Genomic DNA, 121,896 nt, shown 5'->3' on the forward strand with positions numbered 1-121,896 from the left:
TGCTGTAGTTTCTATGGTTCTATGGTTCATTGATACTCCTTGTATTGAAATAAACGCATCTCAAACCATCAGTCTAAGCATATCCCTTCTCTATCACCTGCCTATCCTCCTTCTCACACTGTCTACAAGCTTTCTCTATTTGTGAGCCAACGGCCTCTTCCTCTGTCCCTTCAGTTTGAATCCCACCCCCCAGCAATTCTAGTTTAAACTCTCACCAATAGTCTTTGCAAACCTCCCTGCCAGGATATTGGTCCCCCTGGATTCAAGTGCAACCTGTCCTTTTTGTACAGGTTATGCCTGTCCCAAAAGAGGTCCCAATGATCCAGAAATCTGAATCCCTGCCCCCTGCTCCAATCCCTCAGCCACGCATTTATCCTCCACCTCATTCTATTCCTATACTCACTGTCGTGTCCTTTGAGGTCCTGCTTCTCAACTTCCTTCCTAACTCCCTGCAGTCTTTTCCTACCTATGTTGTTGGTACCACAACCTCTGGCTATTCACCTTCCCACTTCAGGATATCGTGGACGTGATCAGAAACATCCCAGATCCTGGCACCTGGGAGGCAAACAACCATCCAAGTTTCTTTCCTGCATCCACAGATTCGCCTCTCTGACCCCCTGTCCTCTTTTTTACACATGCTGACTCACCTGAGTGATTCCAACATTTTCTGCTTTTGCCTCAAATTCCCAGGATCTGCAGTTCTTTAACTTACTTTTCAGAATTTTCCACATATCTATAAAATCTCCTCTCACGGTTCTAAAGTTGAGCTGGCCCTCATCCTTCAAGACCAGTCTACCCTTAAGGAGTCAAACTGCAACAGCATCATTTCATTAGAATGACTTCCCTCTGTTGCTCTTCTGCTTTCAACTGTAGTTTGCTTTACCTACCCTGCCTAACAATCCAGTGGAGTTTCAGACTTTTTTTAATAAAATAAAAATAAGTAATTTTTCTTTATAGCATTACTCATGCGGAGTTAATTTGCAATTTTATGAAATAGGAATTGGAGTAAATTCCGTCACTATCTAAAAATCATTCTTGGTCAGCCAAGATCTTGATGAATGGTGGAAAAGGTTTGAAAATCCAGATAGTTTACTCTTGCTCTAATGCTGTGTTCTTAATTTTTCTGTTATTAGTGTTACACTCATTTGTACTTACGAATACTGCCTAAAAAGGTCAATATGTAATGCAGGCCAAAGGAGTACAGCAGTTAATTGAGATACGTATTGAATTGAAGAACTTGAGTAACGCAAATTTAAGGTAATACTGTAGGGAGTATTTTCACCCTCTGGGAAATTTGTACTTATAATCCATCACAAGAAATTAAACATTGAATAACAAATGAAACCTTAATAATCTGAGGCAATCTTACTTTAGAACATTTGTGGAGCAAAGGGGAAGCAGATGTGGTCTATTTAGTCAGCTGATAGTATGTTTCTTTAATATGAATGAAGACGTTGTGGACAAAGAGGAAGAACAAAATTCCAGATATTAAAATATCAGTATAATCAAAGCACATGTGGTTAAAATTTACAAAAACTTTTAATATGCTGGAAAAATAGATGAATTAAAAATAAAGTACAATAAAATGATTCAGATGGTATATTCAGGAAGATCTTTAATCTTATTACTGACTTAATCTGATTGACAAGATGAGGCTGTAAGATACAATTTATTAGAATATTTGTTTATTCTAATTGAGCAAAATAGTGATCTCATTTATGGGTATGCAATCCCAAAGCATCAACTGCAATACTGCCATTTACCACCTCCAATGACTATATATGGTCATTGAGTTAAGTGATTACGCACACACATATTTTATATATATATATACATACACACACACTTACTGTAATTCAGCATTTTTTCCTATTATTATGTTCTGCATAGAACTGCTGCTGCAACGTTAACAATTTCATGACGTTCCAATTATATTAAACTTGATTCTGATTCTGATATCATTCATTTAAATCAGTAGTTCTCGTTAGCTGTTCTAATGCCAAAGAACAATTGTAATCAAGCGGTTACATTTTGATATTATTTTTTAAACATTGTTTTGTTATAGATTTGTCATTGTAATAAAAAGGAGTTGAGAGATATCCACCTTTGAATGTCTCTCAGGACCTTAAACAAATATTATGGAGACTTTCAGAATCCACTAGAAACTAATGGTTCTTCTTCTTTAGCTAATTCATCTCATTGAATGTTATTGGCTCTATTGTGTCAGGTTGTGGAATTCAAAAATAAGTTCAATAGTGTTAATTTGAAAATGAAACTACTGGAAACACTTAGCAGATCTGGAAGCACATATGCAAAGATAAGCAGTTATGTTTTTTCCTGGTTAAAATTTTTACATACATTAGGAATTTGCTGTGATAGGTTAGTGCAATGTGCAATAAAAACAGCATTCAACACATAAAGAATTAAATAAAAATAACATTAGAGGCTATTATTGGAAGGAACTGGAGAAAGTTTGATAAGGAAAATGCATCATTGTCTTTGAAAGCAATTACTCTAAAGCACAAAGTTCAAAAAAGTTTAAAGTAAATGTTATTATCAGAGTACATGTATTTCACCATATACAACCCTGGGATTCATTTTTTCCTGTAGGCATACTCAGGAAATCTATAGAATAGCAAATACAAATTTAAACACTTAGGTGATTTTGGTCAAGTTACTGCATTCCTGAAAATGCCTATATCAAACATATTTAAACTGATTAGAATTTTAAATACAGGACAATTTACACCTCACTGAGAAATCGCCATGTCTCCCTCAATTCGATAAAAACATTGCACAAGTAAAATTCTGATTCAGTTCCTCTAAACAATCTTGCAGCTGTTTCCCAGGATTGTTTAGAATAGCTGAACCTGGATATTACTTGACAAATAAGTTAACTTTTAAAACATACTGCAATTATTATTTTTACAGAAAATGAAAAGCTTGGTAGCATTGTAGAGTGAGAAACAGAGTGGGACCTCATTGCACCAATATTCCACCTGTAAAAGCAGCACAAGGTTCAGTAATTCAATTGGATAAGAAGTATTTTTCAATAAAACATAAACTTGGCGTGTTATTCAGTGCATTTGCTGATAATTATCTTTTTGATATAGAAAAATACTTTGTTATTAATCAATGTATTCTTCTTGAGTAGTTCCTTCAAATTAATGATAACTTGTTCCACTCCAGTTTTGTTGATTGTTAAGACCAAAAGACCATAAGATATCAGAGCAGAATTAGGCTGCTATTTGGCCCATCGAGAGGGTTCAGAGGAGGTTCACAAGGATGATTCTGGGAATGAAAGGAACACTTGATGCCTCTGGGTCATTGGAATTTAGAAGGATGACGAAGAATCTCCTTGAAACCTTCCAAATGTTGAAAGGACTGAACAGAGTAGATGTGGAAAGAATGTTTCCCATGGTGGGGGAGTCTAGGACAAGAGGGCACAGCCTCAGGATAGAGAGGCGTTCATTTAAAACAGATGTGGAGAAATTTCTTTAGCCAGAGGGTGGTGAATTTGTGGAATTTATTATCACAAGCAGCTGTGGAGGCCAGGCCATTGGGTGTATTTAAAGCAGAGCTTGATAGGTTTTTGATTGGACATGGTATCAGTGGTTATGGAGAGAAGGTTGGGGAGTGGGGCTGAGGAGGGGAGAAAAGAATCAGCCATGATTGATCCTTTCCTGCGCCATGACCAGATGGACTCGATGCAATTTTGGCTCGTTTCAGAACAACAAATCCAGAATAACTGATCCCCTGGTGGGTTCGACCATGAGCTGCTCAAAAGGTCAATTTTGTAGGCACTCTAGAAATTCTCCCTCCTGGAATTCAGCACCAACCTAATTTTCCTATTCTACATGCATATTGAAATTCCCCATGACTATTTTAACATTGCCCTTCGGGCATGTATATTCTATCTCCCGTTGTAATTTGTAAACCACATCTTCCCTCCTATACCAACTCCTTAGCCACATGTTAAACTGTATAATCTTCCTAGTTCTGGCCTCACTAGCATGTGGTATGGGTAGCAATTCTGAGATCACAACCCTGGAGGTCCTGCCCTTTAACTTAGCACCCAACCCCCTGAGCTTCCAATGCAGAACCTCATCACTCATCCTACCCATATCATTGGTACCTACATGGACCACAACTTCCGGCTGTTCACCCTCCCACTTAAGAGTGCTGAGGACTCGACCCAAGATATCCTGGGCCTTGGCACCCAGGAGGCAACATACCATCCAGGAATTTTGTTCTTGCCCACAGAACCTCCTGTCCATTCCCCTAACTAATGAATCACCTATCACCACAGCGTGCCTCTTCTCCCCTCTTCCCTTCTGAGTCACAGAAGGAGACTCATTGCCAGAGAATAGGCCACTGTGACTTTCCTCTGTTAGGTCATCACCCACTCCCCCACCCCGACTGTATCCAGAGTGGTATCCCTGTTGTTGAGGGGGATGGCCACAGGGATACTCTGCACTGGCTCCTTAACCCTTTTCCCCTTCCTTACTATCACACAGTTTCCTGTGTCATTCCAGTGTGTGAATGATAGACTCTAGCACAGATGTCTGAATGGGTTGTTTGTAGGATGGTCTGCTCCCTTTGCTGAAGCAGGGCCTCTGGGTATTCTTATGCACGGATCAAATTTTCAGTACTACTCTGAATGTTCCCTCTCTGCATGGATCCCGAGACAGAGATTTCCAAAATAGATTGGGATGCTGCATTTTCTCAAGCAGGTTTTGAGCATATGCATGCATCTTTTAATTTGTCTGATGGTCCCTTCCCTTGACAACAAAGAATGGAATATTTGTTTCTGGCATCTCGTGTCAGACATGTGAAAAATGCGGCTTGACCAAAGGAGGAGGAGTATTATTTGGCCTTCAGTATTGAGAGCGTATGCTAATATTTGCTTCTCCTCCCTGAGAATATAGAGGATTTTTCAGAGACAGCATTGGTGGTATCTTTCCAGTGCTTTGAAATGCTTACTTTTTGAGGTAGCATAGTTCTCAGCAATAGACAACAGTGATCACTGCTGCCCAGTAGTCCATGGTTTTGTGCAAAGATGGCAGTCTTCGTCTTCAAACACCCTTTCCCATAATCATCCAAAGTCTGAGATATCGCGTTGATGTCTATTGTCAATTTTTGCCTTAATCAGGAGGTATTGCCCAAAATGGAACTTATTGTCAAAGCAGTGGTTTAAAACCTTGCAGCTGATCAGCGTCAGGCCCATCTTCTAGTAAGCCTATGACAATAATTTTGAACTCTGCATGCTTGCACGCTAAAATGTCAAATTCCACTTGATTACCAAGGTTGGCTTGATTCTGGAATGTAGTTGCTGCAGGGCGAACGGTTTCCCAGTGGTTCAACATGTGCAGGAAGTTTATTAGAACTGAGCTACAGTATCGCAATGGGAAATGCTAATGTAAATGTGCCTGGGCAAGGACCAAGGTCTTCACTGAGATTGATTCCGCTGTTAGCCCCTTGGTTAGAACATTGGCTTGCATGCTCATGAAACACATGGAACATTGAAATGAATTGTCACGGGTAGCTGATTCTGAAATGAGTGCTTCACAGTCTGCAGTGTTATCGTACAAAGACACTTCAACAAGGACCTTGCATTGTAGTTGAAGCTGATGCCTGGATTTCTCTTGCAGTTTAGGTGCAACTGTTTGCTCTCATATCAACAGCTTAGTTTTAACATTATATAAATTATGTATATTGGATTCTCAACCTTCCTGCACTTTCTTGGCATTTGTTCCGTTTCAAAATTTTACTTCCCTGTACAATCCCAGCTTTGGCACAGCACAGTTTTTGTTATGATTAGCTCCCCCTGCTGGGTTTTCCCAGAAATAATCTTTATGAGATCGAAGGGCAGACTGTCCTGTTGTAATCTGATTTGCTGCCCACTCATCCCCATGGCTGAACCTAGCTTTGTGGCCCAATCCATTACAATGCAGGTCTCTATTCCTCAGCCCACATACAGGGTGAAGTAGGTGTGAGTTACTTGACAATAGGTCGTGAAACCAGCATCTGTGTGTTGTTTTAATTTTCATTTTGTAAATTAGCAATACTGTACTTATTTGCTTTAAAAAAAAACCTTAGGTTACTTTCGAAAGGTTAACGATCCCATTTAAACCAGCCAGAACATTTAAATGAATGGAGTTGTTACATGGTTTCATTTAACATATTTACCAACTTCTGTGCAGTTGAGGAGACACTGAATATCTGGGCAAGAAAATTAAAAACTGCAGCTGCTGGAAATCCGAAATTAAAATAGGAAAGGCTTTTGTTAGGTCAGACAGCAAAGGAAAAGCAGATACCCTAGTAATTACAAGAAAGTCTGCAGATGCCGGAGATCCAAAACAAAACAAAATGTTGGAGGAACCCAGCAAGTCAGGCAGCATCTACGGAACTGAATAAACCGTCAATCTTTCTGTTAAAAGTTAAGAATGACAGCAGAATCAACAGAGCAGAAAGCTCAAGAAGGAATCGTACAGTATGGCCAAGTGAAATAGGAATTGATATGGGAGGTGAGGGGAGTAATGAATTAAAAGTATTGTATATGAATGCATGGAGTATGAGAAATAAAGTGGATGAGCTTGAGGTACAGTTGGAAATTGGTAAGGATGATGTTGTGGGAATAACAGAGACATGGCTTCAAGTGGACAGGGCCTGGCAAATGAATATTCAAGGGTATACGTCCTATCGAAAGAACAGACTGATGGGCAGAGGGGGTGGGGTGGCTCTGTTGGTGAGGAATGATATTCAGTCCCTTGCGAGGGGGGACATAGAATCAGGAGAGGTAGAGTCAGTATGGATAGAACTGAGAAATTCTAAGGGTAGAAAGACCCTAATGGGAGTTATCTACAGGCCCCCAAACAATAGTCTGGATGTAGGGTGTAAGTTGAATCAAGAGTTAAAATTGGCATGTCGCAAAGGTAATGCTACAGTTTATGGGGGACTTCAACATGCAGGTAGACTGGAGCAATCGGGTTGGTACTGGACCCCAAGAAAGGGAGTTTGTGGAGTCCCTCTGAGATGGATTCTTAGAACAGCTTGTACCGGAGCCTACCAGGGAGAACACAATTCTAGATTTAGTGTTGTGCAATGAACCGGATTTGATCAGGGACCTCAAGGTAAAGGAGCCATTAGGAGGTAGTGAACATAATATGATAAGTTTTAATCTACAACTTGAGAGGGAGAAGGGAAACTCGGAAGTGTCAGTATTACAGTTGAACAAAGGGAACTATGGTGCTATGAGGGAGGAGCTGGCCAAAGTTCAATGGAACAATACCCTAGCAGGGATGACAGTGGAACAAAAGGGGAGTAAGGGGAGGCCGTGGCTGACAAGGGAAGTAATGGACAATATAAAAATAAAAGAGAAGAAGTATAACATAGCAAAGACGAGTGGGAAGCCGGAGGATTGGAAAACTTTTAAAGAGCAACAGAAGGTAACTAAAAAGGCAATGCGTAGAGAAAAAATGAGGTACTAAGGTAAACTAGCCAAGAATGTGAAGAAGGATAGTAAAAGATTCTTTAGGTATGTGAAAAGGAAAAAATAGTTAAGACCAAAATTGGGCCCTTGAAGACAGAAGCAGGTGAAGTTATTATGGGGAACAAGGAAATGGCAGACGGGTTGAACAGGTACTTTGGATCTGTCTGCACTAGGGAAGACACAAACAATCTCCCAGATGTAATAGTGGCCAAAGGACCTAGGGTAATGGATAAATTGAAGGAAATTTATATTAGGCAGGAAATGGTGTTGGATAGGCTGTTAGATCTGAAGGCTGATAAGTCCCCGGGACCTGATGGTCTGCATCCCAGGGTGCTTAAGGAGGTGGCTTTAGAAATCATGGACGCATTGGTAATCATTTTCCAATGTTCTATAGATTCAGGATCAGTTCCTATGGATTGGAAGATTGGTAATGTTGTCCCTCTCTTCAAGAAGGGAGGAAGAGAGAAAACAGGGAATTATAGACCGTTTAGCCTGACGTCGGTGGTGGGAAAGATGCTGGAGCCAATTATAAAAGATGAAATTACAACACATCAGGATAGTAGTAACAGGATTGGTCTGAGTCAGCATGGATTTACAAAGGGGAAATCGTGCTTGACTAATCTTCTGGAATTTTTTGAGGATGTAACTATGAAAATGGACAAGGGAGAGCCAGTGGATGTAGTATACCTGGACTTTCAGAAAGCCTTTGATAAAGACCCACATAGGAGATTAGTGGGCAAAATTAGGGCACATGGTATTGGAGGCAGAGTACTGACATGGATGTTTACAATATATATTAATGATTTAGATGAGGGAATTAAAAGTAACATTAGCAAATTTGCTGATGACACAAAGCTGGGTGGCAGTGTGAAATGTGAGGAGGATGTTATAAGAATGCAGGGTGACTTGGACAGGCTGGGTGAGTGGGCAGATGCATGGCAGATGCAGTTTAATGTGGATAAGTGTGAGGTTATCCACTTTGATGGTAAGAACGGGAAGGCAGATTATTATCTAAATGGAGTCAAGTTAGGAAAAGGGGAAGCACAACGAGATCTAGGTGTTCTTGTACATCAGTCACTGAAAGCAAGCATGCAAGTACAGCAGGCAGTGAAGAAAGCTAATGGCATGCTGGCCTTCATAACAAGGGGAATTGAGTATAAGAGCAAACAGGTCCTTCTGCAGCTGTACAGGGCCCTGGTGAGACCTCACCTGGAGCACTATGTGCAGTTTTGGTCTCCAAATTTGAGGAAGGACATTCTTGCTATTGAGGGAGTGCAGCGTAGTTCACAAGGTTAATTCCCGGGATGGCAGGACTGCCATATGTCGAAAGATTGGAGCGACTGGGCTTGTATACTCTGGAATTTAGAAGGCTGAGAGGGGATCTTATTGAAACATATAAAATTATTAAGGGTTTGGACACGCTGCAGGCAGGGAACATGTTCCCGCTGATGGGTGAGTCCAGAACCAGAGGCCACAGTTTAAGAATTAGGGGTAGGCCATTTAGAACGGAGTTGAGGAAAAACTTTTTCCACCCAGAGAGTGGTGGATATATGGAATGCTCTGCCCCAGAAGGCCGTGGAGGCCAAGTCTCTGGGTGCTTTCAAAAAAGAGCTGGATAGAGCTCTTAAAGATAGTGGAATCAAAGGTTATGGGAATAAGGCAGGAACTAGATACTGATAGTGGATGATCAGCTATGATCACAGTGAATGGCGGTGCTGGCTCGAAGGGCCGAATGGCCTACTGCTGCACCTATTGTCTATTGTCTATTTCAGGCTGAGACACTTCCTCACGACTGAAATGGAAGAGGGAAGATGCCAGAATAAAAAGGTGGGGGCAGAGGAAGGAAGCTAGCTGGAATGTGATAGGTGAAGCCAGGGGAGTAGGAAAGGTAAAGGGCTAGAGAAGAAGGACTACAATAGGTGAGAAGAGTGGACCATGGGAGAAAGGGAAAGAGGAGAGGACCTAGGGGGAAGGGATAGGCAGGTAAGAAGAAGAGATGGGGAGGGATTTTTTTTTTACCAGGAGAAATTGATATTCATACCATCAGGCTGGAAGCTACCCAGAAAGAATATAAAATGTTGCTTCTCCACCTTAAGGGTGGCCTCATCATGGCACAAGAGGAGGCCACATAGACCGGCATGTCAGAACGGGAATGGTAATTGGAATTTAAATGTTTGGCCACTGGGAAGTTCCACTTATGGTGGATGAAGCAGAGGTGCTTAATGAAGTGTCCCCCAATTTACGACAGGTCTCACCAATGTAGAGGAGGCCACGTCATGAGCACCAGTCACAATAGGTGACCCCAGCAGATTCACAGGTGAAGTGTTGCCTCACCTAGAAGGATTGTTTGGGGCCCTGAATGGAGGTGAGGGAGGTATAACACTTGGGCCATTTGCAGGAATAAGTGCCAGGAGGGAGATCAGTGGAGAGGGACGAATGGACAAGGGAATCACAGAGGGAGCGATCCCTGTGGAAAGCAAAGGGGGTAGTGGAGGTAAAGATATGTATAAGGGTAGGATCCCTTTGGAGATGGCAAAAGTTGCAGAGGATGTGTTGGATGTGGAGGCTCAAGGGGTGGCAGGCAAGGACAAGAGGAACTCTATCACTGTTAAGGCGGTGGGAAAATGGAATGACTGCAGATGTTTGGGAAATGGAGGAAATGCAGGTGAGGGCAGCATCAATAACAGAGGAAAGGGAACCCTGTTCTTTGAAGGAAGACATTTCTGATGTCTGGAAAGGAAGGTTGCATCCTTGGAACAGATGCACCAAAGACAAAGGAACTGAGGAAAGGGAATAGCATTTTTAGCATAGGAAAGGGAAGATAGGATGGGAGGAGGTATAGACATGATAACTGTGGGAATTGGTAGGTTTATGAAAGATGTTTGTTGACAGTTTGTCTCCAGAGATGGAGATAGAGAGATCCAGAAAGGGGAGGGAGTTGTCTGAAATGGACCAAGAGAATTTAAGGGCAGATTGGAAGTTAGAGGCAATGTTGATAAAATTGACGAGCTCAGCATGGGTGCATGAAGCAGCACCAATGCAGTCATCAATGTAGCAGAGGAAGAGTTGGGGAGTATAACTGGGGAAGTCTGAACATGGGCTGTTCTATGTCACCAGCAGAGACAAGCATAGCTGGGATCCATGCAAGTGCCCATGGACTGCCCCAGATTCATGACTAATTATTTCCTTGACAACCTTTGCTGATTTTTCACCACCTTCCTAAATGTCTTGAAGTCAAACAAAGTAAGCAAAAGCTGCTAAAGGAAAGAAATAATTCCTAGAAAAGCTTAAGTACAGTGACAAATGTATTGTTTTATTTCTTTGGATAACAGAATGCATTTCAATCCTAGTTGCACAAGGAAGGATTCCACTATATTTGGAAAATTAAGTGCTTATTGGATTAAAACTCTCAAGATATTAAAGAGAGGATATTAGATATTTAACTGGTACCCAATCCATCAACTTACATATCCACCCGCCACTACCTGTGCACCCTGGCTACCAAGTGCAATGTCCACAAATACATTTTAGTTTCTTGCCAAGGTAACTCCAGAAGCAAGTCCTATACTCACAATCTCTACCACTGATGTATGGTGCCATTATCATTTGCATCACCGATGAACAATACTTTTGTTTTTTAAAGGGATCACCACTTCTGACGTTTCGATTATTGAGGAATCAACATGGTTCAAGAACACAAAGCAACCAGTCACACAAGTATAGAGCTATAGGACGCTGGGAATTCTGCTGAGTCACCCAACCCCTTACCAACATTTCCAAGCCCCAATACCTGGATGAATAGAGCTGCAATGACACCTAGAGAAATTTGTATTAGGCCAAGGCAAACCTCTTGATGGGCACCTCATTCACCATCTTACAAAATTAACTAAATGATGCCTTGGTCCCTCAGTCATCGAATAAGATCATGATTGTGCTCCAATGCAATATTGCATTTTGATTCACACAACTACCAATTCCCCGTTCAAAACCATTAAATATACTCAATGTCTGAGCATCTGAGGGGGATTCTAAAAATATATAATGCCCTCTGTGAAAAAAAATCTCTCAGGATAATTGATAATTTAGGATGATGGCTTCCAGTGGTCTCTCCAACTTAAGGAAACAGCCTTCTCACATACACCACACCCAGCCCTCTATGTACTGTCTCAAGGAGTTTATCCTTTGATGTTTAATATCCCCATTGTATAGGACAGTCTTAGGTACCATCTCTTCAGAGAACAAATATACCCTCAAGATAATCCACCCTCCACTATAGATTCCCTTACAGGACACCCGCCCCCTGCAACTCAAGACTCCCTTGAGAACTCCTTCAATCATCCTCAGGACTCGAAGAGTATCTTGAAAACCTGCATAGTGCTCTTCAACCTCAGCAACATTTTTAAGATGTTTTAAAGGTCAACACACCAGATGTCATAATTTTTAAATATTCAGTTTTTTCATCACTAGCTCCATAAATTTAATAAAGAACAAAGACAGTGTTAGTCAACATACTAGCAGGAATGCACATTAATATGCCTAACCCCCACGCCATACCATTCCAGGCTGCAGAATAAATGACGTAACAACAAAGCTAGATCCTTGAATTGCATACACTGTAATTAATATCTTGAGATCAGTCTAACATAACATACTTCTGTTGAAATATCAGATTTAGAGCGGAAAGACACACACTTTATGCTAATTAAGCTTAAAATGTAAAATACAAAGACTAAAAAATCCTGAAAAATCATTGATGCAATTTCATTCATCTCACTCTATTACCTTTTGTGTGAAAAGATTTCTTAGTCTCTTAGTTCCTCACTTCAAAAATATACTTTTAAACAAAGAATCTTCTGTCATTTCTGGATGTAATCCATAACACCAAATTTTATCACTTTTCTGCCAGTTGTTGCTTGCACATTCTATTTGTAATCTAAAAAATAACAACGTGATGACTTCAAACGATAGTTTCTCAGTTTATCTGAGATATAATTGATAGATTCAAACATATATATCATATACTCAAAGATACTTAATTGTCAAGTATAGTACTTTTGTAAACTTAATTGTCTAGTGTAGGAAATATATCAGTCATTAGGTTGAGAATACCATTTATATCCATAAAATTAAAAGCAACAAACATTGATTAAAGTAGAACATATTGAATCTATCAGCGAATTAAAGAGGGGGCCAAATTTTTTCATGACATTGAATTACACCCACTTTAAGATTTGCCAATGATGTTAACCCAAAGATTGCACAGTTTCCATACAAAAATTCTATCCTTTCATAGCTTATTTTCTGGTCCCTTTTGTATTTTATTCTGCACATTTCACAGTAGACATCTATTGTATGTACAAGCTTTTCTATATCGTATGTTTCTGGCTGAATATCTGTTAAAGATATCCCAGATAAGCTAGCTATTCTTTCTCTGGAAGCTTAATTTAACAAATAAATTCAGATTCCAAATGCTACTATAAAACCATAAGAGCATTGTAATCACAATTTAAACACTATTCAGGACATTTACAGAGACAGGTGCGTAAAAAGGACACGAAGTATCATTGGGGACTTATGTCACCCCAACCACAAACTGTTCCAGCTGCCACCTTCCAGGAAACAGTACCGTAGCATTAAAGCCAGGATCAACAGGCTCCGGGACAGCTTCTTCCACCAGGCCAACAGACTGATTAATTCACACTGATACAATTGTACTTCTGTGCTATATTGACTGTCCTGTTGTACATACTATTTATTACAAATTACTATAAATTGCACATTGCACATTTAGACAGAGACACAATGTAAAGATTTTTACTCATGTATGTGGAAGGATGAAAGTAATAAAGTCAATTCAATTCAATGTCCAAAACAAAAACTCTAATTTCATACTGACTCCATTTTATCTTTTATGCAACATTCTAAATTTGGTCCAATTTTCTACTCAATCCTTTTCTGTTTAGTTTCTTCTGACATACACTATTTATCCCCACCAAAATATATGCATAAATATACTATGACAGAACAAATTCACACCTTGGGTCTTTTGAACAAGCAGGTCGTCATTCTTTCCTAGGCTGAACTGTTAAGTTAAGGTTTATATTAATAACTGCAAGCACCAATACTCAAAGTGAAAAATGGCTTGTTTTTGCACTTATCATTTCATAACTTCCATCTTATAGAATTTTGTAATTAAAATTCATATTCCTGTAGTGGAATGTTTTGTTATTATATTTACTCAAAGTTTCACTCCTATTGATCTCAGGTACTGACCATCCTACATCAACTTTAAATTAACTGCTACTCTATCAAAACCCAATTAAGATGTATGAATCCCCTACTTCGATACTGATATAATCAACCACAGTGTCACTATGTATGGTCAATTTAGCATGTTCATGTTTTGATGATTTGACATCAAAAGACTGCAAATGCTTGTAAGTCTGAAATAAAAGCAGAAAAATACTGGTAACACTCAGCAACTCAGGTAGCACCTGTGGATATTTGAGCATTTTTCATTTTATTCCACACCTGTTTCTCCAGCCCTGTTCCAGAAATTCAAAACTTACATTCCTTAAATCACAAACATGAGAAAATCTGCAGATGCTGGAAATCCAAGCAACACGCACAAAATGCTGGAGGAACTCAGAAGGCCAGGCATCATCTGATGGAAAAGAATAAGCAGTTGACATTCCAGGCCAAGACTCTTCATCAGAACAGACTCCTTAAGTTAACTGTTTTCTAGTCTCATGCCCATTGTAACAAAACCATTACTAGTGAGTGTTTTTTTACCGGAATTCAATAGCTTTCTGCAAACAATAAAGGTTAATGAAAAGTCGCAAGTGCAAATTTCCAGATTAATCTTATCCCTACTTCTTTCAAAAAAATCTTAGACTTCAAGGCCTTGTCCTGTTTTGTATGCTAATGCATTCCTTATAATTATTTTTCGCTATCAAAGACCAGGCAATTCCTGCTTCAACTGTGCCCAATTTCCAGTATAACTTTTGTGCTGAGATCTACTTTGCTCAAGTCTTACAGGGAGCACTTGACTATTTAAGATGCTAACATACTTGATCTCTTTTTTAAAAAAAATGTAAATCATCATGCAATTAGAATTCATTTCCATCTTTTTTTTAATTACACTTCCTTTTAAAAAGTTGAATTGTGAAGCCAACATGATTCATAACTGTTACAGTTTATTTCCCAATAAGACCCCAGGAAGGAGAGTGAGAGTACTTTGTGTAAATAAAACCTTAAACTTGTGTAACACACACAAAATGCTGAAGAAACTCAATAGGCCAGGCAGCATCTATGGATAAGAGTAAACAATCAATGTTCCCAGCCGAGACCCTTCATCAGGACCTGGTTACAACGGGACATTGATAGGATGCAGAGCTGGGCTGAGAAGTGGCAGAAAGAATTCAATCCTTAATAGTGAGAAATAATTCACTTTGGAAGGTTCAATTTCATGCACAATTTCAATGGCAAGAGTGTGCTGGACCAGAAGGATTTTGAGGTTCCCTCCATAGATCCCTCAGTTGATAGGGTGGTTAAGAAGTCCTCCAGTGTGATTGAGTTCAAAAACTATGAGGCAATATAGCAGCTTTATAAAACTCTGTTTAGACCATGCTTGGAATGTTTTGTTCAGCTCTCATTGCTACGTTACAGGAAGGACGCAGAAGCTTCAGAGAGGGTGCAAAGATTTTGTAGATCTTGGCTTAGAAAGCAGATCTTATACAGTACGTTGAGTGAGGCAGGGCTCTTCTCTTTGAAGAGGATGAGAGATGATTAGATGTAGGTGCACATGGTGATAAGAAGAATAAATTGAGTGAACAGCCAGAGACCATGTCCCAGGGTGGAAATGGCTAATAAAAGGGAGCACAACTTTAAGGTGCTGGGAGGAAAGTATATAGATGAGGATGTCAGAGCAAGTATGTATATATATTTTTTTATAAACACTGTGGTAATTGCAAGAAACACACTGCCAGGGATAGTGGTAAAGGCAGATGCATTAGGCACATTTAAAGAGACTTTTAGATGTGTATATGGATGAACAAAAAATGAAGAGCTATGTGAATGAAGGATTAGATTGATTTTTAAGTTAAAGAGTTGGCACAACATCATGGGCTAAAAGGCCTATCCTATGCTGTTCTATGTTCAAGAAACATTCAAGTTGCAGGCAAACAGAAGAAAAACAAAAAAGCAGGATTGAGGAGGTAGTTTAAAGAGGTCGGCATTGTAGCAGGAAAAGGTAATGCATGCAATCTGTATATAATATGTGGGGAAGAGTGTATGGGGTGCAGTGGAGCACAGTTATGAATAAGCCAGTGATTTTCACTGTTTTTAAAGTTGGGACTTCTAGGAAAACAAAAGGGAAAAGCCATAAATTCATCATTAACACATTGCTTACAAAATGTCTTTCCCCTCACCCCCATCCAGCAATCTTCTTTTTTTTGGATTAATTTCCACCATATTCTGCTTTTCTTTCTGCCCTTTATTTTGGTCTATTTTCCTTTCTACATGTCTACTCCTCTGATAAGTACTCACCAGTCCTGTCCCACACCCAAACTCTCCATCTCCAGTGCTCTTTCTCTCTTCATTCTCTTGCTTTCACTGTTTCACTTGTGATGGGCTTTCTAAATGTCAGCCCTTCCATCGCTTTTTCACTGAGGGCATCTCTCTGTCCAAGAGTGTGTGGCTGGATGTGTTTTTATCACACTCTTTCTCCATTGTCCCTCCCTTTCTGTACTTAGCTATGCTTTGCAAACATTTAGACACTGAAGTCATAATAGGTTAATGAATTTTGTAAAGGAGCATGCATGAGTTGAGTGGGCAAGTACGTGGTAGAAGGAATGTAGAAAGGTCATCCACTTTGTACTTAAAATTTTTAACTGTGTTAATTTGATATTAAAAGAGAACAAGATGGAGAGCTTGCACAGTGGGTACAGGAAGTGATAAAGGGGGCAAATGGTACACAAGGCTGTTAAACAGTTGCAAAAAATTTAAAGTGTGCATAGGTACAAGGGTGAAGGAGATATGGAGGGCTATGGTTTGGGTGCCAGTAGGTGGGATGAGGCAGAGACCAGGCTGGCATGGACAAAATGGGCAAAAGTGTATGTTTCTGTTCTTAATCTTCTAAATTCCTCTGGCTCTAAAAGGAATTGAATATACAAGGCTTATTGTAATGATACCAATTCTTGCTAAGACTGCACATGGATCTCTAAATCTCTAAGAAAGGGTGTATTTGCTACACAGGGAGTACAGCAAAGACTCAATGGACTGGTCCCAGTGGTAGCAGGACAATCTTATGAGGAAAGAGAGTAGAGTGGGACTGTATTTCTAGAATTTGGAATTCTCTACCAGGGAAAGCTGTAGAAAGCTTCAGCATCTTCTTCATCGATGCCCATTCCAATTCATGCCCAAGTGGTATCCTTTTGGAAAGTTGCAAACTGGCTTGGTAAGATCCAAAAGGACTGTCAGAGAAGCAAAATTGGATGTGAAAGTTAGTAATGTAAGATATATATACAGTATACAGGGCACAGCTACAGAATAAATATTATTTGTGCTTTTATATTAAACTTTTAACAATGAATTTTTCCACACATGTTTAAAATGAGTATTCATTGTTAATCTGCAGATGCTGGAAATTCAAGCAACACACATAAAATGCTAGAGGAATTCTGCAGTCCAGGCAGCATCTACGGGAAAGAGTGCAGTCGATATTTCGGGCCGAGACCCGTCAGCAGCTCTGGAGATTAAAAAGATGAGGAGTAGAGTGAATGAGGAGTACTCATCTTTTTAATCTCCAGGGGAGGGAGAAACACAAGGTGACAGGTTAAACCGGAGGGTGGGGGGGGGGAAGGGTGAAGTAAAGAGCTGGGAAGTTGATTGGTGAAAAAGATACAGGGCTGGAGAAAGGAAAGCCGAATAAGAGAGGACAGAAGGTCCTGGAAGAAAGGAAAGTGAGGTGGAGGATCAGCAGAAATGGGCACGGAGATAAGGTGAAAGGGAAAAGGGGTTGGTGAATGGTGAAGGGGGGCATTATCAGAAGTTCAAGAAATCAATGTTTATGCCATCAGGTTGAAGGCTACCCAGACTTAATACGATTGTTATTATAGAGACATGGATTCAGGACAACTAACATTTTTTGTTTTCCCTGGTGGAGTTAGGGAGAATTGGAATAACTATTTCAGGGTGTTCATCATTGCAGATGGAAAAAGGTGGGGAGACCTGCTAATGAGGTATGCCAACAGTATTTCATTCTGAAATCTGGTTCTCAATTTAAGCAAAGGAAACTGTACAGGTATGAGGAGCAGGAAGGCTGTGGCAGATTACAAGTAACTTTAATGGCTAAAACTAGACAGGCAGTGGTTGGCATTAAAAAATAATTTACAACTTACATTTCGGGCACCAGTACAACAAAATTGGCCCAAGTGTCCAGTGCAAAAGAGGAATAAATATCAGTATCATTAAATACTATTTATTCGTTCATTATGTGCCGTGTCATATGATGGTCTTTTGACCATGATTGTTCTTAGTAAATTTTTCTAGAAGTGGTCTGCGATTGCCTTCTTCTGGGCAGTGTCTTTACAAGACAGATGACTCCAGCCATCAGCAATACTCTTCAGAGATTGTCAGCCTGACATCAGCAATTGCATAATCAGGACTTGAAATATGTACCAGCTGCTCCTCATATGATTATCCACCACCTACTCCAATGGCTTCACAAAGTACTATTAATATCTCTAATGAGCACAAAATCAAGTAAACACCAAGAACCTGCATACAGTCAGAGGTTAAATAACAAGGCTCTCAAGGCAAGGACAATGAAGAGTTGTTTGTGGGAGTCAGAGGAGCGGCTATGAGATTGCTTTAGTGGACTGAGCCATGTTCAAGGACGGGATCTGAATGAATATACCACAATCGGCACAAACTTTTATAAAAGTCATAGACAAGTGTGTCCCCATAACATCATTCAGCATCTTCCCCAACCAGAAGCCCTAGTTGAACCATAAGACTGGTAATCTGCTGAGGTCCAGATCAGTGGTGTTCAGGTCTGTGAACAAAGTAAAGGAGGTTCAGATACAATCTCCCGAAAGCCGTTTCACATGTGAAGTGGCAGTTCAGTGTTAAATTTGAATCATTACAGGATGCTCGACAGCTGTGACAGGGCATGTCTAATCAAAGTGAAACCAAGCAACGTAGGTGACAAGGTTCACACTCAGGTGAGCTCAGTTCCTTTAATGCTTACCTTGACGGTCAAAGCACGGAGGCACCTTCACAAACTCACACAGCCCCCAATGACCCTGTGATTTCAGGGTGAGGCCGATACACGAGCATCCTTCATTCAAGGGCGAACTCATGGAAAGCATCCAGTGCAGATGGGGTACCTGGCCAAGTATTAAAGACCTGTGCTGATAGAGTGTTCACTAATATCTTTAACCTCTCAATTCAGCCATCTGAGGTACCCATTTGCTTCAAGCAGGTTTCAATCATACTGATGCCCAAGAATGTGGTAACTTGCCTCAGTGTTCATCATCCAGTAGCACTTACATCCACTGTGATGATTTGCTTTGAGAGGATGGTGATGAAACATATCAACTTCTAGCTGAGAAGTGGCTTGGATTGTTCCAATCTGCTTATCACAAGATAGCATTTCATTGGCTCTTCATTCACATCTGGACAGTGAAAATGCATAAATAAGCATGCTCTTCTCAACTGCAGCTCAGCATTTTAAACCCCTCAAAACTAATCAATAAGCTTCGAGGAATAGGCCTCAAATACCTCCTTGCACAACTGGATGCTCAATTTCCTCATTTGCAGACCCCAGTTTGGATTGACATCTCCACAATCTCAGTTAGCGCAGATGGATAAGGCTGTGAGCTTAGCACTTTGCTCTACTCACTTTATACTTGTGATTGAGGCTAAGCATAGCTCCAATGCCATACCAAGTTTACTGACACCACCACCGTTGTTGGCCAACTCAAACGTGGTGACACATCAGCATATAGGAAGGAGACTGAAAAGCTACCCAAGTGGTGCCACAACCTCTCTCAACGTCAGCAGGATCAAGGAGCTGATTATCCACTTCAGGAGGAAACTTGAGGACCATGAGGCAGTCCTCATTTGGGGAATTAAAGATGGAAAGGGTCTGCAACTTTAAATTTCTGTGTTATCTGTCTTGGGTCCAGCACATTAAGTGCTATTACAAGGAAAGCAGGGCAGCACTTCGACTCGAGTTTGTGAAAATACATCATGTCACCTGAAACTTTGACAAACTTCTACAGATGTATTGGGGAGAATGCTCCTGATGAAGGGTCTTGGCCCAAAACATCCACTGTACCGCTTCCTAGAGATGCTGCCTGGCCTGCTGTGTTCACCAGCAACTTTGATGTGTGTGCTTGAATTTCCAGCATCTGCAGATTTCCTCGTGTTTGGGGAGAATATTGACTGGTTGTGTTGTAGCCTGCTATGGAAACGATGCCCTTGAACAGAAAACCCTACAAAAAGTCATGGATACAACCCAGTCCGTGACCAGTAAAGCCCTATCCACCATTGAACATGACTGCAAGGAGCATTGTCACAGGTTTGTCTTTTCCATGTTGATTGTTTGTACTGTTGGGTGTGGTCTTTCATTGACTCTATTGTACTTCTGTATTTCCTATAAATATCCCCAAGATGATGAATCTCAGGGTTCTTTTTGTGAGAAATGTACTTTGCTAACAAAATACTTTGAACTTTGGAGAATTCTTTGAAGATGCATGCGGGGGAACTAGAGGATATGATGCTTTTCAATTTTTAGAATACTTTTGATGATGTCTTAAAGGGAGTCGATCAACAGATTAGCAAACAGAATTGGAGATAATCTACAAGCATAGATTTCTTGTTGTATAACACAAAAGCTATAGGAATAAACAGGTCTTAGAACTGCTGTCTGTATCCAGCAAATTACTGCAGAAATCTGCGCTTGCACTCTATTCTCAATGTGTAAGTGATCTTGTTGAGGGAAACAAATGCACTATTTCCAAATCTGCATATGACTATAAACAAAATAGGAAGAAGTGTAATAGTGAGGACAGAAGCTTTGAGGAAATTGACGTTATGAGTGATAACAATATGGCAGGTGTGTGGAAAAATGCAAGGTATGCAGGTAAAATAAATAGAAATGTTGATTTTTTTTTAAATGATGGAAGATTACAAAAGTTTCTTGTCCAAGGGTTCTGGGCTCCTCAAACACCAACCACCAATAAGTAACATGCATTTAGAGCAGGCAAATAGAAAATAAAATGGTAGGTCAACTCTAAAGTTCTTCCAATATTAAAAAAAAGTACAGATGTATTGCTACAAATATATTTGGCCTAGTGACATCAGACCTAGAATATAGGGCACACATTTCTCATTTTCCCACAGAATACATCTCCTATTGAAGGAGCACAGCAAAAAAAAAAAAATAAAAATAAATTAGATTGGTGCACAGAATGGTAGCTGTTAATTATGGGCCATTTGGGACCCAAACGAGGATTTCCACCCCGCCTCCCACTCAAATGGTGCTGAATGTCTGGAATTCTTTACCTTGGTCTGCTGGGGGTGGAGGGCAGTTCAGTCTTTTTCCACAAAGATTGTTTGGTAGATATTATCCAATCATACAATCTTGTCCAGATATTAAAGGAATAGATGTATTATAGGGGTAAACAGAAAAGTAGTGTTGAGATAGATCAGCCATAACTACTATTTACATTTTCATGCTTTTGCTGTCATTATCCCAAGAGCACGGGATAGAAAGGGCTGCTAAAACTCTGGTAGTTAGATTAGTGGAAAACCTGATAGCCTGCAACAATGAGCTAAAGTCATAATTAGAATTGAAGGGCATAAGTCAAAATTTTACAATGGAAGGTAGTCAACTTGCATAGAACAATTAAACTGGAGTTCAATAAAATTAATGTGTCACTGAAAAGGTGCAGAACAACAAGATACTTAAATCAAGATTTTCATTTTGAGTTAATGTCCAGGTTTCCTTGACTTCACTGATGCCCAAACCATACCTCATGTACTACAACAGCATTCAAAAAGACTTCACTTTGCATCTAATTCTTGGGGCTTCTGCAGACCATTGTCCAAAACACAATATCCTTCATAAATCAATATCTGAATGTTATTTAAAATTCTCCTACGCAAGTCATTTATACAGAACAAATCATTAATCACGTTCATCAAATAGAAACTTCATCTTTCAACTTAATGAACCTACCCGACTGATTTGTAGTAGTATCAATGGTGATTCTGACACACTGAATATCATGTTAGACTTGGAGAAAACAAGCCCAAGTACCTTGAAATTAAATTTCACCAGGTTTGCGGGAAAACAATAAGTAGAACCCAAATGGATATAAATATTTATCATTTATTATGTTTATATTAATGCTTCCCCAGTGTTCAGAGAAAAATGTTTTCTAATTGTAAAACTTCTCTGGTCATGAGTTTTCCATGAAATTTATAAAATGTTAGACTTACACAGAGCCCTAGCTATAAAAATTACCAAATTAACTGCTACAACTATACACAATGAAAAATTATTGCTTTAACAGATCTTTTAAATTATAATACAGCTTAATTTGGTTAATATTGTAACACAGATTTTTGTTTTTAATTGTCTTTATTTAAAAAACACAAATATTCATAACCTCATGCCATGCTTCATGATTCCATAGAGAATCAACACATTTCAAAGAGCTGATCACAGGGAAGAAAAAGAAAACACAAAACAAGCAGTAATTAGAACTTTCTAAAAGAACTAAACAGATAGATCTAGTCAGATAACAGACTTCCTCAATATTTATTAGGCAGTGCTGTACTAGTAAAAACGAAAATACAGCCAGCTTGGTCTGAAATTATCTATTGGAGCCCCAGTTTTATTAACCTGATGAAGTTAAAGCCTCAAATGGAGATATGAGCAATACATAGTAGCCAACAAGTTACTCTGATACCACCCGGAGTCTCTCCAGTTTGAAAGCAAGTAGAGAACATCAAAGATAACTAACTGATTTTACAAGTGTTAGTGTGAAAGTGTTCACAAGTTCACCACAGGTCTTAATATCCGTTATTGCAGTCCAGAAGCCTATATACAGAAATTAATTATGCCACAATACACAGTTATTCACTGTATTGTACATAAAGAAATTATACACACTAGGTTAATAGGAGGCCAACAGCTATGAAGAGACCTTCTATTTCAATAGACGTCATCATTGCACCATTATTCACAGGCCATCTATTTGCGACTGCTCTTTATTCGTTCCAGTCTTTTCTTCAAATCATCAAGATTAGCTGCTGAGGTTGCGCTACTATTGGTTTGTATTGGTGGATGAGATTCTTGTTCTTGGTTACACTCTCGTGAATCTCGAAGATGGGTGAGTTTATTGTGCAGAAGCTCAGATGATGATACAACTGTAGGTAATGTTGGTTTGGATAGAAGCGAGGTTGCAGGTTGTCGTTCTTCATGCTGCATCAAGACAACGACAGAATAATCACACTTTGTTTTGATTAGAATACATCCAGGAGAATGGAAATATTAAATTACCCAATGACATGTTTGATGGAAAGTGCCTTAAAGATCATTACTAGTCCTGAAGTATGAAATAAAAGTAATCTACACACATGAACTACTTCAGAATTTAGCTTTATGAACAAGTGTCCTTTTCTTATAGAAAGATGAGTAACGTAAATTATTTAAACTTAACCATTTGTCTTCAACTATTCCCAACCAAATTTTTCAAGCCATCACCAAATTATTCTCAAAGACCACTAAAGCTATGTTCTTAAAGCTGATTCTGTTTGCTGCAAACAGAATTAGCACGGCAGCTGTGGAATGGGCTTAGGCAAGAAAGTCTGATTTTTTGTTAATAACTGTCCGGTTATAAAATGGTCTCTGGCTTAAACTGACTTTTATCTTAATTTTCTTATCTTAATCTTAATATCAGAAGTAAATTTCTTCTCAACTATTAAATAAGATACTTTGGAATCACTTTAAAATGAACAAATATGTTGTGACCAAGCTGCATAACTAAGAAGAGAATTTTAAACTAATAGTGGGGGCAAGTATCAAAGTTACAAAGAGGTGGTAAATCAAAGAGTAGGGAAAGACTAGAAAAAAGGTGTAAAAATACAAAATAATAGTAAAAGACAGTGTACAAATCCAGCAATTAACAAGTAGTTAAAGCAAAAGGTTACAAAAATCAAATCTCTATTTCTAAATGCATTTGAAACAAAATCAGAACCAGGAGCACAAAATGAAAAGTGCTCAGATAGCCATTTCAGAAACACGGCTGCAGAACAAGTGTTGCGACCTAAATTTTAGACAGTACATGACATTTAAGGAGAGGAAGGTTTCAACAATAAAGGACAGGGATGACCAATTTCAGCAAAGTGAGATTAAGGAGTGAATGGAAGAAATAAAGACAAGAATTTATTTGTGGGAGTGGTACACAGGCACCATTACTGTAATCACAATGTAGGGCAGAGTATAAAAGGGAGCTTGTCAGAAAAGTAGTGATAATTGTGGAGGATTTTAATTTACGTACACTACCTCCACTTCCCAAACAAAATAATGGCCCACCTGAAAAACGTATGTAACCAACTATTTAGGTTTTCTAATTGCTCTAAAAATATCTGCTAAAACTACCTAATAATTTTGATGCAGCTGGTACAGGGAATTGTTTTGATGGCACTTGCAAAACATGCTGCATTTACCCTAACTTATCAAAAACGACAGAAGTACAGATTTAAGGGACATAACCTCAAAGAAATTGAAGCATTAAAAAGGAAACGTAGAATATTTTTATTGGCATACTTTGAAAATAAGTTCACAGCACTTTAAAAAAGAACACACATGGGTATCTTGCTAAATGCTCAGGTTCGCTTCTCAGTAGCAAGTGTGCTAACTGAATCGATGCCAAGAGGGAACATGAGAATATTACTGACAGTGCTGCTGTGCTGGGAATCCCGCATAAATTCTTGTACCATACCACTCCAGCACTATAGTTCACAGAACAAGCAGATTTTTATCTTCAAAGTGTGGTGGGTGGAAGAGGGAAGTGAAAGAACCTAGAGTATCTGACTGGAGGACCAAGATCGCTACAACAGAGCTCTGCAGGTGCCAATGTAAATTGGTGGGGGGAGACAGCAAGTATAACTTAAGACTGTTTTTAAGAACAGGACACTCTGGAGATATCTAGAGTGCATGCAATCTGATACCTCACTGAAGTTACCCCCGGGTTGCAGTGATCACATAACTGAATATTACAAGTTTACTAGGGGAAGTGGGTATACAGGGGTGAATAAAAGAGAATTGCAATTTAAGGTAATTTCAAAACACAAACTGCACAATTTGAAAAAAGTTAACATTTTACCAAACACTGCCTTACTTACTTTTTTGAAATTCTATATATTATTGTAGATCATGTTATTTGAATTAAAAAAGCATAACAACAGTCTTACAGCATCAAAAGATTTTTTATATCCTTTGAAATAATCCCACATCACAAAAACATGAAACTTAAACAAAAAACATGCATGTTACCTTGGAGTTATTTTCTAAGCCACAACGCTGTCGTAGAATTTTTAACCTTTCCAAGTAAACAGCAGGACCAACTTCTTCTCCGTTAGTATTACCTGTAGAAGGGATGGAAGTGGAACTCGCTACATGTGGTAACTCATCGGGAGGTGATGAAAACCCTGCTAAATACACAATAGCAAGTACTCAAATCAACACTCAAAAACAACCTACCTCACCAGTTCCCAACTTGTGTTAGAAGGCACATTTAAACCTCTTTCTCATTGCACTCTAAGTACTAATGCATTTGGCAGACTATTGTTAATTAAGAACATCCTACTCTAGTCCCAGATGCATTTCAATAGAGGCAGTGTTTTTAAAGTACTTGAAATAGCAGGTTAGGAAGCAAAGCAGCAAACTTAAAACATTGATTGAAATTTAGCAGCATATAACTCTCAATTAGAGATGAAGTACATCTCAACCATGGGAAGAGAATGAAGAAATCTAATGGGAGGTTTGAGGGGTGGGAGAGGGCTGTCAGACAGGAGAGAAGGAAACAAGTGCAAGATTAATAAATTAAAATGAAACATTTACCATTAGCTATAACAAAAGCAAAATCAGAATTTTAGAGCAGAAAAAGGGCCCTTTCCACCTATGTCATCCATGATGCCCATTAATCAATGCTAATCCCATTTGCCTGCATCCTTCCTTTTCAAGTATCGTCTAAAATGCCTTTAAATGTTGTAACTGTGACTGTCTCCAACACCACCTCTAGTAGCTCATTTCAGATTATTACGACTGTGGAAAAGCTCACCTTTCAGATCTTTAAATTTCATGCCCCGCAAGCCTTAAAACTAAGCACTACAGTTCTATTCTCCCTGCCCGGAGGAAGAAAAAAAAAAGATTCTGACTCTATATCCTCCTTATGCTTGTTCTGCCTTCTATCAGCCTCCTATGTTCCAATGAGAATAACCCTACCTTACCCAACTCTATCCATATAAATACACCCCTCTATACCAGCCAATATGCTGGTGAATTTATTCTGCACTCTGTTGCTACCATTTTCCTCCAGTAGAAGAGTAACCAGAATTGTACACAATACTCCAAATGTTTAACTAATAATTTGTACGGCTGCAACATAACACCCAAGTCTTACACATGTAACGCGCTGTAAGGTTTCACTGCTAATGTAATTGACTCTGTAATGTTTCACTGCTAAGGTAATGGTTTCTCTGCAGCAGCAACATTTGGGTTGTGACTAGAGATAATAGGGGCTTTGGAATGCATGCTAGCCAATGAGCGGAATGTTGTTCTTTCTCGTGGATCTGGGAGCAGGAATTTTGCGGTCTTTTGCTGGGGAGAGATGGGGAGAGATGAGGAGAGAAGATGTGAATGGAGAGAGTTGGTAGACCGCCGGATGGAGTGAGATTTAGAGCGCAGGTCGGCTACGCTTGGAGGTAGATGGGAAACAAATGAACAGAACCGTGAGCTCTAACGTTGCGCATTAGACCGTTTCATAAGAATGGGCCCTTTTCTTTTTTTTGTTTCATTACTAACCATATAGTCAAAATAAGAATTATAAAGTTCAATCGTTTAATCGCGTATTGTGTACTGTTTGTCATTTTGTGGTACTGATTTGTAATGGGACACATCGCACAGCATCCACCCAAACAAGATTTGTTAAGTTTGGCCAGGCCGAAGGCTGTCTTCACCTAGATTAAGCCGCTGGCTGAAGCAAGAGTTACACACACAATGCCTCAGTCTAAGGCCAACACACCAGACATTCTTCACTTACTTAGATGACCTGAAATTATTTGTTGACCAGTGTCACCACTTTCAGCAAGATTTATCTGCATGCTGCTGCTAAGTCAGTCCTGGGTATGACTCTAAACTGCAATCGGTGATGAGGCTCTGACTGGGGACTTTCAGAGCTTTGGGGAAAGTGGAGTTACCCCTTAGTGATTCATTGCTCCCAGGGCCGCTCTGACCCAGAACGGTAGCACCTGCAAGGGTTCCTGCTCAGGATATGAGCGAAGGCCAACAGCAGATCCGGCAGGTTCAGTAACTGAACTTATGACGGAGAAGGTGGATGAGCTACGACCTCAAATGACAACGGCTATAGTATAGGCAGATGAACATTTGGGAAGAGAAATGGTGATTTCTTTAGTTCACCCAATGGTAGGCAATAGCAAACCACCATTGCAATTTGCTAAGAAAACCATGGTCAAACTCACAAAATATATCACACAACAACAGCGTCAAAAGAATCTTCAAGACAACTCTGAAAATGTAGGGTTGATTCTGGCCGGCAGGGGATCCCCAACTGTCATCAAGCTGCTGCCCATAAAACTAAAGTAACACAAAAGAAAATTATTGCCACTTGGAATGTAAGAACCCTATAATCAAGCAGGAAGATTGAAAATTAAATGGAAAGACTAAAAATTAACATCATGGGAATTAGCAAAGTTCATTGGATTGGTGCTGGAACATGTCAGATTAGAAATAAAACACTAGTTTATTCTTGTGGAACATCCCATACTAATGGAGTAGGAATTCTTATGGATGAAAACATGGCAAAAGTGTTTTAGGACATGGGCAATATCAGAAAGAATGCTCCTTGTTAGATTCAGAGGACAACCATTTGATTTAGCAATTACACAGGTATCTGCACCAACAGATGGAACAAATGAAGATGTAGATAAATTCTATGAAGAGCTTGAACAAGCAAAGAATGGATGCAAATCTCAAAATATTGTTATTGTCATGGGAGATCTAAATGCTAAAGTAGGAAAGTAGGACAGGGTGCTGATAGAAATACCATAGGAAAATTTGGACTAGGGGAAAGAAGTAAGAGGTGAGAAATGGGTAGAATGGCGCAAGATGAATAATCCGGTCATTATGAATACCTACTTTAAAAACCATCCAAGACACTTGTGGACCTGGAAAAGTCCAGGTGATAACACCAGAAATCAAATTGACTTTATTACTATAAACCAGGGATCCCCAACCCTTTTTTGCACCGCGGACCAGTTTAATATTGAAAATATTCTTGTGGACTGGCCAACCAGAGGGAGGGGGTGTTAATCACGACCGGAATATAGGTGAAGTCAACTATAAGTCATTTATCAGGGGCTAATGCACTCAATTCTAAAAGGGTTTATCTAACGAATTTAATACTAAACACACATCCCTATATTCATGCAAGGAAAATATGTGCTAAGTCAATTATAAGTCATAAGGGGGTTCCTTATGTCCAGTCTATTCCGTAATTTAGTTTTCATTGCATTCATTGCAGAAAACCCCGCTTCGCAGAGATATGATGTTGGAAATAGAAGTAACGTTTTCATTACTTTCATGGCTCTCTCAGGATATTCAGCCTTGACTTTGATCCAGAAAGCCGGCAGAGATGTTATGTCAAACATACTTTTCAGCCCACCGTCATTTGCAAGCTCGAGGAGTTGATCTTCTTCCCACGCTGACGTGGATGATTCACCAGGGACATTCACAAATGGGTCACGGACCCATTCCTTTGCACGTCTTGGGTCATTTCCGGTTGAGAAGTAATGCTCAAATTCTGTCGACAGCGAAGATAGGTGTTCGTGCACCAGCTGTACGCCTCAGTCTCTCCCAAATTCCCAGCTAATGTCAGGAACATGTCAAATATGCCCCTGTCCACTCGCCATCCCCACAGTTCCAGTTTGTCTGTGAAAGCAGACACTTTATCTGCCAACTTGAAGACAGTGGCCATTCTCCCCTTAAGTGACAAATTGAGTTCACAGAGCAGGTTGAAGATGTCACACAGATAAGCCAGTTTTGCTATCCACTCCTCATCACTGAAGTGTGCTGCCAGTGGTGACTTTTTCCTGAAAGAAATCTCTGTAGCTGCTCTCTTAACTCAAAAACCCTGGCCAGGGCTCTCCCCCTTGATAGCCCGCTGACTTCAGTGTGTAAGAGAAGGCGTTTGTGCTCTGCATCCATTTCCTCGCAAAGCTGCTCAAACAGACGTGAGTTAAGGGCTTTTGCTTTGATGTGATTGATAACTTCAACAACGTCACTCAATATGCTATTAAGATCAGGTGACATTTTTCGGCTAGCCACATTTCCCTGGGTGTGACACAGTGTGTAGAATGGCATTCAGGAGCAACCTCTTTGACTCGGGTAGTGAAACCAGACTCGTTAAGCCGTTCCAACAGCTGTGCATCGATGTCCTCCACTATGTCATCAATTCTCCTTGAAATGGTGGTAGCTGAAAGAGAAACCTGTGCCATCTTGTTAGCTGCAGCTTCTCCCAACAGTTCACGGCACGTGCCCTTGGTAAAAGGCAGAATCAATTCTTCACCAACAGTGAAGAATTAGCAATACGGCTAGCCACTAAGTACGACACTCTCAGAGCAGCATTTGTGGAGATGGTGGCTCTCAGCACTTGCTTCTGTCCCATTTGCTCATGATTTTTCCGCTCAAAAAACTCAACGGGTTTGTCTTTAAGTGCAGGGTGCTTGGACTCAAGGTGCCGAAGCAGTTTTGAGGGCCTTATTGCCTCATTCGACAGCTTGTCTCCACATATCACACACAGGGGGCTTGGAGTGTGCAAGTCACCAGTCGCAATAAAGCCATATTTTATGTACGACTCGTCGTATTTTCTGTTGAAGGAAGCTTTATTTTTGCAGTCTCGGCCTCCTCTGCCTCTGCATCATCGTTAAGCCTTTTATGTCTCCTACCATTTCTTCCAAAGAAACTCTCAAGCGACGTTTGTTTTTACTCATCGAGTAGTTGTAGGTTAATGTCCAACTGATGTCCTCGTGTGGGTAATGACCTCGCGTGCGTTCAAGTTCAACAGTGGGTGTGGCAGAGAATGGGGAAAGGTGCAGTTGACTCATATCGTTTCCTCGCGGCCCGGAAGTACATGCTTTGCGGCACGGTGGTTGGGACCACAGCCAAAGATTTAGAAACTCAGTGACTCAATGCAAAACATATCCAGGTGCAGACTGTAATAGTGACCATAACCCAGTAGTATGTCATGTAAAAGTAAAACTTAAAAAAACTAAAGCAAAAACCTGAACAATCCCTTGACTACTTGCAATTAATTAAAGAAGAAAGCATAAGACAAAAATTTACAATTGAAGTAAGGAATAGATTTCAAAGTCTAGAAATAGAACCTGTTGAAGATGATAGCAATCATGTAGAAATGAAATTTAACTCTCTAAAGGATGCCTTGGTAGAATCAGCAAAGTCAGTGATTCCTAAAACAGGAAAAAAAAGCACAAAGAATAAATGGATGACAGATGAAATCAAAAATCTAATGGAAGAAGGGAGATGGAAGAAAGTAAATCCTATAGAATATAAGTCCTTGGATAAAAAAGTTAAAAGCTTATGTCAAAAACCCAAAGAAGAATGGTTAAACCAGGAATATAAGCAAATAGAAAGAATCCCTATTACTGATCCAAAAAGGTTACATCAACAAATCAAGAATATCACTAGTAAAAAGCTCCTCTGTTCTTCAGGTGGATGTTTGAAAGCAAAGGACGGTACCATTATCATGGAAAAAGATGAGATTATGAACAGATGGACTGAGTATACTCAGGAATTGTTTGAAGACAATCAAGGCGAAAAACCAGAAATTAAGAAAAATATTGAAGGTCCAAGTATTTTAAAATCTGAAGTTCGTAATGCAATAAATAAGATGAAGAAAGGAAAGGCAGCAGGTTCTGAGAAATTAGTAATAGAACAAATTATTGCCCTTGAAGATTATGGAATTGAAAAACTTACTGATTTAATCAATGATATTTATGAGACTGGAATAATACCAGAAGAGATGGAAAAAAATATCAGTATTTATCACTCTTCCTAAGAAAGCTGGAGCAATAGAATGTGACCATAGGACCATAAGTTTAATGAGTCATATCACCAAGATACTTTTAAGAATTTTGATGACAAGAGCTAAAAGTAAGATACAAGCTGAAATAGGCAAAGAACAATGTGGTTTTGTGAAAGACAAAGGTACAAGAAATGCAATATTGATTTTAAGGATACTATCAGAATGAGCTATTCAACTGCAAAAAGATTTGTTTGTTTGTTTTATCGACTACACAAAAGCATTTGATAAAGTGAAGCACAATAAGATATTTAACACATTACAGAAAACTCTAGATCTAGATTCGAAAGACCTTCGCCTAATCAGAAATCTATACTGAGAACAAACTGCCGCTGTAAGAATAGATGGAGAAGTGAGTCAGTTTACGAAAATCAAGAGAGGCATTAGACAAGGGTGTGTTTTCTCCCGATTTATTTAATGTGTACAGTGAAACAATATTACAAAAAATAAGAGACATCTTGGGAATCAAAGTTGGCGGTGAAAACATCAATAATTTCAGATATGCAGATGACACTGTGTTAATTGCAGGTACAGAGGAAGAACTACAAAACTTAATTGATATAATTGTTGAAGAAAGTGCAAAAATGGTTTATCTATCAATTGCAAAAAAAACAGAATGTATGGTGATATCCAAAAAGGAGAATCCTATCTGCAGGCTGAGAATAAACGGGGAAGACATAAAACAAGTACAGAACTTTTGCTACTTAAGAAGCTGGGTGACATCAGATGGCAGGTGCAACATGGACATCAAAAGAAGAACAGGGATAGCAAAAGACACCTTCACAAGAATGAAGAGTATACTAACCAATACTAAACTAGGCATGACAACCCACCTCAGAGTACTGAGATGTTACATTTATCCAGTTATGTTATATGGCTCAGAATGTTGGACAGTATCTAGTAACATGAGGAAATGAATTGTAGCAGCAGAAATGTGGTTTTTGAGGAGGATGCAAAGAATATCATGGACAAAATGAATATCTAACAAGGATGTTATAAACAGAGCAAACACAAAAAGAGAAATAATGTGTGAGATCATGAAAAGGCAACGTAACTTCATTGGACGTGATTAGGAAAGAGTTAGAATGCATGGTAATTATGGGAAAGATTGAAGGGAAAAAAGCAAGAGGAAGACAAAGACAAATGATGATGGAGACAGCAGCCAGAGAACTGGAAATGAATACCAGTGAATTTATCCACTTGACCCGAAACAGGAAAATGTGGGCCATGGCAGTCAAAGCTCAAACTGGGCATTGCACCTGATGATGCTGCTGCTAAACCCCCTACATTTTACTCATTTGCCGTACCAGGATTAGACTTCACATGTGCCATAGAAACAGCACGACCTTGAAAGAATTAGGCAAGGAATTGGAGGGAGAATCGGGCAAGTGACTACTCTGAAAATGGAACTTCCGACAACCTGCAGTCTGGGACTAGACATTTAGGATCAAGATAATAAGAAATTTCTTTACTCAAGAGATGAAGAGCAGAGTTAGGTTTTTGAACACCCAAGGGAATCAAGATGTCAGAAAATGACTTAACTGAAGATCAGTCACAACCACTCATTAATGAATGACAGATTGAACTGATTTTTGCTTACTCCTGGCTACTTGCATGATTTTCGATGCCTCTGCCATAAACTGGACTGATAATTACATCTAAATATCAAATAACTGACTTATGCACAAGGAAACAAACTGGTCTTTGCTTGATACAGTGTGCCTCTACAGGTACTGTTCATTTTGTATGAAGTTCGTTTTGTACAAACAGCGCTTCCTGCTCATAAGCACTTTTTTTTTAAAGAAACATTATTTCCTGCGCACATTAATTTGAATTTCAACATGAAGCAAATCTGATAGAAAGACATCCATTTTCATCCACTCTTGATTTGATCTTAAAAGAGTAGTAACCGTGAGCTTTAAGCTTTCTTAGTACTGGTAAACATTTAGTAGGTGTACTTTGAAGGAAGTATACATTTATCATTCATCACCATTAAGCTATCATTGCGCCACAGTTCACTCTAGTCCACAGCACAGCTACAGAATGTTGCACATGGTGCGTTACCTTATTTAATACTGATAGTGAGAATAATCAATAATATTAGCATATTCAGGTATTTATGTGTGATGATTCTGTATTGAATTAATATGTGTTTTACTTAACTTTCTGCAGTTTCATAAAATTTTCTTATTAAAAACTCTGAAGAAAGCCTCTGGCTCGGGTGCATTTTGAGTTGTTTTAACTCTCTGCTTAGTTTTGTACACAACACATTGTGAGGGCAGTGGACAGTTCTACACTTTATGAAGAATAAAGGTACACAGAAATCTAAATAATAATTTCAAGTAGTATCTATGAACTAAAAACTACGAACTATGAACTTTTGATCAGCTACTCAAGAAGCGCAATTCTGATTTAAGTTAAAAAGCACTGGGTGGCAAAATAATTTGAGATAAATTTCTTTTTCCATTAAGTTTTAAATTGAATTTACTTTTTGTTAAAAGAAATCTTACCAGAACTAGACGAAGAAGACATTCTTCCTTTCCCCTCCCTCTCATTTTCCACAAGCCGCAAACCTCTTTCAACATAATTCTGAAAGAACTGGGAAGATTTCCTCAAAAATGGTTCAATGTCGGCATCTGAATACTTCTTTCTGTATTCATAAAGTTCCGCTAAACCCTGGTCAGAGGTGGAAAGCAAAGAGTTAAAACTTGGTAAATCACATTAACGAATGTGAAAAGAGTATACTCCACAAGTACAGGAGATGGTTCAAGTAGCTCACAATTTACATAAACTGGACTCAAGAATTAGAACTACAATTCTAAAAGTTGGGTGAACATCCATACAAGTAAGTATATTAATACATTTGTACAAGTGATCTTATAAGTCTGACAGCATATCAGTCAGTTGAATGAGGCCACAGGCATCTCGGAACACAAAAAAGGGCATGGATCTCCCCAACCTGCACAAAGTTCACTCTTTGCCAAGTATGAACTCATGGTGAAAGTTGACAGAAAGGCTCAGTAAGAAAATCTTTGCCCATCAGTCCTCACTGAAATCCCTGTGAATAAAGCAATGCCCAGGAACAGTAAATAACCCTTCAAATTACTTCCTTAAAAAGTAAAATCCAAAAATATTAGGTTTCTCATATCTACATTCAACTATTTTAATATCAATGGTTTTTCGATAATTTAGTGGGCACAAAAGTGAAGGCCAACTAAAGAAATAATTTACTTACAATTATTCAAAAATAAATCATAACATACCTCCCGTGTGTTTTCCTTGGATCCAATCTTCTTGAATATTTCTGCTAAAGTTTCACTTATTTTTGCTTTTGATTCTTTACCCTCCTAGAATAAATAAAATTGTAATGATGAACATAGAATACTTCATTTTTAAAAACTTAATTCTAATTACATATTTATTCTCATGTAGGATTTGGTGTTTGTGCTTTTTAACCACAAGAAATCAATGCTGTGAAAACAACAGCTTCCAAGAACATTCTTTTATTCGTAGTTGTTTAGTATTTCTTTAAATCAAGTATTTTTTTTAAATAAATGGAACTGTTAAATTTCTGAACACAGTTCACAATAGTACAAAAAAAAGAAAAGAGCATGTTAAATATATACACAATTATTGTCCAGGGCAGGGAATACATAATACAAATAAGTTCCTTATCCTGACAGGAATATTCTCATATTAAGGATTTATGGATCTTTTAAAAATATAGTATCATGTTATTTTGATCAGTCAAGCTTCTCTCACTGAGCAAAATGCTCATTCTGTATTGATTTGGTTTACATTTCAGAAAATACAACATGTGGAAGAGAAGCACCATACAACTATAGTTTGCTGTAACAATCACCACCACCCCATCCATTCTTCCTATTTTGGAAAGGGGCAGAGTTCATGGTCAATGTCTTTGGGTTTGCCAGAGCATAGCCTATTCCAGTCTTCAAATAAAATGTGCAGAAATCAATCTGGATTTGGGAGAAGAGGAATATGCAGGCAGAATGCCAAAACTATTTTAAATTCATTCCCTGTGATGTGTTGAAGGCTAGTATTTATCACTTGCTTGTGATTGTTCATGATAAAATTCAGCTAAATATATTACAGTGCTTGTTCACCTTGAACTGCCTGATATTAATGCAATTAAGATCTAGGACAAGTGGCGATGAAGATAATGCATTGCATTTCCACTTAATCTGAAACATAGGCATTTAAAGATGGTGAGCCATGCACTTATTGTCCCTTTAAATATCATGGTTCAAAAGCTGCTGTCAAAGAACTCTGGTGGAAGTTTCTCCAATGTGTTGTTGCAATTACAAAATCCATAATGCACCCAAGGTGGAGGAAATGGATGTTTACCAGTATATGGTGGATGGATCAATGAGTTGCTTTGCCTTCAGTTGTTTCAATCTTGTGCTGCTGCAGTTATACCCAAATAGGTATTAATCCCTGCCTTATAATAAAATGGTGGGAAAGGTTTGGGGAGTCACAATACAAATCAACTGTTACAAACATGCAGCCGCTAACCTGTTCTCTCTTACAACCAGAGTTATTTCATTTTCAGTTTATAGTCTCCATTGCATCAAGGCACTTGAGGTACTTGCTCAAAGATTCCCATCACTAGTTAATACAGGTGGTCTACATCCTTTAAAAATTTCTTCAACCCAACGCTCCCTTTCCCAGAACATCAAATGTTATCCATCCTCGCACATGACCCTTCCTGCCTCTAGGCCTGGGGTTTCCACCTGGTGTCCATGGACCACTTGCTTCATGGTATTGATCTATGACATCCAAGAAAGGTCGGGGACCCCTGCTCTCAGCTCTGCCATTTCAGTCACTTTCTGGGTTCATGATTTTTCATCCCACAAAATGCTTACCTACTTTCCCTTTCACACACTTATATTGCCCCCCTCCCCACAGCATGCCTTCATGCAAGATTCAACTGTCATGTCAGCTCCTGGCCTCCCAGCATCAAATAACATCTACAGGATTTAGAATTCAAATATACTGGTTAAAAACTGAAAGATTCACATTCAAGAGGGCTCCTTCAAGCTTGCTTCACTCCTACACTCGTTCAAGCTTGCTTCAGCACCCCGTAAGCTTATGATGAAACTTTAAAACTCTGCCTTCTCTTCAAGTGGCTTCATTCCTTTAAATCCCATGGATTCATCGACCAAGCATAGAGTTCTCAGCACTAAAAGTTAGAGAGTTTCAATTTCATGATAATTTGCTATCTTATTAAGTCCAAAGATCCCAGGCCAGGACAAATAGCCTTGGCTTCTAATTGGTCATATCCTCCTAAAATCTATCTTGTTATACAACTACAACTTCAAGAGCATTTTGGAGCTGCAGAAAACATTGGTCCATTATAAGGTACTCTCAGTTCTCTCATTGCAAAAAATTAACCTGGTGATCTTATGCTGTAGTTAGCAAGGCAAGAATCTTGTTTCCTATAAAAGGAGAACCAAAAACAGACAAACCTAGCTTTGGATTCATGTCAGATGATGACAAAACTTCTCTAACTCTTTAAATTCATTCTCTTTGGCAAAGAAAGTATGATTAAATGACAAAGATTAAGCTACTATGCCACTACTATTCAGTCCACAAGTCTGACTAAGCTTCAGGCTAGCTTGCTATTTTAATTCTGACTTCTGCATATTGTCTCCCAGTCAACAACAACTCCTACATACTTAGTGACTTGCACTGTGGTGAAACTTTACTGAAGATCAACAACCAGAAATTTAATCCATCACTAAAATACTTCATAGCTTCCCAAGTTCAATTCACATTAATGGTCCAACTTTTCATGGTGCAACTGTTGACAATATTTTCTATACCATAAATGAAGTAAATTCAATAAAGCTATAGAATTCTTTCTGCAATGCAATATTTAAAATCAGAATTAAATTCAATTCCAATAAAAAGATTCACAATAATGTAATTATAATTGGTTAGGTTTTATCCTTTTTTTAGTGCAATACGTACTATTGTAGAACCACGCTTTTCCGTTTCTGAATCAGTCTTTCCACCTGACAATGCCATTGACTGTTTAGTGACACGTCGTAGGTGAGCCTCAAGCTCAGATTCATTCTTGTTCTCAATCAGTGTCAGATGATCCATAATCTGGTATATAAAGAACAATTTAAAGTTAAACACTGTGCATAATTTTTTCAACTCGCTAGCATTGAATTCTACTCAGATACTCTTTTGAGAATCTTTTTATTTTAAAATAATAGATATCAATCAAATTCTGCAGTTATTCATTTAATCAAGCGAAATGCAGCACGTGACGATCTTTGAATTCACAGCAACCCCAGAAAGACAGTTGTCAGCTCAATCCTTCTCCACAAGAGGAATAAAGAAAGTTCTTTTGAAGTTAAACAAACCACATTCAAGTGTTGGAACTAACACAGGTTACTCCCTCACCATCATCCATCACTCAACATCGAACTCCTACTCCCCCTATCCCCCAGAACACTCAAACCTCCAAATAGCTTAACGAAATAATGTCTCCTTTATTGAACCTAAAGAAAGGGAAGCAAGATCACCTAGATATAGTGCCCTAACCATGCTGCATTGGTAATTATGGTACATAGTATTTGCCACAATAGCCCGTACACAAACATTGTCTGCATCTCACTGCATGCAAGCACAGGCAATTTTGAGAGGAGTCGTGAATGGAATTGCACTATAATAATCAACAGACATCCCCCTTTCCAGCCTTATGATGCAAGGTTGTTCACTGGAGTAATGGGGCTGAACACCATGAAAAGTACCTGCAGAGAAATCGTGGGGCTGGAATGATTCACCCCAGATATCACAATCAACTTTCTTTGTAAAAGATATGACTCCTACCAGAGTGTTTTCCTACAGATGCTCATCCACAAATCCCCCCCACCCCCCCAAGGTCACATTCCAACAAAGAGCACTCAACCTAAACTCATCCCTGGATTCAGATCTTCAGGTTCTGTCTGGTGGTTGAGTTTGGAGCTGAGACACCCTGATGTAAATAAACTGAGCAGGTACTCGTGTAACTAATGACGAATTCGTTCAGTACTCATCTCCAAACTCCTAGACATGGGTCTTAACACATTTCCTTTGCAAATGGATCCTTGACTTCCTGCAATCACTATAGATAGCAGCAACACCACCACCACCACAATTATTCTCAAACACTGGTGTCCCACAACACTGCACCCTCAGCCCCTAAACCTACTCCAGATCCTGTTGCAATCTTAGATAATTTTCTTCACTACATAGGCCCTTCAGCCCAACTTGTTCATGCCAACCAGGAAAGAAAAGCCAGATTGGATTCAGCACGTCTTTCCTGAAAAATGAATACTCGGACTACTTTCTACAAGTAACTGCACTGGAGTAGTTTATAGTGGTGCAGCTTGTTCTGAAGTACATCAGCTGAAATCTTGCTCAGTCCCAGAGCTTTGGCTGCAACCAGTGAACTTCTTAAATATTACACGGAATGAACTGAACTAGTTGAAAACAGCCTGTTAAATTAGGGACATTGCTGCCTGGCCTGCTGCATTCCACCAGCATTTTGTGTGTTGCTTGTTACATTAGGGACCTTGAATAGACAGGAAGATAGATTGGCGTCCTCTAAATGCATTAAAATCTTCATATTCAAGTTGAACTGTGCCATCATTGATATGGGGGAACTTTCTGGAGCTGTTTAAGTTTCCACCACAATTTGTGATTGGCTGAGGCAGAGTGCAGCCTTTGATCTGATTTACTGGTTGCGCATTCTTTTGCAGTATACTGAATGCTGTTCTTACTGTTTAATATGCGTCAGTTTGTGTTCAACTGGTAAGTATTTTTTCAGGTTCACTTGTGCTGGTGTCAGCATGCTCTTCTGCATTCATTCAAGCAGATTGATCCCCTGGCTCGATTCTAACAGTAGAATATATATTTGCTGGGTTATGAGGTTTCAGATAGTGATACACTATACATTACTTAGCTGCTTGTAGAAATGCCAAACATTTTAAGGGTCTCCCTCCTCATTTAGCACGATTGTGGCGCCAGTCAATATAATGGGGGTATCCCTAGGTTTCAAAATAGGACTCCCCACATAAAGGGTGCATTAGTCAGTTTCACCACAGCTGCAAATGACCACTTGATCTGTAAAAACTTCTGACAAAGAGATGAGTTCCAATTTAAAATTGACCAAACCATGTCTTTACACATATACAAATTTATAGATTAAGTGTTCAACTGATAAAACAGTAATAAGCAATCTGACGGTTGTAAACAGCCTTTAAATTTAAACTTTAATACTCGAAATGGTACAAAATAAGTAGCCTTCAGGTTACTTAAAACCAGAAGAAACCTAAAGAGAGGTCTACTGAAAAAACAAAAATTGCAAAAGCTATCAACCTTCACTAAAATTTGAAAATAAACACAGGATGTTCACGTCAACTTCTGCTGAAATTGGGCAATACTTTGTTCAACTTCCTTATAGTAGGCTTTACAACTCACACCTACCTCTCAGAAACATCTGGGGCATTTAGTTTTTATTTTAAATATTGTGAGAGATAAACAACTGCATCGTTAAGCAGGAAAATCATTACATCAGTCAACAAACCTTTGGTCCCAAGAGCTTGCAAAGTGTATGCAGCAATGTCTTCTGTGTTCTCATGGGAAGATCACTCTTCATCTGCTTTAATCTCTCCCTTGGGAAAACACGCATGAAATTGTGTACATCCAAAAGTATTCGGTCAACGTTGATAACGTTCACGTTGCTTGGGAGAAGACGTATCATACGCCACAAACACTATAAGTTAAAGAGAAAGAGCTTAAATAACTATGTATGGAATTTTACAAGGATAAATAAAAGATACATTTCATATAGTATTCAATGTATTTGAAGTAATACATTACCTTCATTATAAGCTCTGAAAACTTAGGAGAGTTATTTGTGGTAGCGAGAAGACTATCTTGCAAGAGTACAATCAGGGAACTGCAAAAGAAATTTTTCATTTAAGATGTCATTTAACAACTCTATATGATCATTCTCTAAACTGCAACAAACTCTGTGAAAAGCATTTGCACTCAGATCTTTGACCAAAAGGTCTCAAATGAAATTTTCTCCATTAGTCTTTTAATTCCTTTTTTTGTAGCTAAATCATCTTCAGGAAACAGGACTGTTAATGATTTGTAAATGACAATGATTTCCATTTTCCTTAAAGCAAACAATTTACCTCAATATTCTCATAACATGATCATACATGATTACTACCAGCCAGTGAAATAATTTCAAAGGTGCTATAGCTCTACAAAGGTTTGTAACAACATTACTAATGCCAAATTCATCCTTGCCTACATATCACAATCGGATGATTGATCTTATGAAAATTCCAAGAAAGATGCAGAAGACCAGCTTCAAGGTAATCTGTAACCTAATGTAACTACAATAGCCAAGCTTTTCCCCTTTACCTTAAAATGTTGGTTGGATCAGATTTTTCCAATACTTTTACCATCAGCAGATTGACTGATCGTATAACTTGAGGGCCTTCATCCAAATCTTCCAAGCGCGAATCTAACATTAATAATATTAATCCATGCATCAAGTCTTTCAAAACTCCCATTGAAGCTTCCTTTGCCAATGGTTCTATTTGGAATAACTGAACAGGATAACAATAAAATCTTAGTAATCAGGTAATTAGATGATTGTGCAAAAGCAACAGTATAACACAAAACCTGTTGACAATCCATAGTTCGGTAGCAGCTTGGTCTGACATTTGGATGCATGTTTTATGGAGAATACTGAATGAAAGAACAAAGACTTGGCAAATGGATTATAGTGTGGAAAACTAAAAGGCCATTTTCTTTAAAGATTCAGAGCAGGGGTGCCCAAACATTTTTATGCCATGGAGCCTTACCATTAACTGAAAGGACCATGGACTCCAGGTTGGGAGCCCCTGGCTTAAAGGGACCTGGATGTCCTTGAGGATAAATAAAACTGACATGCAAGTACATCAACCAATTAGGAAGGGTAAATGCATGCTGGCCATAAGTGCAGAATTTGAGTATTCAAGTAAAATTTATTGGTTCAATTTTGCAGAAGTTTAATTTTTGATCAAATCAGACTAAAGTTGAACACAGACTTGTGAAGTTAGTGGAAATGCTACTGCCTTTTACAGCTCCCAATGATTTTCTTTCGTGAGAATTACAGCCCAGAGTTGCTTCTTGCACAAATCCTTACTTATTCATCCTACTTTCCATACAAATGCCTTTGTTTGTGAGTCAGATGGCCCCTGTGCACATTGTTTAGTCGTCAGGGTTCAGAAAGGAGTAGCTATCATCACTGTATAACTACTCCTTTAAATGGTGCAACTCATCACTCTCACAGTTCTACTAGCCTATCTGGAAAATGCTAAGTTTCCTAACTTTATGCAATCTAGATATACAACCAGCCTCATTTATGAGGCATCATAATTTAGTGACATCCTAGCCTATTATAATCTAGAAATTCAATAACGGCTTTTCTATCATAAATCATAATTTAGTGACATTTCTATCATTGTCAGTTTTGTCCATTTTTGGCAGTGAGCACATGGCATAGTGGCCATTAAAGGTTAATCTGTCCAATGTAAACATAGGTTCAGATCTTCATTTAAAAAAGCGATATTGCAACAATTCAAAACCATACCGTAATCATGTTCCCAATAATACAGCTGTAAAGTTTTAGGATTTCCATCTTGTTAAGTTTCTCATCAGCCATATGAGTATTGTAAATTAATCGGAGCTGCATGAAGGTTGCAATGAGAAACTGGTCTATGTGACCAGACATGGTATCAACTTTGCTTTCTTGTCGCAAAACTTCATCAATCTGAAAACAAAACAATATTTTTCAATTTGCCTCATCACAGAAACATCCAAATACAGGACACTGAATTCTTAATGTATTGAATTCTATACAATAAATTCTCAACATCCTGTGTAGGCTATGAAGTATTGTAGGATACTGCAATGATTAATGTATGAGGTAACTGACCACAAACCAGTGGGCAAATACTCATCCATCACAATGAATTTAGTTTTAAATTTGCCAGGGTTCTTTGATGACAAATTGGCATATAGACATTATTTCACCTCATTTCTGGAATGCTGCTTCCAATGTTTAGATCAAAGCCGAAATGCAGCTTGTAGCCATGACACAACCCAAACTAAATGCTAAGAATATGTGAGTGTCATGTGCCATCAATAACACCTTTCCCTTGCAGATGACTGGTATTATAGTATGTCAAGTTGTCAAAATAGTTAAATCCAGTTTTTTTTGGAGGATACAGAATGCAATTTTTCAATTTATTGACATATTTGAACTTTGAAGCTGTACCTAGGCAGCTCAGTTAAAAGAAATGCTAATTCTGGAGGAGTATGAATCCTTGGCTTAAGCTCTTCCCGTTGAACACTGCCATTTCTTGATATCACAGGGACCGACCTTATTGACAAGGACTTCAAGAGTCATAGCTAAATTAGCATGCAAATTGAAGACCACGAGAGGATTTTTTGATTTTTCACTCATTCTAGGTAACACAAGTTGAACGAATTTAAGATTGCTTCTCATTAATTCTGTTTCACTCATCCTTCCTAAAATTATCTAAACTTTACTCAGATTTATGGGACCAATTTGCTGCTTCAAGTTTCTGTATACATATCTTCCTACACTGCATTATGACAATCATCCTGTTTAAGCATCTCTTGTCACTCCTGCATGTTCTCCAATGCCCATTTAACCAGTGATATCTCCTGGCTTGACAAAGTGTGGTGAGTGCAATTCTGATGCTCATAGTTGCCAAGATGTTGTAGACTAATATGAATAGATCTATTCAATGGGCATTTTATATTATTTTATCCAAAGTAACAACCAGAAAAACAAGTTTAAAAGTTAAATATTCACCTGGCTCTAATGCCAAAACACACAGTGGCGCTGATATCTTACCTGGGCAAGAGCCTGGATGCTGGTGTTAATGTCACTACTTGCCACCTGCGACACAACAAAATTGATAGTAGAATCAGTGCTGCCATGCATCTCATCATAGTGTGGAGAAACTGAACGATTTCTGAAATATCAAAGGGAATCCAAAGTGACACTCAAAAAAAAATCAATAGTACAGAATAAAACTGGATATCGTGAAGAGGATGCCAACTGACATCCCGTCATGCTAAACCTTTGGAAGACCAAATTATTTGGATTATCTGCCCTCTCCCAGAATACCAATTTTTCTTTCCATTTACCTCTTAAATGCTACAATTGAAACCACTTCAACTATACTGACTGGTAATGTATTTAAAATTGTAACCACTTTTCTCACACTGTTGGCTCTTATGGCTTAAAAAAAACACACACACACTTCCTCAACCTGCCCTATTAGTTTTTAATAATTACGTACACATCTGTTCCTAGGGGCAGTACAGTAGCATAACAGTTAATGAAACACTTTACAGTACACCAGCTCTAAGATCGGGCTTCCACTGCCACTAAAGTTTGTAAGAAATTAGTACATTCTCCCCATCTCAGCATGGGTTTCCTCCCACATTTCAAAGATGTACAGATTAGGGTTAGTAAATTATTGGCATACTAGTTGGTACTGCAACATACCTGCCCATAGTCTAGCACCACATAAAGAGTTAAAGCTCCAGCATACTTTAGCTTTCCCTTCTCTGCACTACTTCCATTACCATTATTTTTTTTTTGCGATCCTGCATCTTAAATTCTTTTCTATTTCTCCACTTTTCAACCTTAAGCACTGGTGGAAATATATACAACTTCACATTTACTCCCTCCCCTGCCCCCCCCCCCCACAGAATACCCTACATTCCAAAGAATAGCCTTTACATTGATAAGCAAATCAAAACACATAACTCATAATGATGGATGCAGCTGTCTGGCTACGGGGGGGGGGGAGGAGAAGAGAAGAGGGAAAGTAGTACAAGCTAAAAGGTCAGAGGTGAAGTCAGGTGAGATGAAGAAGCTGGGAGCCGATAGGTGGAAAAGGTAAAGGGCTGAAGAAATCTGATACAGGAGGAGAGTGGACTATGGGAGAAAGAAAAAAGGAGGGGGTGTCACTGGGGGAGTGATAGGCGGCTAAGAGGTAAGAGGAGAGAGTGGGGAAATTGGAGAGGGGGGAAATTACCTGAGGGTATGAACATCCATTTCCTTAACATCAGGTTGGAGACTACGCGAACAGAATGAGGTGTAGCCTTATCGTGGTCGGCCCATGGCTGCCGCCTCTTCTCCAGCTCTTTACATTTTACACATATTACCTCCGGGCTTATTTCACCTGACTTCACCTATCTTCTAGCTTGTACTCCTTCTCTTCCCCTACCACCTTATTTTGCCATCTTTTCCCTTTCTTTCCAGTCCTGATGAAGGATCTCTGCCTGAAACATCAACTTTTTTTCACCCCTATTTCAATTGATGCTGCCCAACTTGCTGAGTTCCTACAGCATTTTGTGTACGTTATAGTGGTGACTTACTTTGGTTCTGGAATGCAAACAGGTTCATAGAGTTCATCAAGCTTGTGTTGTACCAGATCTGGCAATTCACATCCACCAGCATTGTTGTCATTTTCAATTTCATCAAGATCCAGCTGGAACTCTTTTGGAACCGTGTGCGTAGACTCTGAAGCGGAGTGTGCATTATTGGAGCGTGCTTGACTGCAAGAAATATTTAATGTTCGGATAATGTTTTTTTAAAAACTTACAAGAAACTCAAATGCTGGAAGTTATTAACAAATCATTTCTTATATTAATCGCCATCAACCTCCCCAGTCCACCTCCCTGCTGACAGCTTGCACTCAAATGTGTTTAATTTGATTGGTATTACAGATCAAATGCTTCAATTACTTTCCAGTACTTTCTTTGTGTGGACATTTTCAGGCACATACCCAATTTCAGTGAATACCTTCCAACTATTGGCAATAGACAAGTTATTGGGACAAGCAGAAAATTTTCTTCTGTCACTCAAACATAAAAGCAAATTGTAGCAACATCCTAACAGAGAGCAGCTATTTTAGCTGAAATCAGGACACAAACTTAACATCTGGTGCACAAAGCTTAACTATACACACTGTAGATTCTGGCTAATTGAACCAATGGTTATTCAGGGCAACCAATTATATAGGACAATTCAAAGAACAAAAATAAAATCAAGAAAATAGCTGGGATTCCCTTTGTTTATTGGGACACTATGATGCTTAATTGTGGTACAAGGCAGTTACTCACATGCACTTGTGTGACCGTTAGCCACTACATCTTGCTCAGTATGAACAGTGGTATCAGTTGCATGTGCTTATGGTTCTGTTACCCACTTGGACTGACAGACACTGATGCAAAAGCAAAGATTTTTGTTACTTTTTTTTTGAAAGAAATTGAGATAATCACCACAAAAAGAGAAGATGGCGGTGCGACTCAGCGCACAGCAGCCATTCCAGTGATGAATATCTGTTATCTGTCAAGTAGGGCGCTGTGCACAATCCTGATTTGATGGAGACAAACGTGAGAGCTCGGAGGAACATCTGGTAAAACTTCTGAAATGCCCGTTTCGCTGCCACTGCTACTATGAGATCCAGAATCTCCGAAGGGGAAGGCCCCGAGTCCTTGGCTTTGCTTGTTGCTCGGCAGCCGGGACGGGGTTGAAGCGCTCAGCAGAGATGGTGCTAGGTGCTCGGTGTCGGAGGCTTGAAGTTTTCAGACGAACTCAGAGTTGGCTGTGGGCGGGTGCTTCCAGGGTGCTGCATCGGCAAGTTTGCGGCGCTGGAGGTTCATGGCAGGGAGAGTTTCTCACTTCTACCGTCTGCGTGAGATGATGGGGCTATCGGGACTTTGAGACTTTTTTTTTTACCGTGCCCATGGTCTGCTCTTTATCAAATTACGGTATTGCTTTGCACTGTTGTAACTATATGTTATAATTATGTGGTTTTTGTCAGTTTTAGTCTTGGTCTGTCCTATGTTTCTGTGATATCATACTGGAGGAACATTGTATCATTTCCTAATGCATGCATTTCTAATTGACAATAAACGAGGACTGTGTTCTCATAATCTAATACTCAAAAAGATTTGACACTAGCTGAAAACAGTTACCCTATTGGACCAAATTAAAAGCCATCCACCTAACACCACTCATTGCCAGTTGGCAGAGATAACTGGAGTGCCAAAATCTACAGCTGCACATTTGACACATCAGCAAGATAAACCTGCAAGAAAAATGGGCATTACACAAGGGACAAGAGGGAACATCTGAGAGGTAAGGATCCAGATGTTAAAGATCTCAATAAATGGTTTTCTATTGTAAATGGACAAGGTGTGCATGTCAGAAGACCAAAGTTTAAAAAAATCTAGTCAGAAGAGCCAGCTAACAAGATGTGTCACAAAGAATTTAAAGCAACAGATGGTTGGCTGATGTAGGCACTACATTAAATTCAAGAAAGCACACGGTGAAAAAAGTGGTACTGATGCTCCAAGTGCAGAAACATGGAAATCTACAAAACTCCCGACTTGCTTCAAAAATTTTATGCAGGTGATATCTGCAATGCTGATGAAACTGGCTTTTCAAAAAAAAAAATTGTGCCATGCCATACGGTTCTCTTTGTTAACATAACTGTTATGTTGCCCAAATATGTCACAAACTGAAAAACAATCTGTTGGTTGTTGGGAAAAATGATAAACTCTTGTTTTAAGGGGTTAAGAATAGATGGATTATCAAATACTCTGCCAGCACTGTTTTATAGCACTACAGTAATACAGGCAGTGTTCTTAATTTGTTCTGCATTTTATTTAAATACATAATTTGCTGCATAATTGAACATAGTTTTTAAAATAACCTTTTAACCATTTCCATAAAATTTCAGCTAATTGGAACAGCCACTGAATTTGGCCAAAGCATAATGCTCCCGATCTATCTCAATTAACCAGAATCCACTGTATTTAGTAAGTCCAAGCTTTAAGTTCAGCTTAACTACAAGGAATCCCAACATCAGAAACCGCCAAAGAAATTTATGTACATGACAGACTGTATTGCCTTCAATGTTTACAATAAATCTTAGAACAATTATAACCCATACTGGGCAAATGAATCTGTTGCTGAATAAATCATTGCGTTAAACTAGATTCTGCTGCACTTAACATTTTTGACACTGAACATGTCAAGCTATTTTAGTCTTAGTTTCTGAGAAGCAATGTGTACCATAATACAAAGTTTACAGTACTGTGCAAATGTCTTGGGCACAGACCAAGACTTTTGCACATTCCTATGTCGGTCAATGTGGAGTGGAGAGCAAGTTTGTAAATCCAATGGGAGCAAAGGATGTTGAGAACAGCAAGGGTGGAGCACTGCAAGAGGGGTGTGGGACAGGTGGCAGAGTAGGGGTGGGTGTCAAGGGCAGACACACTCAGCCCTGAGACACCAGGAAAGGTAATTTTATTCCAAAAAATCAGTTTTTTTGATCAATACAGAATGTCTCTCTGCAGCTTCTCGCTCCCTCTCCTCTGCCTTCCCCTTTTCCCCCAACCATGATCTGCCTCTTCCAGCCCCCTACCCACTTAGTCCACAACACAGACCCACATCAAGAATCAGATTTATCATTCACACCATGAACTATTTTTGTGGTAACAGTACAGTGCAATACATAAAATTAATACAGTACTGTGTAAAAGTCTTAGGCACTCTAGCTCTATGTGCCAAAGACTTTTGCACAATACTGCAAGAACTGCCATATTAATCATGAATGGCAGCTATTATGCTGGTTTGACAGCAGAACACTGTCAGCCAACAATAACAAGTTTTACTTACATTCGATAGGTTCGATACATTATTCTTTCCAGGGAAATGCGGTGAAAGAAGCCAGAACACAGATTTAGAGTTTAAGCACAATTATAAAAGCAACAGACAAAGCACAACAAAAAAAGTTAAGTGAAGAAAATACGCATTTGTACTCAATATGATTTGACTTTAAGCTACTTTTGAAGACCTGGAAGGCAGAAATCCAATTCATTCACCACAAGGCTTCAATATATACTACCCCTTCTCTCCCCTCCCACCACCCCCAAAGTATTACTTTGCAGGGCTGCAGTAACAGGAGGATGAGAATTACTTCAAATCCTACATTAACACCATTAGCAAACCTATCATTACTTGGAGAGAAGGCTGCTAATGAAACAGCTGAAAGCTAGATAAATAAACAAAGAGTACGACATTTTGGGCAAATACTTTGAGATGCCAGTAATGATGGAGTTAATTTAAACAAAAAGCCAGCAATTTGCAGGCTGTACAATACAAGTAGATGATAATACTGGTACATAATCACCATCTACCTTAAAACTTACAATTATGCCAAAACCAAATTAGAAGCATTATGCCAACTACAATTAACCAAGTCCACAAACCACTTCAGTGAGATCTTATTAAAGTGGCCCAATTCTTTCAGATTTAACTGCATATTAAAAGCTTGCAGGTATTAATCAATTACCTTGAAGTCATGAGATAGGCCATTGGCAAGCTTGACTTTAATGGATAAAATTGACTTCTGTTCCAAAATGGAACATGCATACCATCTTGACATCTATCGCAGATGGAAAATTGATCTTGCAATAGCAGAGCTTTACAAATAAAACTTCAACTCCTTGTATCACAGAATTTGTTCTACATATTGCTCCTTTACTGAAAACCAACTTGTATCTCTTTCCCAGTTCTATTAAAGGACCACATAGCCAAAACATTGGCATTTTCCCTCAAAGATGCAGCCTAACCTGAGATTTTGCAGGATTTTCTGTGTTGTTACAGCTAAGCTTTGATATACATCATAGCTATCATAAAATTCATTGAAAGTGCAGGTCACCTTTGCATGCAACCCGTCAACTCCAAACCACACCATTGTCTTGCTTCAAACAAGTACAAATCTTATTCCAAACTAGTGACTAACTGCTTTTCACCTCAAGGCAAACTTTGACTAAGCAACACACACAAAATGCTGGAGGGACTCAGCAGGCCAGGCATGAAAATGAATAAATAGTCAATGTTTCAGGCAGAGACCCCTCAAGACTGGAGAGGAAGGGGGAAAATGTCACAATAAAAAGGTGGGGGGAGGGGAAGGAGGATAGCTAGGTGATAGGTGAAGCCTGGTGGGCAGGAAAGAATTTAATAGGAGAGGAGAGTGGACCATTGTAAAAAAGGAAGAGGGGCCCATGGGAGCTGATAGGCAGATGAGAAAAGGCAAACGGCCAGAGTGGGGAATAGAACAAGGGTGGGGGAGGCGAAAATATATATATTTTTAAAATGGAAGAAATCGATATTTATCAAGTTGGAGGCTATCCAGAAGGAATAGGAATACGAGCTGTTGCTCCTCCACCCTGAGGGTGGACCTCATCCTGGCATGAGATGGCCATGGACTGACATGTCAGAAGGGGAATGGCAATTAAAATGTTTGGCCACCGGAAATTCCACTTTTGGCAAATGGAGTGGAGGTGATCGAAGTGGTCACACAATTTATGACAGGTCTTACCAATTTACAGGAGGCTCCACCAGCTGCATCAGATATAATAGACCACCTCAACAGATTCACAGGCGAAGTGTTATTTCACCTGGAGGGACTGTTTGGGGCCCTGAATGAAGGTGAATGGGCAGGTGCAGCACTTTGGCCACTTGCAGGAGTTAAGTGTCTTGAGGAAGATTAGTGGGGAGAGACAAATGGATAAGGAAATCACAGAGGGGGCAATCACAGAGAGCAGAGAGAGGGCGTGAGGTAAAACTATGATTGGTGGCGGGATCCCTTTGGATATGGTGGAAGCTGCAGAGGATTTTCTCTGATGCAGCGGCTCATGGGGTGGTAGGTAAGGACAAGAGGAACTATCACTGTTAAGGCAGAAGAAAGGCAGGGTGAGCACTGACGTTCGGGAAATGGAGGAGATGCAGGTGAGGGCAACATCAGTGGTAGAAGAAGGGAAACTCCATTTGTTGGAGGAGGACATCTCTGACGCACTAGGAAGGAAAGCCACTTCCAAGGAACAGATGCAGCTAAGATGAAGGAACTAGCATTTTTACAGGAGAAAGTGTGGGGGGAAGACACACGAGTTTTAAAAAAAGATTTTGCTTGACAGTTTGTCTCCAGAGAAGGAGACAGATTGAGAAAGAGGAGGGACGTGTCAAAAATGAACCAAATGAATTTAAGAGTAGGGTGGAAGTTAGAGGCAAAGTTGACAAAATTGAGAAGTTCAGCATATGTACACGAAGTAGCATCAATGCAGGGTTTGACTAAGCATAGCACAAGGAGATCCACTGCATTATAGTCACTCAGGTAATGGAAGTTCACCCTTACTGAATTCACAGATCACAACCCCAATTTCTAGGATACACAATAAAAGAAAAATTTGCTCTTATGAAATTTGTGAAAATAAATTTTTTCCCCCAATTCTGAATTGGTCCTGCTGTATGGGACTTCAAGGGAGCAACCAGTGCCCAACTACCTTCAGCTGCTTTAATCAAGGCATTTGTGTTAGCCTGCCACAAATGGTGGTTTGTTTATAAGTGACCAATATCCAAAATTACCAGTCCTTTTCTCTAAACCCTCAAAACTGGGGTTGCACCATTTATCCAGAAATATTGTATGAAATTTGCTTGAATCAAGCTTCTACTATTGTCCTAGTTCTGAAGGAACCATCAAATAAACAAATGACACTATGCAACTTCTTACTTTTTTTTTACCAGCACTCCTAAATATAGTTGAACGAAACACCGGCCTCAATCTCTCATTTGTTGTCCAGTTGTGTAAGCTAATCAACTCCTACTCATCCAGCCAATCACCCGCAACATATCCTCATCCCATTCACACAATGAGATTCCTGAGTCCTCCATAGATCTAGCATTTTTCTGTTTGAGAAGGCATGTTAAAACAATCTGAATCAGTCAGATTTACTTCACTTCAAGGGAAACTGCTGACCAAACATTTACTTTATCTTGTATAGTAGTACTTCCTTTTGGTTTCACTGTAGAGTTGGGCTCCCTCCATAAACTGCTTCACAATCTTCAATGTCAATCTTCTAGAAAATATTTTATCTATTTGTAGTAATGTTACTTTAAGCCTTGTGTGTTTTATATGTACTGCTTTGTGCACCTTGGTCCAACAAAACACTTTGGTTTGGTGGTATACATGTAATGACAATAAACTTGAGCTTGACAAAGCTTTGATTCCACCAAGGAACTACCCTCTTGTGGCAAGGACAAGGATTCACAATGTCCTTGTTGCGTTACTTGGAAAGATTTACTGCATTCAAAGGTGCTATTTAACTGCAGCGTGTTGTTGACCAATTTATTGAATTCCATTTACAATTCCTGAGTTAAATTTAAAAAAGAGTTAAGCAACATCTAGACAAGTAGGATTTGCACTACTTAATAGCCACAATACATAATATCAAAATTAAAGGAGTGGGCACAAGGAACCAAATGAAATACTCCTGCTGTGCTGTAAAGATTATCCAAAGCATTCAAACAGAACATACTCTCACATTCAATTTACATGCCTATAGAATTCTCAACCAAGGATTATAATAAAGTTATGAATCAACCATGGGAGGGAAAGCCCCATGATATTTATTCCTTTTCTTTTATCAATTATCATCTATGTTCTCTGGCAACCAAACTCTTCAGACTTCACTATTAACTTTCTCATCTTAAAGAGCAATCCCATCTTCAGTCCATTGATCAACTCAGTCATTTTTCAACAGGTAGTCATGGAACAATTTGATAAATACTAGCTTAATGTCAACTAGAGGTATAGTATCGGGAAAATTGCGTCTGTTGTATAGGACAAGAAAACTGCTTTCCACAATTGGTGACTATAAACCTTTGGAATTCTCAACTCTCAACCTCAGGCACAAAACCATAATCTTACTGAAGAGGTGAGAAAGAGGTTAGATCTTTGAGGATCATTGTTTTTTCTATATTTTGTTACTTATATTTTGAAATTAAGTAAAATAAAATCTTAAGCACTTTAAAATAGACTTGGAACCAAAATTAAAATATAAATTGCAGGGGATGAAAAAATATGACAAAGGTCAATTATCAGTTTTAGTAAATTTAACCCAAGATTATCATAAAACTAGACAACATTGATTAAAAAAGTGGCTTATTTCTACCCAATCATTAAAACGTTATACATTCAGACTGCCGACAGCAATCCTACAACTACTTATTTGAAAAGGAAAAAAATCTGTACATTGACTAAAGGTGTTAAAAAGCAGGCCTTTTTGTACGCAAGATTAAGACATTATTAGAAAGCTTCAACTACTCTCAGAAAACTGTAGTCAATTCAACATGTATATAATATATAACTTAAGCTCATCTTTAGTCATCCAGATAAATCAAAATGAAGTTAACAAATACACACTGTAATAACCATACAACAAATCCAGCCTGGATTATAAACCAGAAAGTACTCACTGAAAACTAGTCAACCTTTTCCTACTGCTCACTTCCTTGGTCAGTGTTGATTACATTTTTCATCAGATTAGAGCAAAGAAATGGAGTTATTCAACTAAGGGAATTTCAGGTTTAGCCTGTGATAAATCAAGCTAAGGTAGGTGAATGAAGCATCACTGTGAAACGCATGTCAGACTAGCAATCTTTGCAGACTAATGGATATTATTTTTGTTAATACCCCAATGTCTTCGTTTACATTACACAGTAAGGGAAGAGTAAATACAATGCTAACAATAGTTCTATCCTCAAAACACCACTCGCAAATTGTTTCCATTCTGGACTAATGATTCCCAAACAACTAAACACTGTATTTTTGTAGCTTTATTGTAATTAGTATTAAGTTAGCAAAATGAACATGGTTGCAATCACTACTCTTCATGAATATCTAGCTTTAAAGTTTATATCTGAATGACGAGCAAGGATTCTGTTTAACTATTATACTTTACCATAATGGTCCACCAGCAACCTAAACTAGTGATAGGCCACGGATTAATAGAGCATACACCCTTAATTTCAGAGAATTTCAGCAAAGTATACAGAAAGCATCCAAATGAATTCAACTGGCGCATGTTGTGAATTTCATACCAAAATATATTCTTTGTTTATGGTAATGGAAAGATTGCAACAGTTGCATTCCTCAGGGGAAAATGCCTCAGCAATACCACGTGAGCAATACCACCTAAACAGCTAGGCTTTATCTGAACAGAAGCTGAGGTAAAAATAGAATTTTACAATCCTTGGCAAACTCTGGTTAATCAATTTATAATACTAAAATCAGGCTTGCAACCAGACAAGGCAATTCTATTAAATTTACATCCTTCATAATTCTAGACATTGTTTGAAAGGTAAAAAGCAGTGGCAATACATCTGAAGCCAAGGCAGAGTAACACTGTTAAAAGTTACAACAGCAATACACACAAAGGTAATTTTTGCTGAAATGTAGGAAATCTGAAAAAAAAACAACACAATTCTAGATAACATCATTAATATCATTAGTACAGGGAGCCAAAGCAAGCTAAATATTCTGATGTAGTAATTCCAATTGGTAGCAGCAAAAACCAGTTATTAATAACCAGTTCTTAGACAAAATTTCGGCACCAGTTCAAAGCAGAAAGAATTTCAGGTGCAACCGATGTGCTGTAACTAATTTTACCTCGTACTTTTAACTGAAACTGAACTACTCTTCTTTGTATTTTATTGATTTTACATAGAACATAGAACAGTACAGCACAGTACAGGCCCTTTGGCCCACAATGTTGTGCTGACCCTCAAACCCTGCCTCCCATATAAGCCCCCACCTTAAATTCCTCCATATACCTGTCTAGTAGTCTCTTAAACTTCACTAGTGTATCTGCCTCCACCACTGACTCAGGCAGTGCATTCCACACACCAACCACTCTCTGAGTAAAAAACCTTCCTCTAATATCCCCCTTGAACTTCCCACCCCTTACCTTAAAGCCATGTCCTCTTGTATTGAGCAGTGGTGCCCTGGGGAAGAGGCGCTGGTTATCCACTCTATCTATTCCTCTTAATATCTTGTACACCTCTATCATGTCTCCTCTCATCCTCCTTCTCTCCAAAGAGAGAAGCCCTAGCTCCCTTAATCTCTGATCATAATGCATACTCTCTAAACCAGGCAGCATCCTGGTAAATCTCCTCTGTACCCTTTCCAATGCTTGCATATCCTTCCTATAGTGAGGCGACCAGAAATGGACACAGTACTCCAAGTGTGGCCTAACCAGAGTTTTGTAGAGCTGCATCATTACATCGCGACTCTTAAACTCTACCCCTCGACTTATGAAAGCTAACGCCCCATAAGCTTTCTTAACTACCCTATCCACCTGTGAGGCAACTTTCAGGGATCTGTGGACAGGTATCCCCAGATCCCTCTGCTCCTCCACACTACCAAGTATCCTGCCATTTACTTTGTACTCTGCCTTGGAGTTTGTCCTTCCAAAGTGTACCACCTCACACTTCTCCGGGTTGAACTCCATCTGCCACTTCTCAGCCCACTTCTGCATCCTATCAGTGTCTCTCTGCAATCTTTGACAATCCTCTACACTATCTACACCACCAACCTTGGTGTCATCTGCAAACTTGCCAACCCACCCTTCTACCCCCACATCCAGATCGTTAATAAAAATCACAAAAAGTAGAGGTCCCAGAACAGATCCTTGTGGGACACCACTAGTCACAATCCTCCAAACTGAATGTACTCCTTCCACCACAACCCTCTGCCTTCTGCAGGCAAGTCAATTCTGAATCCACCTGGCCAAACTTCCCTGGATCCCATGCCTTCTGACTTTCTGAATAAGCCTACCGTGTGGAACCTTGTCAAATGCCTTACTAAAATCCATACAGATCACATCCACTGCACTACCCTCATCTATATGCCTGGTCACCTCCTCAAAGAACTCTATCAGGCTTGTTAGACACGATCTGCCCTTCACAAAGCCATGCTGACTGTCCCTGATCAGACCATCATTCTCTAAATGCCCACAGATCCTTTCTCTAAGAATCTTTTCCAACAGCTTTCCCACCACAGATGTAAGGCTCACTGGTCTAAAATTACCCGGACTATCCCTACTACCTTTTTTGAACAAGGGGACAACACTCGCCTCCCTCCAATCCTCCGGTACCATTCCCGTGGACAACGAGGACATAAAGATCCTAGCCAGAGGCTCAGCAATCTCTTCCCTCGCCTCATGGAGCAGCCTGGGGAATATTCCGTCAGGCCCCGGGGACTTATCTGTCCTAATGTATTTTAACAACTCCAGCACCTCCTCTTCCTTAATATCAACATGCTCCAGAACATCAACCTCACTCATATTGTCCTCACCATCATCAAGTTCCCTCTCATTGGTGAATACCGAAGAAAAGTATTCATTGAGGACCTCGTTCACTTCCACAGCCTCCAGGCACATCTTCCCACCTTTATCTCTAATTGGTCCTACCTTCACTCCTGTCATCCTTTTTTTCTTCACATAATTGAAGAATGCCTTGGGGTTTTCCTTTACCCTACTCACCAAGGCCTTCTCATGCCCCCTTGCTCTTCTCAGCCCCTTAAGCTCCTTTCTTACCTCCCTATATTCCTCAATAGACCCATCTAATCCTTGCTTCCTAAATCTCACGTATGCTGCCTTCTTCCACCCGACTAGATTTTCCACCTCGCCTGTCACCCATGGTTCCTTCACCCTACCATTCTTTATCTTCCTCACCAGGACAAATTTATCCCTAACATCCTGCAAGAGATCTCTAAACATTGACCACATGTCCATAGTACATTTCCCTGCAAAAACATCATCCCAATTCACACACGCAAGTTCTAGCCTTATCGCCTCATAATTTGCCCTTCCCCAATTAAACATTTTCCTGTCCTCTCTGAGTCTATCCTTTTCCATGATAATGTCCCCCAGATGCTCACCCACTGAGAGATCTGTGACCTGACCCAGTTCATTACCTAGTACTAGATCTAGTATGGCATCCCCCTAGTCGGCCTGTCCACATACTGTGACAGGGATCCGTCCTGGACACTCTTAACAAACTCTGCCCCATCTAAACCCTTGGAACTAATCAGATGCCAATCAATATTAGGGAAGTTAAAGTCACCCATGGGCAACCTCAAGTTGAAAATCCTAGTACCACCTACCACTGCCTCTAATGAAGTGTTCAAATATATCTTTCACCTTTCTGTATGCTTGGCCCAAACCACCCCTCTACTGCCTTTAACTTGTACAGGAGTGCCTCAAGTTACAAGGCCCTGTCCCTGTGAACTGCCCATAGCCTAGTTTACAAATCCGAAATGCAACAGTGAACGAAGTTCCCGCATGGCAGAATGTGTCCACAGCAGCACACAAATCCACTGTACCAGTATCCCTAAAATTTAAAATTTGTTTGTATGTAGAGGCTGTACACAAGTTGGGCATTTGAAAGCTGAGATGAACCTGTAATCTTCCCCCCATTATTTAGTTCAGACTCCCTTACAAAATTAGAAATTTACTATACACAGGGGAGTCACCTGCCTCTTAATGCTCATGCCAGTCAAAAATGAACTTGTTTTACTTTAACCCTACTTCCAAAGATCTTGGGACTCCTTGATCTACAAGTTATGAGTTTCCAAAACTTGGATAAAAATTGGATGAAAAACAGTGTTCATTCTCAAAATCATGCACCTCCCATCATGGAGCCCAGTTTGCTCTATTCATCTCAGGCAGAATTACAGTCAAAGCTTTATAACTGGTATTAATATCTTAGGCTCTCAGTGAGGCATAAGTAGAAAGTTAAATAACAAAAGCTGATATGCTCCACTGTTAACAGCCTGCAGGCAAACTCAAGGCTGATAAGATGCTCATTCTGATGCAAACACATCAAATCATCTCCATGAAGCCATAACATGGCAAGCAATCAACAAGATAGGGTTCATACTTGCATAAAAATCCTTCCCGGATAGTGACTTTTCAAAAGGGGATGCATTTCAATTTGCAAATTTAGCATTTATTTAAAATATTAACGAAGAAAGTGAAATAATTTTCTGTTGCAACCCAAAACCTAATAAACTACAGCCAGTGACCTTTAAACCTACAATGTAGTACTGAGCTATCAAGGAACCCCACAGGATGCTTCTTCAGGAGGAAAAAAAACACTAAATTTTGTAATGAACGAATCATAAAAACAAATCAATGTTCAAAATGGAAATTTTGCCATTTGAACACAGACACTAAATGCTCACCACTGATTGGAATATTGTATAACATACAAAATGAAAATACACAAATTATAGGATGTATGATGATATAACAACTACAATTAAACAGAGGCACCTTCATCATAAAGCCAATGTGATAAATGGAGGTTATTCATTCCTCCTTGAGAAATCAAGGAACAGGATACACCAAAGTAAAATGATCACTGCCTCTGATCTGGAACCCTGGTGATCATGGGACAAATCAACTTTTAAGGCTGGAAGGAAGCAGTATTAACAGATCAGTAATACCAAGGGTTTGGATCAAGTTTTTAAAACAAAGGACAAATAAAAACAAAAAAAATCCATTAAGAATTCATGGTTAAATTGTCAAGGAAGCAGCTTCACATTGAAAGAGATGGGGGCTGTGCTTTGGGATCAATTAATCTGGGCATCATGCAACTAGGTGGATCCAATAAGGAAATGCGTACAAAGATGAGAAAATCTGCAGATGCTGGAAATCCAAACAACACCAAAAATGCTGGAGAAACGCAGGTGGTCAGGCAGCATCTATAGAAAACAGTAAACAGTCGACAATTCATGCTGAGACCCTTCATCAGGACTGAAAAAAAAAGATGAGAAGTTAGAGCAAGATGGTGGGGGGAAAAGGAGGAAGTAGTACAAAGTGGTAGGTGATAGGTGAAAGCGGGAGAGGGAGGGGTGAAGTAAAGAGCTGAGAAGCTGATAGGTGAAAGAGATAAAAGGGCTGGAGAAGGAGGAATCCGATAGGAGAGGGTAGAACAATGTTCCTCTACGGTGGGTGCGCACACACATCTTTTGCTACTGGCGCACAAAGGAATTTAACCTGCGCACAAAAGGTTGTCACCTTCTACCTTGTTTGCATGTTAAATATATTTCATGATCGTACACAATCACATTTTCCTTTCCGTTTTCTGACATGGACAGTGTTTACAACGGGAAGTTTGCAATGATTTGTTTGCAGATTTTAGAACTGGCTTATTTATACCGCTTTTATTGAAGAAATTATTGATTCACTGTGCGGAATTCTAAAGAAGCAAAGGACGTTACTGCACAAGAACTGCTAGTTCACTTAAGCAGAAAGACTTAATGGAAACTGTATAAACTGCTATACTGAAAGCTCATGGAGATCAGGAACGTGCAGCTACAAGAAATATTTATGTACAATACAGAAACTGATGTCACCTGTGTGTATTGTCACAATGCTATAGTTGAGGAATTTGTAAGTGGGAAGAAGTGGAGTAATATTTGGAAATTTGACTTTTTAAAAAGAGTCATTTAGCAAGCAAATCACATATGGACAGTGTGCAAGAATTCGGCAAGAAAAACCCTCATTACGTGCTACAGGCCAGTTATGTATGTTTTGAAAGAATACAGATGAACAAGAGCAAAAACAATTAAACCCAGAGGAGATCAAAGTTTTTATTGACAGTGTTTTGCTAGCTCTATATATAAAGTTCAGTCCACACATGCTGTTGTCATTAGGCAAAAAATTGCCAGTACAAGAGTTTTGCACACACTGGTCATTACAAATTAGAGGGAACACTGGAGTAGAAGACTATGGAAGGGAAGGGGGAGGAGCACCAGAGGTAAGGAGATAGGATGAAAGGGGGGAAGAAACAGGAATGGCAATGGGGGGGGGGGAGAGAGGGACAATTAACAGAAGTTTGAGAAATCGATGTTCACGCCATCAGGTTGGGGGGCAACCTGATGGCATGAACATCGATTTCTCGAACTTCCGGTGACTGCCCCCCCCTTCACTATTCCCATTTCCCCCTCTCACCTTTGTCCTTACCTGCCCATCACCTTCCTGTGGCGCTCCTCCCCCTTCTTCCATGGTTTCCTATCAGATTTCCCCGTCTCCAACCCTTAGCTCTTTCCATAACTTACCAGCTTTTTACTTCACCCTCCCGGTTTCACCTATCAGCTTGTACTTCTTCCTCCCCTACCCCACCCTCTTGTTCTAACTTCTCAACTTTTCTCCCCCAGACCTGTTGAAGGGCCTTGGCCAGAAAAGTCAACTGTTTACTCTTTTCCATTGAAATATGTAGCTGCCTGCAGAAAAATTATTTGTCATTTATGTGATGAACACTCTCAAAAGGGCCAGACCTTTACAAAATTGAGATTTTAGTTCACAATGCTGTTCAATGTTTAACTATTCCCATTGCTGTTTGAGATCATGCACATAAATTACAAAACAACATACACATACTTCAGCTTGGATGGCACTTCCTCACAGCCCTTTCGTGGTGTGGCTGCATTTTGATTCATTCCTTGTGGTCTTTGAGCCTTCTCTTCCAGTTGTTTTATTGATACAGTCGTACTCTTTTTAGCTGATCGCTTGATTCTTTCCTCCAACATGCTCATCTCCTTCTCAGAAAGCTAGAAATGAAGAAAATGCAAATCCAAGTAGATAGAGTTAATACATATTTTAAATTCAATACCAAAATCCATAGATTATAAATAACTTTTAAAACAAATGTACCAAATTTAGTTTTAATACAAATTATTTAGAACTTACTCCAGCAATAAGACTTTACAAACAAAGGCAGCTCAAGTTTATTACAGATATTTGTATGGAAAGATCATTATAAAATTGACATTGTTATGGCTACTAATAACTACTGTGCTTGAAAATAATCAGATTACAGTTGATTCCAGTTAATTGGGACACATGAGAACCAGTACATTTTGGCCCAATTAAGCAGCTGTCCCAATTAACCAGTTTCATGGAAATACTGTAGTTAAAAAGGTATAAAAGAGACAAATTGAGTAAAAATATGTATTTAAGTTAAACATAGAAGTTAGAACATTACCAATAGTAGTACAGTATTAGCCCCTAACAGTTTATGACTGAGGAATTCATTCAGTGCAGACAGAGAGTAGATAATGGACTGCCTTAATACAATGTTAATGATGATTTCATCCTCCAAAATCTTCCTTTTCATTCTAACATTCATCATTGCCAATACCTTCAAATTCTTCATAGCTTCTAACTTTTGGAGTGAAATCATTTCATTTTCACTCCCAGCCATTTCTGGCAACTTCAAGCCTGAATACTTGAAAATGTACTGAGCAAGGCAGTTCTGAATTGCCTTACTGCTTACTTCTCACCAAATAAATGAAGGGAACCCCAGCTATTTTCTTGATTAGTTTTTGTTCTTTAAGAGTTGGCCCAAATAAGTGATTAACCAGAATAAGTGGCCCAATTAACCAGAATCCACTTAACAGATGATCAAATAAAACTGACCAGGGCAGAGGCTGAAACAAATGAATAGTGCACCTGAAAGGAAGACTGCAATGTGTCCACTTGTTTCAACAGACAACAGATAACAAGGCAATCTCAAAATAATGTGCCAAAATAATAATAGTTTCCAGAGTTGTTTAAATTTGACAATTCTCTTGTACTGACTAATCAAGCACAGGGAGACTGTATCAAATATCAAATATTTATCAAGATTAAGGATCACTTCAAAACAAAGCACCCATCAGTTTGGAACAACTTGTAATTTGCAAATACTTTATTATATAATGATGCATTCACATGGCAACTTAAGTACCAAGTTGAATACAAGTCAGCCTATCAGAATCCTATCACAAACTAAGGACAAAGTAAGTTCTTGCAGGGATAATTTTAAAGAACCTTTGCTTCTGGCTCCCTTTAAAGTCAAAAGATGCTTGAAGTGACAATGTAGATTCAAGCTTCTACATTACTGGATACCATTTTGTTAATCGATACTAGGACTTTTCATTTCACTAATATCCATTTTCTAAGCTTGTCACATTCATCACCATTTCTCCTCCATTTTCTGAAACAGACATGTCACAGAATATTTAGTTCTCACTGTTACACTGCAACCACAACCATCAAAACTGCTGGTCTTATCCATAAATTTCTACTTGCAACCAAATTCAACATTATGAATTCTGCCCTCTTGAATTCTTGCTTCTTTTTTCAGAAATGTAACCGCCTAAGTTTAATACACGAATTTACAATCAAATTCTCAATTCTTCAGGACAGTTAACTCCAATCCAGTACAAGCTCTTTCCCCAACAGTGCCAGAGGCTCAAGCCTCCAACACTTAGAAATGTTTGTTTTGCCCCACAAAGAGCACTAGAGGAACTCAGTTGGACAAGCAGCACAAGTGGAGGGAAATAGACAGTTGACAGTTTGGTTTAAGACCTTCATCTAGATTGAAAGAAAGGTGGAAGGCAGGGGGTTGAGCAAGAGCTAACAGGTAATAGGTGGATCTAAGTGAGGTGATCGGCAGATGAGGCTGAGAATAAAGTCAGAAACCAGGAGGAGACGGGTGGAAGTGACAGAGAGCTGAAGGATGGTTAAGCATGGAGAGAATCAGGTGGGAAGGGGGAAAAAAAAGTGGAAGGAGTGGGAAAGACAGTGATGGTGATGAGAAAGAAATAAGAAAATAGTAGAAATGGGACAGGGAGACAGTAGTTAGAGGAAGTTTGATAATTCTACATTCAAGCTACCAGGTCGGATATGAAGTGTTGTTCCCCCAATTTTCGTTGACTGTGATCTGGTTGTGAAGGAGACCATGACAGACATGTTCGTGTGAAAATGTGAAGTGGAATTGAAATGGCTGGCCACCAGCAGACAGGGCGGAGGTGTTTGACAAGGAAGTCCTCTAATCTGCACTTAATGTCACTGATATAGACCTGCACTTGTGGCAATAATACCAATGGATTTACATATGAAATACCGCCTCACCTGGAAGGACTGTTTAGGGTGAGGGAGGTGCTCAAGGGGAAGGTTTAACACTGTAGTTAAAGGGGTGAGTGCCCAGGTAAAGGGGGAAATCAGTGTGGAGGAATGAGCAGATGACAAGTCACCACAGAATTTTCTCATGTTTCCTTAACGTTTTGGTTATCTGCCGTAACATTTTGTGGCAGGGTTCAAACTTTGTTACAAAGAAGCTTCTAGCTACTGTTTCATTAAAGATAATAGATATTAATCTGACACTAGAAATTACCCAGAAACTTTCCCAACCTCACTTCCCAGCAGCAGGTCAAATGTTACTCCTCTCTAGTAGGGCCATCTACATATTTGGAAAACTTTATTGGACACAGGTTCTACCTCTTGTGATCCTACTACTATAACCCAATTATTCCTACAGTTATTTGAAATCTTCCTTTATACTTAATCTTGTTATTCCCACTGACCATTGCATATTCAATAATACAATCTCAAAAGATGATTTAACCCTTTATTTCCAAGTTCCAGAGACTCAACAATGTCCCAGGGCACTGTTCTTCCTAATCAAAAATGCAACTCCTTCCTCTCTTACCTCCATCACACTTATAGCATCAATACTTCACACCCGACAACACTGTAGTGCCAGTCCTGCCTATCCCTCAAACATGTTTCTGTAATAACTCTAATGGCACAATTGTTATTCCATACCCCAAGATTTCTGTTTGATCTGGCAGGTTTCTTGCAGCAAATCAAAAATGTAGTTGAGCCCTGCCTAACGTGCTGAGTTCCTTCAGTACTTTGTGTGTGTTAGCCCATACATTGCTCCTCACTCATTGTCCTGCCAGCTGGACTTGCTTTAACTTTCTCACCTTCTGTCAAACTACTACTCTGGTCAGGTAGCTCCAGCAAGTACCCCTGCTAGATATTGGTTGCATCTGAACTGACAGTGAGAGAAGCCACTCTCTCTTCCACAGGCTATTATCTTTCCCAAAAGACACCCCAATGATCAAAGAAAATAAATCCCTCTCTCATGCAAGAGATTAGCGATATATTCATCTGCCTTCTATTCCTACCCTCACTGAATTCTAACAAAAGCTATGTAGCAAGAGAAACCAGAGGACGAGTGGAACTACAGCAAAGTACTGGAGTAATTACTCAGTTCCTAGAGCCCTGAAAGACTGTTCTGGAGAGTTATTGGCCCATTATCCAAGTTTTAAAAAAAATCAGGCATAGTCACCACAAAACCTGCAGATTATTGTTAAAAACACCATCTTAGCCGCCTTTGAAAAATAATGGAGTCTGCCATCTTTTTGCAATCTGGCTTATATGACCTCAGCACTATAGCTGATTTTAAAACTTCTCTAGTCAATAACACCCACATCCTACAAATAAATTTAAACAACATCTATTGGTCAGCTCAACATTGAACATATTGATACCTCAGTCCTAATCAACAAGCTCCAAAACTCCCTCTACAACTGGAGCCTTGACTTCATCACCGGAAGACCAGTCTGTGCGGATCAGAAATAACATCTTTTCAGTGACCATCAACATTGGTGCACCTCAAGGATGTGTGCTAAGCCCACTACTCTAGACCCTCTAGCCCTATAATTATTTGGCCAGGCGCAGTTCAAACCCCATTCATAAATTAAATTTGGCAATGACACAACTATTGTTGGCAGAATTTCAGATGCTGATAAGGCGTACAGGAGTGAGATAAATCAGCTGGTTGGTGAAGCAGCAACACCCTTACACTCAACATCAGCAAAAGCACAGAATTTTTTGTGGACTCAGGAAGGGGAAGTCAAGGGAAAACACACTAGTCCTCATCGAGGGATCGGCAGTGGAAAAGGTGAGTAGTTTCAAGTTTCAGGGTGTCAACACCCGGGGATCAACCCTGGGTCCAACACATCCGTGCAGCTACAAAGGCAGCACAACAGTAGCTATACTTCATTAGGAGTTTGAGGAGAATTGGTATATCACCACTCTTCCAAATTTCTACAGATGTACCACAAACAGCACCCTATCTGGATGTATCTCTGCCTGGTATGGAGGTGCCAATGCACAGGATTGGAAAAAGCTGCTGAAGGTTGTAAACTCATCCAGCTCTATCACAGGCACTAGCCTCCCCAGCAACCAAGATACCTTCAAAAGGCAATGCCTCAGAAAGAGAGTATCCATCATTAAGGACCCCCACCCAGGACATGCCCTCTTCTCATTGCTATCATCAAGGTGGTGATACAGGAGCCTAAAGACAAACACAATGTTTCACGAACACAGCTTCTTCCCCTCTGCCATCAGATTTCTGAATGGGCAAAGAACCCATGAACACTACCTCTATTTCACCCTTCTTTTTATGTTATTTATTTAATTTTCTTTCTTTTACGTATATATTGCAATTTTTAGTTTTTATTATGTATTGCAATGTACCACTGCTGCAAAACAAACTTAACATATGCCAGTGACATTAAAGCTTATTCAGATTCAAGTCAAGCTAACTCAGAGGTCAATAGGTCTTTTCTTTCTTGTTTTTGTTTCAAAGCAGGTAAATTACAGCATATTCTGTGAAAGAATAGTGACAGAAAGGAAGTGGTAGAAGCATTTAAAAAGGTTCCAGATAGCCCTTCAACCCTTCCAGATAAGGATTCAAAACAACTGCATATACACACACATATATAAACTTCAACCATTCACACTTTTCTATTTACACTTGTTACAGTTCAAGCTATTTAACCACAGCAACGTCAGACAAAAGTACACTTACATTCCCAATCAGTTTAAAAACTTGGTCTCCACAAAAGTTGTAGACAGTAACCACTGTATTTAAGGCAGCATTACGGACTGACGTGTCTCTGTCTCCAATCTGACATGCAATTTCTTTGAGTGCTTTGGCTGGAGATGGCTGGCAAACATTCAAATCATGAACTTCAATTAATGCACCCAGCTCTTCTAAGCACTCTGAAAATAAAGACAAAAAATTATCTTTCATGTATTTACTACTGAACTCTACACATTTACAATCAACCCTTGTGGCTATAATTACACAATGATTTAATGAATCTCAACAAGAACTTGAACTGTAATTGATTGGTGAGGTGCTGCTCAAACAACCAAGACTAAGAAATAGGAATGCTGGCATAGACACACTCCAAGATCTGTCTTAAGCTACAAAAAATGAAAGTAGACAGTAATGTGCAAGAATTACACTTGCCTGCTCTCTGCTTTGAGTTTTTGGATTTCAGTCCTTCCATAATTAAACTAAACATTTTACTAGCTGGATAAACTTTGCACATCATATTCAGGATGGATCGAACATCTTTCCGAATGACATCTTTTGGTTCTCCAACCTAATGCATAAATTACCTATAGATTAATTCCACACTCTGCAGGTTTATACAAATCAGAATATGAACTATTCACAACTCCATATGTTGAAGTCCAAAGTTAAAAGATGGTGATTTCCCAATGAAATATTTAGTTTCAATAAACATCTGACTGTTCAATTTAAACAGAACCCCAAGTCATTTGAAAACTTAACATATTTCGACAGGAAAATATTAATTTTCATCTTGCTTTGAGAACAACCCCAAATTCTGAAGATCTTATTTTGAAAAGTTTCCAGAAACCCATCACTCCCTAATCCTATTATTTGCACCCAACCCTTCCCAACATAGAGGTTGACCAGAAGATACACTGACAAACAGATAAATAATGTTCTACAAAATAATATTTATTCAATAAAAATTACTGCTCTAGTAGATTAATCTTACTTCTGCATTTTAAATGTTGAAGACAGCTTACATTTGTTAGTGTTTAAGATAGTCCCAATCCATCCACTTAAGGCAAATTCTTAACCATTCCTTTTCTTTGAAGTAATGCATTATAAATCTTCAAGTAGCATAGCAAAATATGGGTAAATTTCTTGCAAATATTTCTATTGATATTTTCACTCAGACTGTTTTAACTCACTGTATTTTTGCTTAATTTCAGAGCTGTTATCAAATCCCACTATTTTCAGATTCGTAAGTTTTATCAACACTGATCCTTTAAGTCTGAAGTACAACCAACCAGTATTACGCTTTGCTAAACTAACTCTTAAAATTTATATATGTGCCACTACTATCAACGTTCTCATGGGCATCTGTTCATGAGATACATACTTCGTCAAAGATCCTTTAAAGCCTGAAAAGACAATTTCTAATTAATTCAATTAGATCTAGTACTTCAATATAATTTTCCACCTTTTTCAAGATGTTTCCTAACCACAGTATGGCCCATTTGATTAAACAGAACCACAGCCAGTACTGGTTTCTTTTATTAATGGCTAAATAAAGACTAATTAAAAACTTGCAACTCCTCCATCCTGCGATTTTCATGAAAACCATCTATAAAAGGATAATGGAAGTTGTCCATTATTAACTATCCTGAAGTTTCTACATCTTTGTTAAACTTGCACATTTGCTCCCCTTTATCCAATCAAGTGCTGTTCTAACAAATCACCCACACAAGCATATTTTCCAAATCCTTTCTTTAACCCCACAACTATTTACTGCATTATTACTGACCACATCCTATCTAATACAGAAAAACAAATCCTTCTCTTCAATTTACCAGGTCAGATTCAGCTGGCTGCTTGCAGCCAAAATCTCCAACCCAGCCACAGCCACTTATGCAAATACACCCAATCTAATTAAGATTTTGCTGTAATTGCACTACAAAGACATTTCTGGACTTATTACATTGTTGTTGCATACTTCCATACTTCCCATATCCTTCCACTCCTTAAACATAGTCATCTCTGTAGCATCGCAACTTGCCCTCTTCAAAAATTTAGTTCCAAATTCCAAATTAAGAACTGACTCATTTTTGGTCACTCCCCTTCATAGATTAACTGCATTGAAAAACTGCCAGTAATTTACCTTATTAATTAGGTACGGAATGAATGAAGTTGCCTCATTTTCAGTTAAATGATAATCTTCTTTGCTTAGCACTGTAAATAATAACTTCAAGTATTCAAGAACTTTCATCAGCACACTTGTGTTGGTGTCAAAAAATCGTAGGGTCACCCACTTCAGAATGAGATCCAGGCAAGCAACAGTCCCTTCTATTTCATTTTCCAAATGCTGCAAGAATACGAGTTTCATATGAAGTTTAAATACAGCCATGTTATTGAGCTAAAATCTATTGGTAAATTAATAATGGTCAATTTTATTGGCTTTCATGTGCAATGAACAGCAATTAATCTCGAGTGCAAATGAAGTTAAATGTGGATGTTCCAAAGTTGCTATCAAGGGAGAAGATAACTCTTAATATTTGGTTTTCCTATCAACTTACCTGGCACAGCACTGAGATTCCTGTATTTTCACAATGAACTAAAATATGGATATCAAATAAGGAACAGTTCATTTTAAAGTGCTCTTAGTTGTCTCAATTACTGACAAGTAACTTTTGGTGAAGATGTGCTTTACATGTTATGGAATTTAAACCCTTAAACAATTAATTCTAGTTGAAGATTGAGACCATAAACGTAGTCTTTCGTCTTCTCCATCCCAAATTTATATTCCAATATTGTTGCTGTCTGTAGCTAATTCGGCAATAAATGTACCATTTTATTTAGGTCATGTGCTATACTATTTATTATCAAATCAATTTAGCAAGGGCAGCAACTAATTGCTTGATTTACTCAGTTTTCAGACGGCTTGGTTAAACTCACTTACCTATAACTTTTATCCTGCTAAAATACTGCAGGTGTTGTTTACTTAACCATTATATCAACTGTCCTAACCTCAATATTATGAATTCAAGTTTAAAGCAAGTTCATTAATGATCACAGAAAATATTGCTATTTAATGCACACCAATAATGAAAATAATAATTTCAATAGATGATACAATTTTGTTTTCCTGTTAACATTTTATATCAGTTTGTTGAAATGAATGGAATAAAGCTTAAATCAAGAAATCATATTTGCTAAATATAACAGATGACAGCAATGTCAAAACAATTTGCAACAAGAATAGTTTAAGAATGATCATATTCTTTAGTAATTGTTAAATTACAATTTTGAATAATGTAAAGTTACACAGAATAATTTATATTTTACTGTTACCCAACAGGTAGTATTTGTGCAAATAGCCCTTCTACCAAAATCAAAACATATAAGCTTCAAGATAGTGATAACTTGGTTCTGTTAAAATAGAAAGTTCAGAAAACATTCAGTAGATGAGGCAGAGGAAAAGAGAAGATTCGAAGTTTACGCCAATGACTTTCTCGGGATAAACATTACCGATCAAATCATAATTAAGGAAGATTGACTGTTTCTTTCCAGAGATGCTATCCAATCTGCTGAGCATTCCCAAACTGCTTGTTTTCCAGCATCTGCAACAAATCCTTTAACAAGCAACACTTTGGATTTAAAACAAATGATTGTATCCAAGGATTCTGTTTATTTTAACAAATCGTGTATTGCTTTGGCCAATGAAGTCTATGTAAATTACTCTGAATATGGAAGAAATGCAGCCAGTGTTATACAAATTCAATATATTGTATTAGCACATGATACACTAATACAGCACATCTTACCTAACACTAAAATGAAATTGTAACTTGGAAAGTCAGCTTCGCACATGATTGCCAAAAATGGATGTTAAGCTTTGGGAATAATCTATTCCAAACTACTGATGATATCTCAGTACTCAACAGCTATGTACAATCAAAAGAAAATGAACACATTCTAGAGTTAGTCAAAAATTATGCACACTTACATGCATTAAATATTCTAAAAACAAGAAAATAAAAATTAGTTTATACATCCTAGTGGTTGCCTTTCTGCAGCTACTTAAAAATCTTACTGCATACAGATTTGGCACTCAACAAGGTACAAAATACTTTCAAACTATGTTTATTATTCTTTTTTGGTCTAGCTATTGACATTGTCAAAACAATCACAGTTCATATACATGCATTAAGAACATCAAATAAAACTAATTTTAAATTTCTTACCTCAAGCAAAACAGTTAAAGCTTTAATGTGATGATGAAAGTCTGCGTGAAACATTTCATCTTGTAACCACTTAGCCACACAGCTAGACATTTGAGTTTTCAACTGTTCTGAATATTCATCCCGTGGAGTTGTGAAATTCCATTTCAACACCTAATATAAAACATGCATTTAAATAAAACTACAATTTTGCTTGAAAAATGTGAAAGATAGTTCCAAAGCATTCAAACAGACAACTCAAATCAGTAATCAAACCAAAGCTCTTACCTTTAAAGCCCTTTCATCCTTTACTCTTTGCTCTTTTGCATTTGGAACAATTATGAAAATAGGACCAGATTTATCATCATCATCTTTAAGGTTTGGCTTACTTGGCACTTTCTTATTGGGTGCAGACTGAAAAAGTAAAAATTAGTAAGAAAACTAATATATCCCACTCACTCAAAAATAGAAGCACCTATCAATGTAATGGAGTTAGGCAGTACACCAACCCACTCAACAACTTAAATATTTTGGATAAACATTTCTTTCTCAAAATAGTAAAGAAAGGATTTTTGAAACCAACAATACTACAGCAGGTTTCAGTCTAAAATCTTGCCTATCCTTGAACCAGTAACACCCCCCCCCCCCATGTCTTTGAAACACTGTACTTGTACCCACTCTACTGCTTTCTCTGGGAACAGTCAATTTACAGTACCTATAAAAAGGTATTCACCCTTCTTGGATGTTTCATATTTTGTTTTACAACATTGAATCACAGTGGATTTAATTTGGTTTCTTTGACACTGATCAACATTAAAAGACTCATGTCAAAGTGAAAACACATCTCTACAAAGTGATCTAAATTAATTACAAATATAACACAAAATAATTTATTGCATAATTACTCACCCCTTCAAGTCAGTATTTAGTAGATGCACCTTTGGCAGCAATTACAGCCTCGAGTCCGTGTGGATAGGTCTAACAGCTTTGCACATCTGGACACTGCAATTTTTCCTCATTCTTCTTTACAAAACTGCTCAGGCTCTGTCAGATTGCATCCTGTGTAAATAGCCCATTTCAAGTCGAGCCACAAATTCTCAAATGAATTTCGGTCTGGACTTTGACTTGGCCACAGGATATTAACTTTGCTGTTTTTACGCCACTTCTGTGTAGCTTTGGCTTTATGCTTGGGGTTATTGTCTTGGTGGAAAACAAACCTTCTCCCAAGATACAGTTCTTTTGCAGACTGCATCACGTTTTCCTCCAAGATTTCCTTGTATTCTGCTGCATTCATTTTACCCTCTACCTTTCACAAGCCTTCCAGGCCTGCTGTAGTAAAGCATGCCCACAGCATGATGCAGCCACCACCATGCTTCACAGTAGGGATGGTGTTTTTGATGATGTGTAATGTTTGGCTTACACCAAACACAGCATTTAGTCTAATGGACAAAAAGCTCAATTTTGGTTTCATTAGACCATAGAACCTTCTTCCAGCTGACTTCAGTCTCCCACATGCCTTCTAGCAAACTCTAGCCGAGACATTTGATGCGAGCTTCCCCCCCCCCCCCCCAAGAGTAGCTTTCTCTTTGCCACTCTCCCATAAAGCTGCAACATAAAGAAGCATCCAGGTAACAGTTGTGTGTGCAGCCTCTCCCTTCTCAGCCACTGAAGCTTGTAACTCCTCCAGAGTTGTCATAGGTCTCTTGGTGGCCTCCCTCACTAGTCCCCTTTTTGCACAGTCGCTCAGTTCTTGAGGACACCCTGCCTTAGGCAGATTTATAGCTGTGCCATATTCTTTTCATTTCTTAATGATTGACTTAACTGTACTCCAAGGGATATTCAGTGACTTGGAAATTTACTTGTATCCAGCTCTTGACTTGTGCTTTTCAATACCCTTTTTGTGGAGTTGCTTGGAGTGTTCCTTTGTCTTCATGGTGTAGTTTTTGCCAGTACAGACTCACCAGCAGTTGGACCTTCCAGATACAGGGGTATTTTTACTACTATCAATTGAAACACCTTTATTGCACAGTCTCCAAAAACAGATCTCCATTTAACTAATTACATGACTTCTAAAACCTACTGGCTGCACCAATGATAATTTGGTGTGTCATATTAAAGGAAGGGAACACTTGTGCAATTGATTTTGTGTTTTATATTTGTAATTAATTTAGATCATTTTGTAGAGATCTGTTTTCACTTACAGGAGTCTCTTTCTGTTGATCATTGTCAATAAAGCCAAATTAAACCCACTGTGATCAATGTATCAATGTTGTAAAACAATAAAACATGGTAACTTCCTGGGGGGGGGGGATGGGACAGAGGAAGAGAATACCTTTGATAGGCACTGTACCTGCACCCTCAGGTCTCCTCTAAATCTTTCCCCTCCCACGTTAAATTCATGTCCTTTAGTTTTAATCTTCCTGAGCCTGAGAAAAGATTGAGACAATCCACATTAGCTATGTGTCTCATGATTCTATATACCCTCCACAGGTTCATACGCTGCCGGGAAAGAAGTACTAGCCTAAGTAACTCAAGCCCTCTAGATCTGCTAATATCCTCATCAACCTTTTCTGCATTCTTTCCAGTTTAACAACATCCTTCTTATGGGTGGGCAACCATAACTGCACAAATTTCACCAACCAATGATTTATACCTTGACTTTGGAAGCAACTCCAACTGCTTTGCTTTTCTTAGTATCAGATTTGAATGCATCTGTCTCATCATTTGTACTGGCACTGTTCACACGTGCTGAAGCTGTCAACAAAAACAGAATTTGGAATAAACATTTTAATAGGCTAGCTTAGTACTTAAGCGACATAATCAGGTAATGAAATAATTTAAAGCACACAATATTGATGATGAGTTTGCCAAACATTTAAGAGCCATGCTGCTGACCCACAGAGATAATGAAGCTAAAGCTGAAACATCCCAATCCTTCAGGATGAATTACTTACAAAACTCAGATGAGCTGAGTGTTTCCAAATATAAATGAGGCAAACAAAAAAAAATTAGAAAGCCAAGGCATCTCCATCCTCGGTGGTGGGGTAGAGATACATCTCTACCTAACTAGGTGCAGAGTGCTTGTTCTTTTCACTAACTTTCAGGTCACCCTTGGGCAAAGTGTAGCACCTGCTTCAGCTCCCCCACCCACCCAGATCAGGATCACGTGAAGCCATGGCAGCAGGTGCTGGATGATCATATGAACATGTGGTACATATCTCAAGTCCTAGTTATGCAATCACTGACACCAAATAGACAATCTCTGAGTATTGATAATGGTTGGAATCACCTATCTTGTAAAAACATTGTCCAGAAGGCAATAACAAACCACTTCCCTCATTTGCCAAGAACAATCACAGTCACGGAAAGACCATGATTGTCCATGTCATAGGACATGGCATGTAATGAATGAAACACTTTACAAGTTAAACACTGCAAAGTAAATGGACTCTGAACAATGGAATATTACACTTATTTGCTATAAAAATCACAAGACATTGAAATGCTGATAGACCCCATTTATCACAACAAATAACAAACAAAAGTAAATAGACTCTGAACAATGGAATATTACACTTATTTGCTATAAAAATCACACCACATTGAAATGCTGATAGATCCCATTTATCACAACAAATAACAAAAGAAAATCTGCAGATGCTGGAAATCCGAGCAACACACAAAACGCTGGAGGAACTCAGCAGGCCAGGCAGCTTTGATGGAAAGAGAATGGGAAGTGGAATTAAAATGGGTGGCCACTGGGAGATTCCGGTTTTTCTGGTGGACAGAGCGTAGGTCGTTGGCGAAACGGTCTCCCAAACTATGCCAGGTCTCACCGATATACAGGAGACCACACCAGAAGCACCGGATACAGAAGATGACCCTAACAGACATAAAGGTGAAGTGTCACCTCACCTGGAAGAACTATTTGGGGCCCTGAATGGTAGTGAGGGAGGTGGTGTAAGGGGAGGTGAATTACTTGTTCCACTTGCAGGGATAAGTGCCAGGAGGGAGATCAGTGAGGTGGGACAAATGGACAAGGGATCCCTACAGAAAGTGGGGGGGGGGGGGGGAGTGGAGGGAGGGAAAGAGAGATGTGTTTGGTGGTGGAATCCAGTTGGAGGTGGCACAACAAATATCTGTCATTTCCTCTAATAAATGGAAGTGTAGAAACATTCGTGAACTTGCTCTGGACAATAAATTTGAAATTCTTAAGAGGCAAATGGGGCATAAAATCTACAAGGGACCCTTTTACACTTCAAAACTGGAAATGTAGGATAGATTAAATTTAGAACCCATGTTTAGTGGAAGGATTATGTTACCTGCACTTGGTGGCCTGGCTGCAGCTGCATTTGATTTTGAAGACATTTTAGCTGGTGCTGCTGGCTTAGATGGTACAATGGCTTGTGCCTTCTCAAGAGCTGCCACCACTTGGTCTTTTGAGGCAGGCTTATGTAAAAAGTAAAAAAAGTATACATAGCTGTAATTATTACGAAGAACACACACTCCCAGAATCTCAATTACATGACTTAATTGAACTGACCAATTCAAGTTCTATTACCATAGATTATTAATCAATTCTATATAACCATCAAGTTTAAGCAATTTGTGATATATTAGGAGAAATTAAACAGAACATCACATTCACCAATGCTTACTATTTGCTGTCAACTCCTGGCATTTGGTAACTTTCGCATCAATAGAGATTCCTGCATTTTGGGCGATTAGAGGTAATAACCTACTCACCCTTAGAGAATAAGTCACAAACCAAAATGCTACAGAATAAACATTGTTCTCATGGAACTGGTGAAAAAGCAAACTTTTTTTTTAGACAACCTACATTTCTTGACACATGCAAAGACTGAGTGATTTCCATTACAGGAGATTGTGAAGGCAAACCAACCCCACCCCATTCTTCCCTCCCCCACCCCACAACCCCACTTCTAGAATGTCAAGAGCGCCTGTATTTAATCTGCAGCTGAGAAACGCTGTTACAGGCTTCTTATGAGGCTACTTTCTCAAACTAGAGAAATGAAATAACTGGATCTCACAAATAATGCTCAATGTGTGCCACAATACCCATTGCAATATTGTCTGCATAAATCACCCATCTTCTACAAATTTCCATTCAATGATTCCAAAAGTAATTTATACATGATAAATTACTTCAAGCAAAAAAAATTGCTAGAGGAACTCAGCAGGTCAGGCAACATCCGCAAAGGGAAGTGGACAGCTGACATTTTGGGTCAACACTATTCTTTTGATGCAGATTCCAGATCTGCATCCTCTTGTCTCCCCTGCAGAGCAGATTCAATGGGCCAAATGGACTAACTCTGTTCTTATAGCTTATGACCTTTTAGTCTCTTCAGCATAACTTGAGATTTTCTGGATCAGAGCTTAGTAAATGAAGGCACTAACTTCTTGCATACAAATCTCAAAAGGTGTTTTGCTAGTTCAGCATTTGATGTATTTTTAAAACTAATTCATTCATTAATGATTTACTTAATGTTTAAACAAGATAGCATTAAACTTGTGCCAACTGCAGAATGATGAATGCCTACAATCTTGTATTCATATGGGGAGGGATGTGAAGAAAAAAGCATTCGTTTCACCAACTGAATTATACCTTGTGACACAATGAACCAGCTAAAACTCTTAAGTACTGAGCTGAGCTGCAGGTTGTAAATGATTGAGGGTTGAGTATCACATTGGCAAAGCTTTACATGCATTAGGATCAGACAAAGATGAATATTCTAGTCATTTGCAACATGGAACATGCTACATTTCAGTCCAACCTGCCTGAATGGAGAATGGTCCATTTCTTCCCTCCTTGTCTATACTAATGAAACAATGCTTTGTTCAGTCTGGTGCTTTTAATGAAAGGGGTAATGAACCAAAGGGATGGCTCATTCTGCTATGGGCTCCATACCACAATGGTGGATAATTCCTGCATTTATAGAAATTAAGCACAAGAGTATCTGTGCATAATGTTTTTATGCTTTAAAAAACAAATGTCACCCTTAGAAACCTGACAGGTGGTGACACCATCAATGCACATTCTGCTGGATGATGACATCTACACGTTGTCTGCTTATGAGCAATAGAAAAGATGATTATCAGTTCAGTTCAATAAATGTTGGCAGGTATTTCAATATTTAGATTAAATTTTCTGGGTAAACCTTCCAATCACTGATGGCAGTTTACATTCTACATTATTGAGCATTACCTTCAATTTGCCAGCAGCTTTATACATTTTTTCATAGCCAAGATGCATCATGAAAGTTGGCAGTGCATCTTGGGCTTTCTTTCGTACATCTCCATTTCTGTCTTCTAAGCAAGAGTACAGGTGAGGTAAACAAAGCATGAGGTCCGAGGGCACTGATCGCAGTGTGGGTAATTTCTCAGCCAGCCAACCTAGCAACTAAACAGTAAACAAAACTTAAGCATTCAGATCAAATAAAATATTTTCAAATACTGCAGCTGGACTGGACTTGCCTCCTGCCTAAGATAAGGATTTTCCTTCTTCAACTCCTCCGAGATGTCTTCACCATCCAGCCATTCTTTCATACCGGTCTTCTCAACCCACAAATTCAAAGTTGCAAGAGCTGCTGCTCGATTATTATTCTGGATGAAATAAATAGCCCTTCAATTTAAAGTACCAAACGGCATAGCTAAATTTCTCTTCCACAAAACATGCACTTCAAACAATCTGTCTACATTCTGAAAAAAGTACACTGATGCTCATCAACCAACTGTCTACTTTGGTATCAATACAAGGTGTCAGGTTAACTCGAAAGGGAGAAAGGCAAATACCTGGTACAGATGGAAAATCATTCACTAAACTCAAGTATATTGACTCATTTCAAAAGCTAGATGGATTGAGATTGTGTGAGGATACAAATGCAAATAACCATTAAATTTACTGTAAATAAGCTTTGGTCTAAAATTTCTGTAACAAAGTTCAAATTAATCTGAAAGGGGATCTGTATACTAGGATAGAAGTTTCCAAGAAAGAACGAATTTTGAAGGGCAAGGAAAACTACTGAAAACAATGGAGAGTTTTGTCCATCAGAACCAAAGATGATGCATACCCTACTCTGAAATGATGCAACACACAGAAAATGCTGGAATAATTCAGCAGGCCAGACAGCATTATGGAAAAAAGTAAACAGCCGATGTTTCGGGCTGGGACCCTCATCTGAAATGATGGACTTAATTGATCTTGAACATCTAACAATAGAATCTAAACATTTGTGGTTTTAAATAGGGGTCACTAGTACATATTTTTAAAATGCTTAAAATTCTTACCCTGCTATCACCAAGAACAGAAATAATTGGTATGCCCAGTATTTTTACATGCTGCCTAATATTTGGCCCCATAGCTGTAGCCATCTGTTGTAAGATTGTAAGTGTTTGTTGAACCTTCAGAAAAATAAACAAAATAAATATGATTAATTCAAAAATCTCAGTGCAAGAGTCAAAGTAGCAATTTTGAAATTTTAAATCAGATAATCAGATATACTTATATAACAGGCAAGATAAAATTTGCACCACTGGTGAACCACTTACCAGAATTTTATTTGAGTCATTAAGCCGTCCTTTCAACACCCCAGGAAGTTCTCCAATGTTGGGTTGTATAAGTTTAGCCTCATTTAGAATTGTACTCAATTCATCCAGTCCTTCTTTTCTCACTTTCCAGTTTTTATCTCCCAATTTTGACACAAGGTCTGAAGTAATCTTGTCCCTATATATTACAGAAGTTCAATTATAATGCCATTATTATCGTCATCCTCTCAAAATCCATTATCACAACAAAAATGCCTTTTAGTTTGTAGGCAGCTTAATAAAAGTATACACTCTGGCTTTTACTACACAATATACAAGTGCACTTGGACAAAAATACGTTGAAAATTTAACCCTATTTATTAATCTGTAGTCTTCTTACTAATTTTCCCCATTGTTCAAAAACACTTGACATATGATGATTATTTTGCCTTGGTAAGACAATGGAGTATGACTAAATTTACAATTGGGGGAACTCACCCTATGTCTGTTCTTGGTAAGAGATCTTGCACATTTCCATTCTCCTCATCATCTTGTTCTTCAGTTGCTTCCTCTTCATCATCATCATCCTTACCCACTCTTCTAATGGGAGCAGGAGGAGTTTGTCCTTGCATCTGTAAAAACAGGATTTATATGCTCATTGAGATCTGATTTTCTTTTAAAAATGATCATTTTTTGTTGTAGCTAAAATACTACTGTTAAACAGCTAGCTTAATTATCCAAATAAAACTGCCTAACCTTACTGTTAGTAACGCGGTGATAACTTGGTACACTGCAAATATTGACTAGCTTTAGGAAGTTCACAAGGCACATCAGTACAGTGAATTAAAGACTGATTTTCGTTTTACCTTCTCAAACTCTGCATCAATTTGAGATAGCAATGCGGGTTTTTCATCTTCAAAAAACATTCGTAAAGGAGCACCCATGTACAAATACATTACACCCAACAAAGTGATGGCTGATGTTCGTACAGCCTGCAGAAATGAATCAAAAACAAAATTTAGAAAACACTTCAATATACACAAACAGATCATGAACATAGTTTTACTCACAGGATTTGTTGCAGCCAAAGCAGTTTTCACATGACTGATGAAAGCTTTAACATTAAGCCTGCAAAAGACAAAATAATATTTAGCTAGACTCAAGAGTTCACAATTTATTTCAAATTGAAACATGTATTTGCTAATGAATTTTGATTTTAACAATACTTAATGCTCAAACTGTTCAATTTTGTTTTGTTAAAACATGGATCAAAATGGTTTTATACTATATATTCTACAATTTGGTAATGAACTCAAATACAATCTAAGCAGATAAAACAGACATTGTGAATTTAAAGAGCTGAAAAATTAAAGTAAGCATACCCAGCAAATCCGAACTCCTTGATGGCAGTTGCTAACCAGTTTAGAATTTCAGACTGGTTTTTGGGATTTTTCTGTGCAAAAGCCATGGCAACAACCTGCAATTTACATAAAACTGTCAAAACATTTGTTTTCAATTCTGAACATTATATCATTTACAGATGTTTGAAGACTGAACAATCTTTAATCTATTTCTTGAAAAAGAAAACAAAATCTTGTCTTCTCCTATCATTTCGGATCTCCGCCTCCCAAATCTCTTACTAGCTCTTCATTCAGTTAGTCCTGAAGAAGGGTCTCGGCCCAAAACGTCAACTGTACTTCTTCCTAGAGATGCTGCCTGGCCTGCTGCGTTCACCAGCAACTTTTGTGTGTGTTGCTTCAATAAACATTAATCTTCTACATTAAATATCAGATTTTAAATGGTCATCTACCATAAACTATTTTCATTCTTAAAGCCGGACATTATCTTTTTTGCTGAACTACAATGCCAAATTACCCCATCCCATCAACAAGTGTGCTGTATAACTTAAGCAGAATTTCCAAACAATGTAATTACTGAAATCAGAGACCACCCAAGGTTTTTAAAATGAGAGTGGGCATCAGGTATACCATATGAACATAGACATTAGAAGAAAAACACTTATCCTTCTAACACCTGCTCTATCACTTGATAAGATTATGTAAGAATGGTTATTTTTAAGGTTAAGCAGAGGGTGGGTGGCTCTGGAGATATTTGAAAATGCAGAATTAAGGTTGCATTTGGCTTGACCATAATCTCTGCACTATTCCAACCTTATTTACATTTTTCCTGTGGCAGATGACCAAAACTGCACACAATACTCCAAATTAGATTTCACCAATGTCAATATAACATCCCATCTGCTGTACTGAATACATTGATTTATGAGGGCAATGTGCCAAAAGCTTTCTTTACAACATCACTTACAAAGATTTAAGGACCTGTATTTCCAGATCCCTTTGTTCTACTACTGCCAACTGTTCACTGTGCAAGACTTACCCTAGTTGGTCCTAAACCTCGCATTTGCCTACATTAATTTCTACAGTATTTGCCATTTTTCCAGCTGATGCAGATCCCTCAGTAAGCCACAATAGAGTTCCTCACTGCCCACTACACCCCGCCCCCCCCCCGCCAATCTTGCTGATCCAGTTAACCACATTATCATCAGGATCACTGATATAGATGAGAAAAAAGACAGCACCAATCCCTGCGGCGCACCACTAGTCACACGGCTCCAGTTAGAGAGGCAACCCTCTACAATCACTGTCTGGCTTCTCCCATAAAACTCATGTCTAATCTAATTTACTACCTCATCCTGAATGCCAAGCAACTGAATTTTCTTGACCAGCCTCCAATGTGGGACCTTGTCAAATGCCTTACTTTTTTTTTTTGTGTGTGCGTGCGTGTTCGTCTGTGCGTGTGCGTCCAAGAGAGAGACTGTGTGACGCGCTACTCCTCACACAGATATTTCGCAATATTTTCCCCCTTTTTTTTTTAAATGAAGTCCAGTTGCGATCTTGACACTCAACCCAGCACGGATGGATAGCGCACTCGGGAGTGGCTCCAACTGGATTCAAACCCAGGAACCTTCGATCCAGAATTCGGCGCTGATGTCATTGCGCCACCAGCCGGCCCTTCAAATGTCTTACTAAAATCTATGTAGACAACATCCACTTCTTTGCCCTCACCCACTTTCCAGGTAACTTCTTCAAAATACACTACAAAATTGATTAGACACAACCTACCATGCACAAAACCACGCTGACTACCCTTAAAATCAGTCTATGCTTATCCAAATACTTATATGCCCAGTCCCTCAGAATACTTTCCAACAACTTTCCCCCTAAATGATGTCAGGCTCACAGGCCAATAATTTCCTGGTTTCTGTTTAGAGCCTTTTTTTAAACAGTGGAACAACACTGACCATCCTCTAATTTTCTGGTACTTCTGTCACTAAGCATGTTTTAAATATCTCTGCTAGGGACCTGGCAATTTCTGTTCTTGCCTCCTGTATGGTCCGAGGGAACATCTTATCCACCTTGATTTGCCTTGGGGTAGCAAACACCTCCTCCTCTAATCTGTACAGGGTCCATGAATTTCATGTCACTTTACCTCACTTCACATCTGCATCTATTTTGTTTAAATCTTGCTTCCAATTAAATAGATGTTTTGGGAGCCAGTTAGAATGGCAGATTTTACGAACCTGTTCAGCAGTCCAGGGAAGGGAACATGCACCTGCAATTGCAGTGAGCGCTTCTTTTGCTTTTGGCCCACATTTTATATCTCCTATTTTATCAACCAGCCCATCCAACACAACTTCAGCAGACGTTCTAGAAAAGCTCCCTTTTTGGGCAATGAGTGCAACAATGTACAACTTCATTTGCATCACCTGCAGGGCAAGAAATAGCATTTTGTTAACTGAAATCATAAACATAATAACCACCTTAAGTTTCACAGCAATAATCAGTATTCTCACACAATCTAAATTATCCCAAAGTACAAGTGATGGGAGATGTCAGGAGGAAAAAGTGTCATGAATCTCACTTTAATCCCCTGATTATGACTGAACTATGCCAATTACCAAACTCCAAATCAAAATATTTTGGTGGAATATTTTCTAAAGGAACAGACCCAGAACTCAAAAGATACCCATTTAAAATAATCATACCTGGAAATTAGTTTCCTTCCAACCTGGCTTTTTAGAAAGCATCCGCACAAGTGCCTGACAGGGCAGCGCTTTCTTCTCAGTGACTTCTACTCCCTGTAGTAGATGAAAGGGTCAGGATACAAGTTAATTTGACCAGCTGATACTACTTCAAAAGCTCCATCTTCTAAGACACATAGTTGCAATATTCTAAACCAATCCAAGCTGAAGTTACAGTTTTGTTCTCTGGATGCAATCTGTATCTGATACTTTTAGGAAGATTAACCACATAAACAAAATACCAAGGCAGATATGGTCTATAAAACAAGAACATTTACAAGTTAAATTTTCTATTTGACAAATTGGGATGGAGAGGGGTGCAGGGAAAAAAAAACAGGAACTATATATACTTAAATACGCTCATATTTACTTCAATTTAATCATGCTTAATTAAATGAAAAGCATAGTTATTCAGGAAGAACTGATATTTCTTTCATGTCTTAATTAGAACAAAGGTAGATACAAATTGTATATACAGCACAAAACTGGGAAACTTGCTCTGATTAAATTTAATTTCACAAATTTAGTATGGTTTAGTATCATTAACTCGATGCAAAAATCAGTTCCTTCACTGATTTTACAGGATCATACAAATAATAATTATTTGAAAACTTGAGAGGGATTTCGAGTGTGGATTGCTGTTGGTTGTTAACACTGGTAGAGATTTCTATAAACAACCCTAAAAATTGCCAACCTAGAAAAAAATACACATGAAATGGTATTTAAATGTAATAATCTTGTAATAATAATAAAAATGTAATATAGCTTGCAATAATCAAACTCCTGGAAGCGTAATGGGAACTGGGTAGAAAATGTCATATAGTAATGAACGTTTCTGAGGTTAGGTGTAGCTTTCATATTGACAATGAATTGATTTTATTACTTAAATCCTTCATACACTTGAGGAGGATGCAAGTCTCTAAACTCAAGTTATAGAATGGAATCTAAATTTCCATTTGTATCATTCCCATCCTGCTCCCTTAAACTGATTCCCAGGCAGAAGACGTCTTTAAACAGGTCCTTAAACTATCTTTTCCATTTTTAATACATACAGAAATCCTTCAAAAGTCTTACCCCACTATTTCAACACTTTTCCACACTTTATTGTACCAAAAAAGCGCAAATATAATTTGGATTAGTACAAATTTGAAATTAATTACTCCACCTCAAACTGAAGTGCCTTCAACTGTTGAGTGAAAAAATATTGAAAGATAATGATATTCGCTGCTGCTTAGTAATTCCCTCCCCCTACCTTCCCCTATCCCTATGTCACTCTGCCCCCCCTCCCCCAGCTGCCTATCACCTCCCTCTTGGTTCCGCCTCCTTCTACTACCCATTGTGTTTTCCCCTATTCTTTCTTCACCTTTCCTGCTTATCACCTCCCCGTCTCCCTTCCCCCACCCCTTTATCTTTCCCCTTACTGGTTTTTCACCTGGAGCCTACCAGCCTTCCCCTTCCCACCCTCCCCCCACCTTCTTTATAGGGCCTCTGCCCCTTCCCCCTACAGTCCTGACGAAAGGTTCTGGCCCAAACCGTCGACTGATCTTTTCCACGGATGCTGCCCGACCTGCTGAGTTCCTCCAGCGTGTTGTGAGATGTACAATTTTCCTTCCAAAGCCTTTGGCTCTCAAGACATTTTAAAATGTCTGATCAAGCCTTCAATGGGGCCCTGATATGTGGTCCTGTATCATTTTGTTTTAGTTCATGATACAGCTGTGAAAAACACTAGAGGACTTTGCTTGGTATGGTTATATTGAGGACTTCAGTATGGAAGCTGTTGACATACTTAGCTTAATAAGAGGAATATAACCATACCAATATTGGTGTATGTATTTCACCAATTCTAATAAAATAGTTTTAGCATCTTTTGAAATGTTTAAAGTTAACAGTGGCCTTAGAACAAGGAATCAAATCAAAGCTGTATGCACTACAATTCCTACAGAAACAAAGAACATGGAAGTCAACAACATTACAGCTTGGTTTTCAAAGTGATACATTTGTTCCAAATACTACCCCATTTAACCCTCATTTAATCCCTTTGATTTGCACAAAACAAATCCAAGCCTCACAAACATGAGAAAATCTGCAGATGATACCTTCTGGAACTCTTCCATACTGGCTAACCTTTCCTTCCAATTGCTACTACCAAGCTGTTGCAAGCATGAGGCCGGTAATACAGCTGCAGCTTTCTCTTCACAAACTTCAATCTTATTAAGAAGAAAAAAAAGGAACTTTAAGCACATCAGAAAATATGGAAATAACATGGATTCCAGTTAATTGGGACACATCGGGGATCAGTACTATTTTTTTTCCCCACAATTAAGTGGCTGCACCATGGAAATAGTTAAAAAGGTATATAAAACAAAACACCAGTTACCAGAATCAGAATTAGGTTTATTATCACTGGCATGTGCCGTGAAATTTGTTAACTTAGCAGAAGCAGTTCAATGCAATACATAATATAGATGAAAATAAATAAGTAACAGCATACGTATAATGAATAGATTAAAAATCATGCAAAACAGAAATAATATCTTAGAAAAGTGAAGTAGTGTTCATGGGATCAATGTCCATTTAGGAATCGGATGGCAGAGGGGAAGAAGCTGTTCCTGAATCGCTGAGTGTGTGCCTTCAGACTTCCGTACCTCCTACCTGATAGAAACAGTAAGAGAAGGGCATGCCCTGGGTGCGGGAGGTCCTTAATAATGGACACTGCCTTTCTGATTCAGCACTCCTTGAAGATGTCCTGGCTACTTTGTAGGCTAGTACCCAAGATGAAGCTGACTAAATTTATGACCGCCTGCAGCTTCTTTCAGTCCTGTGTAGTAGCTTCCCCCCCATACCAGACAGTGATGCAGCCTGTCAGCATCCTCTCCACGGTACATCTATAGAAGTTTTTGAGTGTTTTTGTTGACATACCAAATCTCTTCAAACCCTTAGCCAAGTAAAGCCGCCGTCTTGCCTTCTTTATAACTACATCGATATGTTGGACCCAGGTTAGGTCCTCAGAGATCTTGACACCCAGGAACTTGAAACTGCACACTCTCTCCACTTCTGATCCCTCTATGAGGACTGGTATGTGTTCCTTTGTCTTACCCTTCTTGAAGTCCACAATCAGCTCTTTTGTCTTACAGACGTTGAGTGCCAGGTTGTTGCTGCAACACCACTCCACTAGTTGGCATATCTCACTCCTGTACGCCCTCGCATCTCCATCTGAGATTCTACCAACAATGATTGTATCATCAGCAAATTTATTGATGATAACTGACCCATGCCTAGCCACACAGTCATGGGTATAGAGAGAGTAGAGCAGTGGGCTAAGCACACCCGAGGTTAATCATCAGCAAGAAAGAGATATTATCACCAATTTGCACAGATTGTGGTCTTCTGGTTAAGAAGTCAAGGATCCAATTGCAGAGGGAGGTACACAGGCCCAGGTTCCGTAACTTCTCAATCAGGATTGTGGGAATGATGGTGTTAAATGCTGAACTGTAGTCGATGATAGGTGTTTGTATTGTCCAGGTGGTCTAAAGTCATGTGTAGAGCCATTGAGATTGCATCTGCCATTGACTTACTGTGGTGATAGACAAATTGCAATGGGTCCAGGTCCTTGCTCAGGCAGAAGTTCAGTCTGGTCATGACCAACCTCTCAAAGCATTTCATCACTGTAGATGTGAGTGCTACTGGGCGATAGTCATTAAAGCAGCTCACATTATTCTTCTTAGGCATTGGTATATTTTTTGCCTTTTTGAAGCAAGTGGGAACTTCCGCCCGCAGTGAGAGGTTGAAAATGTCCTTGAATACTCCCCACCAGTTGGGTGGCACAAGTTTTCAGAGCCTCATCAGGTACTCTGCCTACTGCCTTGTGAGGGTTCACCCTCTTTAAAGGCAGCCTAACATCAGCCTTTGAGACAGAGATCACAGGGTCACCAGATGCAGCAGGGATCTTCACAGCTGTAGTTATATTCTCTCTCTAAAAGCAGGCTTAGAAGGCATTGAGTTCATCTGGTAGTGAAGCATCGCTGCCATTCATGCTATTGGGTTTTGCTTTGTAGGAAGTAAAAATCACCCTTGAAATAGCCCTCTGCAAGTCATACCTAGTTTTCTGGTACAGACCTGGGTCACCAGCCTTGAATGCCACAGATCTAGCCTTAAGCAGACAACGTACCTCCTGGTTCATCCTCGGCTTTTGATTTGGGGATGTACAGCAAGTCTCTGTAGGCACACATTCATCCACACAGGTTTTAATAACATGAGTAACAACTGCAGCATACTCATCCACATTCAAAGATGAATCGCTGAATACAGTTCAGTCCACCGATTCAAAGCAGTCCTGTAAGCGCTCCTGTGCTTCCCTTGTCCATACCGTCTTGGTCCTCAGTACTGGTGCTGAAATCTTCAGTCTTTGCCTCTACTTAGGGAGCAGAAGTACAGCCAGGTGATCAGACTTCCTGAAGTGAGGGCGTGGAATAACACAGTAGGCATTCTTGATGGTGGTGTAACAATGGTCCCAGTGTGTTGTTTCCTCTGCTATTGCAAATGATCTGTTGATGGTAATTGCTTCGTGATTGTTTCAGACTGGCCCGGTTAAAATCCCCTAAAACGAAGGTGAAGGCATTTGGGGGTGCTATTTCGTACCATTTAACTGAAAAACGAATTGTGTATTTAAATGAAAGACAATAAATTAGAACATCAATATTACTACAGTACTATAAAACTATTAGCTCTTAATAGAGGAATTCATCCAATTTATGCTGACATGTTCTTTTAATTGATTGTGAGTGAACAAAATCATCACAGCACCTAATACAGACTGCCTCCAAGTCTTCATTTTCATTGTAACATTCAATATGATTGGCAATACTTTCAAATTCTTCATAGTTCCTAACCTGAAGTAGTGAAATAATTTATTTTTCACTCCTGGCCATTTCTAGCATCTCCAAACCCGAATACTTGAAATGGCAGTGAACAGAATAATTCTGAATTGTCTTCCTGCTTACTTCTTACCAGCTATCAGTGACCAAAAAAAAAATGCTACTTTTTGAAAACACACAACTGGCTCTATTTAAAAACTGTTCACTTTAAGTATGTGTCTAACAGCCACAAAAAATGCATGTGACCCAAGCACAGTTGTCCTGAATAAGGAGCTGCCCCAATTAACTGATGGCCCAATTAACAGGAATCCACTGTATTTGCAACAAAATTTAAAGTCCTAAAGAATACAATGGGAACGATGTATCAGCATAAGACAATAATTGGTTTAGTGTCAGATTACAAAGTATGATAATTTTGTTTGAACCATTTTAAAAGACTTTTGAGAAACAGTCAATAGGCAGACTGGTCCACTGGTTGTTAAGCTACCACTTACAGCAAGCTCTGGTTCCACCTCTTTAGCCTCTGTTCCTTTTTTCCCTTTCCCACTTGGACCTGAAGGAGATACGACTGCTTTCACTTTTTTGGATGGCCCAACAGACTGCAAAATACCAAGTGAACACAATTCTTAAACATTAGTCTTCAGCAAAAGAGAGGGATTATAGCAAAAATTAGTGGGAAGTTAAGATTGGGAAGCTTTCAAAACCCAACATGAAGCAATTAAAAATCCATGCAGAGAAATGATGAAATATGAAGGTAGACTAACCAATAATAATAATAATGGTTATCAGACAACCGGAAAATTATACTGGAGAGGTTGTAATGGGGGACACAAAGAACTGGTGGATGAACTGAATTAAGTATTTTGTGTCAGTCTTCACAATAGATAACACAAGCTGAATGCCAAAAATTTGAGGGTCAGGGGCAGAATTAGGTTTTGTTTCTATTATTTGGGAGAAGGTGCTTGGGCAACTGAAAGGTCTTAAGGTAGATAAGCCACCGGGACCAGATGGAGTACACCCAGAGTACTGAAAGAAGTAGTTGAAAAGATTGTGGACGTATAAGATAGATAAACAGATACTTTATTGATCACAAAGGAAATTACAGTATCACAGTAGCATCCCAAGTGCAGAGATACAAATATTAGAAGTAGAAAGAATAAAAATTAAATTACCATAGTCTAACGGGGGGGGGGGGGGAAGAGAGGCATCACTTCCCTGGTTATAGGTTGACTCATTATAGAACCTAATGGCTGAGGACAAGAACGACCTTGTATAGTGCTCTTTGGAGCAGTACAGTTGTCTTAGTCTATTACTAAAAATGCTCCTCTGTTCAGCCAAGGTGGCATGCAGAGGGCGAGAAACACTGTCTAGAATTGCCAGGGATTTCCGTAGGTTCCTATTGATCTTTCAAGAATCACTAAATTCTGGCATGCTTCTGGAGGAATGGAAAACTGAAAACGTCACTCCACTTTTAAGAAGGAAGGGAGACAATAGAAAGGAAATTATAGGCCAATCAGTCTGACATCAGTAGTTGGGAAGACAAAGTCTATTATTAAGGATAAACTTTCCGGGCACTTGGAGGCACATAGTAAAATAGGCCAAAGACAGTAAGTTTTTAAACAAATCAATTATAATTCTTTGAGAAATTAACAGGCAGGATAGACAATGGAAAGTCAGCGTATATCATCTGCTCGGACTTTCAGGCGGCCTTTGACAAGGTGCCACACATTATGCTCCTTAACAAGATTAAGGAGCATTACAGGCAAGATAATAGCATGGATAGAAGATTGGCTATCCAAGTCAAACCGCACTTGGGTGTACTGTGTGCAGTTGTGAACCCTTTATCCAAGATGTGCTGGCATGGAGACAGTCCAGAGGATGTTCATGAGAATGATTCCGGGAATGAAAGGATTAACATATGAGGAACATTTGATGGCTCTGGACCTGTACTCACTGGAGTTTAGAAGGGGTGGGGAGGGGGAGGGGGAGGGAGAATCTCATTGAAACCTATCGAATGTTGAAAAGTTTGGAGAGAGTGAATGTGGTGAAGAGGTTTCCTATAGTGGGGGAATCTAGGATCAGAGGGCACAGCCTCAGAATAGAGTGATGTCCATTTAGAACAGAGATGAGGAAGAATTTATTTTGCAAGAGGGTCATGAATCTGTGGAATTCATTGCCATTAGTGGGTGCAGAGGCCAAGTCATTGAGTATATTTAAAGTGGAGACTAAAAGGTTCTTGATTAGTCAGGACATGAAAGGTTACGGGGAGAAGGCAGGAGAATGCAATTGAGAGGGATGATAAATTGGCCATGATGGAACGGTGGAGCAGACTCAATGGGCCAAATGGCCCAATTCTGCTCTGATGCTTTATGGTATAAATACTTAATGATTACACCAGCATGGAGGCATTATTAAACAGAAGCATTTTCAAATTTTGAAAAATATCACTTCCAGCATAAACACTAAGATTAGCATTATATCCGACAGACAGATGGCAAATCTATAGTACCGAAAGTAACTACATATTAAGAATGTTAAAAACAAAAAAACTTTACAAATTCACTACTTATGACAAGTAAGGGAAAAAAGTTGATTCAATCTTTAAATCTACCTTGCTAGCAGGTTTCTTTGACTGCCCAGCAGTTTTGCTTGTAGAGGCATCAACTTTGTCTCCACTGCTTGAAGATGAACTAACTTTTCCTGATGCTCCAGTCTTTACCTCTTTCGATGCATTACCTTTTTTCCCATGAACAAGTTCTACTTTATCTGAAGATTCTTTGATCTGGAATGGCAACAAACATGCTGCAATTAGAAACAATATTTTAAAGGTACAATGCGGTACCAGACCTGATCTTATACCACCTCAAAACAGCTTCAACACAAGGTAAATCACTAAACCCTTCATCTATTCTGCTTCCGACTTATGGCATCTGCATACCTCAAACTTGTTTACCCAGATAAAGTTCATACTTAAAACAAAACTAATTAGTGGTTTCATGCTTACATTCAGACTCAAAACACAACAACCAAAGTGCCATAATTCAGTATGCTTTCAAAAATTTGACTTGCACGGACAAAGCCAACATTGGATTAGCATTTTAATTCTTCCCCGACCACTACCATACTTTACCCTCAAACAATAGCATTTCATAAGCATCTGCATAGATATCCAAATACCTTTTCTTCAGCTTCAAATGTTCCACATGTAGCAAGAATTCTACGTTAATCTATGTTAACTGCAACCAAAGTGGCCATTACTTTTCCAGAAATAATAGACTTTACGTTTAGCATTTGGATGCTGGAGGAATTTAGCAGGCCAGGAAGCATCTATGGAAAAGAGCAAACAGTCGACGTTTCAGCCGAGATCCTTCATCAGGACTGGAAAGGAAGGAGGAAGACACCAGAATAAAAAGGTTTGTGTGTGTGTTTGGGGGTGGGGGGGAGGTGGGAAGAGGAGAAGAGAAACAAAACTAGAGGGAGGACTAGAAGATGATAAGTGAATCCAGATGGGTGGGAAAGGTAAAGGGCTGGAGAAGTAGGAATCTAATAGGAGAGCAGAGTGAACCATAAAAAGGAAGAGGGGACCCAAGAGAAGTAATAAGCAGGTGAAATGAGATAGAAGGCCAGAGTGGGGAATAGAAAAGGAGAAGGACAGGGAATTTTTTTTTTTTTTTTTTTAAACCAGAAGGTGAAATTGATATTCACACTATCAGTTTAGAGGCTACCTAGATGAATACAAGGTGTTGCTCCTCCACCTTGGCACAAGAGGAGGCCATGGACAGGAATGGAAATTAAAATGTCCTGCCACTGGAAAGTTCAGTTTTAGGCGGATGGAGTGGAGGTACTCAACAAAGTAGTCTCCCAATTTTTTCTGGTCTCAGTGTAGAGGAGCCGCATTGGGAGCGCTGGACACAATAGATAACCTCAGCAGATTCACAGGTGAAGTGTTGCCTCATCTAGGAGGTCTATTTGGAGCTCTCAATGGAGGTGCGGGAGGAGCTAAGTGGGTAGGTGTAGCACTTTGGCCACTTGAAGGGCTAAGTGCCGGGAAGGAAATTAGTGGGGAAGGATGAACGGACAAGGGAATAGACATGTCATTCCTCACATTGAATTTTTGAGTAAGTGCTTCACTGTAGATGTCAGCAGTCAGGTCTTAACAGCAAAATATAAAATGATAGATGATTTTTAAAGGCATTGAATTTTTCAGGGGTAATCTTTCTATCAAATGTTTTGAAGCATTCTAACATGGCCCGAAACATCGACTGTTTACTCTTTTCCATAGATTTTGCCTGGAACTGGCCTGCTGAGTTCTAGCATTTGTGTGCGTTGCTTTGGACATCCAGTACCTGTAGATTTTCTCACATTTGTGATCACTTGATACAGGCAATGCTGGCCTGACCACAAAACAGATGTTTTATTTATCGTAAACAACAGGAATTCTGCAGATGCTGGAAATTCAAGCAACACACATCAAAGTTGCTGGTGAACGCAGCAGGCCAAGCAGCATCTATAGGAAGAGGCGCAGTCGACGTATCAGGCCGAGACCCTTCGTCAGGACTAACTGAAGGAAGAGTGAGTAAGGGATTTGAAAGCTGGAGGGGGAGGGGGAAGATGCAAAATGATAGGAGAAGACAGGAGGGGGAGGGATAGAGCCGAGAGCTGGACAGGTGATAGGCAAAAGGGGATACGAGAGGATCATGGGACAGGAGGTCCGGGAAGAAAGACGGGGGGGGGGTGACCCAGAGGATGGGCAAGAGGTATATTCAGAGGGACAGAGGGAGAAAAAGGAGAGTGAGAGAAAGAATGTGTGCATAAAAATGAGTAACAGATGGGGTACGAGGGGGAGGTGGGGCCTAGCGGAAGTTAGAGAAGTCAATGATGACTTCTCTAACTTCCGCTAGGCCCCACCTCCCCCTCGTACCCCATCTGTTACTCATTTTTATGCACACATACTTTCTCTCACTCTCCTTTTTCTCCCTCTGTCCCTCTGAATATACCTCTTGCCCATCCTCTGGGTCACCCCCCCCCGTCTTTCTTCCCGGACCTCCTGTCCCATGATCCTCTCGTATCCCCTTTTGCCTATCACCTGTCCAGCTCTCGGCTCTATCCCTCCCCCTCCTGTCTTCTCCTATCATTTTGCATCTTCCCCCTCCCCCTCCAGCTTTCAAATCCCTTACTCACTCTTCCTTCAGTTAGTCCTGACGAAGGGTCTCGGCCTGATACGTCGACTGCGCCTCTTCCTATAGATGCTGCTTGGCCTGCTGCGTTCACCAGCAACTTTGATGTGTGTTGCTTTTATTTATCGTTCCAGTCAAGGTGGAGGATTTTGCAGAGAAGGTATCGGTGGTCTTGAGATTCCTTCTAATGGGTAGTCCCAGTCTCAGAAGCCAATAGGGGGCAGAATTCACTTCACAGAAGACCTAGTGCTTTGTGCCAAGTCTAATGCCTCGTAACAACAAGCTCACTAAATTTCACAGTAAGGAACAAACTAAGAAAAATAAACTTGACACCTAATTTACAAGTTTAATTGTGGAACATTATAATTTTAAAATGCTAAGTAGTGAAAAATTCATTGTTATGACTCACCTTGTCAAGCTTCAATTTATCAACATCAACAAGGAAAGGATTCATTGCTCTCTCACCAACAACTTTCAGAGCAGTACCTAGCGCTTCAAAAGCAGCATCTCTCACTTCAAGTGCAGAATCATTAATTTGCTGTACAGAATTGGATTATATTAGTTTTATAGGGTCACAAATTGTTTCAATTATCTTAAAACAGTTATTTCATTAATGAAACAAATAGCAAAATTTTGAAATAAAAATCAGAAGGTTTGTATTACAACTCTATTACATACCTTAAGCAGTGCAGCACATAGTGGTTTTAAAAGGCTTTTTGGCAACGTGGTTGGAGTGCAGTAACGGAAACTTCTTGCCAAGAAGAGTGATGCTTGCTGCTTGATCGATGGATTTTTGTTATCCATTACAGCCAAAACATCTTCACTTACATTCTGTAATGTGGTCTGAATCCACACAGGTAATTAAAATTGGTGCATATTCCCGTATCTCAAGAATAACATTTTGACAGCATACTCTGCTCATGCAAAACTTCAATGTTTCTACATGTCAGTAGCACAATGTTCAGTTTTAACTGTTCCATTCCAATAAGTTACAAAATTAGGTAACTACCATGAAAATTATGATGATAGAACTGCAAGCACTTTTATTAGACAAGTCAAACAATCTGCAGGTACTTATGAAACTTCAGCAATTTTTGAATTAGTTAACACCAAGAAGCCAAAAACAAACAAACAAAGCCAAATTTAAAAGTTGAGACTGAATCTGTGGGAAGAGGCAGGACCAATTTACTATGTGCCATCATACATTAAACATTTGAAGATCAGCAGGAACATGAAAAAATACCTAAATGCATCTTAATCGATTTCAAAGCAAGCACCCTCCCTGCAGTCATCTTTTTCCACATTGTTACTCTTCACACATTAAATGGGAACTTATAAACCAGCAGACTCAAAAAGTTACTTTCCCCAAGCAGTAAAGATAACCAACATCTCAGCCCACTAATCCACCCCTTCACACCCCCAACCACCATATTGTTAGTGAGAGTCAATACAGACACTCCTGTACCTTGCATCACTCTATGGACATACAATGTATAGAAGTTATCTTGGGTATTTATATTTATTGTGATTTTTTTTTTAATCTTCTTTTGTCTCTTTTGTGTTTCAGAGCAGAGATAACAATTATTTTGTTCTTCTTTACACTTTTGTACTGGAAATTACATGAATCTTGAATTGCAACAGCATGGTATCCATTTCTTTCTAATTTAGGCCAGCTCCACTTTCCTATACAAATTTACTTTTTAAAATATGGGCAATGTCAATAAAGAGCATTAATGGCATATCTTGGTTAGCCAATTAATTTTGCAATGATACCCACCTGGACAATTATAACCCTTTACTTATGAGGCAAGTGAGAAAACATTTTTAAATTTTGTAATTCGCTTATCACTTCCAAAGAACTTCAGAATGCATTTGACCCTAGAAGGTCCCAGCATCAATCAGTGAGAGGTTAATAACTGAGCCTATTAATAACTTCCTTATTAAACTTCTAAAATTGGTATTGTTCTGGCATTACTTTCCATGATTTGTAATACTGTTTTAACTCAATATCTTAACCTTAATATGCAAGCTATGTTAACATGTAAATGGTACATGCTACTATATGGACCACTGTGTGACTATGGACAGGACTGCAGAATCACCTGACAAGCTAACAGTTATAGTCTTTTTAAGGAATAATGAGCCTAAAAAATAAACTCATTTCAGTATGAGGGCTTCATGAGAATTCAAGTCTCATGCAGGAGCATTTCTCAACCAGATCCAATAAAGTTAAATGCAGCCAAGGTAAAAAGACCATTAATCTGAGTCCCACTCAAGATACTTGAGACCAAGAGAAAAAATATGACAAATCCATGGAACTAATTTTAAATACTGGGGGGGGGGGGGGGGGGGGGTCTCTCAGATACTCAAGCTAATAGCTACACTCAGTATCTAAAAGATAACTAGAAACATAATACACATGAAATATTAAAAATTACACCATAATCAGCTATCATTGTCAGATACACTAACACAAGAAGAAATCCACAAAAGAAAACAAAAAATCTAGGTGGAACTAAAACAGCAATACAGGAATATGCAACATTGCACAGGATATCTGACTGCAACAATGTTAACATTTCAGCACATATGCTTCACAGTATTAATACTGAACTTACTGTAAGAAAAACTGCATCAATGGCTTCTTGCAAAGCCTGAACTACTTGAGGTTTCTTCTCTTTAAACTTTTCCAGCAGAGTTGGCACCACCTAAAAAATTGAATAAACACATTAATTTACAACTGAGTATTTAAACAAAAGACACTAGTTTCATAGCATCATTACAATTAAAAAGTAAATTCACAACAGAATCAGAGAGATGACATTAACAAGTACTATTAAAAAAACTGTTTTGGTGGATTAACATAACACCCTAATCCTAACCCTAACCCTAACCTGACTGAAAAATACACACACAGAAGAATATTAAAGTTATCCATAGATTATGTAGAGCAGTAATCTTCTTGGATCCCAATCAATACTACAATATTTCAGTGAAAACATTTCAAGTCAGTCATCCTTAAAGCAACTTTTGATTTTGGAAACATTCCCAAAGAGCTTTAGTTTTCTTCATTTATTTGAAACAATCCTAAAAACTATTCAAAAGTGAAATGTTATTTGAAACTTACATGTGAAGCATAGGTTTGGAACCGTTTTCTGAGTCCAGCAGCTAGACCAGCAAGACACTTTGCACCCAGTGCCACAAGCAATACGTTAGAATCTTTTCCAATGACCTAGAGCGGAGAGTTCAGAAAGATCTATTTCAATATTTAGACACAAAGTAACTTTAACCTGGGAACCTAAATAAAAATAATGCAGGAGATATTCAAAAGCAACTACAGACCCTCTTAGACAACCTTTTTATGGTTAAGTGGACAAGGAATTCTTAAAGGATTATACCGAATACAGACCCTCACTGATCACAAACAACTCTTAACATTAGCGATTAACTAGAATCTGAACACCAGACAAATACAGAGTAATGCTGCAGCCAGCAGTGTTGCCAATTTGCTCAAAGTTTGCTTTGTCTTAATATGAAAAGCATTCAGCTTGATTCTACCATATTTATTGCCTAGTGTCATTTTAGAAATCTAGGCTGGTGGCTCAATGCAATTGCGACCAAGTGCTACACTAGCAAAAGTCAGGAAAATACCATTTGTCAGATGCAACATTAAACAATAAGACAGACCGACCACAGAGCAGAAAATGATTTGAAAGATTCCACAGCACCATTTAAAAAAAAATTATTGCACAGCATCCAATGAAATATTTATTCCACATTACTACACAGATTACTGGGTGATCATATTACTGTTTGTGCAAGTTTGTTAAGGACCAGGTAATCAGTCTCCGATTTTGCAACTCCAATTATTTTTCAAGAGTAAGTCAAAATCCCAGGTATGAAATAAAGCACAAAGAACGATTTATCTTTAAGATTCACATTAACAACAAAATAAATAATTACTTGGCCAATAACAAAAGATTTGCCAAAGAAATGTTTGCATGATAATAATAATAAAAGGTAGCACTGTTTTAAGAAAGCAGAAACATACATGACAACCACTTTCTACACCATATTTGATTTTAAACTTATGATATTGAGGTACATCATGCAACTTTGCCTCAAAATCAGAATTCAAAATTCTAAAATCCAGGCAGGTATTTCCTCCTCTCTGAAAGCCTAGCACAAGTGAGAAACTTAATGTAGCAAGAGTACAACAGTAGAAAAATATTCTTTAATTAAGCTATTTAAAATGCAGTACACACTAGTCAGACTTTACCTTTTTAAGTGCTCTCACAACATCTGAATAATCCCCTGATTCCAGCTTGGGATTTTTTACAAGCGCCTCAAGAGCTTCCAGAGCTTCTTTTCGCTCCTGCCATTTTTTGGCCTCCTATTTTAGAAGGAAAAAAAGGCTAGTTTAATATGTAAATTAGATCTACTGTCAACTAGAGTACCCTTTAGCGTCTTGTTGAATCAAATTCTTGTTTGAACAGTAACAAGGACTTAAGTGTCATTTAGTTAAGAAACACTGATATTTCTTTTTGATAAAATATCTTCAGACATCAATGAAAAGTACTAATAATACGCTGCCAAACATGATAGATATCAGATCTATTGTAGTAACACGACTGTTCAAAGTACACATGTAAGAATGCAGCTCCTTAATCTGCCGCACCACCAATTCCAACTGCAGAATGTAGGCTGAATGTTTCACTTCTTTGTAAAGCTACAAGATCTTGAAGTACAAACGGTAATTTGCCTTACTTCAAGTACAATGAAAATTACTTAATTTTCAAAATGTGAAAATGCAAGGTGTTGATATCCCAATTTAAAAGATCATAAAACCAGTAGTATATTACATTTGAATTTAACAAAGGCAATAATGGCTACATTAAAAAAATCATTTTGTAAAGGAATTAAAAAAAAAGAGTATTTCAGTTTCCAAATTAGTTTATTATCAATACACAAGGGATTTCAAAGATGGTGCACTAAATTGAACCAAGTTATTAAAAACAGTGAATTGAATAAATGAGACTAACAGAAAAGAGAAAATGAAGCAGAAGGGAACAGAATTCCTTCATTCATTCTCAAACAAAACAAAATGAATTTCCTAATACAGAACCACACAGTAGTTTAAGTACTTACAATTTTATCATAGAAATCTTTTGGAAGCTTTAAAAGAATTTCAACAGGTTCTAAAAGTTCATAAGCATCCACAACAGGGGCTTCAGCTTCCTCCTCATCTGCAAGATGAAGACAACTTTAATTTCCTTTGCCTTTAACATATACAAATTTGGCAGCTGAGATGCAATTCAAGATCAAACAATTCTGCATAGTCCGATGTCCCTTCAATTGCACAAATGATTTTCATTTAATCACATCGTTTTCTTCCTAAATTATTTCTTTTAATATTTCTATTTCTTTTGTATCTTCATTTTCCTCTTCACAAATGCAGACACTTCGAACTGAATCTCCAAATGAATTTTTAAACTGCTAACATTATTTCCAAAAATCCGATCCGTAGGAATCATTGGCATTTGCTAACAAAGAAATGGCAGTAAAGCACCCAGGAAATAATAATAGAATTGATCAGAATTTATAAAAGGAAAATTTTGTCTAACAGGAGCTTAGTTTTCACTAATAAGACTCAAACAAGAAGATATAGTTAGAAGATACAGGGCTAGTCATTTAAAACAGAGCTGTACAGAATTTAACTTTGAGTGGTGAATCTCTACAATTCTTCAGAGGGTTATGCACACTCAATCACTTGCGGTATTACAGTTAAATAAGTTTTTTTTTAAATTTGGTCATGACCAGAATCAATCCTGCCCAAGACCTCCACTTGCTGCAATTTGCCTATTGCCACAATAGGTCTAGAGCAGATCTCACTGGCTCTCTACTCGGATCACATGAACAACAGCAATCCTTACAGCAGGCTGCTGTTTATATATTACAGCTCAACAATCAATACAATCATACCCTTAGTTCTCAACAAGCTCCAAAACCTGGACCTTACGTACCTCCTTCTGCAACTGGATTCTTCACTTCCTCACTGGGAGACCACCGTCCATGCGGATTTGAAATTACATCATCTTGCTGGGGCACCTCAAGAATGCATGCTTAACTCTCTGCTCATACCCACGACTATGTGGCTGGACACAACTCAAACTGTGTCCATAAATTTGCCAACGACACAACTATTGGCAGAATTTCAGATGGTGATGAGGAGGCATACAGGAGTGAGACAGATCAGCTGGTTGAGTCGTGATGCAACAACAACTTTACACTCAACATCAGTAAGACCAGGGAATTGGTTGTGGACTTTAAGAAAGGGTGGTCAAGGAAATACACAGCAGTGCTCATTGAGGGATCAGCAGTGGAAAGTGTAAGCAGTTTCAGGTTCTTGGGTGTCAACATCTCTGAAGATCTATCCTGGGCCCAACGTACTGATGCAATTACAAAGGCGGAAAAACAATGACTATATTTCATTAGGAGCTTGAGGAGACTTGGCATGTCACCAAAGACCCTTGCAAATTTCTACAGATGTACTGTGGAGATCTGGCTGCATCACCATCCAGTATGGAGTGGCTACATACAGGATTGGAAAAAGCCGCAGAAAGTTGTAAACTCAGCCAGCTCTATCATGGGCACTAGCCTCCCCAGCATCAAGGACCTTTAAACGGCCATATCTCAAAAAGGCAACATTCGTCAATAAGGACCCCCATTACCCAATATGCCCTCTTCTCATTTCTACTACTGAGGTGCTACAGGAGCCTGAAGACACTCAGCATTTCAGGAACAGCTTCTTCCCTCCTAAATGGGCAGTGACCCCATCCACACTGTCTCACTTTTTACACTTACTGTGATTTAGTTTTTGTATTGTGTCTTGCACTGTACTGATGCTGCAAAACACAAATCTCACAATACACACCAGTGAAATCAAACCTGATTCTGATTCATTTAAGGATATTAAAGGAATTCAATACCAATGGGGAACTGGCACAAAAGTTGAGACTAGTGTGGATCAGCTGTGATTATATCAAATGCCACGACAGGCTTGAGGGGACCTATTTCTGCACCTTTTTTTGGTGTTCTTGAGGTTCTAACTCAGACCAGACGAGTGGGAAGCAGTACTTAAGTACACAATAGAAGGGCTCTGACAGGGTATTGGGAGTCTTAGCTGTACAAACTAATATTGGCGAGTCAGACAAAGGAGCCAGTCTGAACATTATAAAAGCCAGGTGAAAGTATGGGTCATGAGAAGAATACTAAGGCTTCAAGTGCAATAAATAAAGGGGCAAGGACACGTCATATAGGAATATATGGCTTCTTCCATTTCTAGGCTCTATCTAGAAAAGTCAACTAAAATGAGACGAGTAAAAATCAAATATCATGAATTTACTCCATGTGCTTTTTGTAATCAATGTGTTTTACTGACCTTCTTCATCATCACCCACTGCTTGCTGCTGCTCAAACTTGGTTTTGAGATCTTGTTGAGAGCGCAAGAATCTGGTTTGTCTCGGGGCTGTGGTTGGCAACTTAACCCATTCTTCTTCAAGTTCCTTCAACTGTGGTGGTGGTTTGTGGGGGGGGGGGGGGGGAGAAGAGGAGAAATCCAAATATTTCTCTTAGCATTTGATATAGCAAAAGTGATGCAACGAAGTTAATATATGTGTATGAATGTACCATACCTGCACAGAATTAATATTTTGCAGTGGTGGACGTAAGGCATCACGAATCCATTTGTATACTTCCACAGCCAGTAATTTAGCTTCATCTCGAACTGCTTTTTCTCGCGATTCAAATAACTTTGGCAACACCTTGACAACTGGCTTGAGTTGTATTATTTTTGAACCAAATTCACTAAAATATAATTAATGTTCATTATCAGTGAATTTTATAAATTTTAAAATGTGGCTTAGTTTGCTAAGGAATTTTACTCTTTTCCCAGATATTTCACACCCGAATCATTTTGTTCATGGTTAAATGTGCAGATGTCATTTGAAGACAAAACCTGAACATCTGATTACTTTTATAAAAATAGTTCGCTTTTCTAAGGGACAATGATTTCTACAATTTCAAGAAATCATAACATGCTAGATTTACCTGAGTGCCTTCCTTATAGTTTCTATGCAAGCCACAACCACCTTGGGGGTTTTGTTGTCCAGACCTTTCAGCAGTTCCTCTTGCACAGGCTCAGTCTTCTCTATTTCTATATACATAAGACATATTTCCAATCCCAGCTCCTTGGCTCTGGCTTTCGGTTGGTTGAAGACTTTATTTACAACTCCAGATACCACTTCTCCAGCCGTTCTGAAATGATAAGTAGCAAAAATTACTCCCATAATTAATAATTACTAAATGTATTAATGAATACCAAAAATAGATCAGCAATGATTACAAGAAGGAGTACTGTTTGAGTAGCCCTTATCCAAAATTCCAAAACCTCTGAAATATAAATATTTTGAGCACTGACATGACATCACAAATGGAAAATTCCACAAGGCACTGGGAAAGTTCTGAGGCAATACACAGGTCTCTACGCACCACAGACAGTTTTGAAAAGTGGCCTCATATGGGTAAAGACCAGAAGTTAATGAAAAATATAAAAACACTGCATTAAGTGAAAAATGAAGATCTTGATCATTTATTGAAAGAGTGGATTAGTCAGCAGAGTTAACTTACTTGGCTTAACAGTATGCTGATCATGACATAAGCAACGATCTATCACAACGAACTGAAAATTGAACGCAATTGTTCAGTGCACAAAATTGTTAACTAAACCCCCTCCCTCTGTTGTGGAACCGGTAGGTGTTTGAAATCAATGGCATACATGAAGCCAATCATAGTGCTGGAACCCAGTAACAAACATGATTGGGATGATCATTCAACTCCAAACATCCATGGAGGGCATAGTTCCATTATGTCAGACTGTGGACTGTTCACTGAGCTTCACACCAGCTGTATGTGTAACACAAATGGATTTCATGCTCAGACTTGGGTCCTATTCCCCAAGGCATCTCAATATACAAACGCAACTATTACAAAATCTGAAACACTTCCAGCCGCAAGCATTTTGGATAAGGGATGTTCAACTCGTTTAACACTTTAATAGCCAAAATATACCACAGTTCTGCTCCAGATCAGCACAAGTATTATTCTGCATTTGCACATGAAGAAAAAAAATTGGTAACGTTCAAAAGATTCTTAAACCATGTTAATTTATCTTCGCAACCTATCAGTAACAAGATAAATAACTATTTTTTGAACCAGGTCTGACCATGCTTCAAAAACGAAGACTTGCTTCAAATTGTAAGAAACACTTATATTTTGTTTATTGTTATTTTTTGAGCTGGACATTAATCAGAGCTGTTCATTTATCTGTAGTTTTGAATCTGATCAGTAATTCTAACTATATTTGGACTTAAATACATTTTCAATATTTGTTAAAGAAATTAAGAAATTCATGGATATATTATGGAACAGTTTCTACATATAGAACAGCCACATATATTTAAAAAAAAACAATTTATAATCCACATTAACTTGGACTATTCCAAACCATTCGTGTATACACTGAAAGGAGATCTCATATTAGGCAAGTCTGTATGTAGTCAAGATAATTAGTTAATTCTTGCAATGTAACGAAATTACAAAGATCCCAAAACACAAGTAACTCTTATACAACATACAGCTCGTGCATTTGGAAGCCCATGCCAACAGAATTTAAAACATTAAATTAATAAACATCAATGGAAACGGTTTCAAAAAAAAACTTACTTTCCGGCAACATGAGCATTTTCTATGTAAGTAAGTGCAGCTTCCAGTCCTTTCAGTTGAGCTACTGCATTTGAATCAGTTACAAATTTTTTGATTAATCCTAGATATTTTGACCATTCCGGGCTTTTTTCATCTGATATCTTCTGAAATAGTTTCGCAGCCTCTTCATAGCCATTCAGTCTAGCTTTCCACACCTGTAATGGATTTGTTTTCCATCAACATTAATAACGTTATATCAATATTAAAAACACCTTGCATTTCACTTAATCATACCTGCTAATCCAGAGCCACAATCTCATTATTAGCTTAATATTCTTTTAGTAATGGATCAGTAACTCATCCATATTTGTCTCCATATACAACATCACGAGTTTTATATGACCATCGCTGCTGCAGTATTTTATTCTCACCCAACACAAGTGCCAGGAAACCTGAGGAATTAAAATCTGCATCCCCTTCAGCAGTAGGATAGCATCAAACGCAATGCCGAACAGATCACCTGGTATTCGGAAAGTGGCTAGTATTAATCAGGAATAAAATTAAATCATCCATCCAAAAGTAAGTTAGCACAGAATAAATACGTAAAATAGTGCTCAACTAACACAGTTGGATTTTTGTAATGATACAGAGGGCTGAAGATAGGAATGTTGTTGACACTGTAGTCAAAAAGCCACATAGTCTGTCAACAAAACAATCCATGGAATGAAATCAGTAGTTGAACGAGTACAAATTAGCTTAGGGACAAGAATCAGTGATATTTTGGGCTGCAGAAAAGAATATTGTACATAAAGGATCAGCGAGTGGATTTTTAAAAAATATTTATTCATTCTTCGGAATTATGCATTTGTGGCAATATCAACATTTCCCAACCTTAAGTGCCCTGAGGTGGTGGTGCCAAGCCATTTCACAAAGTTGACCAGAAGGGAAATAAGGGATGGCAGACATCTTCCTTGAAGAATACAGGTGTATTAATAACATGAGTGTAGCAAACTCAAAATGTGCAAGCGACAAAACAGGTGTAGTAAAAATGGAAGAAAATGGTAACTGACCAAGAGACTAGTAACGTGTGCAGACATGGAAGATGTATGTTATTGTAGCTAATAAAATACCACTTTCATTCTTACAGGAAATAATTTTAAAAGTAAAAATTCAGAGTGGTTGCAGGAAAAACCAGGTATGTACACCTTTTAATGTGGCAAGAGAGGACAAGAAACATTAAAAGTGCAAGGATTACAACTTATCTATAGGAGAGATGGAGAATAAAAAAAACATGAAACTTATGTTGTACCTCTTCAAGATGCAAATTTTGCTACACGCAAATTAATGTATCCAATTCTGGTTACAATGCTCAAAAAGCTTACAAAAACAAAGACAGATGATGCAGAATAATTTTAGAATATTCAGGGTATGAGAGATTAATTAAAATGGATGGAGTTATGTTTTAACTGTTCTCGTGCAACAAGATGGTTGGCTAATAGATAATTTGATAGACATGTTGAAGATTTCAAACATCCAGAAGACATTGAAGAGTAACTGAATGCACAGATTGAAAAGTTTATAAAGATAAATTTAAATACAAGGATCAGTTCAATGTGGAAAAGTATCAATATAGCAAGATTCCATTCATTGCCCAAGAGAATGGTAGAAACAGATTTAATTTGCACTTTCAAAAAAGGAATCCATTTAATATTTGAGAAGGAGCTGAATAATATGACACCATTGTTCTTGGAAAACCTGAATGGCAACTTCCTAGGCTTCAACAATGATATGGAAAATATTCAGTCTGAAATTCAACCCAGCACTTATATCACCACTGTATGAACACTGAATAAACAGTAAACAATACTGTGCACAATGTTTACTGGTGTACCATGGTCCAGAGGAACATTGTTTCATTTGATCTAATATATGTACAGTCAGATGGCAATAAACTTGAAAATGATAGGTTATCATAAACACCTTAAAGTTCTTCCTGAAATCAATTACTTGCACCAATTTCCGTTTTACTTAACTATTTTTTGGTATCAGGGTATAACAGATAAGGATGGCATTCATTACTCATTCCCAATTGTGGTGAACTACTATCCTTGAAGCAACTGGGAAGAGGACTTCAGGATTTAAGAACATCACGACTCCACTGTCTTTGGAGCTATGTGAGGGCAATGTGAAACTTTAAGGGGAACCTCTCGGTGTGGTGTTACCATGTACCACCCTTTCCTTGTCCCACTTTGTGGCAAAGTTTATAGCTAGGAATTAGCTGTCAGAGTGACCTAGGTAAAATACTAAGGTACATTTCAGAAATCATACATGCAGCCTTTCATTCCTTACATCACCTGCAGCTATTGCGCACAAATGGCAAAAGAATACAGAACAGTATAGGAATAGGCCCCTTAGCCCATGATATTGCGCTGAACTTCTGAATATTGTAATTAAATGCAAAACTAAACTAATCCCCTCTGCTTATGTAAGAATCTCCCTCGATCCTCTGCACCTGAATATGCCCAAGAACCTCAATCATATTTGCCTCCGCTACCATAACCTGGCAGTACATTCCAGGCACCCACCCTTATCAGAAAAGAACTTGCCTTGCACATCTCCTTTGAACTTATCCCCTCTTGCCTTAGATGCATGCATTCTTGTATTAGATATTTCAACTCCAGAAGATACCAGCTGTTTATACTATCTACGTCTCTCAATTTTATCAACTTCCAATCCATCGCCTTCAGCCTCTACCACACCAGAGAAAACAAATTTGTCCAAACCCTCCTCATAGCACATGCCTCCAATCCAAGAAGCATTCTGGTAAACTTCTGCATTCCCTCCAAAATCTCCAGATTCTTCCTATAATGGGCACCCAGAATTAAATGCAAGACTACAGATGCAGCAAACCTTCATTACTACCCTGAGCAGCTAACTACAGGACCCAAGATCCATCTATACATCAACACGGTCTTGCCATTAATAGCAAATCTTTAGTACAAAAAGTTGGATAGTAATCATATAGAATGCTTTGTCCTGCAGAGCATCAAATTTCCTCAATATAGTTCGAGCTGTGAAGTCAGCAGATTTAAATTTCTGGGCTTCAACATATTGAATGATTTGTCGTGGGCCTAGCATATAGATGCAATCTTAAGCACGCGAATGTCTTTACTATCACAGATCAGCTTGTTATGGCACACACAAACAAACTTCTACAGATGTACTGGTGAAATATTCTGATTGTTGCATCATGGTCTGGTACCAACATGGTGGACTCTGCCCTATATATATCACAGCACATCACTCGACACCACTGGAAACATCTATGAGGTGCTGCCTGGCAAAGGCAGCATTTATCATCAAAATTCCTCAACACCCAGGGCATGCCATCTCCTTGCAGTTACACTCAGGCAGGAGGTACAGAACCTGAAGTCCTACACTACCAGGTTCAAGTACAGCCACTTACCTTCACTCATTGGGTGGTTGAACCAACTACCAAAACCCTTATCACTACATTTAAGTAACACTACGATTACTTAGCATTCAAAAAGACTTATCCATTCTGCTTGTGGTTTCTTGTAAGAATATGTAATTTATACTTAATTACATCTATCATTTTTAGTGAATGCTGCTTATATGTTATGCGCCTGTGATGCTGCTGTTACAAAGTTTTTCATTGCACGTGTGTGTACACATACTTGTGCATATGACAATAAACTCACCTTTGAGCTCTTTAAGTTATTATGCTCCCCCTGTTGGCTTTAGTCTAGGGGTGGCGGGGAAGCAACATAAAAACAAGCCCACCCTCAGTGCTGTGTGTTGCTTGTGACGGGAGAAGGACAAGGCAGACACAGACAGTCCTATTCTCAGTATATTTACAGAAGTGATCCAGGACCCCAAGTCTAAGGAGTAATCCAAAAGCCAAAAATCCACAATATGAAAACACAGGTCAGAGCATGAAGATTACAAGCTTGTTAATAAGAAAGTAGCACGATTCTTTAACTATCGATTCTCCCCACCCAGCTTTCCTTGCTTTAGGTGTGCCGATTCACTGTTGGTCTCCATTTAGAGCACTGCTGGACCTGCCTCCTTGTCAGGACTGCTTCAATCGGTATCTGGAGAGCGCAATTTAAAGAAGACTGCATCTGGGAAGCGAGAGCGAGAGCAGAAAACGAGAACACGGACACTCAGTACGCAAGCATGTAATACCAATATTATAATTTTAGGTCAGTGCACAAAATGTTGGTTCTGCATACAAGAGAGAAAGACAATGGGATTGTAGTCTGTGTATACTACTACTGGGAGAGAGCTAGAACCTACGTAAACTTCGAAGTGTTGTAATGCAAGTGGTTGTAGTATGGTGGAATAGTTACTTTGATGCTTGTCAAACTTCTTAGAAAAGTAACTTACAGGATGGTCAATCATCCTCCTACAACAGCATTGTGCCTGCACCTGTAGCACTGGCATCAACCTCCAGCTTGGAAGGCTTGCTGTAATCAGGTGCAGTGAGAACAGATGGGTGGCATAACAGCATCTTCAGATGCTCAAGCAACGCCTGGCACTCAGGGGTCCACGCAAACTCACGGGAAGAGCTCAGCAGGACTGGAGAAATTTCGACAGAGACATCAATAATAACCAGCCATATCAAGGAAACGCTAGAGATGCCGTTTCACATTGGGCACAGGGAAGGAATGCATTGTCTTGACATTTCACATCAACTGGACGCACTTGACCTCAGCCTGCGACTTTGCCCAGATAGCTGACCCAAGCTTTCCCAAAGTCACACTTAACCAAATTAAGGGTCAATGAGGCCTCATCTAAACACATGAATACATGCTGAAAAGTCTCACGTGTGGCAGCCAGTCAGCAGAATAGACCACCAGGTCATTTACAGTTGAAGTCAGCAGTTTACATACACCTTAGCCAAATACATTTAAACTCAGTTTTTCCACAATTCCTGACATTTAATCTTAGAAAACATTCCCCGTCTTAGATCAGTTAGGATCACTACTTTATTTTAAGCATGTGAAATGTCAGAATAATAGTAGAGAGAATGATTTATTTCAGCTTTTATTTCTTTCATCACTTTCCCAGTAGGTCAGAAGTTTACATACACTTTGTTAGTATTTGGTAACACTGCCCTTAAATTGTTTAACTTGGGTCAAATGTTTTGGGATGCCTTCCACAAGCTTCTCACAGTAAGTTGCTGGAATTTTGTTCCATTCCTCCAGACAGAACTGGTGTAACTGAGTCAGGATTGTAGGCCTCCTTGCTCGCACACGCTTTTTCAGTTCTGCCCACAAATTTTCTATCGGATTGAGGTCAGGAATTTGTGATGGTCACTCCAAAACCTTGACTTTGTTGTCTTTAAGCAATTTTGCCACAACTTGATGTATGCTTGGGGTCACTGTCCATTTGAAAGACCCATTTGCGACCAAGCTTTAACTTCCTGGCTGATGTCTTGAGATGTTGCTTCAATATAGCCACTTAACTTTCCTTCCTCATGATGCCATCCATTTTGTGAAGTGCACCGGTCCTTCCTGCAGCAAAGCACCCCCACAACATGATGCTGCCACCCCCATGCTTCATGGTTCGGATGGTGTTCTTTGGCTTGCAAGCCTTACCCTCTTTCCTCCAAACATGACAATAGTCATTATGACCAAAGAGTTCAATTTTTGTTTCATCAGACCAGACTTTCTCCAAAAAGTAACATCTTTGTCCCCATGTGCACTTGCAAACTGTAGTCTGGCTCTTGTATGGCGGTTTTGGAACAGTGGCTTCTTCCCTGCTGAGCAACCTTTCAGATTATGTCGATATAGGACTCGTTTTACTGTAGATATAGATACTTGTCTATCTGTTTCCTCCTTTGCTGTTGTTCTGGGATTGATTTGCACTTTTTGCGCCAAAGTACGTTCATCTCTAGAAGACAGAATGTGTCTCCTTCCTGAGCGGTATGACAGCTGCGTGGTCCCATGGTGTTTATACTTGCGTACTATTGTTTGTACAGATGAACGTGGTACCTTCAGGCGTTTGGAAATTGCTCCCAAGGATGAACCAGACTTGACATCATTTTCTGAACGCAATCTGATAGAAAATTTGTGGGCAGAACTGAAAAAGCGTGTGCGAGCAAGGAGGCCTACAAACCTGACTCAGTTACAACAGTTCTGTCTGGAGGAATGGAACAAAATTCCAGCAACTTATTGTGAGAAGCTTGTGGAAGGCTACCCAAAATGTTTGACCCAAGTTAAACAATTTAAAGGCAATGCTACCAAATACTAACTGTTACATACCTCATGGATATCTTGTGACTGTCTTATGACGATGAGGTAATGGTTATGTGATGGTGGGGTGATGTAATTTCCCCACCAATGTGAGGTCACGTGATGACATGTTCTCACCAGGTATATAAAGGGAGACCCCTGATGTGACGCAGTTAGTTTTTCCAGTAGAGTTTTAAGTTCAGTTCGTTATTTAATTCCTCATATACTCTGTTACGTTGCGTATTCGTCTTATGGCGCAGTTTCGTTTTAAAATGGAGTTCTACTTTTTATTGCAAGTAGTATTGGAGAGTGAAGACTTTACCAAAGTACAGGAATTCGCCGAGTCAAGTATCGTTTGGCAGTTTTGGAGAGGATCGACCATTATCGAATCTTCGTTCAAGAAAAAGTGACCTGCATCTGAGATATCCTCTGCTAAAGCATGAAGGATTGAGCAGTGTCTATTCTCCTGAGGAAAAGGTCAGTTCCTTTAAACAGTTTTATTTCCGTCATTGTGAATACTGCGGAAAAGGCAGGTTCCAGCTGGGATCAGCAGTAACGTCACATCTTCGAGGAATTCTTTACTTCAGGAAAGTCTCTCCTAATTGACTGTATAAATCTCTTGGCCTTTCGAATTTACTATTCTAAGAACTGTGTTCAAATTTACCACTTTAAGAACTGTTTTCGCATTTACTCTTTTAAGAACTGTTCCAAAGTTGCCGTATAGCAGTTAACTTCCGGTTAAATTAGTCGTTTAAATATTTTTCACTATTGTTGAGCAGAGTTTAATAAATATTTGATAGTTTTTATAAAACCTGCCTCAATTGATATTCACTGTTGCCGGTCACATGACAAAGTGCATGTAAACTTCTGACCCACTGGGAAAGGAAAAAATAAAAGCTGAAATCAATCACTATACTATTATTCTGACATTTCACATTCTTAAAATAAAGGAGTGATCCTAACTGACCTAAGACAGAATATTTTCTAAGATTACATGTCAGGAATTGTGAAAAACTGAGTTTTTGGCTGAAGTGTATGTAAACTTCTGACTTCAACTGTAAATAAGCCTTGCAGTTAGGTACTTCTAAAACTAGGGACACAAGTCATTGGAATGTTGCAGGTGCGTTACACATTCCAAGCACCATGACAGACTACTGGAGGAAATGCTCCAAATAACTAAGGCAGAGATTTCAGCAGCACCAGGAGTTAGCAAGACCTGCCAATATCCTTTTAACAGGTCAAGCTTATTGACAAACTTAATGAATCAACTGTCAATGCAATCCTCCTTAAACAGCAGTTACTTTCTGATGATCTATACAGAAGTGGACAGCTCCATTACTCTTTGGCACCAAGTGGTAGGATGGGCTAGCCCATGATTGAGCAGGTAGCTTACGCCCTACTGCATCAACGCTCTTTTAGTGAGGTTTACAAGGTACGCATGCTGCTTAAGAGGCCTAGCACCATTCACAATGATGTCATGCTCCAACACATTTGTTCAAGTAGGCACACCGTTAAACGAAGCCAAGTAATCATGAATTAATTGTAACACATCTGACTATTACAGGGGATCCAGATGTGACAATCAACCAGGGAGCTCCAATGACGCAGAATTCTGCAGTCTGGTGCACTGTTCCAGGGCGTTCCACAACACTAGGCCATCTTCCTACCTGCTGCCAGCTAGCACGGAGATAGCATCTGCAATGGAGTTAGTGGCCCCTACTTTCAAAGACAGAACTCCTATTCGCTGCTCCCAGTCATAAAGTGGCCTTAGCACACTTATGTGGCACACGCGGGTCTATCGCCTATGGTGAAGGGCATGAACTACACAGTCAGTTTCAAAAAGTTTGCGAGCAATCACACCAAGTACTGAAAAGTGAGCTCGGAGGGCTGATCCAGATAAGGGAAGAAATGCCAAAACCAAGTCCCCAGGACTGAAGCAGCAAGGCACAACTTTTCTATCGTAATACACCTTCATCTCATTAGCGTGCGCACAAGCAGCGTTGAGATGTTCTCCGAATTCACTAACCTAATCCAACACATTGGATGAGAACTTCAGGTAATCTCCTAGCAGCAGCTCTGAGTAGTTTAAGTGGCCCTCGAACAGTACACCCAAAGACTAACACAGGACTGAATCCTAGGGATTCTTGAACGGTTTCGTGCACTGCAAATAGTACAAAAGGAACGTCCGTGTCCCTGTCTCTGCTATGTTCAAAACAACGAACACGCAACATAGACTTAGCATTTGATGAAATCACTCTAACGTGCCATGACTCAGGGTGACACGCACTGGACATATGATGGACTGAAAGTGTGTTTATAACCTGTGCAAACACTCAAGAACAAAAAATTCATACCCAGGTCAGCTTGTATAACTCTTGGCAGACCAGGTGTGGAGAAAAACAGCATCAAGGTTTTAATTAAACAGGGGCAGTAATTCTGAGCAGGGAAAACAGGTGGCCACACACATTATTATCAGCAAAAACTGGTCCCCCGACTTAGTTTTAGACAAGGGCCCTATGAAATTCACTAGCACTTGCACCAAATAAAGAGGGACAGGGGAAATAACCTGGTTAGGTTTACCTACGTGCTGGAATACTAGACTGGTTTGGCAATAGCTACAGCAGACTTCATTCCAGGCCAAAGGAAATGGGGCAAAATGCAGTTACATGTGTTAGTAACACCCAGGCGTCCTAAGACTGGTTGGTCATGCGCTAACTGCAGCACATACCATCAGTAATTTGTCGGTATCACAATCTAAAAGACAGTATTGCAGCCCAAGCCATCATCGACACAAATGGCACCCACTTAGACATAAGCAAACCATTTTCCTCAAAGTAAGCACGTTTTGCTGCTGACTGTATCACCGTCCCTCGCAGACCAACACAAAGCAAGGGCAGGTTATTGCACTGAGCTGCAATAAACTGCCCACAGGCAGATGGCAACTCAAGCACCCCACTAGATGGAATTTCCTTTAGATGCTTCACAGCAGAGTCTGGCACCACCAGAGCCACTGCAAGTGAGCCAGTTTGAGGTGACACAAAGGAGTAGGAAAGATTCACTGCATCTTCAAATCTGTGGGACTGAGCACGAGTTATCACACAGGCAGGAACAGAGGGGAAATCACGAGCAAGTTCCTCATTCCAGGGTTGATCCAAGGGTATAGCTGCCACCTCTGGCATGGCAGCACCTTCCTACCAGCTAGGTCATTGCCCAGGACTAGGGTGACCCCTCTGGTTGGTACAGAAGGCCTTGCCCTGACAACTGTGACGAACCCACTAGGTCTGATTGCAGATGGACTGTGTGTAGCAGAACTTTTAAACCCCCATCTCAGTTCCCTGCACTAAGACATATGATCCACAAAGCATGCCCTCAGGAAAATCCAGTGCATCAGAGCAGATAAAAGACTGTTCTGCACTAGTAGCACGCAGCATGGTAACCGAGACCTGTTTGTCTGGCTTACCAGACTTAGAAACTAAGTTTGCCATTGAAACGGACTCAACAAGCTTCTAGAAAATCCACACCACCACCAACCTTAATAACGCACCATTCCACTTCCTCACCCAAGTCATAGCAAAAAAATTAGAAAAAGCAGGGGCCCAAAAACAGATCCCTACAGTCAGCACTGGTTACCAACTTCCTGGCAGAATATGCTCCATCAACTACCACCCTGTGTTGATGATCATGGGGGGCAGGGGGAATTTTAATATGCAGGCGGATTCGGAAAATCAGGTAGGTGCTTGCTTTGGATCCCAAGAAAGAGAATGTGTAGAATGCCCGCAATATGTCTTTTAAGGGCAGCTTATGGTTGAGCATACTAGCTTTTAAAAACCAACAGAAGGCAAAAATCGCTCCACTCTTATAGGACAGTTAGCCTTGGAGGCACATGATAAAATAGGCCAAAGTTAGTATGGTTTCCTTTGAGGAAATTACAAGCAGGATAGACAAAGGAGGATCAATGGATGTAGTTTACTTGGATTTTCAGAAGGTCTTTGACAAGGTGAAACACGAGGTTGCTTAGCAATTTAAGAATCCATGGTATTACAGGAAAGATACTAAAACGGACACAGCATTGGCTGATTTGCAGGATACAAAGAGTGGGAATAAAGGGAGCCTTTTCTGATTGGATAGTGGTGTTCCACAAGGTTCATTATATCAATAACTAGGGTTACGAGATTGATGGATCTGTGACCATGTTTACGGACTATACGAAGATAGATGAAGGGGCAGGTAGTGCTGAGGGAGTAGGAAGGTTGCTGGAGGACTTGGAATAAGAGAATCGGCGAAATACAGGTGTCCGTTTTTCGAACGTTCGCTTTACGAAACCTCAGTTATGAAAAAAAAATTCAGCGCACGACAAAAGGCAGCGCACCCCGAGCAGCCACTCTCCCCCGGATTCTCACCAGCATTGCTTAAACAAGAGCCTGTGAGCAGCCGTTTGCAAGATGGAAAAGTGTGAAAGAGCTCGTAAGGATGTTACATTCACGGTAAAACTACATAATTAAGCATTTTGATCGTGGTGAACGAAGTAAGGACAACATGAGTTTGGCTTGTGGAAGTTGACGAAGATGACGTTGAAGAGGTTTTGGCATCCCATCCCAAAGAACTGACAGATGAAGAGCTGATGCAATTGGAAGAAAAAAGGATAACAATCGAAACCAAATGAGTAATGACAAAGTACGACTTTAATTTTGAAAGGGTACGTCGGTTTAGGAGATATTTGCAGGATGGTTAGAGTTCTTATTAAAGAACTATGTGATAGGAAAATACGCGAGGCTCAGCAGTCAAACAAGCCTTCCACATCAGCCACAGCAGACAACGAATCTCGATCTTCGACATCGAGGCGGGCAGAGATAGAAGATGAGCTGCCTGCTCTAATGGAAACAGGCGACGAGATGACACCCCAGTGTCCCACCACCCCAACACCCAGGCCACGGACAGATAGCAATTCGCAGTGTGACGAGAATACACATAAATTAAGATGTTAGCTGGCCTGGGCTAGCACCAGTGGCATCAGCAGTTGGTCTGCCACCTGTCCTCAGGAGAAGGAGAGATAAGGAACACAGTGAAGCAGCATTTGGAGATGTTAATGAAGGAGCCATCAGTCTGGGTATTGTCAAGATCAGCTCCCCCTTTGAACCCTGAACTGTCTGAAGTGTGATGAACAGGCGATACGCCAGCAGGGGGATAAAAAGGGACAGGTTCGCTAAGGCAAAACACACACGACACCACGAGGTAACGAGACCCTGGAAGCAGTGCCCCCCCGCAAGTCGGTGGGAGTCGTTTGGAAGGCTGGTTGCGGAACCAAGCCATAGACGCACAGGGTGGAAAGGTACGATCAGCGGGAACCCGGTGTGTGTCCGCCCTTGCTTGGGTGCCAGGTTCACTGCAGAGGATCGACCGCATCTGGAGGAGGGGTCACAGTCGGTGACCTCAGGTGACATCACAAAGGACTCGCCCAAAAGCTGCTTGTGAGCAATTTCGCAGATCTGTGTGTGGAAGCCGTTTTGAATGATCATTCGTTCTTGTTCTTTCTCTCCTTCCCCCCACATTGTCCATCGCCACTGCAACGATTACTGCGAACTGAACTAAATTGGACTGAACTTTGCGTCACTTTGAAATTGGTCATTTACCCCTAGACAACGATAGAGCTTGATTGATCCTGTTATCTTAATTCTGTGCACATGTGTGTTTATCATTGCTGAACTGTTGCATTTATTATCCTTTCGATTACTGTGTTGCTTGTGTCTTTAATAAAACTTTCTTAGTTCTAGTAATCCAGACTCCAACTGAGTGATCCATTTCTGCTGGTTTGGCAACCCAGTTATGGGGTACGTAACAGTGGAGAATGCAAAGGTAGCCGGGAGGCACACAGCACATCTTTAAGAAAAAAGCCGAAATAAACATGCTAATTAATTAGGTGCTGCCGTCACGTAATTGTAGGCCCAGATCACGGACGACACAATCAGAAATTGGCACTGATCTGGGCCGACAATTACGGGCGGCACCTAATTAATTAGCATGTTTGTTTCGGCCTTTTTCTTAAAGATGTGCTGTGTACCTCCCGGCTACCACTGGACCCCTGCGTACTTCGCAGCAATGTATTGCTCAGCGGCCTGGAAGGTGGGGGGGGCCACTGTACCACCCAAACTCCAACGACTCAGTCTAACACACCATCATCAGTGTGCTCGGCGCTGTCCCGATTCTGGTAAGTGATACTATACTGTACATACATTATTTCTACTTTATATAGGCTGTGTATTTTTACGTGTTATTTGGTATGATTTGGCAGCTTCATAGCTTACAGGTTACTGGAGAGCGCTTGCGCGTGTTTTTGCCAACAGCGCTTGCGTGAGATTTTCACTCCGGAGAACAGCTCAGTAATGATTGTGGAAAAGTATTTCTACTTTATATAGGCTGTGTATTTATCATCATTCCTGCTTTTACTATACGTTACTGTTATTTTAGGTTTTGTGTGTTATTTGGCATGATTTGGTAGGTTATTTTTGGGTCTGCGGATGCTCACAAAATTTTCCCATATAAATAAATGGTAATTGCTTCTTCGCTTTACAACATTTCCGCTTACGAACCATTTCATAGGAACGCTCTACCTTCGGATGGAGGGGGAAACCTGTATTAGAATAGTGTCAGGAAGTGCATAGCCATGCACTTCGGTAGAAGGAATAAAGGCACAGACTATTTTCTAAACAGGGAGAAAATTCAAAAATCTGACATGCAAAGCGACTCGAGAGTCCTCGTGCAGGATTCCCTAAAGGTTAACTCCTAGGTTGAGTCAGTGGTGAGTAAGGTAAATGTAATGTTAGCATTTATTTCGAGAGGACTAGAAAATAAAATCAGGATGTAATGCCAAAGCTTTACAAAGCACTGGTAAGGTCTCACTTGGCGTATTGAGAGCAGAATGTGTTTCTGTAGGCAGCTGTGGAGGCTAGATCATGGGGAATATTCAAGGTGAAGGTTGATAAGATTCTTGGAATGTTAGGGCATGAAAGGTTATAGGGATGAAGGCAAAAGAATGGGGTTGAAAGGGAAATAGGTCAGCCATAATCAAATGCTAGAGCAGACTCGATGGGTTGAACGGCCTAATTCTGCTCCTATGACTTATGGTCTGTGGGCAAGCCAATTCTGTTTTCAAACAGCAAATTTTATCTGGATCCCATGTCTCCTGACTTTCTCAATGAGCCTACCACGGGGAACCTTATCAAATGCCTTACTGAAATACATGTACACCACATCCACTGCTGTTTTGTCACATTCTCAAAGAATTCAATCAGGTTTGACTACACAGGTTGATAAGATGATTAAGATGGCTTATGGAATGGTTGCTTTTTAGCTGAGGCACTGAGTTCAAAAGCCAAGAGGTTATATTGCAACTTTATACAACTCTGGTTTGGCCACATCTGGAGTACTGCATACAGTTGTGGTCACCCCACTATAGAAAAGATGTTGAGGCTTTGGAGAGTTTGGAGAAAAGGTTCTGCTAGGATGCTGCCTTGCTTAGAGGGCATGTGCTATCATTAAAGGATAGACAAACCTGTATTTTTTCTTTAGAGCAGCGGAATCTGAGGGGAAATCTGAGACAGGTTTATAAGATTATGAGAGGCATAGATAAGAGTAGATGGAGTATCTTTTTCCCCCAGGGTAGAAGTGTCTAATACTTGAGGGCAAGCATTAAAGGTGAGAGCGGGTAAGTTCAGAGGTGATGTGAGGGGTATGTTTTTTTTTATAAAAACTCAGTGGTGGATGCCTGGAATGTGTTGCCTGGTATGGTGGTGGAGGGAAATACATTAGAGGCTTTTTAAGAGACATTTAGATAGGCACATGAAAATGAGGATGGAAGGATATGGACATTGTGTAGGTAGGAGGGATTTTTTTTGGGGGGGGCGTTTCGATATAATTTTTAGCTGGATCAGCACAACATTGTGGGCAGAAGGGCCTGTTCCTGTGCTCTATGTTTCTATGTTCTATTAAGACAGCTTATTATCAGTACACAATACTTGGAATGATAACAAATGTGGAAACATGAAAATCCTATTGATGAAAAGATCCATGAATTACAAAAGCTTGTTGCACCTGAAGCATGACACGCATAATCCAGAATACACAACTTTTACATTTTCAATGAAATTGTGCAGGATTACCCAACTGAAATACAATGGAAACAACAATTGCTAATATTCTACATTCAAATTTATCTATTCAAATATATTCTAAAAAATCCTTCACGTACCTTATGCTCGCACTTCTGATCAATTGGCAATTTCATCCACTCAGATTCATCACCCATGGCTATTGTGTATTGTGCTCACTCAACAGAAGCCTGGTGAAACAAAAAAAATCATTAGCCAGAAGAACAGTGAATTTCAACTGGCAATGTATTTCTGAAATACTCAACAGCAGAACAAAATCTTTATATACTCTGATCTGTGTGAATAGGCTACAGCCGTGCACAAAAGACCAAGTGCCAAAGTAGTTTCTAAATTACTTTCCCTTTCCACATTCAATACTAAACAAGGACTATAAACAGTTTAGTTAAAAGGGGCAAAAACTGCCCATCATCTAGTAGTCACAGAAAATGATGGCAGTTTCCTGGTGTTTGCACAGAGCTAAGATTTTGTTAACAGCATACAAATGGAAAGTGCCCTTGTGATTGAAGTTTCCAAGGGATATCTATACTAAGAGGATACCAAGGACGTAACCTCATTATTCTTGCATTCAAAAGCAGATTGCAAAAAATGAACCCTTGAGAGATTGTCCATCCACATTATATACAGAAGCGTGAGCTGCAGCAAAACATTTTAACAGCCACGCTGATTCATCTATCTAAAAGAGTCCTGAGTCAGCAAAGCTGCACTGCCTTCTTAAATTTACTCAGACTTCTTTCTCCACTGAAGGAACCACCATTGTTATATACTGTATATTGATAGTTATTTAAGAAGCTTAGTTATAACTAAATTTAAAATACTAGCCAGATTTAAGCCATACAGCTCAAATGTCATATTACAGAAATGAGAATTAAAAAGGTAATTTCCCCAAATACTTCTCTCACAAGAACATAAATAGGAGCAGGAGTAGGCCATCTGGCCCATCAAGCCCGCTCCATCATTCAATAAACCATGGCTGATCTGACCATGGACTCATCTCCACCTTTTCACCTTCCTTTTCCAGTCTTATCTTAAATATATTTACTGAGGAAGCCTCCACTGCTTCATTGGGTAAAGAATTCCACAGATTCACCACTCTCTGGGAAAAGTTCCTCCTCATCTCAATCCTAAATCTACTCCTCCAAATCTTGAGGCCATGTCCCCTAGTTCTAGTCTCACCTACCAGTGGAAACAACTTTCCTGCCTCTATTGCATCTATCTCTTTATTTCATATGTTTCTATAGGATCTCCTCTCATCCTTCTGAATTCCAGCAAGCACAGTCACAGGCGACTCAGTCTCTCCTCAAAGTCTAACCCCCTCATCTCTGGAATCAAGCTGGTGAACCTCCTCTGCGCCGCCTCTTGAAATTGATTACATTAGTTATTGGTTTTACAGATATGCAGATTTCAGCAGAGCTACAAAATTGCATTATTAAAATTGTCCATAGACAGTTCATTAACCAAAATCTTCCAGCTGATTTTTTTCATAAGTGTATCAGTACAACTTTGTTTCAATTTATTTTCCCAATAGCTGAAATCAAGCTGAAATATGCAATCTTTCATGCAAGTAAAATTTACTAACAAAGAGTCAAACTGGAAACATTTATTTTTCCACAGTTGCTGCCCGACATACTGCTGCCTTTTTGTCTTCAATAATTACATGTATATATGCTAATATTCATGACTCAAAGGCCGCTAGCAATATTTTTATCTAACAGAATGATGAAAGAGGACAAAATGGCATGATATTATTAAGTCACCCCATTTATAACAAAATGGCAAGTGGTGAACCTCGGAACTTTATTTTTAAACAGACATCTCTTGCGTTGTTTAATAAAACTGATATACACAATAGCTTCCTATTTAGATCAAAGGAAAAAGTTAAGTTTAACATAATAGGATGGAAATTTCAAAGAGTCCAATAAACAATTCATTAGCCTCACCTACTAACAAATGCTTAAGATGCTTAAAGAAATCTACCTAAAAACTGAAAGGTTTCACAGATTATATGAACAAGCCTAATTTTCCATACAAAATCCAACACACAGCAAATATTGCAACTAGTTATAGAATCTGAGAGAACAGTAGCTCTCAAAAAGGTTAGCTATGCAAAAGAAAACAAAAATAACCAAAGCCACCCACAAAGTGTTGGAGAAACTCAGCTGGTCAGGCAGCATCAATGGAAATGAATAAACAGTTGACATTTCAAGCCGAGACTCTTCTTCAAGACTGGAAAGGAAAGGGGAAGACAAATGATTAAAAAGGTGGGGGTTGGAAGGGGAAGGAGGATAGCCAGATGATAAATGAAGCCAGGTGGAGAAAGGGGAGGAGTGGGGACCCAAGGGGAGGTGATAAGCAAGTAGTAAGGTGCCAGGGTGGGGAGGGTCTTTTACTGGAAGGAGAAATCAATATTCACATCATTAGGTTGGAAGCTACCCAGACTGAATAAAAAGGTGTTGCTCCTCCACGCTGAGGGTGCCCTCATCGTGGCATAAGAGGAGGTCATTTAATCAACATTTTGGAACAGGAATGTCCAGCGGGAAGTTCTGCTTATGGCAGATGGAGAAGTGCTCAACAAAGCTGTCCCCAATCTATGATGGGTCTCACCAACGTAGAGCACTGGACATGATAGATACCACAAGCAGATTTACAGGTGAAGTACTGCCTCACCTGGAAGGACTGTTTGGAACCCTGAATGGAGAGAAGGGAGGAGCTGAATGGGCAGGTGTAGGTAGCACTTTGGCCACTGGCAGGGCTAAGTGCCAGAGTGAGATCACTGAGGAGGGACAAATGGCAAGAGAATTGCGGAGGGGGGAAACCCTGGAGAAAGTGGTGGAAGAGGGATGTAAAAACATGTTTGGTGGTGGGATCCCTTTGAGGAGGAGGAAATTACGAAGAATGGTGTGTTGTATGCAGACGCTCATTGGGTAGTAGGTGTGGAGAAGAGGAACTGTCACTGTTAATGCAGTGGGAAGATGGGATGAGTGTGGGTGCTTGGGACATGGAGGAGATGCTGGCGAGAGCAGCATCAATGGTGAAGGAAGGGAAACCTCATTCTTTGAAGAACAAAATCTGCAATTAATGTCCTGGAAAGGAAAGCCACATCCTGAGAACAGATGCAGTTGAAACAAGGAACTAAGAAAAGGGAATAGCAATTTTACAGGAGACAGGGTGGGAGGAGGTATAGTCAAGATAATCATGGGAATCGGTAGCTTTATAAAAGTTTGCCTCCAGAAATGAAGACAGAGAGATCGAGAAAGGGGAGGGAGGTGTCAGAAATGGAACAAGTGAACTTAAGGGCAGAGTGGAAGATGGAGACAAAGTGGATGAAATTGATGAGCTCGGCTTGAGTACACTAGTTCAACGCGCCAAATGTGACAGACAAACTACAATGTTTAAATGAATTAATATGGGCTAAATCTGCCTAATCATCATGGTTTGCTCATTCCATCTTTTTAACATGTTAATTACTGCCAACCAATCTTGCAGAGATTGAAGATTTACAATCTTGGGAGTCTAACCTATTCAGCATTCAGTTGAATATTTTGGAAAATAACATTTTCATTTTTATAATCTTTCTTTCTCCACAATTTGACACCAACTTCAGCTTTCTAATCTGCATTTATGGTACATAATTCTAAGATTCCAAGAAAGTCCAGAGCAGTTTATGAAAATGCTTTCCAACACCTTGAAAAAGAAATCATTCTTTGCGAAAGTGTGTATAATACAACTATTTCCTCATTACAAAAGAAAAGCATTGTTGGATAAAAGCTTCAATCATAAATTTATTCATCATTAAGGGAAACAGGAGTAGCCCATTTGGCACTGATGCTCTAAGATTCATCAAAACTGTGGCTTATATTTTACCTCAATGACATTTCTTGCACAATTCTATTAGCCCTTGATTCCCTCAAATCTAGAAATCAATTAAGCTGTTGTGCTTCTACATCCCAGAGAAGAGAATTACCTACACCACTTAATTGGCAGTGGGAAGAAATTTCTTCTCATCCTCAGTCCTCTTATTCTGAGGCAGCAAAAAACATGAAACCTTTCTTAAGCTAGCCTGTTGAGCCATTTAAAATCTGCAAGTTTTAATGAAATCTCCTTTGATTCTTATCAAGCTCAAGAAAGTATCACCCTTGGTTACTCAATTTCACCTTAAACAGAAAATCTACCATCCCTGAAACAAATGAAATGAATCCATTCGACATTTCCTTGAAAGCAGACATTCATTTTACTGCAGACGAACAAAACTGTATATAACACTTTGGACATCACTAATGCCCTGCATAATTGCAAAATATATCACTCAAACTTTCTTGGAATACAAGCCCAAATATAATGCTTACCGCACCTGCATGGTGGCTGTCAACTATTTTTACAGGAACAAACATCAACATTACCTAAACACTAGCTTAAAATTGCTGTATGGGATCAAAGAAATTGCATCTACCATATCCTTGTCCGTCCACCCAGCTTGTCAACAGCATGACATGCCAATCACACTACTCAAGTGAAATCCAAATGGAGGAACCACCCCAAAAAGATTCAAAGGAAAACTACCTGTTGTCCGACACTATGTGTCTCACGATATTTAACCGTACACTTAAAAACATCCCCCAATCTAAAATTTAAGAAACACGCAAAGCATTACACGAATCAGATCAACACGGGGGGCGGGGGTATTTAAAAACCACTGCTTTTGTCACACTTCTTTCCAGCCTTCAAATTAACTATCAATAGGTAGTTCATTGCTCACTTGAAAGGTATGGCAAGAAATAGCCGGTTACAATTTTTTTTGCTGACGGACGGTCGAATTCAAATTAATGCAAAAAAAACGCGTGACTACCAGCAAGGAGCAGGCCAACAGTTCCGCATGCATCAACGTTATTTCATCTTGGCCTTTTAAACAATAACACACTCAGGTCGCGGCCTGCAAAGGGGAAAGAACCCTCGGTATTGACAGAAGGAAAGTGCTGTCATTCGCGAAAATGAAAATCGGGGTAACACCATCAATACCATCCCACAAAATATCACGGCGGTGCCTTGCAACAGGCCTCGCTTTCCATCCACAATGCCGCCCCTCCATTCTTTGGTGATCCAACGTTGCAGAGCAGCCCAAGGCTAACCGGGCCGGTGCCAGACATCAGCAATGAAGAAGCCACAACGCTCAGCGATTGAAGAGCATCATCCTCAACCTCCAGGATCCGGCACTCCTCCCTACCCCACCCCCAATTCTCCCCAATGATGTCTGGGGTTTCTTTTGGAGGAGATGGAGCTAGTGAACAGCGAGTATCACCAAACGGGTCTCCTTACACACTTCTCCAACCTTAGCCACCCCAAAACCGACACCTTCTCGCATTTATCAGCCCCTCCTCCTACTCCTCACCCCCCCCCCGCCCAAAGGCGGGTTAGGCGGAGGGCACAAATAGCAAATTAATACCATGATCCACGAACCCAGTTCCTAACAAGGCCGTCGATAGGGGTTATACCGACCGAAGGGGCCGAATCGGGCAAACAGCAGCCGTGGCAGCTGATCCACCCGTCTATGCTTCATTGTGTTCACAGCCGGCGACCAGCTGCACCGGGAGGGAAAATGGAGCTCTCCTTTCTCCACGGCCGCCTGACTTATATAATGCATTGGCACGCAGCCAAGCGCCGGTGACTCGGACTGCCTACCTGGTTAGCAGGAATATCCCGTAATCACATCCACCTTGGTAGCACCGACCTGCCAAGCGCCTCCGGACGATTGAAAAACCTTTCACCGTTCCTCCGAACCGTTAGCACTGAAACGCATTTGAAATTTCTGTCGCGCACCCTCCAAACAAGGCTGCACGCAATTGGTCGCTAACAGGACTCGTAACCGGCTTCCTAATTGGTCACATTTAAATTCGACGGAGAACCGCCGGTGTAGTTGTTTGGATTGACATTTTTATCGACGTATCGGAATGCGAGTTTCTTCTCCAAGTAGGCGGGAGAGGCGAAATAATGTTATATTCATAGACGGTAGAGTATTGGCACCAACTCGGATATTTGGAGAGTGAGGGTTGAGTTCCCCAGGTGAACCCATTTAAAAGTAGTTTGGCTTAAGACTTAAAAAATCTATTTCGTAAATTTAATGAAAACTGTTCAAAGTTAATTTATTAACAAAGCACATTTATGTCACCGTTTACAACCCCGAGATTCATTATCTTGCAGGCTAACTAAATAAATTCATAATGGAATAATAACTATAATAGAGTCAATGAAAGACAGCATCAACTGGGGCATTTAATGAGGGTGCAAAAGACAACAAACTCTACAGACACAAAACAAAATAATAATAATAATTGATGGGGCAAGTTAAATTATCTCTTTGGTTCAAGAGCCTGATAACTGTTCCTGAACCTGGTGGTGTGAGTCATGAAGCTCCTGTACCTTCTGCCCGATGGCAGCAGCGAGAAGAATGCATGGCCTGGGTCGTGGGGTCCCCGATATGTATATTGTTCCCATTTCAGACAATAATAGTTGCTCAAGATGCATTCTTTGATATAAAACCTAACACTTCTCTCCCATCCGAGATTAATTAGGTCTTATACCAGTTTAAATAAAAATTGTGCTGTACTCTGAAATATAAGGACTTAAATCTAATATACTTTTTAATTAGTGAATGGACAATGAACCCGTGAAGACTAACTCATTATTTTTCCTCTCTTTTTGCACCACTTATTTCATATAGATATAAAATTTTATATATACATGTACACACATTTTTATTATTAAGTATTGCAATGTACTGCTGCTACAAAAAACAAATTTCATGACATATGCCAGTGAGATATTAAATCTGATTCTGATGACTGGTCATTGCATTTGGATACCGGACACACATTGATACCATAGCTTCATTTATGATGTCATCAAGGGAGGGACCCTGAGCCTAGCCCACCAAAATAACATGTATTTCAGAGGAAGTGTAAAAACAATTACTAATCTGTGAAAGGGAGTAAGATGTTCCCTGGGTCATTCAATCGCCAATTTAAGAAATGAAGGTTGATGGTGTTGTGGATAGTGTTGAAAGTCGTCATAGGTTACATTGTGATATAGATAGAATGCAGAGCTGGATGGAGCAGTAACAGCGGGAGTTCAGTCCAGAAAGGTCCAGTGTAGAGAACAGTGATTGAACTTGAAGGTGGAGTACAGTGTGGAGAAACAGACTAATCT

At 39.3% G+C, this 121,896-nt stretch overlaps 1 protein-coding gene and 1 non-coding gene across 6 annotated transcripts; both read right to left on the bottom strand.

Annotated features, from left to right (window-relative positions):
- Window positions 1-21,881: 21,881 nt before the first annotated feature.
- On the bottom strand, window positions 21,882-120,526 carry ckap5 (cytoskeleton associated protein 5). 5 transcript variants are annotated; one of them, XM_063061775.1, is made up of 45 exons: window positions 120,373-120,526; window positions 114,780-114,869; window positions 100,296-100,489; window positions 98,622-98,828; window positions 98,207-98,378; window positions 97,954-98,083; window positions 95,661-95,758; window positions 94,792-94,905; window positions 93,640-93,744; window positions 93,131-93,220; window positions 91,191-91,355; window positions 90,922-91,050; window positions 87,947-88,117; window positions 85,830-85,934; window positions 82,558-82,668; window positions 80,426-80,518; window positions 79,961-80,146; window positions 77,742-77,836; window positions 77,430-77,487; window positions 77,226-77,351; window positions 76,858-76,991; window positions 76,384-76,558; window positions 76,123-76,236; window positions 75,310-75,438; window positions 75,041-75,235; window positions 73,137-73,263; window positions 71,468-71,568; window positions 69,103-69,228; window positions 68,839-68,988; window positions 66,756-66,959; window positions 65,048-65,183; window positions 64,601-64,794; window positions 59,335-59,504; window positions 47,723-47,746; window positions 44,410-44,589; window positions 42,872-42,992; window positions 41,579-41,758; window positions 40,363-40,550; window positions 39,808-39,886; window positions 39,512-39,700; window positions 36,904-37,041; window positions 34,176-34,259; window positions 33,423-33,588; window positions 25,068-25,159; window positions 21,882-22,991 (listed from the first exon to the last, which is right to left on the bottom strand). In XM_063061775.1, exons 2-45 carry the CDS (start codon window positions 114,834-114,836, stop codon window positions 22,761-22,763), a joined length of 6,033 nt encoding a protein of 2,010 aa, XP_062917845.1. In that variant the 5' UTR covers window positions 114,837-114,869; window positions 120,373-120,526; the 3' UTR covers window positions 21,882-22,760. The 5 variants fall into 5 exon arrangements, with proteins under 5 accessions (XP_062917845.1, XP_062917843.1, XP_062917841.1 ...); XM_063061773.1 differs by having other exon boundaries at window positions 25,068-25,222; XM_063061771.1 differs by having other exon boundaries at window positions 25,068-25,225.
- Window positions 41,167-41,277, bottom strand: LOC134354438 (small nucleolar RNA SNORD67). Its single transcript, XR_010019800.1, has one exon. It is a non-coding gene; the product is annotated as a small nucleolar RNA SNORD67 (small nucleolar RNA).
- Window positions 120,527-121,896: the final 1,370 nt, after the last annotated feature.

This window comes from Mobula hypostoma, chromosome 11 (genome assembly GCF_963921235.1).
Source record: "Mobula hypostoma chromosome 11, sMobHyp1.1, whole genome shotgun sequence".
Taxonomy (NCBI): Eukaryota; Metazoa; Chordata; class Chondrichthyes; order Myliobatiformes; family Myliobatidae; genus Mobula; species Mobula hypostoma.

Bases quoted from the DNA above. Each gene is read 5' to 3' on its own strand.
- ckap5 (XM_063061771.1), bottom strand. From the start codon at position 114,836: ATGGGTGATGAATCTGAGTGGATGAAATTGCCAATTGATCAGAAGTGC. The intron at 77,352-77,429 runs GTGAGTAAAACT...TCATTTCTGCAG, and splicing joins CTTTGGCTGCAACAAATCCT to GCTGTACGAACATCAGCCAT. The intron at 22,992-25,067 runs GTAACATGCATG...GTCTTGATGCAG, and splicing joins GCTTAGAAAATAACTCCAAG to CATGAAGAACGACAACCTGC.